The sequence below is a fragment of the Macaca thibetana genome, chromosome 10 (assembly GCF_024542745.1).
Source record: "Macaca thibetana thibetana isolate TM-01 chromosome 10, ASM2454274v1, whole genome shotgun sequence".
Lineage (NCBI taxonomy): Eukaryota > Metazoa > Chordata > Mammalia > Primates > Cercopithecidae > Macaca > Macaca thibetana.
In genome coordinates, this window is record NC_065587.1 from 26,781,425 (window position 1) to 26,924,305 (window position 142,881).

At 47.7% G+C, this 142,881-nt stretch overlaps 1 protein-coding gene, 2 long non-coding RNA genes and 1 pseudogene across 9 annotated transcripts; 1 reads left to right on the forward strand and 3 right to left on the reverse strand.

Annotated features, from left to right (window-relative positions):
* Positions 1–10,967: 10,967 nt before the first annotated feature.
* LOC126929572 (uncharacterized) lies at positions 10,968–30,449 on the reverse strand. Its single transcript, XR_007717230.1, has 3 exons — positions 30,328–30,449; positions 27,874–28,015; positions 10,968–11,069 (listed from the first exon to the last, which is right to left on the reverse strand). It is a non-coding gene; the product is annotated as an uncharacterized LOC126929572 (long non-coding RNA).
* Positions 30,450–49,130: 18,681 nt separating this feature from the next.
* LOC126929567 (uncharacterized) lies at positions 49,131–114,796 on the forward strand. Of its 7 annotated transcripts, none has more exons than XR_007717220.1 (5): positions 49,131–49,392; positions 58,296–58,416; positions 108,736–109,062; positions 110,883–110,994; positions 114,554–114,796. It is a non-coding gene; the product is annotated as an uncharacterized LOC126929567 (long non-coding RNA). The 7 variants fall into 7 exon arrangements; XR_007717218.1 differs by having other exon boundaries at positions 108,799–109,062; XR_007717219.1 differs by having other exon boundaries at positions 58,306–58,416; positions 108,799–109,062.
* Positions 71,990–79,179, reverse strand: LOC126929505 (ral-GDS-related protein-like). The gene is made up of 11 exons (XM_050745938.1): positions 78,996–79,179; positions 78,682–78,894; positions 78,228–78,541; positions 77,248–77,463; positions 76,780–76,883; positions 75,907–75,976; positions 74,292–74,366; positions 73,736–73,810; positions 73,134–73,157; positions 72,663–72,784; positions 71,990–72,115 (listed from the first exon to the last, which is right to left on the reverse strand). The coding sequence occupies exons 1-11, from the start codon at positions 79,177–79,179 to the stop codon at positions 72,076–72,078; spliced, it is 1,437 nt and encodes a 478-aa protein (XP_050601895.1). The 3' UTR covers positions 71,990–72,075.
* A 10,343-nt stretch (positions 114,797–125,139) lies between the features above and the next one.
* Positions 125,140–136,808, reverse strand: LOC126929552 (ral-GDS-related protein-like; annotated as a pseudogene).
* Between the last annotated feature and the right edge of the window lie 6,073 nt (positions 136,809–142,881).

A 142,881-nucleotide genomic window follows, 5' to 3' on the forward strand; every position in this document is an offset into this window, starting at 1 on the left:
AGACACCCTGGAGAGCACAGTGTGGATATTTCTCAAAGAACGTAAAAGAGAACTACCACCCAACACTGCAACCCCACTCCTGAGGATCTATTGAAAGGAAAATCCTTCCATCCAAAACATGCATGCGCTCGTATGTTCATGGCAGTACTACTCACAATGGTAAAGACATGGTATCAGCCGTGGTGCCTATCAGCAGTGGATCAGAGAAAGGAAATGGGTACATACACACCACAGAACACTACACAGCCATAAAAAACAAATCCATGCCCTTACCAGAAACCTGGACAGAGCCATAGGCCATTATGCCAAAAGGCAAGAACAGAAAACCACAATTTTCAAAACAGCTACAAAGGTCAGTTGTGAATATTCTCTCCACAGAGAAATCATAAGTCTGGAGCTCACAGAGATGCCAGACACCGCGACTTCATGATGATGCTATGTTTACACAGATCAAACTGTGCCTTGCACTCGCTGGTTATACACAGACTATACGACAATGAAACTGCTGTCCCATTTTGGTAACATTCATTCTCACCAGAGACAGATGCTATCTCAGTGTGGTTTTGATTGCCTTCTCGTGAGGATCAGTAATGTTGATTCAGAATCGTTTACCTTCAGGTCCTTTGCCTGCTCTTACACATCAAATTGAAACAAGTTCACAATAATTTGGCAAACATCACTAACCACAAGCAAAATGTAAATCAAAACCACGCTTAGACACCATCTCATTCTAGTTGGAATGAGTATTAACATAAAGAGGAAAAAAAAAAACCACTGAAAGAAAGGAAAACGCTGGTGTGTTTCGAGAGAGAGAGAGAGACACTCTTCTCCACAGTTCGTGAGAAGGTAAACTAGCACACACGATACAGAAACCTCTTGGAGGTTCCTCCAAACCTTAAAAGACTCCAACTACCATATCAACCGGCAACTCTACTACTAGGAATACACTCAAAGTCACTGAAATCAGGACACCAAAGACAGATCTACCCACCCATGTGGATTCCAGCACTGTTCCCAAGAGCCAGTGTAAGCATCAACCTACCTGCTTATCCACAGACGAAGGGAGAAAGAAGCTGCTCCACATGTATATCCTGGGATACTCTTCAGACACAAAACCACAATGACATCATAATGTGGGGAACCACAGGGTTGCACCTGGAGGACATGATGGTAAATTAAATGAGCAAGCGGGGAGAGAAACAAACCTTGAGTCATCTCACACATGTAGAATCTGAGAAACTCTATCTCAAAGACCTGGTGAGCACAATATTGGTTTGCAGAGATTGGGGGAAAAGAGGAGTAATGGGCAGGGATTGCAAATGGGAAAATGAGAGGAAGAAAATTCTGTTGTTTTATTCCAGTGCAGGGTGACCAGGGTAACGGTATCGGCACATCACTTTCAACGCAGCTTGACAGGAGAATACTGAAGGGTCTCACCATAAAGGAATAAACAATGAGAAAAGGTAACAGAAACACTAAGTACCCTGATGTCATCATTTCACAATGTATGCATCGACCATAATGCCCTATTCTACTGTCTCATTGTATTGTTCCTTTACTATGCAACACATTTGTTGCAAGAAATAGAAATAGGCGATGCTAATATTCATGTGGGACCATGAAGTGCCCTGAGTTTCATCCTCCACAATCCTGAGACATCCAGACTACGTCGGATACTTCACACTTCCTGATTTCAAATTTCATGGAAAAGCTAGGAACCGGCTTCCACATAGAGCAGTGGAACACAAGGGAGGACCAAGAAGTAAAACCACACACTGAAAACTATCTGATCTAACACAGAATCCACCAAACTACGCAAAGGCAAAAGGACACCCTATTCAATCAACGGTGCTGAAATAAGTGGCTAGCCATGTGCAGAAGAGTAACACTAGGGCCCTCCCTACCTCTCACCAGACACAAAGAGGAACTCAAGATGAATAAAACATATAAACATAAAAACTCAAACTATTAAAATCCTACTGGAAAACTTGTGAAATATCCTTCTCCACATCGGCTTTGCCAAAGAATTTAGATGGCTAAGTCCTGAAGAGTAACGGCAACAAAAACAGAAATTGACAAGTCAGACTGAATACCTGAAAGAGCTGCTGCAAAACAAAATAAACTACCAACAGAGTTAACAGCGCACACAATGGGAGAACACGGTCCCAAACTGTGCATTTGAACAACGTCTAATATGCAGAATCTACAAGGCCCTTCAACAAGTCAACAAGGGAATATCCCATTAATAAATGGGCAAGAGACATGAACACACACTTCTTAAAAGTCAATGTACAAGCAACCAACAAATAGAAAAACATGCTCAAACTCACTATCAGAGAGCTGCCAATCAAAAACATGACAAGATGCCATCCCACGGAGGTCACAATGCTGAGGACTACACAGACAAGGAACACATGCTGGCGAGACAGACAAGGAAAGGAAACGCTAGTATGCTTTCAGGGAAGGGGAGGGGATGAAAACTAGTACAGACACCGTTGAAAGCTGATCGGGGATTTCTCAAAGAGCTGAAAATAGAACTACCACCTCATCCAGAAAGCCCACTCCTGTGCATCTACCCAAAGGAAAATCAATCCTTCTATCCAAAAGACACAGGCACTTGTATGTTCATGGCAGTATTTTTCACAATGTCAAAGGCATGGAATCAATCTAGCCATCAACAGTGGATGAGAGACTGGCACAGTGGCTTACACTTGTAATTCTAGCACTTTGGGAAGCCGAGGCACATGGATCACTTCAGTTTAGTATTTGAGACCAGCCTGGGCAAAATGGTGAGATCCCATCTCTACAATAATAAAAAAATTAGCCGGATGTGGTGGTGGGCACCTGTAGACCTATCTAATCCGGAGGCTCAGGTGGGAGGATCACCTGACAACAGAAGGTGGAAACTGCAGGCCAATGTCATAAGTGAACTAAGGCCCAAGTAGTAAACCAAATGCCACATGTTCTCACTTATAAGTGGGAGCTAAACTTTGAATGGACTCAAACATAAAGAAGAGAACAACAGACACCTGGAATGACCACAGACCAATAAAAAAAACAGGGGAGAGGAAGCGTGTGCTGAAGACCCACCCTGTGGGCCCTCTGCTCACTGCCTGGGTTACGGGATTGTTGGGACCCCAAGTCTCAGGGTCATGCAATCAACAGATGTAACTAACTTGCATATATACCTTTTAACCTCTAATAATAAGAGTAGAAAGCATTAAAAGAAAAATCCAAGGTAAGAACCAAAGAAAATAATCAATCAAAAAACAATCTGTAGTTCTCCAAACAATTCATGACTGTCACAAACACAGAACGAGGACCTAGGTGACACAATGAGGCAGCCAAATACTCTATTCAACATGATATGTAGGGAACACATTTTTCAAAACCCCAAAAATATACAATGGGAAAGTGAGTCTGGTTCAATTATTGATTTTGAGAAAACTGAATATCCACAGGAAAAACACTGAAATAGGACCCTTACAATGCACGATACACAAAATCAACACAAAATGAAGACCTAAACTCAATCTTGAAACTGTAAAGGTCCTATAAGAAAACACAGAGTGGGTGTATATTTTAGGAAACCCTCGATCTATGCAAACAGGATGCAAAAGGTAAAAAAGCATCATAACACTAAAAACAAAGTAGGGAAACTACACCCATAGACAATGCAAGGCTTGTCTCCGTGTGTGTGTGCGTGCGCCCACACGTTTTTCTGTTTCATGGAAGTGGGGCGTTGAACACAAAAATCACTGCTAACATACGCAACTATAACCATATGTGACTAGGGACACTTTACAAATTCTACAGGGAAAAGGAAACAATGAAACAAAAAAAAGGAATCCTAAAGACTGGGAGAAACGATAAAAAATCCTAGCCCTGAAAGAGGTTGTTATCTAACACATACAATAAAGTGATATGACTAAGTGAAAAACAACAATAAAAACAACAAATATCCAAGGTAAAAGGATCTAAATAGACCTGAGTGAAAAGATGGCGGGAAACTGACCCACAGGTGACAGTTCCTCAATATCACTAATCCTCACAAAAACGTGAATCAAAACCATACTCGGTTACCATCTAATTCCACCTACAATGAGTATTACAACAGATAAAAATCAAAATTGTTGAAGACAATGGTCAGTGTAGACTTGCAGAAAAAAAAAAACTCTTCCACATACTTGGTGGAATTAAAATTACTGTACATGCTACAAAAACTTTTGGAAGTTCCTTAAAAAAGTAAAAGGTAGGCTGGGCACAGTGGCTCACACCTGTAATCTCAATACTTTGGAAGGCCGAGGCTGGTGGATCACATGAGGTCAGGAGTTCAAGACCAGGCTCATCAACATGGCAGGGATTGGTAACGGGTACTGAGTGACACTCAGATACAAGGAATCCATTCTGGTGTTCTATTGCACAGCAGGGTGACTAGGTGACTAGGCTCAACAGAATCTAGAAAAATTTTTCAAAATTAGTTGGAAAACATGGTTCTGAATATTCTCTCCACAGAGAAAAAATAATGATGGAAGATCACAGACATGCCAGATACGATGATTTCATCATGATGCTACATATAGATATCTCAAAATGTCCCTTGTACCTTGGGTTGTGTGTGTATGTGTGGGTATAATGTATACTGTATAGAAACAAACTGCCATCAAATGTTGGTAGTATTCATTCTAACCAGAGTGAGATGAAATCTGGTGTGATTTTCACTTATGCTTTTGTGTGCATCAGCAATGGTGGGAATCTTCTCTTTGACCTGTGCATAAATCTCATGTCTTCAGGTCCTCTGCCCAGTCCTACACAACAAATTATAAACAAATTCACAATAACTTAGCAAGTACCATTTATACACACACAAAAATCAAACACACACTCAGATTCCATCTCACTCTACATGCAATGGATGCTACAAGAAAAAAATTGAAAAATATTAAAAGACAAAAAGTCACAGATTTTCAGAGGAAGAACTTGTCTCCACAGCTGGTGGGATATGGTAAACTAGTATGCACACTAAAGAAACCACTTGGATGTTCCTTGAAATCGTAAAACCACACTACCATTTTATCTAGTAATTCTATTACTAGGTATATACACAGAGCACATGATCAGGACATGGAAGAGATGATCTGTCATCCCAGGTGGAATTCAGCCCTAGGCACAAAAGCCAAGATAAGAAATCAGCCTCCGTGTCCATCCACAGATGAACAGATGAAGAATCTCTAGTACACAGACACAATGGAATACTTTTGGGCCATCAAAATTCCTGGAATCCTATCATTTCCAGCAACATGGCTGCACCTGGAGATATTCTGTTCAATCAAATCAGAAACGCAGACAAAGACCAAACCTGCATGTTCTCACTTGTGTGGGAGCTGAAAAATTTAACTCACCGAAGGTGAAAATACAGCAGTGGTCACCACAGACTAGGTGGAGGAGAGGACATCAAGGATTGGCAATAGGTACACAAAGAGTTACAGGAGAGGAATACATTCTGGTATTCCAGTCCAAAGCAGGGCGACAATACTTAACAACATGGTCGTGCCGTTTTCAAAAGAGCTACCAAGGAGGATACTGAATGTTCACACATCGAAGATATTAAACCTATACGTGCTCAGAGGCATGGGAAACTCCCTGATTTTATCCATAGTCAAGCTATACAAACAAGTATCACAATGTCCCAATGCACCCCTAATTCTGGACATAAAGTATGAAACAAACGTTTTATGGAATGCTAATGATACATGGCTAGAAATTCACATGGAACCACCAAAGACCCAAAGAACCTGAATATGCAAAGCAATCCAAGGGAATGCAAACTCAATTGGAGGCTGCACATTCCCCAGTTTCAAAACACATGTAAAACCTCCACTCATTCAACGACTACAGCAGTGGCATAAAAATGAATCCATGAACCTAGGGACATAAGAGAACCTAAACACATACCTGTATGCAATCAACACATTTTTTTTCAAAGGAACGCCTAGAAGATGTAATGAGGCGGGTGCTGTGGCTCACACCTGTACTCCCAGCGCTTTCAGAGACTCAGTCGGGCAGATCACTTGAGGTCAGGAGTTTCAGACCAGCCTGGCCAAAATGGTGAAATTCCATCTCTAGTTAAAATACAAAAAAATACTAGTCATGTGTGCTGGTGCACACCAGCAATCCCATCCACTTGGGAAGACGAAGCACAAGAATCTCTTGAAGCAAGGATGCTGATGTTGTGGAGAGCTGAGATCTCGCCACTGCACTCTAGTCTGGGTGACAGCATGAGTGGGACCTGCATCTCGAAGGGAAAAAAGATGAGATGAGGAATCACCAGTCTTCAACTGAGCAGTCTGAAATGACTGGATAGCCACATACGAAAGAATGAAATAAGACCTTGATGTTATACAATACACAAACAGAAACTCAAAATACATTAAACCCTAAACACAAGACCTAACAGCGTAAAACTGTTACAGGAAAACACAGAGTGAGCTTAAGTTTAGGAAAACCTGAATGTAAGCTCACAGGATGTAAAAGCAAACAACAGAAAAAAAGACATACAGAAAAAAAACCACTTCCAACAACAGAAGTCAAAAATTCTAGTTTTTGTTATTGACCTTACCTTGCAAAAACAGACAGTGCTAGCCGGGCACGGTGGCTCACGCCTGTAAACCTAGGACTTTGGGAGGCCAAGGTGGGCGGATCACTTGAGGTCAGGAGTTTGAGACCAGCCTGGCCAACATGATGAAACCCTGTCTCTACTAAAAATAAAAAAATCAGCCAGGAGCAGTGGTGCACGCCTGTAGTCCCAGCTACTCAGGAGGCTGAGACAAGAGAATTGCTAGAACCTGGGAAGCAGAGGTTACAGTGAGCGAAAATCGTGACACCCCACTTCAGTCTGGGAAACAGAGTGAGACTTTGTCTCAAAAAATAAATAAATAAATAAAAAGGGAAAAACAAAAATAAAAAATCACAACTAAAATAATCAAGAAACAAAAACACAAAACCTGAAGAAGTTTTGCACAGTAAGGAAAACAATGCAGCAACCAACACTCAGAAGGCATTCCTCAGACAGAAAGGATATTACGAGGAATCATGTATCTAGAAGTGGTTGTTATCTGACATTCGGTAGGAACTAACATCCCCCTGAGGAGCAAAACACCCAAAACCAAGCAACCCAGCCATAACTAGGCAACAAACCTGAATAGGCATTACTGAAAAGGCAATACGCAATTCACTAACAGGAAAAAAAAGTCATTCTTACCATTGCTAGTTATCTCTAAATCTTAAATAACCACACTCAGATACAAACTCACTCTAATTCTAACAAAAAATAAAAACCAATTATTTCACATGAATGCCCCAGGGACACCTGCATGCATTGATACTCTTACACAGTGTTGAGAGAAATCACCATTACCACAGGTACTACGAAAACCTCTTAGAGCTTCCCAAACAATCACAAAGCTAGCTACCACTTCATCTAGCAATTCCAACAGTGGGTATATACTTACGGACAGAGAAATCACTATATGGAAGTCATAACTGCTTTCCCAGGTTGGGCACACACCTCTACTTCCAGCTATTCAGGAGGCTGAGGAGGGAGAATCACTTGAACACACGAGGTGGAGGTTGCAGTGAGCTGAGATGGCGCCATTGCACTCCAGCCTGGGCAACAAGAGAGAAATTCTGTCTCCATAAAACAAAAACAAAAAATCAGGTAAAAGAATGGGTTTCTCAACATCAGTGTTTGAGATCAACTCATCTCAAACATGTGAATGAAAACCACACTCAGGCACCATCTCAATCTAACTGATATGAATATTGCCAAAAAGCAAGACTGCGTTTGAAATAAGGCAAAGGCTGGTGAGAAGGCAAAGAAAGGGATAATCTTACACACTACTGGGTGGAACTTTAATTAGGATGCATTCTAGGGAAAACAGTTGAAGGTCCCTGAACAAATTAAACATGTTCCTAACATGTAATGTCATCATCCCACCCGTGGCTATCCATGGAAAGGAAATGAAATTCGTATGCTGGAGACAAAGCTTCCTTCTCCTCTTTCTTGACATGCTACTGACAATAGCCAAAGGATAGAATCAACCTTCCTGTCCATCCACATATGAAGGGATGAAGAATCTCCAGGACACAGGCACAATGGAATACTTTTCAGCCATCAAAATTCAGGGCATTTTTCATTTCCCACAACATGCCTACACCTGCAAGATACTATGTTCAATCAAATCAGAAAGGCAAAGAAAAGAGGAATATCAACCCTGCATGTTCTCACTCAAGTGGGAGCTGAAAAATTTAACTCACTGAAGATGGAAATACAGTAACGGTTACCACAGGCTGGGTGGAGAAGAGGACACGGGCAAGAATTGGCAATAGGTATGCAGAGAGTTAAAGGAGAGGAATACATTCTGGTATTCTACTCCACAGCAGGGAGACTGTGTATAACAATATGGTCGTGTCTTTCTCAGAATAGCTACCAAGGAGAATACCGATGTTCACACCTCCAAGATGTAAGACCTATACATGGTCACAGGCACAAGAAACTCCTTGATTCTATCCTTATGCAAGGTATACAATTATCACAATGTCCCACTTCACTGCTAATTCTGGACATGTGGTATGAACTAAACTTGTTACAAAATGTTAACTACACACAGCTAAAAATTCACATGAAACCACCAAAAACCCTGAATATGCAAAGCAATCCTAGGAAATACAAACTAGATTGGAGGCCTCACACTCTTCATCTTCAAATTATAGGTAAAAGCTCTACTTATCCAAAGACTATGGTAGTGACATAAAAAGAAACCATGCACCTATGGACATAACAGTACCTAAACGCACGCCTGTATGCAGTCAACACATTTTTCTCAAAAGAACACCCATAAGATGCAATGAGGTCGGGTGCTGTGGCTCACAAATTAAAACCTAAACACATAACCCCAAAGCATCAAATGCCTACAGGAAAACACAGAGTGAGCTTAGGTTTCAAAAAACCTGAATCGATATTAAAACAACAGAAGGAAAACACTTCCAATCACAGAAGTAAAAAAAATTTGTTTTTATTATTGACTGTATCTTACAAGAATAATCCCTGTTTGGCCTGGCACGGTGGCTCACACCCGTAAACCCAGCGCTTTGGGAGGCTGAGGAGGGCGGACCAGGAGGTTAGGAGATTGAGATCATCCTGGTTAACACGGTGAAACCCCGTCTCTACTAAAAAAAAAAAAAAAAAAATTAGCCGGGCATGGTGGCATGCACCTATAGTCCCAGCTACTCAGGACTGAGGCAGGAGAAGGGCGTGAACCTGGGAGGCAGAGCTTGCAGTGAGCAGAGATGGCACCACTGCACTCCAGTCTGGGAGACACAGCAAGACTCTGTCTCAAAAAAAAAAAAAAGAATAATCACTGTAAACTGAAATAATAATCAACCAGTAAAAAGAAAAAAAAAACCCCGAAGAAATACTGCACAGTAAAGAAATCAATGCACCAATCAACACTCAGAAGGCATTCTTCAGATAGAGAGAACATTATAAGGAATCATGTATCTGAAACTAACACAACACTGAGGAGCAAAACACACAAAACCAAGTAACCCAACCAAAACTGGGATACAAACGTGAACAGACATTACTAAAAAGACAAAGTGCAATTCACTAACATGTAAAAAGGGCGGTTCTCAACATTATTAGTCATCTCTAAACTGTAAATGAAAAGCATGCTCAGATACAGACTCACTCTTATTTGAACAATTAAAAGAAACCAATTATTTCAAACAAATTTCCCGGAAGAAGTTGCATACACAGATACCCTCATACACTGTTGGGAGAAATCACTGTTACTACAGGCACTATGAAAACCTCTTGGAGCTTCCCAAACAATCAAAAAGGAAACTACCATTTCATCTGGCAATTCCAGCAGTGGGTATATACTGACGGACAGTGAAATCACTGCATGAAAGCCATAGCTGCCTTCCCAGGTTGACCGAAGCACTATACACAATAGCCAAGGTATGCAATCAAGCTACCTGTCCATCAACTGATGAAGGGATGAAGGAACTTCAGCATACAGACACAACGAAATACGCCCCAACAACAAAGATTGATGACATTATCTCCTTTGTGGTAACACGGATAAACCTGGAAGACATTATATTCAGTGGAATCAGCCAGGCAGGGAAACACAAACACTGCATCATCTCACTCAGGAGGAGACTAAAAAAGAATTATCTAATGGAAAGTGAAAGTACAATAGTGGTTATCACATGCTGGGGAGAGGGGAGGGCATGGGCTGGCATTGGTAATAGGTACCAAGTTGCATTTCCAGGGGAGGAATTAATGCTGGTGATCTACTCCACAGGAGGGTGACTACAAGTAACAATATGGTAGGATCTCTTTCAATAGAGCTAGAAAGGAGAGGAACACTGAAGGTTCACACCGCAAACAAATAAAAACTGGACATGGGAATAGATATGCAAAACACCCTGACTTCATCATTCCTCAAAGTACGCAAGTAAACAAAATCCCACTGTACTCCCTAATTTTGGACATGTATGACAAACTCAATTTTAAAACTATAAATGAACAATGGCAAAATTCACAGAGAACCCGGAAAATCCAAAGCACTTCCCAGAAATAGAAACTCACTTGAATACCTCACGCTCCCCGATGTCAAATTATATCGAAAAGCTATACTTACTAAGGCAGCAAGGCACTGGCATAAAAATAGAAACATATGCCATTGGACAATATCACGCAGCCAACAGGCAAACCTGAACGTACTTACAGTCAACAGATTTCTCAAAAGGCCAGGCGCAGGGGCTCATGCCTGTAATCCCAACATTTTGGGAGGCAACAGCAGGCAAACCACTTGATGTCAGGAGTATGGGATCAGCCTGGCCAACATGGTGAAACTCTGTCTCTAATAAAAATAGAAAAATTAGCAAGTGTGGTGGCATGTGCCTGTAATCCCAGCTACTCGGGGGCTGAGGCGGGAGAGTCGCTTGGATCCAGGAGGCGGAGGTTGCAGTGAGCCGAGATCACACCACTTCACTCTAGCCTGGGCAAAAGAGCAAAACTCCGTATCAAAACAAACAAAAAACCCAAACAAAATGGGAAACGGCTAGTCCGCTCTGTGAATGACTTTGAGAGAACTGGAAACCCACACACGAAACATGGAAACCTCCTTCACTTTATCTTTTATCCTTATGCAAGGTACGCAAGTACTGCAATGTCCCCAATGCACTCCTAATTCTGGACATGCAGTATGAACCAAACTTGTCATGAAATGTAACTATACACAGCTAAAAATTCACATGGAACTACCACAGACTCTGAACATGCAAAGCACCCCTAGGAAATGCAACCTCGTTTGGAGGCCTCACACTGCTCAATTTCAAATTACATGGAAAAGATCTACTCACCCAAAGACTATGGTAGAGGCCTAACAATGAAACCATGCGGACAAAACAGAACCTAAATGTACGTCTGTATGGAGTCAACACATATTTGTCAAAAGAATGCCTGGAAGACGCAATGAGGAGTGGATTTCTGTTCAATTAATGAATCTGAAAATACCAGATATCCACATGAAAAAGAATGAAATAGGACCTTTATGTTACACAATACACAAATATCAACTCAAAATAAATGAAAACCTAAACACAAGACCCAAAAGCATAAAACTCCTACAGGAAAACACAGAGTGAGTGGAAGTTCAGGGCAACTTAATCTATGCTCACAGGCTACAAAAAGAAAAAATAGGAAATATATGGAAAATATACTCAGAACCAATGAAATGCATCCAAATTGTGATTTTTCTTTCTGGCCTGACCCCAAATCACTGCTAACAAAAGGAAAACTCAACACATGAAAAAGAAAACTCAAGAACTACGGCATGGTAAAGGGAGCAATGAACCAATCAACAATGAGAAGGCATTCTTCATATAGGGAGGGCATGATGAGGAATCATTTATCTGAAAGAGATTGTTACACAGTATGCACGAGAAACTAATGCTACTAAGAGGCGAAACATGCAAAACCAAGTAATCCAGCCAAAGTTGGGCAATGAACCTCAAGAGACGTTTCTCAAAAGTCCCAGCTACTCGCCAAGCTGAGGTGGGAGAATCACCTGAGCCCCAGGAGGTCAAGGACGCAGTGAGCCCAGATCACGCCACTGCATTCCAGCTTGAGCAAGCAGAGCCAGACACAACCTCAAAAAAAAAAAAAAAAAAAAAAAAAAAAAAGGAAAAAAGAAAAGACAGAAACAAACTACACAGAGAAAGACAAACATCGCATTGTCTCACTCAGGAGGAATCTAAAGAACTTATTTCATAGAACTAGTAAGCATAACTGTTCTTACCACTGGTTGGGGTTCAAAGGTGGGGCACGGTCAGAGATTGGAAACAGGTATAAACTTACATATTCCATGACAGGAATGAAACCTGTAGTTCTATTCCACAGCAGCAGGGTGACCAGGTCTAACATTACTAGAGTGTACTTTTCAAGAAAGCTAGAAAAGAGGATTCTGAATGTCTTCACCTCAAAGGAATAATAACTCTATGAGGCAAGAGATACGCTAAATACCCCGATTTCATCACTGAACAATGTACGCATGGACCAAAGTGCCTCATTCTACCCTCTGGTAGTATACCTTTATCATAGGGTAAATTTTTGTAAAGAAATGTCAGGGAACAGGCTGAGCATGGTGGTTCACATCTGCAATCCCAGCACTTTCAGAGGCTGAGGCAGGCACATCACTTGAGGCCAGGAGTTTGAGACCAGCCTGGCCAACATGGGAAACCCCGTCTCTACTCAAAATACAAAAATTAGCTGGGCATGGCGGTGCTTGCCTGTAATCCTAGATACTAGGGAGGCTGAGGCAGGAGTATCACTTGAACCCAGGAGGCAGAGGTTGCAGTGAGCTAAGATTGTGCCACCGCACTCCAGTCTGGGCAACAGAGTGAGACATTATCCCAAAAAATAAAAAAATAAAATAAAAAGATGACATTCAAGTGATCAACTGACATGAAAAAAATACACAATGTCACTAATCATCAGTGCAATGCAACTCACTAACACCGTAAGATAACATCTCAGGTTGGTTACAGTGGGCATTTTTCCAAAGTCAAAACAACATGCTGGCGAGGCGGCAAAGGAAAGGGAACGCTGCTACACTCTTCGTCAACGTGAAAACTAGTTCACACCGTGGAAAGCAGTGTAGAGATTCTCAAAGAACTTAAAACAGAACTACCATCAGACCCAGCAATTCCACTACTTGGTATCTATCCAAAAGACAGTAAATCATGTCCTAAGCAGCGTGGATAGACCTGGGGATTATCATGTTTAGCAAATCAAGGCAAGAACAGAAAACCAAACACTGCACATTCTCACTTATGAGTTGGAGTTAAACAGTGAATACATTCGAACATAAAGATGCAAACAATACACACTGGGGACTATCAGATGAAAAAAGGAGGCAGAAAGGGGGTGTGGGCAGAAGAACCGCCTGATTGGCACTTTGCTCACTACCTGGGTGTTGGGGTCAGTGGCCACAAGCCTCAGTGTCATCAAATGTTCACATGTAACTAAACTGCAATTTAATGAAAATAGAAGTGTGTATATATATATTTAAAACAAGGTTTCCCCGGGCGCAGTGGCTCCCACCAGTACTCATGGCACTTTGGGAGGCTGATGCAGGCAAATCACTTGAGCCCAGGAGTTCAAGAGAAGTCTGGGCAACATGGCAAAACCCTACCTCTACAAAAAGCATAAAAAAATTAGTGGGGTATGGTGGTGCACACCTGTAAGGTATGGGACCTCCAAGTAGTCCCAGCTACTTGGGAGGCTGAGGAGGGAGGATCACTTGAGCCCGGGAGGTCAAGGCTGCAATGAGCCACGATCACAGCACTGCATTCCAGTCTGGGTGACAGAATGATAACCAATCTCAAAAAAATATTAGGATATATTATAAATGGATGGATGGATGGATAGATGGATAGATAGATAGATACATTGATGATAGATAAAACAGATAGAGAGATAGATAGATAGATAGATAGATAGATAGATAGATAGATAGATAGATAGATAGATAGATACGTGGATAGATAAAACAAAAGCTATAGTCACCCAAGCAATCTCTGAATAGCACAAATACAGAAAGACAACCGAATGGACAAAATGAGGGAGCCAAGTAATCAACCCAAAATTATATTTAGGGCACACATTTTTCAAAAGCATACCAAAAGCACAACAGTTGAGAAAACTGGGTACTCATGTGCACAAGATTGAACTAGCACCCCTATGTTGCCCAATACACAAAAATCTATGAAAAATAAATCAAACAGTTAAATTCAATCTTGAAAGCAAAACACTCCAAGAAGAAAACATGGGATAAGCATATATTTAGAGGAAACTTGACCCTGTGCACACAGGTTGCAAAAAGAAAAAAGAAAAAGGAAAAATTTGGGGGAAAATATGCACAGACAATAAAACGGCTTAACAATCTTTTTGGATGGGATGCTGAAATCACTGCCAACAAAGGCAAATATAAACATGAGAGACTAAATACGTAACAATAGAGCCTCTGCAGAGGGGAGAACAAATGAACCCAAAGAGAAGGCATCCTAGACCAGGCATGGTCGCTCACAAGGTCAGGAGTTCGAGACCAGCCTGGCCAACATGGTGAAACCCTGTCTCTAGTGACAATTCAAAAATTAGCCAGGCATGGTTGTGCACACCTGCAATCCCAGCTATTCAGGAGGCTAAGAGGCTAAGGCTGGAGAATTGCTTAAACCCCGGAGGCGGAGGTTGCAGTGAGCCAAGATCGCACCACTGCACTCCAGCCTGGGTGACAGAGCAAGACTCCACTGGAGTCCGGTTTGGGGGAAGGGGGCAGAGGAAAAAAAAAAAGAAGAAAAAAAAGAACAGCATCCTAAAGGTGAGAAGAAAAGTTTGGGGAAACATACAGCTGATAAGGCATTGTTTTCCAAAAGGCACAAGGTACTAACATTAGTAACCAGCAAAAAAACTAACCAAAAGAGAAACAAGTAACCAATCCAAGACTGGGCAAAGAAGCTGAATAGACTTTTCCACAAAGAAGATGTAAGACTGATTCTATCTTTACAAAAACGTGGTTAACATTACTAATCCTGCACAAAACGGAAATCAAAACCATATGCAGAAAGCATCTCACTTATTCATATGAATATGACAAATAAAAATACAAACACAAATGCTGGTGTCAATTTCCAGGGAAAAAGAAGTGTTTATGGGAGGGTCAATTGCTATATACACTCCGGAAAGCAGTTGCAGATTCCTCAAAAAACTGAAAGTACATAACCATATGATCTATTCATCCCACTACTTAGCTATACAGTCAAAGCAAACCAGGATATTGAACAGACATCTGCCTTTCCATGTCTATTACATCACTATTCACAACAGCTAGGATTTGATGGAATCTGCCTACCTGTTCACCCACAAATGAAGGAATAAAGAAAATGTAGTACATATATACAATAATATACTCTCTGGCCATAAAAAATAATGCAATTTTCATTTAGGGCAACACCAATGAACCCAGAAAACATTCTGTTAAATAAGCCAAGCACAGAAAGACAAACACTGCATGACCTCACTTACGTTGAATCCAAAAACTTAATACAAGAAGCAGAAAGTACAGGAGTGGTCTCCTGAGGCTGGGGAAAGAGGGGAGGATAGGAGGGATTGGTGATGGAAACAAAGTTACAGTTAGTTGGGAGGAATACATGCTAGTGTCCTGTTCCACAGCTGCGTGACTCTGGTCACAGTATTGTTTTGTATTTTTCAAAAAAAGCTAAAAGGGAACAATTTTGAGTGTTCTCATCACAGAGAAATAATACCCGTATGAGGGAATAGTTATGCTAAGTACCCTGATTTGATCATCACCCAAAATACACATCAATATGTCCCAGATGAGGCTGGCAAGGTGGCTCATGTGTGTAATCCCAGCACCTTGGGAGGTTGAGGTGGGCGGATCATCTGAGGCCAGAAGTTGGAGACCAGCCAGGCCAATGTGGCAAAACCCCATCTCTAACGAAAAAATAGAAAAATTAGCTGGGCATGGTGGCACACACTTGTGTGTGCTACTTGGGTGGCCGAGGCACAAAAATCACTTGAACCTGGGAGACAAAGGTTGCAGGAAGCCAAGATCATGCCGCTGCACTGCAGCCTGGGCAACAGAGCTGAACTCTATCTCAAAACAAAAACAGAAACAAAAACAAAAAAGTCCCAGAGAAGAAAAAAAAGTCCCAGTACACCCTCTGCTTATGTGCCTTATTATAGACAAAACATTTAACAAGTATAGGCCAGGCGCAGTGGCTCACGCCTGTAATCGTACCACTTTGGGAGGCTGAGACAGGCAAATCACGAGGTCAGGAGATCGAGACCATCCTGGCAAACATGGTGAAACCCTGTTTCTACTAAAAATACAAACATTAGCTGGGCATGGTGGCATGCACATGTAGTCTGAGCTACTTGGGAGGCTGAGGCAGGAGAATCACTTGAACCCGGGAGGCGGAGGTTGCAGCGGCCAAGATCATGACGCTGCACTCTTGCCTAGGCAACAGAGCGAGACTCCATCTCAAGAAAAAAAAAAAAAAAAAAAAAAGTGGGCAGGCGTGGTGGCTCACACCTGTAATTCCAGCACTTTGAGAGACCGAGGTGAGCGGATCTCCAGCTCAGGAGATTGAGACCATCCTGGCCAACATGATGACACTCCGCCTCTACTAAAATACAAAAAAAAAAAAAAAAAAAAAAAAAAAAAATTAACCGGGGGTGGTGGCACATGCCTGTAGTCCCAGCTAGTCCCAGCTATTTGGGAGGCTGAGGCAGGGGAATTGCTTGAACCCGGGAGGTGGAGGTTGCACTCCAGTCTGGTGACAGAGCGAGACTCCATCCAGGCTGGAGTGCAATGGTGCGATCTTGGTTCACTGCAACCTCTGATTCCCAAGTTCAAGCGATTCTCCTGCCTCAGCCTCCCAAGTAGCTGGGATTACAGGCATGCACCATCACGCCCAGGTAATTTTTTGTATTTTTAGTAAAGATAGGGTTTCTCCATGTTGGCCAGGCTGGTCTCGAACTCCTCACCTCAACTGATCCACCTGTCTCGGCTTCCCAAAGTGCTGGGATAACAGGGTCCTGTTGTAAGGTGCTCGACTTCCCACCCAGTGGAAGGCTTTAAGAGAGTAAACTCTTACTTACATTCAATAATAATATATTGTATACTTAAAAATAAGAGGATAGAGTTCATGTTATGTGTTTTCACCACAATAAAATAAATACTGTAAACTTTTTTACAGGAAAAAAATAAAGTAAAATAAAGAGACTGCTAGGCAGCACAGTGGCTCACAACTGTAATCCCAGCTACTTGGGAGGCTGAGGCAGGAGATCTCTTGAGGCCAGGAATTTGAGACCAGCCTGGGCAACAGAGCAAGACTTCGTCTCTAAAACCAAAAAAATGTTTTGAGAGAGAGAGAGATAGAAAGAGAGAGAGAGAGAGAGACACCAAGCTCTTAATCACCACGCTACTGACAGACCAAAGCCAAGGACCCCTCAACCTACAGCCCTAACCCTGGTATCTGACAGATGGGAGGCCAACACCAGGCTCTGGGCAGCTCAGTCTCCCCTGAGAAATAACTCACAGAGCACGGAGTACAGGGCAGAAGCTTACTTTTGTTGACAAAAATGACTCTTTCATAACAAAGTGGACCCCGCCCCCAGCTGGCTCCCAGAGCAGACTGGGGAAGAAGGGGCCTCATGCGCTGAGCCTGCCTCTTTCTCCCCATCCTTCCACCTACGTGTGATGGGCCAAACGTGACGACCCATCATTGATTCATTTAGCAAATACAGACTGAAAACCTGCTTTGTGCCAGGCACTGGGTAAGGTCCTAAGGAGTCAGGGTGAAATGCGCAGAGCCCCTGCTCTCAGAGACTTCCATTCACACAGCCACGCATTCACTCACTCAACAGTGAGCCCCTACTATCAACAAGGTCCTGAGAAAAACACAAAAGGACCCAAGCTACGTACGCAAATTCCTAGAATGTCAAAGCTAGAAGAGAGCAGGCTGGACACTAATCCACCCCTCCGTTTCACAGAAACTGACCCAGAAAGGTTAACGATTTGCCCATGTGTTAGCCGGAGGCTGTATTCCACACGAAAGCCTCCTTCTCCTGTGTGGTACTGTTGCCACCTCCTCTCCAGCGTTCCAGCGTGGCTCCGTGGCCCCTCTACTCCCACACTGCGGTTAAGTAAATCCTTGCTTCTGAGTGTCCAACTCATCCAGGCACCAGAGACCCCCTTCAATGTGGGCCTCCTGCAAGAGGATGGGCCCCAGCAAACCAGGGGCCTTCTCACCCACGGTGCTGTGGAGGCAGAGGTACACTGTGTGGCCACAGGTTCTACATACACAGCCCCTGAGCACATCAGGGAAAGAAAATGGCAAAGTAGGGCAGGAGGCAGGTGCTGAGAACCAGTCAGCTCCACCCACAAAGCACAGACCCAGATTCAAATCCCAACTCCATGACTTCCTCACTGAAGACCTTGAACGAGTTTCCTAAACTCTCCAGGTCTCCATTTTCTCATCTGTAAAATGCGGAGTAATGGCACCTGCTTCATGAGGCGGTTACAAAGCCTCAGGAAAACAGTGCAATGAAACCTTAACACACTATCAATGCTTAATAATGGTGAGGTCACACCCCCATCGTCAGAGCTGTATGCCTCAGGGACGCCTGGGGAGGCGTCAAGGACATCAGGTCCCTGGGGAGGGAGCCAAGGCAACTAGAGAGCATGGGCTGCAGTCCAGGAGTATCTGCTACGCGGCGGTGAATGCAGTGAGCTGCTGTAGAAGGAGAGATGCCTCACCCAGTAGAGGAGAGGGAGGATGCATCTTGGTGACTCAGGAGCCCCAACGGTGGGGACTTGGCTGCCTCATTAATTCACCCGAAATGCAAGGGCTTATTTCTGAACACTGAATTCTACTGGATCAATCTGTCTGTCCATCTTCATGTCAGTACCACACTGTCTTAATTACCATAGCTTTGCAATACTTTTCTTTTTTTTTTTTTTTTTTTGAGCCTGAGTCTCACTCTGTCACCCAGGCTGCAGTATAATAGCAACATCTCAGCTCACTGCAACCTCTACCTCCTGGGTTCAAGCGATTCTCCTACCTCAGCCTCCCAAGTAGCTGGGACTACAGGCATGCACCACCATGCCTGACTAATTTTTATATTTTTAGTAGAGTCAGGTTTTCACCACGTTGGCCAGGCTGGTCACAAACTCCTGACCTCAAATGATCTGCCTGCCTCAGCCTCCCAAATTGCTGGGATTATATGCATTAGCCACCATGGGTGGCCACAGTACATCTTGAAATCAGAAAAATGAGTCCACCAACTTTGTTCTTCTTTTTCAGGATTATCTTTGAACTTCTATGTGAATCTCAGGATCAGCTTATCAATGTCTGAGAAGAAGCTCGCTGGGATTTTGATGGCAATGGGTTTCCAGTTCCTGGTTCAACTGCTCCTGAGCTCCAGCTCTGCTTCCTCCCCTTGGGCTCCCTGGGGCACCCCGCTTTCTTTCCCACAAATTCCATCTTTTGCTTAACCAGATGACACTGGGTTTTTGTTTCTTGCCATCAAAGGAATTTTAAACAATAAAACTAGAAACACAGTGCTACACACTATCCCAAGCCATCATCCCAATAACGCCTTCCCAGATATCACCCTCCCAGATATCACCCAGAGACCCCACTGGGGTCCCAATCTCAGCACTGGCCCATGTCCCCAGCTTTTCACTCTACCCTGTAACTGGTACACTTCCAAGTTACAAATATTATATTTACAAGCAGACCCTCCCTCAATAAATGCTTGTGAGATTGAACTAGATGTCTCCAAACAGCACCAAAAGAACACTCTTATCACTCTACACATCTTAGTAACTCTGCTTCATGCCTGGTATAGCATGGTATAGCTTCATGCCTGGTATGCTTCATGCCTGGTATAGCTTCATGCCTGGTGTAGCATGGGTTGCAAAAATTCCTGTTGTAACCCACTTACTTTTTAAAAGATCAATTAGAGGGAGTCAACGACAGGCCCATCTTTGGAGTACACTCTGATGCACTTTCATGCATGACAGAGAAGTGGGGTGACAGTCACATCACACTTGGCACATCCACCACCTACACTGACCACATGTGAAAGCTGGCCATCGCTTGTGTTCTACAGAAAGGCAAAGGTGACAGATGCTCTCATCTGGGGCCTCCCAGTCTATGGAGATACCCAGGTAAATGCCCAGACATGAACATCTGGACCAAGGGTTCCCAGAGCCTGGAGAGACTCGGGCCCGGGCCCGGACATCTGAATGGCAGACTAGAGACGAGGGAAGGGGTGCATTTCAAGGTCTCCGCTGCTGCCACTCTGAGGCTGGTTTCTCCCACCTGGGGGTTTTGCTCCTTGACAGCCACAACCAGCACTGATTCAGACACCTGGCCAAGGAGTAGGACTGACCTGGCTGCCTCAGCAGGCAGGGGTGCAGAACCCACAGCAGCCTGGTCTTCTTTGATGCCACTGGTTCCAGGAATATTGGAGAAACCAGAAGGGTCCACTGCCCCACGCACCCTCACAGTGAGGGCTGGAAAGAGGGAAGGGACTCTCCCAGATGGCTTTTCATGGCACTTCGTGAGTCCTGGGCGGAGGTGAGAGCCATCCTAGGGCCTTTCCCACCCTTCTTCCTCTCCTTCCTTGGGGCCCAGTGACCTCGGGCAAGTTACCTAACCTCTCCAGGCCTCGGCTTTCTCTTCTATGATTTGGGGAGGCTGCTACCCACTCAAGAGGTCATCAGCGAACGGAAACACTCAGCACAGAACTCGAACGCCGCCAAGGCGGCTGCGATCATTACCGCCGAGGGCGCTTTCTGCCCCTGCTTCAGTACCGCTCAGCTTCCTGACGCCCCTGCTCAGACCCCTTGGTTCCTCTTCCATGTGCAGTGCACAGCGAGGGGACTGCAGGCGCTCTGGAAAGGATTGTCACTCAAGAGACAAGGGAAGCCGCCAGGCATGGTGGCTCACGCCTGTAATCCCAGCACTTTGGGAGGCCGAGGCAGGCAGATCACCTGAGGTCAGGAGTTGGAGACCAGCCTGGCCAACATAGCGAAATCCCTTCTTTACCAAAAATACAAAAATTAGCTGGGTGGGGTGGTGGGTGCCTGTAATCCCAGCTCCTGGGGAAGTTGAGACAGGAGAATCATTTGAACCCGGGAGGCAAAGGCTGCAGTGAACCAAGACAGTGACATTGCACTCAAGCCTGGGCCACAAGAGCAAAAGTCTCAGAGAAAAGAAAAAGAAAAGGGAAGCACTCTGTGAGGCAGGCCCAGCCCTCCTGGCCCCACCAAGCACAGCCCAGGTTCCTCCCACAGCTCCACTGACTCAGCAGCCAGGCAGCCAGTGGTGACAGGAGGATAAGCTGTGGGCACAGGAGAGTTAGGGCAGCACCTGCATCTGCGAGTCTCCAGTGGGCCAGCACGGACAGAACCACTTAGCTTTTCAGCCTCACAACCCCCTCTGAGAAGGTGCCCTATTATCCCATTTTACAGATAGGAACACTGAGCCTCAGGGAAGTGAAGGAATCCAACCAAATTAACCCCGCTTGATCAAGATTATTGGCCCCACTAATTCTGGAACCTACAGAAATACACAGTTCATCAGTGTCCATGTTACAGAAGGGAAAACTGAGGTGCTAAAGCAAAGTTCAGCTCATCATAGGGGAGAGAATAATGAAGAGGGAAAGAGCAAGTACCCAGGTCCCCCCAACACCTGGCTGGAAGGGCTCCTTCTCTCTGAGACTCGAAATGCTTCCCAGAGCCTGCTGTGGGTCACAGGTCACAAGGGCTGTAGGTGTTCCTGGGGGGCCGGCCTAGGGGTAAGTCCCAGCCAGAGTCCCAACCCTAGGAAATCCACCCAGTTTGATGAACTTTTTTTTTTCTTTTTTAGAGACAGAGTCTTGATCTGTCATCCAGGCTTAAGTGGCACGATCCCTGCTCACTGCAACCTCCAATTCCCAGGTTCAAGTGATTCTCCTACCTCAGCCTCCAGAGTAGCTGGGATTACAGGCACTCACCACCAGACCTGGCTAATTTTTGTATTTTTAGTAGAGACGGGGTTTCAACAGGTTGGCTAGGCTGGTCTCGAACTCCTGACCTCAAGTGATCTGCCCGCCTCAGCCTTCCAAAGTGCTGGGATTACAGGAGTGAGTCACGGTGCCCGGCCTCTATGGGCTTTTGAGGCAGGCAGAGCCAAGAAAGCTGGCTGGGCTCGGAGGCGGCGGCAGTTCAGGCTCCTGTCAGCAGCAGCCCCTCCACTGTGTTCCCCTGGGCAGGACAGGAGGAAGGGACAATGTAGTTTCCTCTGCTTGGGCAGCTCAGGCCTCACAGCCACCAGAGAGGGCTGAAGAAGAGACAAGCTCCTTTCCCAGGCTGGGGGATAAGGGAGTTACAGGAAGCTCAGAAAACAGATGTCTTGAGAGCAGCAGGCGCTAGGTGGTCTGACCCAGATCCTTCCCGCTCCAGACAGTACCCATCCGGCCCCAGTACTAATCCCCTGGAGCTCAGCTCTCATCTCAGCTCCACCTCTAAGTCACTGGGGGCAGGCCACCTACTCTTTTGAGGCTTCAGTCTACTATTCTTCCAAGGGGAGACTTAGATTGGTTTCTGTTTCCTTCATAAATCACATGAAGATAAAGGATGACGGAGAGGCCGGGGGTGGTGGCTCACATCTGAAATCCCAACATTTTCGGATGCCAAGGCAGGAGGATCACCTGAGGTCAGGAGTTCGAGACCAGCCTGGAAGACATGGAAACCCTGTCTTCCACTAAAAACTACAAAAATTAGCCTGGTGTGGTGGCAGGTGCCTGCAAATGCCAGTTACTCAGGAGGCTGAGGATGGAGAACAGCTTGAACCTGGGAGGCAGAGGTTGCAGTGAGCAGAGATCGTGCCACTGCACTCCAGCCTAGGCGACAGAGTGAGACTCTGTCTCAAAAAATAAAAAAATAATAAAACTTAAAAAAAAAAAAGAGAAAGGCTTGGACGCTGGGGGCTGTCTGAAGGCGCTTCTCACTAAAGGAGCTCACAGAGCCAACTCTTCGCCCACACCTATGCAGCTGGGTCACTCCAGCCCTCCCCTACTAAGGTAGGGCACCTGGCACCTCACAGGACAGGCCACAAGGCGGGCATTCACGCTCTATGCGGGCAAGCTTGGGTGGTGCGAGGATGAAAGGGAGCATCTTTCTTGGGCTTATATCTAGGATGACACAGCCATGTTGCCCTCTGGCAAAAGGGGTCGAGGGAAGGGGGAAATCCTCCTTGTTGAACAGATAAGCAACCAGCACCTGGTGTCAGAACACACGGATTCCAGCCCCAGTTCTGACATTAAGTGTAGCTGCGGGGAAACTGCTTAAACTTCCTCCATCTCAGGTTTTTCATCTGTGAAGAGAAACTTCAGGCAGGGCGCGGTGGCTCATGCCTGTAATCCCAGGACTCTGGGAGGCTGAGGCAGGCGGATCACGAGGTTGGGAGTTCAAAACCTGCCTGACCAACATGGCAAAATCCCGTCTCTACTAAAAATACAAAACTTAACTGGACATGGTGGTGGGCACCTCTAATCCCAGCTACTTGGGAGGCTGAGGCTGAAGAATTGCTTGAACCCAGGAGGTGGAGGTTGCAGTGAGCCGAGATCACACCATTGCACTGTCTAGCCTGGGTGACAAGAGCAAAACTCTGTCTCAAAAAAATAAAAATAAAAAAACCAGACACGGTGGCTCACGCCTGTAATCCCAGCATTTTGGGAAGCTGAGGCGGGTAGACTGCCTGAGGTCAGGAGTTTGAGACCAGCCTGGCTAACATGGTACAACCCGGTCTCTACTAAAAATGCAAAAATTAGCCAGGCGTGGTGGTGGGCGCCTGTAATCCCAGCTACTCAGGAGGCTGAGGCAGACGCAGGAGAATCGCTTCAACCCAGAAGGCAGAGGTTGCAGTGAGCTGAGACTGCACCACTTCACTCCAGCTTGGGCAATAGAGCAAGACTCGGTCTCCAAAAAAAAAAGTCTTACTTTTTATTTCTTTTCATTCTTACCATACCATGGTCTCCCTCCTGGCGAGTAACTGAAGCCTCAGAGAGGTTAAGAGACTTGTCCAAGATCACAGAGTTGGAAAGTGACAGCGGAATTCAAAACCAGAGCTTCCCTTTGAGCCCTTCTGCCATTCCTTCAGGGAAGGCTCACAGCAGAGCAGGCAATAAATGAGGGCTGCGGTAGATGGAAAATACTGCCAGGCTGGGCTCAAGCAAACCCCCAGATTTTTCCCAGGCCCCCTCCCAACGCCCTGCTCAGGAGCAGCCCCAACCTGGGCCACAAGGAGCAAACCCTGAGACTCCTCCTCGAGGCTAGCAAGCGAGGCAGGGGGCTGATGCCTCAGGCAGATAAACAGTGACTCAGGTGGAAGCAGGAGGCAGGGATGGGGAGAGGCGGACAGTTCACTCGGCTCAAACACAGCATGTTCAGGGTTCACTATCCTGATTTTCCCCGGATAAAGATGGAGGTCCTGGTGGGGTTCACCCCAGCCCCAGGCCCAGAGAAATTCTGCCCGAGACCCAGCCTCGTGGTTATCTCCATCAGCAACACTTGTCCCGGACCCCCTGAAGGGAGCAGGGCTGACCTGGAATGAGATAATAAACTGGGACAGAAAAGGCCTTTTCCATTCAAGTTCCCCTTCCTCTCCTCATTACAGGCCCCACCCTCAGCAGGGCTCTGCACAGTAAGATGCCTCCTGGATTACATGACAACAGGTGGGGATCTGGGGATAGATCCTGTCATTTGGGGACACCCAAGCTTCACCTGTGGCCAGGGGATCAGTGGGCAAAAGCGTAGCTCTTGCTAAAAGAATAAACTGCTGGCCAGGCGTGGAAGCTCACGCCTGTAATGCCAGCACTTTGGGAGGCCAACGCAGGCAATTACTTGAAGTCAGGAGTTTAAGACCAGCTTGGCCAATATGGCAAAACCCCGTCTCTACTAAAATACACAGATTAGCCAGGGGTGGTGGTGGGTGCCTGTAATCCCAGCTACTTGGGAGGCCGAGGTGGGAGAATCGCTTGAACTCAGGAGGCAGAGGTTGCGGTGAGCCAAGATCGCGCCATTGCACTCCAGCCTGGGTGACACAGTGAGACTCCATGGCTAAATAAAATAAAATAAAATGAAATAGCTTCCACCTGGCTCTCTTTCTGGGCATGCTTGTCCCTTAGCTCAGCCACCATGCTGGAGGAAGCCCAATCTAGCAGGTGGAGACAGCATATAGAGACGCCCATGTGCAGAGGAACGGACCCAAAGCCAACAGCCAGCAACAAACACCAGATGTGTGACAACTTAGCCTTCAGATGACTTCAGCCCCCAGACTTTGAACCACTCCAGACAATGCTGAGTGGAGAAGCGTTATTCCCACTGAGCCCTGCCCACGTTGCAGATTCATGGGCAAAATCAATGTCACCATTGTTTTAAGCCGTAGGCTTTTGGTGGTTTATTAAGCAGCATTAGATAACCAGAACACTAGCAGGGCCAGAATTTGAACCAAGCAAGCTGGCTCCAGAGCCTCAGCTCCTGCCACTCTGCAATGGTCCCTGCTGTATGATAGACAGTACAGAGGAGGAATTTCAACCTTAGCTCTGGAGTCAGACCTCTCTTCATTCATCAATTCATTTATTCATCAAATGTTTATCGTATCCCTACTGTGTTCCAAGCTGTTTGCTAGTCCTAAGAATATTTTAGTAAGCAAGACAGACAGATCCCTGCTCTAGGTGGGGAAGAGGCGGTTAGGAAGTAGAGGATAACAGAGGACTACCTTTATGCGGGGTATTCACAATTGAGTGATCTGATCCAAATGGGACCAGATGACTAGGGAATGCTATGTAAAAGGGGTGATGTGGGATGGCCTTTCTGAGAGGGAGAATGCCAAGATGACATGGACACGGCTTTGTGAAGAGTGGCGGGAACAGCAGAGGAACAGGTCTGGGTTCAGAACCTGGCTCCTTCACTTATTAGCTGTGTGACCTTGTAGAAGTAACCCAGTTTCTCTGAGCCTATAGGTCCTCATAAAATGTGAAAACTTCCTCATAAAATGGTGATGCTTTAACTTTTTATTTTTTTTTGAGAGGGAGTCTCGCTTTGTCACCCAGGCTGGAGTGCAACGCGATTTTCTCGGCTCACCGCAACCTCTGCTTTCTGGGTTCAAGCGATTCTCCTGCCTCAGCCTCCCGAGTAGCTGGGATTACAAGTGCATGTGACCATGCCCGGCTAATTTTTAGTATTTTTAGTAGAGATGAGGTTTCACCATGTTGGCCAGGCTGGTCTCGAACTCCTGACCTCACGTGATCTGCCCACCTCAGTCTCCCAAAGTGCTGCGATTACAGGCATGAACCACTATGTTTGGCCAGGGATGCTTTTCGAACCCATGTGATCGGACTACTATCCCCTGAAATGGGACTGTTCTGAGGAGCCAATGAGCTGATTACATGTACAAGTGTGTAGTCCAGGGCCTGGTGCGGGAAGAGTTCCATAAATACCAATGATTTTGGTGAGATTAATTATCCTAAGGCCAGGGTCCCCCAGTGGATGCACAGAGCCCCAGAGATCACTCTGCTCCCCATCAGAAACTGCCATCCAAGGCTACTGGGAAGAGAATAAGAACAGCTAAGTAAGGGAGACTTCTCACAGCTGCACTGGTGCCCAAGCCACTGAGAGCGGGTCAGATGGAGGCAGGCAGGAAAACACACTTCTCTGCAGCATGGTGACACACACGCCACTTCTGCCCACCCCCTGCAGCCATCCCTGACTCATCTCCTCAACCCTGAGCTTGAGCCCATCACCCTCAGCTCAGACTCGGGGGGATGGGGCTGGAGGCTGGATATGCCGTCCCTCTTCAGGCCCTGCCCAGAAGGCAGTGGGCACCCACACAGCCAGATGGGGAGAAGCAACTTCCTCAGGCAGAGGAAGGAACAGGGTAAGGAAGCCTGGAGAGAGGGCAGAACAGGGCATGGCAGAAGACACAAAAGAACCTCAGTGGAGGCAGGAAAAAGTATCACCTGCCATCCAGATGGGCACACTCTCAAGAACCCTGAAGAGCACTCAGTAGGTGGCTGGCACACATATCCAGAGAAAAGTACCCATGAACAAGCTAGAGCACCCAACAGTGCACACACACAGACGTGCTCAGGAGAACCACACGTAGCCACCCAGAGACATCCAGACACAGCAATCCAACAAGAAGCTACCCGGGGCCATGCACGCATGCCACACACAGATGTGTACACATGCACAGGCACACCTCAACGTTCCCAGCTGCCTGTCACTCCCTGTCTCTCCTCTTGCTCTTGCTCACCGCCAGCCATCTGATCGGCAGGGCCCTGATTGTGCCAAGGTCCTCCCAGGTGCCCACTCCTGCTCCCATCTGCTGATCCAGGCCTGGGAGAGGCCAGCCAGCAGCCCCAGCATGGTCCAAGGAGGAGACCAGTAATCATGGATCTGAACCAGGGAAACGAGTGGAAACAAGCTGGCCTTGAGAGCAAGCCACAAGTCCAGAACCAGAGTGTGGGCAGGGCCAGGGGCTCAGCACAACCTTGTCTAGGGCCAATTTCCCCAAAGCAGAATCCTTGCTTTGGCATCACACCTGCCTTGGGTGACCTTGTGTCTGCTTCGGATTGTGAGCAGGTGGACAGGAATGCCCTTATAACCATCTGGAAGCCCTGAAGGGTTGCAACAAATAGAAAAGCAAAAACACAAAACATACCCAGAAAAGTGCAGCATGTCAGGGTGAGATCAGCCAAGAGGCAGAACTTCCTACTGGACAGGCACCAAAGCACTGAAAGAGACTGTAGTGAACCGAGATCACATCACTGCATTCCAGCACAGGCGACAGAGTGAGACCCCGTCTAAAAAAAAGAAAAAAAAATACCGTGTCAACAATTAAAACACCCAGCTAAGGAAACCAAGGCTCAGAGAAGTCAGGTAATTTGCCTGAGGTCATGCAGTGTTAGACACCTCAGTGTGCTGTTCAAGCCCTCCCGGCCCCACCTCTCACGCCAACCATTTCTGCAATGACCGGATCCCTGCAGGCTCCAACCAGCATCTTACTGGTACAACGGGAGAGTGCTTCATGTCAGGCCATCCTGGGCCTTCTTGGAAGCTGCAGTGTGGAGAGCACACAAGAAACCACTAGAGCCCCACCCATGTGCAATCTGGAAGTACACACGGGAGTCAAAGTCCACGGAGCCAGACTTGTTGGCGGGGACCAGGCTAACGGATAAACGCTTTTCTGTTTCTCTTCCCAACAGAGCAGTTATCAATCTCTAAGGCTCCTAGAGAGACCGCCCAGGAGAGTGGTGAGAATAATCACATAGTTGCTTTCCCTTCCTCTCCTTCAAATCCCCTGTCCTGGCCCTTGTTTCCTGAGATCACTTCCTAAATAAGCCACGGCCTGCAAGCCTTTCTCTCAGGCTCCCATGGAGGGGAATGCAGGTGGAGGCAGACCAGCAGGTGCTGGAGCTGGGACTCACACCCAGGTCTGAGTGACAGCAGAGCCTACATGCTTAACCACTATGCGACCCTGTCACCACCCCCAACCATGCCAAGGTCCCTTTCCCTCAAGGCTCATCATTCTGAGCCATGGTGGCTCAGCCAAAGTTGATCAGACAGGGTCATGGGAAAGAGGGTGAGAAGGGCTGCAAGCATGCCTCCAGCAGCAGGGTCCTCTTCTCTGGGACTGAGACCACCTCCCACCAATCGCCTTCTCTGGGACTGAGACCACCTCCCACCAATCGCCTCAACATGCTGAGCTGAGCAGTCCCACTTAGACCTGCCCGACACTACCCGAGCTTAGCATCTGTCTCTGCTCAGAAACATCAACCACAGGGGTCAAGAGTGGCTGCTGTAGCTCTTCAGCTCCAGTCCCCCACCCCACCCCACCCCACTGTGGCAACCCCCTGGTCCCATCCCTCTCCAACTCCTCAACATCTGGAAAGGGAAGAGGGACCTGAGGCACCTTCTGGAAGCCTGAACAGCCAGACCCAACAGACGCCCACTCCACCTCACCACTGGACTCAGAAAACCCAGCACCACAGCTTGGAGGTGAGCACAGAGCCTCCCCCAACTCCTGCCCAAGTCGAGAAGATGTGTCGGGACTTCCCTCTGAAAAATCACTGCCCAAGACCTCACAGGCCCTGAGTCACTCCTGGCCTCCCAGCCTCAGACAGCTCTGCCAGCTGTTTACTCCCCACCTCGCCGCAGGAAGAATGGGGAGGGCAGTGTACCATGGGAAACTGGGGCCTATGGGGCTTGAAGGACATCCCCGGGGTCTCAACGCATGCAAAGAACCCCAGAGCCCTGGCAACTGGTTCAGGACAACTCTTATTCCCTACGGAGGCTTCTCTGATGAGAGCCACTCAACAGGGGCACATCCCAGCAAACCCCGATGGCATATCAAGTGCCCTTCAGGTTTGTTAACAAGGATGTAGGGAGAATCACAGAAAGAAATGAGGGGAAAGAAGGGTGCCCCTCAGCCAGCTCCCAGGTCCAGATGCACAGTACCTGGAGCTGGCAAAGCCAGAGAACAGTCTGCAGGGACTCCTGAGGTCTCCTGAACACTCGCCTGTCCTGGACTGGCACCCCCATATCCATCCAACCCTTTGGAAAGGAGCATCAGGCTGGAAGCGGGTCCCACTCCCAAAGATCCCTCAAAGTCTCTCAGTCAGCACTCCACCACCCTACCTCCTCTCCCTGCAACAAGCACAAGCTGGAGTGAAGAGTGGATGGGGTTTCAGCCCTTTCGGGAAAAACTGCAAACCTGGCCTAGCTACGGGATCCACTGGGGCTCCTGGCTGTTTTCCTTCCACCGCCACCTGTAAACAGCCCATCATCTCTGACTTCCATCCCTGACAGCTTCCCTCACCAGAGTCTGACAGGGGCTGAACAACTCACACAGGCACATACACCCTATGGGTGGAAGTGGGTGCAGTGCCTACCCGCGGGGGTTTCTGAGGATGGTCACTCCACCTGCCTAGCACAACCCATGATGCCGTATGGCTCTGCGGGATCGCAGCACCGGCTCATACCATCCATACCTATTGGTGTCTGTCTGCAAATACACACGCATTCACACTCCACACACGGCCCGACTCTCCTTCAGTCACACCAGGAAGCACGTCTGGATCCCGGCTGGCTGCAGAATCCCAGCCCCGTGGCTGACCTTCTGTGGCATGGTGCGCAGCTGCCTCCCAGCGTAGGCACCGCAGTGCCCGCGGTCTGCCCTCCAGCGAGCGGCAGGTGACTCCTCTTCCAGGCTCGGAGCAACTGGTCGGGCAAAGCCAGAAAATCCTAGAAAAAGATCCAAAGAGTAGCAGCGTTAGAGCCTCTTCTTGTCATGCTGGTCAATGGCTGGCAGGGGCCGGTTTCAGCGAAAGCTCTCACACCTAGACTCTTCTTTTGGCCCAAGTTGGCCAGGAACTGGGGACAGGGGTGGAGCCTGAAGACACCACAGTTACTGAGCTTCCCACTCCACAGAAACCTCTTGGCCCACCCTGGCTGCGCTCCTCGGAAAGCAGGAGCAGCAGAAACTCAACCCCAGCCAGCCCGCCCCACCCATGTGTCGGTTCCTGTCCCTGATGCCTCCATCCATAGGGCTCTGTAGCCTCGCTGTGTTTGTTACTGCGTGCCCGGGGTACCCAGGCAGTCCCCACAACACAGAGCAAAAAGGACGCGGGTCCGGGAACCACGGTGGGTCTGGGGCCCCTGCGGTGCTCAGGATTCCCGCGGAAACGCTGTACGCCTGCCACACTTAAGCACAAACAGGAAGATGTGGTCGGCTAAAGTCCGGCATCTGGAGAGAGGAGGACCGCTCCTCTCTTGGAGACCACCGCTGTCACTGACGCCTCCACTGCCCGCCACCAGCAGTGCAGCCCCCGAGAACGTCCCTAACTCGACCCGCCTGGGACACTGCTGCACCCAATGGCGCCTGTAACCTGCCCCCTGCCACGGGCAGCGCAGCTCGGGATAACGCCCCCAAACTGCTCCCTGCCATGGGCAGTGCAGCGACGGACAGCGCCGCCAATCAGCCCCACATTCCCCCATTCCCCTGCCCCACGCCATGGAGAATGAGTCCTGGGATAGCACTCCCAACTAGACCACAGCCTTTAGCAGCGACGCCCCCTGCCACGGCGGTGTAGCACCAGATAGCTCCCCTTACAAGCCCCCAGCCACCAGCGGAATAGCCCAGGATGGCGCCGCCAACAGGTCTCTCAACGGGGCAGTGTAGCCCCTGATAGTGCACCCTATGTGTCACCCACCGCCAGCAGTGCAAACCCGATAGCGCACCCAGCCTACTCCCTGCCGGGCAGTGCAGCCCCCCCCCATAGCATACAACCCGCCCCCACACCCCCGCCACTGGCCGTCCGCCCTCGATAATGTCCCATACACGCTCCTGGCTGTAGGCAGAGCAGCCTATGCATAGCGCCCCCAACCAGTCCCCAGCCATGGGTAGTGACGCCTCAGATATCACACCCGACAAGTTCCCCGCCATGGGTAATGAGGGCCCACATAGCGCCCCCAACCCGTGACCCTCCGCAACCAGCACAGCCATGGATAGAGCCCCCAGCAAGTCCCGCCGCTACGGGAAATGATGCCTGGGATAACGCACCCAAAACTCCCCCCCCCCCAAGATCAGTGCAACACCCAATACTGCCCCTAACACAACCCCCACCACCGGCGGCGCAGCAAACGATGGCGCCCCCAATCCCACCCCCGCCTCGGGCAGTAGAGCCCCAATAGTGTATCCAACCCATTCCACACGCCCCTCGACCCCCGCCGGAGGCAATGCAGCACCGGATAGCGCCCCTAACACGCCCCCCCGCCACCGGCGGTGTAGCCCAGGATAGCGCCGCCAACTCCCCTCTCGCCAGCATCCCTCTCGCCGTGGCAGTGTAGCCCCTATAGTGCACCCAATATGCCACTCACCACCGGCAGAGCCCCTCCGAAGAGTGCACCCAACCACTCCCTTCCGGGCAATGCAGCCCCCCCACCACCCGCCACAGCACCAAACCCATCCCTCCACCCCCGCCACTGGCAATCCCCCCCACCCCGTAACGCCCACAACACGCTCCTGGCTGTGGGCAGTACAGGCCATGGATAGCGCCCCCAACCAACCCCCAGCCATGGGCAATGACGCCTTATATATCACACCCAACAAGTTCCCCGTCATGGGCACTGAGGGCCCAGATAGCGCCCCCAACCCCTGCCCCATGGTGACGAGTGCAGTCACAGATAGCGTCCCCAACAAGCTCCCCCCGCCCCCGCCACTGTGGGAAATGACGCCCGGGATAACGCACCCAAACCTCCCCCGCCGAGGCCAGTGCAACACCCAATACTGCCCCTAACATGCTCCCCACCACAGGTGGTCTAGCCCAAGATGGCGCCCCAATCCACCCTTCGCCTTGGGCAGTGTAGCTCTTGATACTGCATCCAACCAGTCCCCGCCCGCCCAGCCCCTCACTCCGCCGCTGCGGGCAGTGCAGCCTGGGATAGCTCACCTACTCTACCACTTTTCTACCACACTGGCTGCGCAGTACTCTCCCTCACCGCGACCAATGGCAGCGGGACGAGCGACGCTGCTGCAGACTCAAGCCTCCACCATACCACCGGTGACGCCTCCTTTTCTAGGCCGGGCGCGGAACACACGGGCTTGCAAACGCAGTAGGGCACAGACGGACACGATTGCCCCTTACTGAAGTTATATTAGAGAGGTTCTTGTACTACATGATCTCATTGGATGAGCGCAAAAGCGGTAGGTCTATTTTGATTGGGCTTTGTTTTCACGTTCTGATTGGATAAGAGGAAGTCTTATACTAACCAATCAGAACATGATAACAAAGTCCAATCAGAATAGGCCTAGAGGTTTCCCTCATCCAATCAGAACATGTAGTCCAGGAACTATATTTGCATTAAACCTTATATATAAGGGATGCCAAGTTGGGAGACTTGCGATTACAGGTTTTTCTGCATCGGCACCCGTAGCTGCTCCATTCCTCGTTTAGAGGAGAAGAAGGGGGAGGCAGTATCCGCGTATATTGGAAGCTGGAGTTTGAGTTGACTCGACTCGCTTCTGCGGTTCCTGGCGGTGAGGGAGGATACAGCACAGCCAGAATGGTGAAAGGCTGGCGGAGTAGGTTCATTATCCCAGGGTGTACTGTCAGTGCTTTCCCGGTAAACCCTGCGCCCGACCCGGGGTGTGTGTTGGGGGGTTGTGGAGTCCCTGGCTCTCACCCGGGGTGCGTGTCTCTTCCCACGGGGACACCCCAAAGCGGCAAGAAGTCTCCCGGGGGACAGGGACAGGCACCCAGGGTTCCAGGGGGAGAGGTTGAGGCAGGTCGCGGAAAAAAAGCGGCGAGGCCAAAAAAAAGACTGGGTTCCCACAGCAGACATCAGTGCCTTCTGGGGCGACCCCTCGCCTGAATCTGGGGGGTTGTGGAGTCCCTGGATTCCATCCAGGGTTCGTGTATCTCCCCACGGGGGCACCCCAAAGCATCAAGAAGTTCCCCGGGGGATGGGGACAGGTGCCCAGGGTTCCGGAGGGAGGTTGAGGTAGGCGGCAGAAAAAAGCGGCGAAACCGAAGCAGTGGCTGGGTTCCCACGGCGGAGGTCAGTGCCTTCTTGGTAGCCCCCGCTCCTGACCCGGGCGGGTCATGGAGTCCCTGGTTTCCACCTAGGGTGAGTGTCTCTCCCCATGGAGCACCTCAAAGTGGCAGGAAGATTCTCGGGGAACAGGGACAGGCGCCCAAGGTTCTAGGGAGAGGTTGAGGCAGGCCGCGGAAAAGTGGCGAGGCTGAAGAAAAGGCTGGGGTCCCCAGACGGAAGTCAGTGCTTTTCCCGCAGCCCCGGTGGCCGACGGCTCTTGGAGTCCCTGGTTCTCACTCAGGGTGCGTGTCTCTCCTCCAGGGGGCACCCCAAAGTGACAAGAAGTCCCTCAGGGGACAGAAACAGGCGTCCAGGGTTCCAGGGGGAGGTTGGGGCGGGTCGTGGAAGAAAAGCAGCGAGGTCGAAGAAGAGGTTGGGGTCCCCGGACGGAAATCGAATTTCTTCCCTGCAGCCCCCGCACCCGACCCGGAGGGGTCTTGAAGTCCCTGGCTCCCATCCAGGGTGTGTGTCTCTCCCTCCGGGGGCACCTCAAAGCGTCAGGAAGTTCCCGGGGAACGGGGTCAGGCGCCCAGGGTTCCAGGAAGAGGTTGAGGCAGGCTGCGGAGAAAAAGTGGCGAGGCCGAAGAAGAGGCTGGGTTCCCATGACGGAGGTCAGTGCCTGCCCCGCAGCTCCTGAACCCGAGCTGGGGGTGGGGGGTTCGTGGAGTCCCTGGCTTCCCTCCAGGGGGCGTGTCTCTGCAAACGGGGGTGCCCCAAAGTGGCAAGAATTTCCCCAGGAGTCGGGGACAGGGTCTAGGGTTCCAGGGACCCCGTGGGGTGGGGGTGGGGGTCCTATCCAGGGCGTTACTGCCCGTGTTGGGGGGCTGGTTGGGTGTGCTATCTGGGGCATCCACTGCCTACGGAGGGGAGTGGGTTGGGGGCGCTATCCGGGGTTGCGCTGCACGTGGCTGGGGGTGGGTTGTGGCAGTACTGCCGCAGTGGGTAGGTTTGGGGGAGCTATTTGGGGATATACTGCCCATGGCCGGGTGGGGGCGAGTTGGGGAACTATGGAGTGCTGCAATGCTCTGGTGGGGGATGAGTTGGGTGCGCCATGGGGTGCAACACTGCCAGAGGTGAGGTGCCCGGTTGGGGGCGCTATTGGGTGCTTCGCTGCCTGCAGTGGGCAGGGGGTATGATATCCAGGGCATCGTTGCCTGCGTCTGGGAGCTGGATGGGGGCGCTAACTATCGAGGGCTGCACTGCCCATTAGCTCGGAGTGTGTTGGGGACACTGGCTGGGGCTGCAATGCTGGTGGTGGGGGACGGGTTGGGGTCACTGTTGGTGGCAGGGAGAGGGATGTTGAGGGTGCTGTTTGGGGGCTAGAGTGAGGCAGAGGTAACGGGGTTTGTTGGGAATGCTGTTGGGGCGGACTGCCCGTGGAGAGTTGGGGGGAGGGTGCTGGTTGGGGGCAGTATTGAAGGCCAGATACACTGCCCGTGGCTGGGGGGATAGGTTGGGTGCTATGGCAGGGAGCAGGTGGGTATGCTGTCTGGGGCCGCATTGGCTGTGACGGGGGCGGGTTGGGTGCCCTATCGGGGGTACACTGCCTGAGCCAGGGGGGTGGGTTGGGTACATTATCTGTGGCTGCAGTGCCTGAGGTGTGGAGAGAGTTTGGGGTGCTATCGTACGTGCACTGCCTCAGAAAGGGAGTGGGTTGGGGGCACTGTCCCGGGCTGCTGCTCCTGGTGGGGAGCAGCTTCGGGCACTATCCGGGGTTGCACTGCCCGCAGTGGGAGGTGTTTTGGGTGCCATATCGGGGCGTCACTGTCCGCGCCAGGGATCTGGTTGGGGGCAATATCCCGGACTATACTGCGCTCAGCAGGGGGCGGGTTGCGGGTACCATCGGGTGCTGCATTGTCTGAGACGGGCGGGTTGCAATTGCCAATAGGTGCTACAGTGCTGGCATTGGGGAGCAGAATGTTGGGGGTGCTATCCAGGGCTATACTGCCAGCGGCGGGTTAGGGGCACCATTGGGGTCTCCACTGCCACTCTGGTGGCAGGTGGCGGAGGTGGCAGTGACAGCGATGGTCAGAAGAGTGGTCTTTCTCTCCCTAACTCCAGATTCTAGACGGCTGTATGTGGCTGGGGCACAGTGTATGTGTTCCGCAGACCACCTGGGACCCCCAGGCACACAGTAACAGACACCACAGGGTGACAGGGCCCTGTGAGTGGAGGGATGAGGAAGGGGAAGCAGCACTTGGGTGGGGAGGGCTGACTGGGGTTGAGTGTCTGCTGCTCCTGCTTTCCAAGAAGCGCAGCTAGGGTGGGCCCAGTGGTTCCTGTGGAGTGGGAAGCCCGGGCACTGTGGTGTCTCCAGTCCCCACGCCAGGCCCCAGTTCCTGGCCAATATGGGCCAAAAGGAGAGGCTGGACTTGAGAGGATTCGTGTGAGTTCTTGGCTGAAACTGGCTCCTGCAACCCAGTGGCCTGCATGAGAAGGTGAGGCTCTAATGCTACCACTCTGCATCCTGTTATAGGCTTTTCTGGCTTTGCCTGCCCATTTGCTCCACGCCAGGAGGAGTAGCCGCTTGTCACGCTGGAGGCTGGGCCTTGTAGCACCACAGCGCCTCGCTGTGTTTGGTAGCCGCGATGGAGACTGCAGATGGAGCTGAGGGAACAGTAGAAGGGTGGCTGGCTGCTGCCAGGGCAAGAGCAAGGCTGTGGCAGTGGCCAGGTAATAACCTTATAGGATGGGCCAGTGCGTTGAGGGCAACAGCAGCAGTGGCTCTGTTGATATCGGCGCTCGTGGTGGCAGCAGCAGCAGCAAGTCTGGGGGCTGGGAAGGCAGCTAGGAGGCCTGCAGGACTGGCCTGCCTGGCCTGGCCTGGGGAGGAAGCTGTGAGTGCTGTACAGTGGGCCTCTGTGGCAGCCGTGCAGGCGCAGCCAGGGGAAGGAGGAGTCCTCCCCGCTTCTCCTGCAGAATCTGGGGGGTGCCCTCCTCCTGGGACCTGAGCCAGGCGTGAGTGGCACCATTGTGTCTTTATTAAAGCTTGGGTGTGACTATTTGTGTATCTTTTTCTTGTTTTTTGTTGGGATAGTCGGACTTTTTAAAATTTCATGTATCGGGGAGGGGACAAAATGTGTAATAGGCTTCTTGATTCCCTTGCCTGTTCTCTTTTTTCCAGTTTGGTTTTTTTCTTATCATTTTCTTCTTCCTCTTCATTTTTTTATGCTGTTGCTTCTATTTCTTGTATCATGGGGAGAGGGGAGTGGAAGATAGAGATGAGGCCCTCCCTAGAGACAGTTGAGTCCCCAGGGAAAGCTGATGCATTTTCTGATGAGGATTTTCATTGGTGAGATGTGTGCAGAGTGACCCTGCCTTGGTGTCCAAAAGCCTCCTTGTCTATGTTGTCACTCCAGGCCCAGGAGGTAACCCCTTTTGTGTAGAAGAACCTGTCCTGGAAACATTTCTCCTGAGAGCACCCAATGGCACATTAGGGAGCTGAGAGCAACTTAGAAGGGACATATGGCCAGCCCCTCCCAGGAGTCCTGTCTCAGGCAGATGCTGGCCCATAGCCCAGGGGCTGACACGGACATCTTCTCCAAGCCACTGTGGGCAGGTGTTGCCAGGGCAGTGTGGTGTTGGATGACGCTGAAGCTGCTGCACAGCCTGAGGTATTCCTCTCTGACAGACTGAGGGCCAAGTACTGCACAGCCTGAGGTGTTTATCTCTACCAGACCAAAGGCCAGGCCCAGGGTGGCTCCCCATCCCCCGCCACGAGAAGGCCCCATTTGTTCCACAAACCGACTCCATGAACCCATCCCCCAGACCCCTGAGTATGCTGAGCAGCAGGCCTGGTGAGCACTGGTCTCTCCGTGCTGCAGACATACACCTGCCTAGGGACCTCCTCCTCACCTTCAGGCAGGGGGTGACCTTTTCCTGCCCTTCATGCCGGTCACACCCCATGTGCTGTGAGACTGAAGTCAAGCAGGGAAGCAGCAGAGAAGGCGTGGAGATCGACAGGCGCCGCCGCACTGTCTGAAAGAAGCTCTGGGGTCCACAGGGTTATTGGCCAGATGTCCAGAGAGTGACTCTGGGGTCCTGGTCTCCAAGGGAGAAGAGGGGTTGGGGAGAGGCCTTTGATCAGGCGTGTGGCCCCTGCTCTTCCTGAGCAGGTCGGGCAGCCGGTGAGTGCCTGGCTAATGCAGTTCCCACTGGGCCACACTGCCGGGAGGAGAGCGTGGCCTCTTTCCCAGCTGTTTTCCATCCAAGATGCACAGAGAGCAGGCCCGAGATGCAGGTCACAGCCAAAGCAAGTGGCAGGTGGTGCTGCTTCCCAGGGGACATTGCTGTGGCTGTTCTGTGGCTTTGAGATGCTTGGGGTGCCCACCTGGAGCTGTGAGCCGTCCTGGCAGGCCTGGGAGGGCAGCAAGGGCGCTTGTGAAAGTTCCCTTTTCTTGAATTAAACAGAATCTTCCCATGTCCACTCTCCAGTACTCTTTTCTGTTGTCCCCAGACAGTGCCAGCAGAGGCCACATGCCGTCTGAATCTGGCCACACACACTCACTGCAGGGTCCTGGCCTGAGGGCATGAGGCCAGCATCCCTCACTTTAGGACTGGGAAACCAGTTCCTATGTTTCCAAAACAGCTGAGACAGCTGCCACTTCCCGTCACCCAAGCCTGGCCTCTGCACCTTACTTTCCTTTTGGGCCCTCAGTACCTTCTTCCTACCTTAGCACCTCTGTCCTCCAAAATGAGGACGAGGAGGGATGGAGATGTCGAGAGGCCGCCCAGGTTCCAGGCTCCTGTCCTAGCCACTGCCCATCCTTGGCTGTCACTGTCCCAGCCTCCCAACCGGCCTCTCTGGCACCTACTGGCCTGTAACCACCTGAGCTGGGGTATGCCTGCACCTCTGCTTCTTGTGGGCTAAGCACAGATGGGACTTGGAGAGCTGCAAGCTGAGGAAGAAGGCAGGTGCATCTCTGGGTCCCTTCTCACCCAGTTGAGGCCTTCCACGATGTAGTCCCCAGGCAGGGACAGACCCACATCTCTCAAGATCCTGTGTGCACAAACCATTTCCTCTGAATTCCATTCCTTGGGCCCGGAGCCTGCATTCAACTGCGCAGTGGACCCTCTCAAGGGCCAGGATGGGGGCCACATCTGGCAACCATGAGAGAGGCTGCAGGAGATGGACCTGAGTGAGCTCTGCGCCAAGACAAGGCCCCACCAATGTTGGAGGAGTGACTGTGCTGAGAGAAGAGAGAGGATGCTGCCATGATATGGCAGAGTCAGTCTGCAGTCAGCGCTTAGAGGATGAGGCCCCAGGTCCCACCTCTAGCCTGCTCCAAAGGCCAAGCAGGCGGGATCTGAAGAATCTGGGGGTTTCCCTCTGCTCCTCCCTCACCTGGCTGAGGGATAGAGGCAGACTGGACAGTACTGCCCTCAGCCCTGGTGCCTGCCGCACAGGCTGGGAAGAGCACCCCTCATCCTCTTACGCATCTACCCAGCCAAGAACTCCAGGCTCCATGTCCCACCAGGGTGGGCAGAGCAGTTGGACAGAGCAGGCCCAGTGCCCACACTGGCAAGGGCATCCGCCTCTGGAGGAGCTGTGGGGACCAGATCATCCAGAGCACCCTCCCCTGGCTCTCCGTTGCTGGGAAGGCCCTGTCCCAGCTTCTGCTCTCCTGCTGTCTGAGCTCAGTGGTGAGTGGCATCCAACAGTCCCACAGAGACAGCCCCGGGGCCACTGTGGGCTGCTGTAATCCCCAGAGCTGAGCTCCATGAGCTTGGGAGGGGGGCTGGCGGAGGCTCCCTTAGGAAGAGACATTGGCAGGTGAGGGTCGATGTGGGCAGGGAAAACCCAGGCCAGGTGCTTGATGTGAGCCCAGCAAGTTTGAGGGTTCTGGGGGAGGGTGCTTGTGGCTTCTGGAGACTCAGGTCAGGGGAGAGGAATCCAGGGTCACAGGGAGTCATGTCTGGGGCAGCCAGCTTGACATGTCCAGCCTCGTGCCCCTTGGCTACTTCCCTGCCACTGTCCCTCAGCAGGAAGAGCTCTTTGATTATTTTCCATTTTCGTTTGTGTTCCCTTCCATTTACATTATTTGGGTTTGTTCTGTGGTGGTGTTTTTTCCACCTATCTTTTTTTTGTTTTTTTGAGACAGGGTCTCATTTTTAAAATTGGATTTTTGTGTATGTGTCTAGACTGACTTAAGGTCCTTGTTGTAGATTATGGCTGTTAGCAGTTGTTCAGATGCATAGCGTGGGAGCACTTTCTCCCGTCATGTGGCTGTGTGTTTATTCTGCTGGCAGTTTCTTTTCTGTGCCCCAGTTCTGTGGATCTTCTGATCCAACTTGTGCATTTCGCTGCTTCTTGAATTGCTTTTGGAGGCTGAGCCGTGTAAATGCTTTGGGAAAGCCCATGTGGAGAAGATTATTTTCCAGGTTTTCTTGTAGGATTTTTGTAGTTTGAGGTCTTGCATTGAACTCTTTCGTTCATCTTGAGTTAATTTTTGTGTGGTGACAGGTAGGGCTCCAGTGTTATCTGAGGTATTTTAGGGGACAGTGATGTGGAGAACCCACTCTTTTACCTGTTAGTTTCATGTGTCCTTACCGAAAGTGACCATTAAGTTTCTTTGCCCAATTTTGGCTGCTCTGTGTGTGTGTGTGTGTGTGTGTGTGTGTGTGTGTGTGTGTGTTCGTTAGTAGTCTTTGTTTCTGGTGAATATTCAATATGAACCTCCCTCAGATATGTGATTACTTATCGTTTTCTCCCAGTTTGTAGGAGGCCTGCTGTTTTGCTTCATTTAAAAAAATTCCCATGAAGAAGCGCTTCAGTTTTTTTGTGTTCTGACGCGTTTACTTTTCCTTTTGTTGGAAATGATTTTTTGTCCAATCAAGAGAAAAATTAATTTGGGATTCATTCCTGTGGCAGTGAGTGTTTTCCTTCTGTGTTTCTTTCATCTTCTTTCCTATTTGCATCTTTTCTGTTTGCACATGCACGTAGGTTCAGGTTTCCAAAAAGTAATGCTCACCCTAAGTTTTCTCGTGGAAGGTTTATACTTGTATATGTCTTGTTTGGATTTTGAAAAAATTTTGAATGGGATTTTTGTGTGGCGTGGAACACAAAGAATTTATTTCATTCTTTTGTATGTGGATTTCTAGTTTTCTCAAAATCATTTACTGAATTGACTAGCCATTTTCCATTTTGTGTTTTGGGGGCTCTTTTGAGAAATGTGTTGACTTATACATTCAGGTTCGTTTCTTGGCTGCCTAATTGTGTCCATCGGCAGATGGTTCTATTTTTCTGACTCTCCCGTATTGTTTAGATAAGTATAGCTTTTCAATGTAATTTGACATTGGTAAGAGCGAGGCCTCCAGCCGTATTTATATTTCTGGGAACTGCTTTGGATCTTCAGGGACTTTGATGGTTCTGTGTGTATGTTAGTATTGCTTATTTCCAGTTTTAAAATTTGTTTTGTAATACATGTCCAAGATTAGGGGGCACGGTGGAATCTTTTCTTGTATACACTGAGGAATGATGGAATCAGGGTGTTTGTCGTGTCTGTTCCCGTGTCTAGTTTTGATTTCTATGTGTCGTGAACCTTCAGTGTCCTTCTTTCTGGCTATATTAAAACAGAGGCTGCCATATTGGTACCACCAGTCACCCTGCTGTGGAGCGCATCAGCAGAATTCACTCCTGCCCTGAACCGCAGCTCTGCACCTGTTACCAGTGACTGCCCATTCCCTCTCCTCCCCACTGCCTCTGATAACCACCATTGTACCTTCACCTTCGATTAGATTCTTTTAGTTTCTGCATGGTTGAAATGAGATAACAGTGTTTGTCTTTCTCTGCCTAGCTGATTTCATTTAACTTAATGTCTTCCAGGATCATCTGGGTTGCTGCAAATGACATCGGGCCATGAATTTTTAGGGATGGGGCATATTTCATTGTGTCTGTGTGCTGAAGTTCCTTCATTGCTCTATTAATTGATGAACAGGTTAGGTTGATTTGGTTGATTTTCATACCTTGGCTACTGTGAGTAGTGCTTCCCTAAACCTGGGAAGGCAGCTATTGCTTTGATATACTGATTTCATTTTTGTTATGCATATACTCGCTATTGGAATTTGTAGATGAAATGGTGGTCACTTTTTTGGTTATATTTATTCTAATTAGAGTAAGTTGGTATCTGAGTGTGATTTTTATTTACAGTTTTGAGATGACTAGTGATGTTGAGAACCAAATTTTTTACCTGTTAGTGGATTTCATATCTTCTTTTCAGAAATATCCCTTCAGGGTCTAAGCCCAGTTTTGACTGGGGTACTTGAGTTTTTGTGTTTAGCTCCTTAGTAGTGTTGGTTTCTGCTGCATGTCAGTTAACAACCCCTTTCAGATACGGGATTTCTCATCATGTCCTTTCTGTTAGAAGAATGTCTTCTCATTGTTGGTTAGTGCATTGTTTTCGTTACTGTGCGGTATTTAGGGGTATCCGTGTGTGTTTATGTGTTTTTTTTTTCTTTTCCAAGTTTGCAGTGATTATATTTGTTAGCTAAGGTCCAGAAAAAAAATATAGTAACTTTCAACTCATGTTATTGGAAGTGAGAAGTTTTCTTTTATTTATTTATTTATTTTTCCTAATTCTTATTTGCTTTTACATCCTGTGAACATAGATTCATTTGGGTTTGCCTAAACTTAAGCGCAGGCTGTGTCATCCTTTGGGAGTTTCATGCTTTCAGGACTTGGGTTGAGGTCTTTTATTTCCTTTGAGGTAATTTTTGTGTATTTTACAAAGTAATGTCCTACTTCATCCATTTTTATGTGGATTGCTAGTTTATTCAGAATTACTAATTGAATAGACTGGCCATTTCCAAGCGTTTTGTCTTTTAGGTGTTCTTTTGAAAAATGTGTTGACTGCATACTTATTTATGTTTAGTTTTTGGCTGCCTGATTATGTCCAAAGCTGGGTGCATGTTTCCGTTTTCATGCCCCTACCACATTGTTTAAATAAGGATAGCTCTTTTTTTTTTAATTTTATTTTATTTTATTTTTTTTTTAAAGACAGAGTCTCGCTCTGTTGCCCACTGCAAGCTCCGCCTCCCGGGTTCACGCCATTCTCCTGCCTCAGCCTCCCGACTAGCTGGGACTACAGGCGCCCGCTGCCACGCCCGGCTAATTTTTTTTGTATTTTCAGTAGAGACGGGGTTTCACGTTGTTAGCCAGGACCGTCTCGATCTCTTGACCTCGTGATCCGCCCGTCTCGGCCTCCCAAAGTGCTGGGTTTACAGGCGTGAGCCACCGCGCCCGGCCAAGGATAGCTCTTAAAAGTAATTTGATATCAGGGAATGTGAGGCCTGCAATGGAGTTTGTATTTTCTAGGATTGCTTTGCATATTCAAGGTCTTTGGTGGTTTCCGATGTATTTTAGCATGAGAGTAGTTAGCCTGAAAGTGATAGATAAAATGATGGTTGTGTTTTTAATTTTTCGGGGAATATCCAACTGGTTTTTATGACATGTATACTAACTTACATTCCTATCAAGTGTGGATGAAACTTCCCCACTCTGGAAATCCACACCAGTGTTTGTCTTTCACGTATTAAATTTCTTGTAAAATTCGTTGTACTTAGAGTGGCATGGTATTTGAGTTGTTCCAGTTTACAACATTTTGTGATTAGTTATTTTAACCAAGTATTTGTAAACTTATTATTTTATGTGTTCTTTGCTGGAAAGTTTATTTAGGTTCCTCTCCTAATGTTGGTTAGGTCAGTAGTTTTTCTTTCATTTTGTTTTGTTTCCTTTTTTTGCCTGTTTGTGTAATGTTAGTTGCTTACGCTTTTTGGTTTTTTTTGTCTGTTTGTTTTTGAGACGGAGTCTTGCTCCGTTGCCCAGGATGGAGTACAGTCGTGTAGTCTTGGCTCACTGCCACCTCCACCTCCTGGGTTCAGGTGATTGTCCTGCCTCAGCCTCCCAAGTAGCTAGGATTATAGGCGTGCACCACCACACTCAGCTTATTTTTGTATTTTTAGTAGAGACAGGGTTTCAGCATGTTGGCTAGGCTGGTTTTGAACTCCTGATCTCAGGTGATCTGCCTGCCTCGGCCTCCCAATGTGCTGGGATGGCAAAAGCCATCACGCCCAGCCAGTTGCTTATACTTTTTTGAAAAGAACCCCTCATCAGCTGCATGTTTTCCCATACTTTCTTATCATTTTTTTGTATTTTAAAAATTTTATTTATTGTTTTCTTCCTTGCCCATAAGACATAGAATTTGATATAGTCTCAAATGTGTATAATTTTTTTTTGTCTGTGATGTTGGTGACTGATGAAGAAAAGCATGAGCATACCACTCTGTGTTAATAAGGATTTTCCCCCGTTTTTATCTTTGTTGTTTTGTAAACTGTGAGTGTAGATCCAGTCTGTCGTACTTATACCCACACCCTGTGTCTTATAGAAGATGGTTTCAAGTTTTGTATTACATGTCTTTAATTAATATTGAGTGCATTATTGTATATTTTGTATAATAGGAGTTCTGTTTCATTATTTTGCATAGGAATATTTAGTTTTTAGAGCAATTTATTAAACAGACTCTCTCTTCCCCATTATGTTCTTTTAACAAATATGCTCAGTCAGGCCGGGCACAGTGGTTCACGCCCGTAATCCCAGCACTTTGGGAGGCCGAGGCAGGTGGATCACAAGGTCAGGAGATGGAGACTATCCTGGCTAACGCGGTGAAACCCCATCTCTACTAAAAATACAAATAAAATTAGTCAGACGTGGTGATGGGTGACTGTAGTCCCAGCTACTCGGGAGACTGAGGCAGGAGACTGGAATGAACCCAGGAGGTGAAGCTTGCAGTGAGCTGATATTGCGCCACTGCACTCCAACCTGGGCAACAGAATGAGGCTCCATCTCAAAAAAAAAAAAGAAAATGAAAAATGTGTTCGCTACATATCATGTTGGGTTGAGTATTTGGCTACCTCATTCTGTCCGTTAGGTCCTCGTCCCATATTTGTGACAGTCATGGATTGTTTGGATAACTACGGGTTGTTTTTTCACTTATTGTTTCCTTTGCTTCTAACCTTGGATTTTTCTTTTATCTTTTTTTTTTTTTTTTTTTTGGGGGGGGGGGCGAAGTCTTGCTCTGTTGCCAAGGCTGGAATGCAGTGGCGTGATCGCGGCTCACTGCGACCTCTGCCTCCCGGGTTCAAGTGATTCTCCTGCCTCAGCCTCCCAAGTAGCTTGAACCACAAGCACATGCCACCACACCAGGCTAGTTTTTGTATTTTTAATAGAGACAGGGTTTCACCATATTGGCCAGGGTGCTCTTGAACTCCTGACCTTGTGATCTGCCCGCCTTGGCCTCCCAAAGTTCTGGGATTACAGGCATGAGCCACAGTGCCCAGTGTTACCTTGGATTTTTTTTTTTTTTAATGCTTTCTGTTCTTATTATTACAGTTTGAAGCGTGCATAATCAAGTTAGTTATATCTGTTGATTGCATGATGCTGTCTTGGGTCCCAAAAACCCCGTAACTCAGTGAGCAGAGGGCCAACCGTTGGGTCCTCAGCACACGCTTGCTCTCCTTTTTTTTTTTTTCAATTGGTCTGGTGGTCATTCCAGGTGTCTGTTGTTCTCTTCTGTATGTTTGAGTGCATGCAAAGTTTAGCTTCCGCTTATGAATGAGAACGTGTGGTGTTTGGTTTTCTATTTGGGCCTTAGTTCACTTATGACAGTGGCCTGCAGTTTCTATCTTCTGGTCTCAGGTGATCCTCCCACCTCAGCCTCTGGATTAGATAGGACCACAGGTGCCCGCCACCACATCCAGCTAATTTTTGTACTATTGTAGAGATGGGATTTCACCATTTTGCCCAGGCTGGTCTCAAATTCTGAACTGAAGCCATGCACCTGCCTCGGCTTCCCAAAGTGCTAGAATTACAGGTCTGAGCCACTGTGCCGGCCTCTCATCCACTGTTGATGGCTAGGTTGATTCTGTGTCTTTGACATTGTGAATAACATGGCCATGAACATACGAGTGCCTGTGTCTTTTGGATAGAAGGATTGATTTTCCTTTGGGTAGATGCACAGGAGAGGGCTTACTGGGTGAGATGGTAGTTCTGTTTGCAGCTCTTTGAGAAATCCCCAATCTGCTTTCAATGGTGTCTGTACTAGTTTTCATCCCCCCACCCCGAAAACGTACCAGCGTTTCTTTTCCTCGGCTGCCTCGCCAGCATGTGTTCTTTGCCTGCGTGGTCCTCACCACTGTGACCTGCGTGGGATGGCATCTCATCATGCTTTTGATTGGCAGCTCTCTGACAATGAATGAGTTTGAGCATGTTTTCCTATTTGTTGGTTGCTTGCACATCGACTTTTGAGAAGTGTGTGTTCACGTCCCTTGCCCATTTATTAATGGGATATTCTTTTTCTGTTTATTCCCGTGGTTGACTTGTTGAAGGGCCTTGTAGATTCTGCATGTTGGACATTGGTCAGATGCACAGTTTGGGAACGTGTTCTCCCATTCTGTGCGCTGTCTGTTTACTCTGCGTAGTCTCTCTTGCTGTGCAGCACCTCTTTGAGATACTAGGTGTGCCTTGTCAGTTTTTGTTTTTGTTGCCGTTGCTCTTCAGGACTTCACCATCTAAATGCTTTGCCAAAGCCTACGTGGAGGATATTTCACAAATATTCTTGTAAGATTTTAACAGCTTGAGCTTTTATATTGAAATCTTTCATTCATCTTGAGTTCCTCTTTGTGTCTGGTGAGAGGTAGGAGCCCAGTGTTACTCTTCTGCACGTGGCTAGCCGCTTACTTCAGCACTGTTGATTGAATAGGGTGTCCTTTTCCCTTTGCTTACTTTTGTGGATTCTATGTTAGATCAGATAGTTTTCAGCGTGTGGTTTTACTTCCTGGTCTTCTCTTGCATTCCTCTACTCTGTGTGGAAGTAGGTCCCTTGCTTTTCCATGAAATTTGAAATTGGGGAGTGTAATATATCCGACGTAGTCTGGATGTTTCAGGATTGCTGAGGACGAAACTCAGGGCCCTTTATGGTCCCATGTGAATATTAGCATCATGTATTTATAGTTCTTTCAATAAATATGTTGCATAGTAAAGGAACAATACAATGAGAGGGTAGAGTGGGGCATTATAGTCCATGCATACATTGTGGAATGATGAAATCAGGGTATTTAGTGTTTCTGTTACCTTTTCCCATTGTTTATTCCTTTGTGGTGAGAACCTTCAGCATCCTTCTTTCATTCTACTTTGAATGTGGTATGGATTTTGAATGGGGCATGGATGGACTCAACTTGATAATTCCTCCGATGAATCCTATGAGATTTTTAAAAGTTTTCACTTTAGATTCACGGGGTACATGTGCAGGTTTGTTACGTGGGGATATTGTACGACGCTAAGGTTCGGGGTATGAATGATCCGTAGGATGCAGGTACGACATAATAGGTGGATTTTCAGCGCTTGTCCCTTCACGTGATGAACATACAGCTGCAAGTGTCTTTTCTTTTGGAATGATGTAACTTCCTTTGCAGATATACCTAGTCATGGGATGGCTGGGTCGAATGGTAGTTCTTTTCTAAGTTCTTTGAAAAATCTTCAAACTGCTTTCCATCATGGCTGAACAAATTTACAATCACACCAATAGGGTACAAGTGTTCTCCTGTCTCTACAGCCTTGCCAGCATCTGTTATTTGTTTACTTTAGTGATAGCCATTCTGACTGGTGTGAGATAGTATCTCATGGTGGTTTCAATGTTCATTACTCTGATGATTAGTGATGTTAAGCATTTTTTCCTATGTTTGCTGGGTGACTGTATGTGTTCTTTTGAGAAATGCCCGTTCACATCTTTTGCCCATTTTTTCACAGGGTTGTTTGCTTTTTGCTTCCGGATTTGTTGAAAGTTCCTTGTAGATTCTGGATATTAGACCTTTGTCAGATGCAGTTTGTGAATATTTTTTCCCATTCTGTAGGTCGGCTGTTGACTCTGTTGAGTTTCTTTTCCTGCGTGGAACCTCTTTAGTTTAATTAGGTCACAGTTGGTTTCATTGCAATTGCTTTTGAGGACCTAGTCATGAATTCTTCCCCAAGGCTGATGTTCTGAACGGTATTTCCTAGGTTTTTTTCTTCGTAGAGCTCTTATGGTTTGAGGTCATACAGTTAAATCTTTGATTAGGGATATGCTGGATATAAAGACAAGACTCAACCATATTCAAGTGTCATCTTACATGTGACAACATCCACAGGCTCCAAGTAAAGGGTTGGAGAAGTGTCTGCCATGCAAACCAAAAAGAAAAAAAAGATAAGACTTGCTATTCTCTCTTTTCTTTTTTTTTTCTTTCCCTTTTATTGAGACAGTGTCTCACTCTGTTGCCCAGGTTGGAGTACAGTGTTGTAATTATGACTCACTACAGCCTCAACCACTTAGGTTCAAGTAATCCTCCCACCTCAGCCACTCCAGTAGCTGGGACTACAGGTGCACACCTCCACACCAGGCTAAGTTTCCTACTCTTTGGTAGAGATGCATTTTTACCAGTTTGCTCATACTGGTCTCAAACTCGTGAGCTCAAATGATCCACCTGCTGTGGCCACCCAGAGTGTTGGGATTATATGCATAAGCCATTATATCTGGCTCAGGAGTTGGTATTCTTTTTTTTTTTCTCCTTTTTTGAAATGGAGTCTTGTTTTGTCGCCAAGGCTGCAGCACAGTGGCGTGATCTCGGCTCACTGTGACATCCACCTCCCGGGTTCAAGCCGTTCTCCTGGCACAGCCTCCTGAGTAGCTGAGGTTACAGGTGTGTCCTACCATGCCCAGCTAATTTTTGTATTTTTGGTAGTGACGGGGCTTCACCATGTTGGCCAGACTGCTCTTGAACTCATCTCAGGTGATCCACCTGCCTTGGCTTCCCAAAGTGCTGAAATTACAGGCGTGAGCCGCCGTGCCTGGCTAGGAGTTGCTATTCTAAAATTAAATAGAACAGACTTTAAAACAATCAAAATTAAGTAGGATAATGAAGGCCATTACACAGTTATAAAGGGTACATTCCAACAAGAAGACTTACTTATTCCGAATACATATGCACGCAACATGGAGCAACCAGATTCAGAGGTACTTGGAAGGCTGAGATGGAAGAATCACTTGGGAGGTTGAGGCTGCAATAAACCGTGATTGCACCACTGCACTTCATCCTGGGCGACAGAGTGAGACTGTGTCCAAAAAAAAAAAAGGGGGGGGGGGGGGGAACTTCACAGCGGGAGGTCCACATGCATGGGTTGGGGAGTTCCTGCTTCCTGGTGTCCCACAACCCACCCTTCTACCCTACCTAGACTGGCCTGGGGTGATGCAGACCATGAGGCTGATCATCCTGCACTGTGTACTGTGACTGGCAGGGGGCGCTGAAGCAGCCTTTTCTGCCCCACGTGGTGCGCATGCGTGTTCTCACCACAGACGCTGCGTGTTGTGCGTGGCCTGGCGTCCATATTGAGTAGGAGGAGAGCCTCTCTGGTTCCTTCAGGACCTGCTTGAGGAGGCACCACAGCGGCGTGGGGATGACTTGGAGACTCGTCCTGGGGAAACAGCTCCTGTCTGTGGCCCTGACTGCTTAGGCGGGGGCTGCGTGCTACTCAGCTTCTCCCGGGCATTTTTTCTACATGGTGAGTACAAAAGCTTGTTTTCTGAAACGTTCCCTCTATTCTCATCTTCTCAATAGTTCTTGTCTTTCTCTTCTGGTATTCTGGTATTTGTCTTACCATGGGTTTTGTTCCCTGAGGGCTTTTGAGGGTGGCAAGTGTAGCAGACTGTGGTATTTTTAGGGTTTGAGGACTTTTTCTGAGGGAACCTGTCCCGTATAGATGGGGAGAGAGGAAAGCCCCAGGAGGAAGGGGAAGCCCGGCCCAGGTGGGAGTTGGGAACAGGCCTGGTGTTTGGTGCCTCCTGTCCAGGCTTCAGACAGAGGAGAAAAGATCCCAGCGGCCTCCAGGATTTGATGAATTTTTAAATTTGCCTTCCCGCCATCGTGTCTGGGACTCTTTCATCCCCCACCCCTGGCCTTCAGGGAAGCCTGTGTCCCCTTCTGTCCCTCTGGGCACGACCACCTGAGCGGGAGGGAGGGACACCCAGGTGCGAGCCTGACAGGGAGTTGTCCCTGGTGATGGCGATGCTGAGGACCTGGTTCTGTCCATGCTGCTCAGTGTTATTATGTCCCCTGTGCAGAAATGTCTGTGCTGGGCCCTGCCCTGTTTGGGGTTGATGATCTTGTTGTTGTTATTGCTGTTGAGCATTGTGAAGGTATTGCATATTTTTTATAACATCCCCTTAGGAGATACATGCTTCCCCCAAACTTTTTCCCCATTCGTAGGATTAGTTTTCATTTGGTTCACTGTTATCTTTCTGTACAGAAGTTTTCCAGTTGGGTGTAGCCCCACATGGTGGTTTTTGCTTTTGTTACCTATGATTCGCATTCCCAATTTAAACGATAAATATATTCACAAGCCATTCCATTCTCGATGAGGTTTTACCCTCTGCTGTCTTTTTTTTTTCCGTTTTTTCTTTTCCCTTTTCCAACCTGTGAGCCTAGATGCAAGTTGCCCCAAAACTAAGTGCTCCACCAGCTCCCCCACCCCATTTTTTCTTACCGATGATGATGATGATGTATAATTTCAGGTCTTGTGTTTAGGTCTTCAATCCATTTTGAGTTGAATTTTGTGTATTCTATACCAGAAGGGTCCTATTTCATTCTTTTTCATATAAACATTGGTTTTCTCAAAACCATTTAATGAAAAAAATCTCCTATCTCCATTGAAGTTTTGTGATCTCTGATACGGTTTTCATTTACTTTGGAAGTGTACCCAGTAGTGGGATTGCTGGATCATACGGTAGTTGCATTTTCAGTTTTTTTGAGGAATCTACCACTTTTTTTTTTTTTTTTTTTTTTTTGGGTGGTGATGGACTCTCACTCTGTCGCCCAGGCTAGAGTGTAGTGGCACGATCTTGGCTCACTGCAATGTCCGCCTCCCGGGTTTAAGTGATTTTCCTGCCTCAGCCTCCTGAGTAGCTAGGACTACAGGCGCGTGCCACCACGCTCAGCTGATTTTTTGTATTTTTAGCAGAGACAGGGTTTCACCGTGTTAACCAGGATGGTCTTGATTTCCTGACCTGGTGACCCGCCTGCCATGGCCTCCCAAAGTGCTGGGATTACAAGCGTCAGCTGCCGCATGCGGCCTACAACTTTTTTCCATACTGTGTATCCTAAATTATCTTTACAGCAATAGTGTATAAGATTTCGCCTTTATCCAAATTCACACCAGCATTCTTTTTAATTTTTAAGATATTTTCAGTAATGTGTATTCCAGTAGGTGTGGGATGGTATCTGAATGTGGTTTTGGAGTATATTCTTTTCTGATGAATAATAACGTTGAGGACCTTTTTTCTTACGTGTTTGTGCATTTTATGTCGTTTATACAGCGATGTCTGTTGAGATTTTTGTCGAATTTTAGTTTGGATACGCATTTTTCATGCTACGTAGTATTTTTTTTTTCTGTGTACGTGTTCTATAACAACCAGTTATCACTTCTGTGATTCCCTCCTATTTTGTCCCAATCGTTTTCTTTTTTTTTTTTTTTTGAGACAGTCTCACTCTGTTCCCCAGACTGGCATGCGGTGGCGTGATCTCGGCTCACTGTAAACTCAACCTCATGGGTTCACGCCATTCTTCTGCCTCAGCCTCCCGAGTAACTGGGACTACAGGCACCCGCCAGCACACACCCGGCTAATTTTTTGTGTTTTTAGTAGGGACGGGGTTTCACCGTGTTAGCCAGGATAGTCTCAATCTCCTGACCTCGTGATCTGCCAGCGTCGACCTCCCAAAGTGCTGGGATTACAGGCGTGAGCCACTGCGCCCGGCTCATCTTTTTCTTTTTTGAGACAAGTCACCCTCACCCAAGCCGGAGCACAGTAGCAAATTACTTGAAATATTGGCCACCTTCAGCTTTGAAAGATAATTTGATATCAGGAATTGTGAGTCTTCCAACTTAGTTTGCATTTTTCAGGATACCTTAGATGTTCAGGGCTGTTTGTGGTTCCATGTTAATATTAACATTGTGTATTTACACTTTTTTTTTTTTTTTAGTTGGAGTCTTGCTCTGTCACTAGGCTGAAGTGTAACCTCCACCTCCCGGGTTCAAGCAATTCCTCTGCCTCAGCCTCCTGAGTAGCTGCGACTAGCTGGGACTGAGGTACGTGCCCCCACGCCTGGCTAATTTTTTTTTTTTGTATTTTAGTAGAGACAGGGTGTCATGTTGGCTAGGATGGTCTGAATCTCCTGACCTAGAGATCTGCCCACTTGGGCCTCCCAAAGTGCTGGGATTACAGGCGTGAGCCACCGCCCCCGCCCCCCGCCCTTTTTTTTTTTTTTTTTTTTGAGACGGAGTCTCGCTCTGTCGCCCAGGCTAGAGTGCAGTGGTGTGATCTTGGCCACTGCAACCTCCGCCTCCCAGGTTCAAGTGATTCTTCTGTCTCAGCCTCCGAAGTAGCTCGGACTACAGGCATGGGCCATCATGCCCAACTAATTTTTGTATTTTTAGTAGAGACAGGGTTTTACCATGTTTGCCAGGATGGTCTCGATCTCCTGACCTCGTGATTTGCCCGTCTCAGCCTCCCAAAGTTGTACGATTACAGGCGTGAGCCACTGCGCCTGGCCTATACTTGTTAAATGTTTTGTCTATAATAAGGCACATAAGCAGAGGGTATAGTGGGACTTTTTTTCTTCTCTGGGACTTTTTCATTTTTGTTTCTGTTTGTTTTGAGACAGAGTTCAGCTCTGTTGCCCAGGCTGGAATGCAGTGGCATGATCTTGGCTTTCTGCAACCTTTGTCTCCCAAGTTCAAGTGATTTTTGTGCCTTGGCCAACCAAGTACCTAGAATTACAAGTGTGTACTGCCATGCCCAACTAATTTTTGTGTTTTTTAGTAGAGATCGGGTTTTGCTACGTTGGCCAGGCTGGTCTCGAACTTCTGGCCCCAGATGATCTGCCCACCTCAGCCTTCCAAGGTGCTGGGATTACACACATGAACCACCTTGCCCAGCCTCATCTGGGCCATTTTGATACATGTATATTTTGGGTGATAAATCAGGGTACTTAGCATAACTATTTCCTCATACAGGTATTTCTTTGTGGTGAGAACACTCAAAATTGTTCCCTTCTAGCTTTTTTTGAAAAATATAAACAATATTGTAACTAGAGTCGCGCAGCTGTGGAACAGGACTCTAGAATGTGTTCCTCCCAACTAAATGTAACTTTGTTTCCATAACCAGTCCCTCCTATTTCCCCTCCTTCCCCAGCCTCAGGAGACCACTCCTGTTCTTTCTGCTTCCTGAAGGTTAAGTTTTTGGATTCAGTGTGAGTGAGGTCATGTAGTGTTTGTCTTTCTGTGCTTGGCTTATTTAACAGAATGTTTTCTAGGTTCATTAGTGTTGCCCTAAATGAAAATTGCATTATTTTTTATGGCTGGAGAATATGTCATTGTATGTATGTACTATATTTTCTTTATCCCTTCATCTGTAGGTGAACAGGTAGGCAGATTCCATCATCCTAGCTATTGTCAATAGTGATATAATAGACATGGAAAGGCAGATGTCTGTTCAAAATCCTGGTTTGCTTTGACTGTATACCTAGTAGTGGGATGAATAGATCATATGGTATTGTACTTTCAGTTTTTTGAAGAATCTGCAACTGCTTTCCAGAGTGTATATAGTAATTGACCCTCCCGTAAACACTTCTTTTTTCCTGGAAATTGACACCAGCATTTGTGTTTGTATTTTTGTCATATTCATGTGAATAAGTGAGATGCTTTCTGCATATGGTTTTGATTTCCGTTTCATGCAAGATTAGGAGTGTTAACCACGTTTTCAGAAAGATAGAGTCAGTCTTATGTCTTCTTTGGCAAAAAGTTTATTCAGGCTCTTTGCCCAGTTTTGGATCGGTTCCTTGTTTCACTTTTGGTTAATTTTTTTTTTTTTTTTTTTTTTTTTTTTTTTTTTTTGCTAGTTACTAAGGTTAGTAGCTTGTGCCTTTTGGAAAACAATGCCTTATCAGCTGTATGTTTCCTCAAACTTTCTTCTCACGTTTAGGATGCTGTTCTTTCTTGTTTTTTTTCTCCTCCCCCTTCCCCTGCACCAGACTCCGATGGAGTCTTGCTCTGTTTCCCAGGCTGGAGTTGCAGTGGGGCAATCTTGGCTCACTGCAACCTCTGCCTCCTGAGTTCAAGCAATTCTCCGGTCTCAGCCTCCTGAGTAGCTGGGATTATAGGTGTGCACAACCATACCTGGATAATTTTTGTATTTTTACTAGAGCCAGGATTTCACCATGTTGGCCTGGCTGGTCTCAAACTCCTGACCTCGTGAGCCCCCATGCCTGGTCTAGGATGCCTTTTCTTTGGATTCATTTGTTCTGTCGTGCACAGAGGCACTAATGTTGTCCTTAGTCTCTCATGTTTATATTTGTATTTGTTGGCAGTAATTTCAGTGTCCCATCCAAAAGAAAGAGATTGTTAAGCCATTTTATTGTCTGTGCGTATTTTTCCCCTAATTTTTCCTTTTTCTTTCTTTTTTTTTTTTTTTTGGCAACCTGTGTGCACAGGGTGAAGCTTCCCCTAAATATACGCTTATCCCATGATTTCCCCTTGGAGTGTTTTGCTTTCCAGATGGAATTTAACTGTTTGATTTATTTTTCATAGGTTTTTGTGTATTGGACAACATAGGGCTGCTATTTCAATCTTGTGCATGTGACTACCCAGTTTTCTCAACTGTTGTGCCTTTGGTGTGCTTTTGAAAAATGTGTGACCTAAATATAATTTTGGATTGATTACTTGGCTCCCTTATTTTGTCCATTCGATTGTCTTTTTTTTTTTTTTTTTTGAGATGGAATCTCGCTCTGTCGCCCAAGCTGGAGTGCAGTGGCGCAATCTCGGCTGACTGCCAGCTCCACCTCCTGGGTTCACATCATTCTCCTGCCTCAGCCTCCCAAGTAGCTAGGACTACAGATGCCCGCCACGATGGCCGACTAATTTTTTGTATTTTTAGTAGAGACGGGGTCTTACCGTGTTAGCCAGGATGGTCTGGATCTCCTGACCTTGTGATCCGCCTGCCTCGGCCTCCCGAAGTGCTGGTATTACAGGCGTGAGCCACCACGTCCACCCCATTTGGTTGTGTTTCTGTGTCCCCAGTGTCTGTTGTTTCCATCTTTATGTTCGAATGTATTCACTGTTTAGCTCCCACAACATGCAGTGTTTGGTTTTCTGTTCTTGCCTTGATTTGCTAAACATAATAATCCCCAGGTCTATCCATGCTGCTTAGGACATGATTGTGTGTTCTTCTTATGGCTGCGTAGTATTTTGTGGTGTCTATGCACCACATTTAAAAAAAAAAAAAAAAGTTGAATCCTCTGTTGCTGGTCACTTAGGATGCTTCCACATCTTTGTTCTTGTGAATGGCACGGCCATGAATGCACGAGAGCGTGTGTCTTTTTGATAGAAGGATTTACTGTCTTTTGGGTAGATACCAAGTAGTGGAATTGCTGGGTCTGATGATAGTTCTGTTTTAAGTTCCTTGAGAATCTCCAAACTGGTTTCCACAGTGGAAACCTGTTTTCACATTCCCCAAGAGTGTAGCAGCGTTCCCTTTTCTTGGCCGCCTCGCCAGCATGTTGTTTTGACTTTGGAAAAATGGCCATTCTGACCAACGTGGGATGTTACCTCATTGTGTTTGTGAGTTGCATGTCACTGATGATTAGTGAGGTCATGCATTTTTTCATGTCGGTTGATCCCTTGAATGTGGTCTTTTTCTTTTTTCTTTTTTTTTTCTGAGACAACGTCTCACTCTATTGCCTGGACTGGAGTTGGAGTGCAGTGGCGCAGTCTTGGTTCACTGCAACCTCCGCCTCCTGGGTTCAAGTGATAATCCTGCCTCAGCTTCCTGAATACCTGGGATTACAGGTGAGCACCACTGTGCCCAGCGAATTTTTGTATTTTGAGTAGAGACGGGGTTTCACCATATTGGCCAGGCTGGTCTCGAACTCCTGGCCTCAAGTGATGCACCTGCCTCAGCCTCTGAAAGTGCTGGGATTGCAGGCGTGAGCCACCGTGCTTAGTCTGTTTCCTTAAATTTCTTTACAAAAATTTACCCTATGGTAAAGGTGTACTACCAGAGGGTAGAATGAGACACTTTGGTCCATGGGTGCATTGTTTAGTGATGAAATCAGGGTATTTAGCATATCTGTTGCCTCATAGAGTTACTATTCCTTTGAGATGAAGACATTGAGAATTCTCTTTTCTGGTTTTCTTGAAAAGTACACTCTGATAATGTTAGACCTACTCACCCGCTGCTGTGGAATAGAACTACAGGTTTCATTTCTCTCATGGAATATGTAACTTTATTCCTGTTTCCAATCCCTGACCGTGCCCCACCTTTGAACCCCAACCCATGTTAAGAACAGGTATGCTTAACTAGTTCTATGCAATATGTTTTTTAGATTCCTCCAGAGTGAGACAATGCGATGTTTGTCTTTCTCTGTGTAGTTTATTTCTTCTCTTTTCTTTTTTCCTCTTTTTTTTATTTTTATTTTTATTTTTTGAGATCGTGTCTGGGTCTGGTTGTTAAAGCTGGAGTGCAGTGGTGTGATCTCGGCTCATTGTGTCCTTGACCTCCTGGGGCTGAGGTGATTCTCCCACCTCAGCTTCCTGATTAGCTGGGACTTTTGAGAAATGTCTCTTCAGGTTCATTGCCCAACTTTGGCTGGGTGACTTGGTTTTGCATGTTTCGCTTCTTAGTAGCATTAGTTTCTCGTGCATACCATGTAACAACCTGTTTCAGATAAATGATTCCTCATCATGCCCTCCCTATATGAAGAATGCTTAAGCTCCAAGAGGTTTTCATAGTGCCTGTATATTTCTCCCAACCGTGTATGAGAGTGTGTTTGCAGCTTCCTCCGGGGAATTTGTTTGAAATAATTGGTTTCTTTTAATTGTTCAAATTAGGATGAGTCTCTATCTGAGCGTGCTTTTCATTTACGGTTTAGAGATGACTGGTAATGTCGAGAACCACCCTTTTTACATGTTAGTGCATTGCACATTGTCTTTTTAGTAATGTCTGTTCAGGTTTGTGTCCCAGTTTTGGCTGGGTTACTTGGTTTTGTGTGTTTTCTCCTCAGTGATGTCTTAGTTTCAGATACATGATTCCTTATAATACCCTTTCTATCTGAAGAATGCCTTCTGAGTGTTGGTTGGTGCATTGATTTCTTTACTGTGTAGTATTTTTTCAGTTTTTTTTCTTTGTTTTTACTGGTTGATTATTATTTTAGTTTTCAGTGATGATCCTTTTTTTTTCTTTTTTTTTGAGATGGAGTCTCTCTCTCTGTTGTCCAGGCTGGAGTGTTGCTGCCATCTCGGCCCACTGCAAGCTCTGCCCCCCGGGTTCATGCCCTTCTCCTGCCTCACCCACTCATGTAGCAGGGACTACAGGCGCTTGCCACCACACTTGGCTAATTTGTTTTGTATTTTTAGTAGAGACAGGGTTTCACTGTGTTAACCAGAGTGTTCTTGATCTCCTGACCTCGTGATCCACCCACCTCTTGGCCTCCCAAAGTGCTGGGATTACAGGTGTGAGCCACACAGTGATTATTCTTGTAAGATACAGTCAATAATAAAAACCAGAATTTTTGACTTCTATTATTGGAAGTGTTTTCCTTTTGTTGTTTCTCGAACTATTTAACATAGATTCAGGTTTTTCGAAACTTAAGCTCACTCTGTTTTCCTGTAGGCGTTTTATGCTTTTGAGTCATGTGTTTAGGTTTTAATTTGTGAGCCACAGCACCCAGTCTCATTACATCTTGTAGGCGTTCTTTTCAGAAAAAATGTGTTGACTGCATACAGGTGTGCATTTAGGTACTGTTAATGTCCACAGGTGCATGGTTTCTTTTTATGCCTCTGCCATAGTCTTTGGGTAAGTAGAGCTTTTACCTGTAATTTGAAGATGAGTGTGAGGCCTCCAATCTGGTTTGTATTTCCTGGGTAGGATTGCTTTGCATATTCAGGGTCTTTGGTGGTTCCATGTGAATTTTTAGCTGTGTGTAGTTAACATTTTGTAATAAGTTTGGTTCATACCATATGTCCAGAATTAGTGGTGCAGTGGGACATTGTGATAATTGTATACCTTACATAAGGGTAGAATCAAAGAGTTTCTTGTGCCTGTGATCAGGTATAGGTCTTATATGTTTGAGGTGGGGACACCAGTATCCTACTTGGTAGCTATTTTGAGAAAGATACGACCATATTTTTAGGCGCAGTCGCCCTGCTGTGGAGTAGAATACCAGAATGTATTCCTCTCCTTTAACTCTCTGCATCCCTATTGCCAATCCTTGCCCATGTCCTCCCTTCCAGCCAGCCTGTGGTGACCACTACTGTATTTTCACCTTCAGTGAGTTAAATTTTTCAACTCCCACATGATTGAGAACATGCAGGTTGATCTTTCTCTTTTCTCTGCTTTTCGATTTGATTGAACATAGTATCTTGCAGGTGCAGCCGTGTTGTGGGAAATGAAAAATGCCCTGAATTTTGATGGCTGAAAAGTATTCCATTGTGCCTGTGTCCTGGAAATTCTTCATCCCTTCATCTGTGGATGGACAGGTAGGTTGATTCCATCCTTTGGCTATTGTCAGTAGCGTGTCAAGAAAGAGGGGAAGGAAGCTTTGTCTCCAGCATACAAATTTCATTTGCTTTCCATGGAGAGCCATGGGTGGGATGATGACATTACAAGTTAGGCACAGGTTTAATTTGTTCAGGGACCTTCTACTGTTTTTCCTAGAGTGCATCCTAATTAAAGTTCCACCCAGTAGTGTATAAGATTATCCCTTTCTTTGTCTTATCACAAGCCTTTGCCTTATTTCAAACGCAGTCTTGCTTTTTGGCAATATTCATATCAGTTAGATTGAGATGGTGCCTGAGTGTGGTTTTCAGTTACATGTTTGAGATGAGTTGATCTCAAACAGTGATGTTGAGAAACCCATTATTTTACCTGTGTTTGTGTTTTTGTTTTTTGGAGACGGAGTTTCTCTCTTGTTGCCCAGGCTGGACAGTGCAGTGGCGCCATCTCAGCTCACTGCAACCTTCGTCTCCTGTGTTTAAGGGATTCTCCCTCCTCAGCCTCCCGAGTAGCTGGGAGTATAGGTGTGTTCCCCCATACCTGGATAATTTTTGTGTTTTTAGTAGAGACAGGGTTTCACCATTTTGGCCACGCTGGTCTCAAATCCCTGACCTCAGGTGATCTGCCCTTGGCTATTGTGAGTAGTGCTTCACTCCACCTGGGAAGGCAGCTATGATTTCCATGTAGTTATTTCTCTGTCCATAAGTAGATACCCACTGTTGGAATTGCTAGATGAAGTGGTAGCTAGCTTTGTGATTGTTTGGGAAGCTCCAAGTGGTTTTCGTAGTACCTATGGTAATGGTGATTTCTCTCAACAGTGTGGAAGAGTATCTGTGTATGCAGGTTTCCCTGGGGCATTCGTTTGAAATAACTGGTTTTTATTTTTTGTTAGAATTAGAGTGAGTTTGTATCTGAGTGTGATTATCATTTACAGTTTAGAGATGACTAGCAGTGGTGAGAACCACCTTTTTTTCCTGTTAGTGAATTGCATATTGCCTTTTCAGTAATGTCTGTTCAGGTTTGTTGCCCAGTTATGGCTGGGTTACTTGGTTTTGGGTGTTTTGCTCCTCAGTGGGGTGTTCGTTCCTCCAAGATGTCAGATAACAACCGCTTTTAGATACATGATTCCTCGTAATATCCTTTCTGTCTGAAGAATGCCTTCTGAGTGTTGGTTGGTGCATTGTTTTCTTTACTGTGCAGAACTTCTTCAGGTTGTTTTGTGTTTTTATTTCTTGATTATTTTAGTTGTGATTTTTATTTTTGTTTTTCCTTTTTATTTTTTGAGACAGAGTCTCGCTCTGTTGCCCAGGCTGGAGTAGGGTGTCACGATCTTGGCTCACTGCAACCTCCACGTCCCATGTTCGAGCGATTCTGTTGTCTCAGCCTCCGGAGTAGCTGGGACTGCGGGTGTGTGCCACTACTCCCAGCTAATTTTTGTATTTTTAGTAGGCACAGGGTTTACCATGTTGGCTAGGCTGGTCTCCAAATCCTGACCTCAAGTGATCTGCCCGCCTTGGCCTCCCAAAGTCCTGGGTTTACAGGCGTGAGCCACCGTGCCTGGCTAGCAGTGACTGTTTTTGCAAGATAAGGTCAATGACGAAAACTAGAATTTTTGACTTCTATTGTTGGAAGTGGTTTTTTTTCTGTTTTTCTTTTTTTCTATTTGCTTTTACATCCTATGAGCTTAGATTCAGGTTTTCCTAAACTTAAGCTCACTCTGTGTTTTCCTGTAGCAGTTTTACGGTTAGGTCTTGTGTTTAGGGTTTAATGTATTTTGAGTTTGTTTGTGTATTGTATAACAACAAGGTCTTATTTCATTGTTTTGTATGTGGCTATCCAGTCGTTTCAGACTGCTCAATTGAACAGACTCCTGACTCCTCATCTCATCTTTTTTCCCTCTGAGATGCAGTCCTACTCATGCTGTCACCCAGACTAGAGTGCAGTGGCGAGATCTCAGCTCTTCACAACATGTGCATCCTTGCTTCAAGAGATTCTCGTGCTTCATCTTCCCAAGTGGTTGGGATTGCTGGTGTGCACCACCACACCTGACTACTATTTTTTGTATTTTAACTAGAGATGGAATTTCACCATTTTGGCCAGGCTGACCTCAAGTGATCTGCCTGACTTGGTCTCCAAAAGCTCTGGGAGTACAGGTGTGAGCCATAGCACTCAGCCTCATTATATCTTCTAGGCGTTCCTTTGAAAAAAATGTGTTGACTGCATACAGGTGTGCGTTTAGGTTCTCTTATGTCCCTAGGTTCATGGATTCATTTTTATGCCGCTACTGTAGTCGTTGAATGAGTGGAGTATTTACATGTAGTTTGAAATTGGGGAATGTGCAGCTTCCAATTGAGTTTGTATTCCCTTGGATTGCTTTACATATTCAGGTTCTTTGGGTCTTTGGTGGTTCCATGGGAATTTCTAGCCATGTATCATTAGCATTCCATAAAACGTTTGTTTCATACTTTATGTCCAGAATTAGGGGTGCATTGGGACATTGTGATACTTGTTTGTATACCTTGACTGTGGATAAAATCAGGGAGTTTCCCATGCCTCTGAGCACGTATAGGTTTAGTATCTTCGATGTGTGAACATTCAGTATCCTCCTTGGTAGCTCTTTTGAAAACGGCACGACCATGTTGTTAAGTATTGTCGCCCTGCTTTGGACTGGAATACCAGAATGTATTCCTCTCCTGTAACTCTCTGTGTACCTACTGCCAATCCTTGATGTCCTCTCCTCCACCTAGTCTGTGGTGACCATTGCTGTATTTTCACCTTCAGTGAGTTAAATTTTTCAGCTCCCACATAAGTGAGAACATGCAGGTTTGGTCTTTGTCTGCGTTTCTGATTTGATTGAACAGAATATCTCCAGGTGCAGCCATGTTGCTGGAAATGATAGGATTCCAGGAATTTTGATGGCCCAAAAGTATTCCACTGTGTCTGTGTACTAGAGATTCTTCATCCGTTCATCTGTGGATGGACACGGAGGCTGATTTCTTATCTTGGCTTTTGTGCATAGGGCTGAGTTCCACCTGAGATGACAGATCATCTCTTCCATGTCCTGATCCTGTGCTCTGTGTATATACCTAGTAATAGAATTACTAGATAAAACGGTAGTTGTGGTTTTATGATTTCAAGGAACATCCAATTGGTTTCTTTAACGTGCATACTAGTTTACCATATCCCACCAGCTGTGGAGACAAGTTCCTCCTCTGAGAAGATTCTCACCATTGCTGACGCACACCAAAGCGTAAGTGAAAATCATACCAGATTTCATCTCACTCTGGTTAGAATGAATACTACCAACATTTGATGGCAGTTTGTTTCTATAGAGTATACATTATACCCCCCGACACACAACCCAAGGTGCAAGGGACATTTTGAGATATCTATATGTAGCATTTTGATGAAATCATTGTATCTGGCATGTCTGTGATCTTCCATCATTATTTTATCTCTGTGGAGAGAATATTCAGAACCGTATTTTCCAGCTAATTTTGAAAAATTTTTCTAGATTCTGTTGACCCTAGTCACCTAGTCAGCCTGCTGTGCAATAGAACACCAGAATGGATTCCTTGTATCTGAGCGTCACTCTGTACCCGTTACCAGTCCCTACCCAGGCTCTCTGCTCTCCCCAGCCTCCAGTAACCCCTACCAGAAGTTCTGCTTTTAAGAGACAATGTTTTCTGGATTCTATGTACCTGATGTCATGCAGCGTGGGTCTCTCCCTGGCAGACTCGTTTCACCTAATTGTCTTCCCGGTTTCTCCAAGTGGTTGCAGACGACATGATTTCCTGAAGTGTTACAGCTGAAGTGTGTTTCCTTGTGTACATATACTGTGGTTCTTTTATCCCTTCGTCTGTGCATAGACAGGTAGGTTGATTCCACATCTTGGCTATTGTGACTAGTGCTTCAGGACACATGAAAAGGCAGATAACACAGGGATTTCATTTTCTCTAAACGTGTACCCAGTGGTGGGATTGTTATTGGAGTGGCAGTTGTACTTTTACCTTTTGTTGTTCGTTTTTTCTTTTAAAAAAAAAAAGAACGGAGTCTTGCTCTTGTCGCCCAGGCTGGAGTGCAGTGGCGCGATTTCGGCTCAATGCAAGCTCCGCTTCCTGCGTTCAAGCGATTCTGCCGCTTCAGCCTCCCGAGTGGCTGGGAATCCAGGCACCTGCCACCACGCCTAATTTTTGTATTTGTAGTAGAGACAGGATTTCAGCATGTTGGTGAGGCTGGTCTTGAACTCCTGACCTCATGTGATCCCACCTGTCTCGGCCTCCCAAAGTGCTGAGATTACAGGTGTGAGCCACTGTGCCCGGCCTACCTTTTACTTTTTTAAGGAATTTCCAAAAGTTTTTGTAGTGTGTACATAATTTTCATTCCACAAAGTGTGTGGAAGATTTTTTTTTTTTTCTGCAAGTCTACGCTGACCATTGCCTTCAACAATTTTGATTTTTGTCTTTTGTAATACTCATTCTAGGTAGAATTAGATGGTAACCGAGTATGGTTTTGATTCATGTTTTTGTGAGGATTAGTGATATTGAGGAACTGTCACCTGTGAGTCCATTTCTTGCCATCTTTTCACTCAGGTCTATTTAGATCCTTTTACTTGGATATTTGTTGTTTTTATTGTTGTTGTTTTTCACTTAGTAATATCACTTTATTGTATGTGTTAGATAACAACCTCTTTCAGGGTTAGGATTTTTTATTGTTTCTCTCAGTCTTTAGGATTCCTTTTTTTTGTTTCATTGTTTCCTTTTCCCTGTAGAATTTGTAAAGTGTCCCTAGTCGCATATGGTTATAGTTGCATATGTTAGCAGTGACTTTTGTATTCAACACTGCGCTTCCATGATAACAGAAAAACATGCGTGCGCGCACACACGCACAGAGCCAAGCCTTGCACTGTCTGTGGGTATAGTTTCCCTACCTTTTTTTTAGTGTTATGATGCTTTTTTACCTTTTGCAGCCTGTTTGCATAGATCAAGGGTTTCCTAAAATATACACCCACTCTCTTTTCTTATAGGACCTTTACAGTTTCAAGATTGAGTTTAGGTCTTCATTTTGTGTTGATTTTGTGTATCGTGCATTGTAAGGGTCCTATTTCAGTGTTTTTCCTGTAGATACTCAGTTTTTTCAAAATCGATAATTGAACCAGACTCTCCCTTTCCCATTGTATCTTTTTGGGGTTTTGAAAAATGTATTCCCTACACATCATGTTGGAAAAAGTATTTGGCTGCCTCATTGTGCCACTTAGGTCCTCGTTCTGTGTTTGTGACAGTCACGAATTGTTTGGAGAACTACAGATTGTTTTTTGATTGATTATTTTCTTTGGTTCTTACCTTGGATTTTTCTTTTAATGCTTTCTACTCTTATTATTACAGTTTAAAAGGTATATATGTAAGTTAGTTACATCTGTTGATTGCATGACCCTGAGACTTGGGGTCCCAACAATCCCGTAACCCAGGCAGTGAGCAGAGGGCCCACAGGGTGGGTCTTCAGCACACGCTCCCTCTCCCCTGTTTTTTTATTGGTCTGTGGTCATTCCCGGTGTCTGTTGTTCTCTTCTTTATGTTTGAGTCCATTCAAAGTTTAGCTCCTGCTTATAAGTGAGAACATGTGGCATTTGGTTTTCTATTTGGGCCTTGGTTCACTTCTGACACTGGCCTGCAGTTTCCACCTTCTGTTGTCAGGTGATCCTCCCTGATAGTTCTACAGGTGCCCACCACCACATCCGGCTAATTTTTTTATTATTGTAGAGATGGGATCTCACCATTTTGCTCAGGCTGGTCTCAAATTCTGGACTGAAGCGATCCACCTGCCTTGGCTTCCCAAAGTGTTAGAATTACAGGTGTGAGCCACTGTGCTGGCCTCTCATGCACTGTTGATGGCTAGGTTGATTCCATGTCTTTGACATTGTGAATAATACTGCTATGAACATAACGAGTGCCTGTGTCTTTTGGATAGGAAGATTGATTTTTCTTTGGGTAGATGCACAGGAGAGGGCTTTCTGGGTGAGATGGCAGTTCTGTTTTCAGCTCTTTGAGAAATCCCCAATCTGCTTTCAATGGTGTCTGTACTAGTTTTAATCCCCTCCCCTCCCCGAAAGCGTACCAGCGTTTCGTTTCCTCGGCTGCCTCGCCAGCATGTGTTCCTCGTCTGCGTGGTCCTCACCATTGTGACCTCCATGGGATTACAACGTCTTGTAATGTTTTTGATTGGCAGCTCTCTGATAGTGAGTTTGAGCATGTTTTCCTACATGTTGGTTGCTTGTACATTGACTTTTAAGAAGTGTGTGTTCGCATCTCTTGTCTGTTTATTAATGGGATATTCCCTAGTTGACTTGTTGATGGGCCTTGTAGATTCTGCATATTAGATGTTGTGCAGATGCACAGTTTGGGACCGTGTTCTCCCTTTGTGTACACTGTTAACTCTGTTGGTAGTTTCTTTTGCTGTGCAGCAGCTCTTTCAGGTATTCGGTCTGATGTGTCAATTTCTGTTTTTGTTGCCGTTACTCTTCAGGACTTAGCCATCTAAATGTTTTGCCAAAGCCTATGTGGAGAAGGATATTTCACAAGTTTTCTCATAAGATTTTAATAGTTTGAGGTTTTCCGTTGAAATTTTTCATTCATCTTGAGTTCCTCTTTGTGTCTGGTGAGAGGTAGGGGCCTAGTGTTACTCTTCTGCACATGACTAGCCACTTATTTCAACACCGTTGATTGAATAGGGTGTCCTTTTTCCTTTTCTTACTTTGGTGGATTCTGTGTTAGATCAGATAGTTTTCAGCGTGTGGGTTTACTTCTTGGTCCTGCCTTGTGTTCCACTGCTCTGTGTGGAGACCGGTCCCTAGCTTTTCCATGAAATTTGAAATCAGGAAGTGTGATGTGTCCAATGTAGTCTGGATGTCTCAGGATTGCAGAGGATGAAACTCAGGGTGCTTCATGGTCCCACATGAATATTAGCATCACCTGTTTCTATTTCTTGTAACAAATGTGTTGCATAGTAAAGGAACAATACAATGAGAGGGTAGAGTGGGGCGTTATGGTCCATGCATACATTGTGAAATGATGAAATCAGGGTTCTTAGTGTTTCTGATACCTTTTCCCATTATTTATTCCTTTATGGTGGGACCCTTTCAATATTCTCCTGTCAAGCTGCTTTGAAAGTGATGTGCTGATACTGTTAACCCTGGTCACCCTGCACTGGAAGAAAACAACAGAATTTTCTTCGTCTAATTTATGTGTAACTTTGTACCCTTTTATAATCCCTGCCCATTACCCATCTTTTCCCCCAATCCCTGGAAACCAATATTGTGCTCTCCAGGTCTTTGATATAGTTTCTCAGCTTCTGCATGTGTGAGATGACTCAAGGTTTGTTTCTCTCCCCCTCACTCATTTAATTTACCATCATCTCCTCCAGGTGCAACCGTGTGGTTCCCCATGATATGATTTCATTGTGGTTTTCTGTCTGAAGAGTATCCCGGTGCGAACATGTGGAACAGCTTCTTTCTCCCTTCGTCTGTGGATAAGCAGGTAGGTTGATGCTTACACTGGCTCTTGGGAACAGTGCTGGAATCCACATGGGTGGGTAGATCTATGTTTGGTGTCCTGATTTCAATGACTTTGAGTGTATTCCTAGTAGTAGAATTGCTGGTTGAAGTGGTAGTTGGAGTCTTTTAAGGTTTAGAGGAACCTCCAGGTGGTTTCTGTATCGTGTGTGCTAGTTTAACCTTCTCACGAACTGTGGAGAAGAGTCTCTCTCTCTCTCTGGAAACACACCAGCATTTCCCTTTCTTTCAATGTTTTTTGTCTTCTTTTGTAACACTCATTCCAATTAGAATGAGATGGTGTCTAAGTGTGGTTTTGATTTACATTTTGCTTGTGGTTAGTGATGTTTGCCAGGTTATTGTGAACTTGTTTCAATTTGTTGTGTAAGACTGGGCAAAGGACCTGAAGACCTGAGATGGATGCACAGGTTAAAGATTCTGTATCAACATTACTGATCCTCACGAGAAGTCAATCAAAACCACACTGAGATAGCATCTGTCTCTGGTGAGAATGAATGTTACCAAGATGGGACAGCAGTTTCATTGTCGTATAGTCTATGTGTATAACCAGCGAGTGCAAGGCGCGGATTGATCTGTGTAAACGTAGCATCATCATGAAGTCGCAGTGTCTGGCATCTCTGTGAGCTCCAGACGTATGATTTCTCTGTGGAGAGAATATTCACAACTGACCTTTGTAGCTGTTTTGAAAATTGTGGTTTTCTGTTCTTGCCTTTTGGCATAATGGCCTATGGCTCTGTCCAGGTTTCTGGTAAGGGAATGGATTTGCGTTTTATGGCTGTGTAGTGTTCCGTAGTGTGTATGTACCACATTTCCTTTCTCTGATCCACTGGTGATGGGCACCAAGGCTGATTCCATGTCTTGACCATTGCGAGTAGTACTTCCGTGAACATACGAGTGCATGCGTGTTTTCGATGGAAGGGTTTTCCTTTGGGTAGATACTTAGGAGTGGGGTTGAAGCGTTGGGTGGTAATTCTCTTTTAAGTTCTTTCAGAAATGTCCACACTGCTCTCCAGGGTGTCTGAACTAGTTTGCAGTTCCCCCAACAGTGGACCTGCATTTCTTTGCTAGTCTGCTCCACCAGCCTCTGTTGTTGTGGACCGTGTGTCATAATTGCCATTCTGACTAGTGTGACGTGGTATCGCAGTATGTTTTTGATGTGCGTTTCTCTGATGATCAGTGAGATTGAACATCTTTTCATTCTCATTGGTTACTGGTACACCTCCTTTTAAGTGTGTGTTCATGTCCCTTGTCCATTTATAATTTGGGTTTTTTTTTTCTGATTTTATTTGTTGAAGATCTTTACGATAAATCCTGGATATTAGATGTTTTTCACATGCGTAGTTGTGGAATATTTTCCCTCATTCTATAGGCTGTGTGTTGACTCTGTTGGTTGTTTCTTGTTCTGTGCAGCTGCTTTTTTGTGTATTAGGTCCCGTTTATCAGTAATTGCTTTTGGGGAGTTGACATTTAAATGCTTTGCCAAAGCCTCTGTTGAGAATGGTATTTGCTAGATTCTCATGCAGGATTTTCTCATAGTTTCAGGGCTTGAATTTTTATGTATTTATCTATTTAGAGACTGAGTCTCGCTCTGTTGTACAGGCTGGAATGCAATGAAGCCATCTCGGCTCACTGTACCCTCCACCTTCCGGGTTGAAGTGATTCTCCTGCCTCAGTCTCCCGAGTAGCTGGGAGTACAGGCATGTGCCACCATTTACGGCTAAGTTTTGTTTTTTTAGTAGAGACAGGGTTTCACCATGTCAGCCAGGATGGTCTCGAACTCTCTGACCTCTAGTCATCTGCCCACCTGGGCCTCCCAGAGTGCTTGGATTCCAGGCATGAGCCACCGCTCCCGGCCTGGGGTTTGGCATTTCAATCTTTGATTCATTTTGAGTTGCTTTCTGTACATGGTGAGACACAGGGGCCCAGTGTTATTTCTTCTGCATCTAGCTAGCCACTTATCCCAGCACCACTTACTGATAGGCAGTCCTTTCTCCATTGCTTTTTTTTGTTGTTTTTTTTCAATATCAGATGGTTTCAGGTGTGCAGGTTTATATCTGGGTCTTCTAATCTGTTCCACTGTTCTGTGGAACCGGGTCCCCAGCTTTTCCGTGAAAATGGCAAGGCATTACATTGTCTATGGGTGTTTTCTTAGAGTGTTTGCTTTGTTTTACTGTGTTTTAAATACCTTTAGCAGCCGACTTGCATGGATTTGTTTTCTAAAATACGTGCTCACCGTATGTTTTCTTGTAGGGGTTTTCTTGTAGTGGTTTCAGAATTCAGTTTTAGGTCTTTAATGTATTTTGCATTGATTTTTGTTTTGCATGACATAAGGGTCCCATTTCAGTGTTTTGTATGTGAATATTCAGTTTGCTGAAAATCATCTACTGAACAGGCGTTCTTTTGCCCATTCTGCCTTTTTGGTGTTCTTTTGAAAAATGTGTTCACTATATGTACATTGGGGTTGAGTATTTGGTTTACTCATTCTGAGCACTTAGTTTATGCCAATAAAAGCTTGTTTGGATAATTATAAGTTTGTGTTTTTCATTCATTGTTTTAGCTGCTAAGTTTGTATTTTTTAACATAATTTCTACGTTTATTATAGACTAAAAGGTACAAAGGCAGATTAGTTGCTGCCTTTGGTATATTGCCTGATACTAAGACTTCGGGTCCCAGAGAGCTTATCACGCAGGGAGTGGTGGACCCACCAGGTAGGTCTATAGCCCATACTCCATCCCTTCTTCCTTTGTTGTCTTATAGTCAGCAGTGTCTGTTGTTTTCACTTTTATGGTAGGGTGTTTTCAATGTTAGCTCCACCTTAGAAGTGAGAACATGTAGCATTTGGTGTTCTGTTTTTTCCTTATTTCTCTTTAGATAATGGCCTCCAGCTCCTTTCATGTTGCTGCCAAGGACATGATTTGCGTCTTTTTTTTTTTAAAGCTGCCTAGTTTTTTGTGGTGTATATATGTACCCCATTTTCCTATTCTGATCCACTGTTGATGGATACCTAGGTTGATTTCACGTGTTTGCCCTTGTAAAGAGTGCCGCCAAGACCGTTTGTGTGCATGTGTGTTTTGGACAGAAGGATTTATTTTCCTTTGTGTATACCCCAGTGGTGGGCTTGCTGTGTTAGATGGTAGTTCTGGTTTAAGTTCTTTGAGCAATCTCTGAAGTGCTTTCTATGGTGTCTGAACTACTTTGCATTTTCACCAAAAGTGGACCAGTGTCCCCTTTCTCTGCTGCCTCGTTCGTGTCCTTTTTTTTTTTTTTTTAACTGTGTAATTGCCATTCTGACCAGTGTGAGATGATAGCTCATTGTGCTTTTGATTTGTATTTCTCTGATAATTAGGTTTAGCATGTTTTCACATTCGTTGCTTGCTTTTACATTATCTTTTGAGAAGTGTGTGTTTATATCCGGTGCCTATTGATGAGTTATTTGGGGGGTTTTGCTAATTGATTTCTGTAAGGTCTTTCAGGTAGATTCTGGATATTAGGCCTTGGTCAGGTGCATAGTTTGGGAACATTTTCTCTCATCCTGTGTGTTGTCTGTCTACTCTGTTGGTAATTTCTTGTGTTGTGTGGTGGCTCTTTAGTGTATTAGATGTGGGAATTTCCTGGTCTCACATATACTTCAGCATTGTTTCTTTCTATGTGCTTAAAACCAATTTGCTCTATAGTAAAGGTTTACAACTAAAGAGTAGAGTGGGACATTTTGATCCATGCATATGTACCTTGTGTAATGATGAAAGCAAGGCATTGACTGTCTCTGTTACCTTGTGTAGTTGTTATTTGTTAGTTCTCTATGGTTGCAATATTCAGAATGCTTCTTTTCAGTCTTTTTTGGAAAATATGGTAGGATACTGTTAACTCTGGACACCTGCTGTGGAGTAAAATAGCTGAATTTATTCCTGTCATCTGAGAGTAACATTGTGTCCCTTTCCCAATCCCTGCCAGGACTTCCCAACCCACAGCCTCTCTTCACCACCGTGGAACTTTCTACTTCTAGGGGATAAAGTCATTTAGAGAGGAAGTTGATCTCATTCTCACATGCATGAAATCATGCCGTGTTTGTCTTTCTCTGCCTGACTCATTTCGTTGAAGGTCATGTCCTCCAGAGTTCTGCACGTTGCTGCAGATGACATGGTTTCATGAATTTCTGTGGCCGAAGAGGATTCCATTGTGTACTGCAGTTTCTTTATCCCTTTATCTGTGCACGAACAGGTAGGTGGATTGAATAGCTTCGCTATTGTGAATAGTGCTTCAGTCGCCATAGGAAGGCCGATATCTCCTCAACATAGCAGATTCTGTGTGGTTTCTGTGTATCTCCAGTGGTGGGATTGCTAGGTGAACGGATAGTTATAAAATGTGTAAGACACCTTCAACTGTTTCGCTTCATGTGTATAGTAATGTACATTGCCACCCATAGTGTATAAAAGTGTCTTTTTCTGCTGTTCTGCATTGGCCACTGCCTGTGAACGTATGGGTTTTCTGTTGTTTTTGGTAAGTTTCGTTCTAATTAGAGTGAGACACATCTGAGCATGGTTCGTACTTAGACATTTGTGTGAGGATTAGTGAAGTTGAGCAGCTTCTCTTTGACCTGTCAGTGAATTTCGTGTTTTCTTTTCAGATGTGCCTGTTCAGGATCCTTGCCCAGTTTTAGCTTGGGTATTAGGTTTTGTTCATTTTCCCAGTTAGAGTAGTGTTAGTTTCTCATGCATGTTAGATAACAACCCCTTTCACAGGTAAGATTCTGCTGAACTTTCTCTCAATCTGTAGGATGATTTCTTTAATGGTTCATTGTTCCTCTTCCCCATGTGTAAGCTCTGAAATGATGTATAGTCCCATGTGTTTGTATTCACGTTTGTTAGCAGTGATTTTAGTGTCCCATCCAAAAAGATCAAAAAATAAGAAAAAGTATTGCGAAATCAATTGCAGGGTCTAAGGGTTTCTTGCCATAGATAATTTTTGCTTTTGTTTTCTTTCTTTTTTGCAAACTGCGTGTAGAGATACAAGTTTTGCTGAGATACAGACTCCCACTTTTCTTATAGGAGCTTTGCGGCTCCAGGATTGGGTTTAGGTGTTTATTTTGTGTTGATTTGGGGGTATTACATGGTTCAGACCCTGAAATGTTGACTTCTTTGGCTTGTTTTTTCTCTGATATAACACACTGGGCATTGTGTTCAAATTAAGTCGTGGGACATCCTTTTAGATTCTGGGTTCAAATGATTCTCTCCTTCCTTAATATTCACTTAGAGGAGAGGTGCCAGAAAGTCTGGGAAGATCCATAGTGGAAAAAGTTTATCTGTATTTCATGGAGACTGATGGCCAGCTCTCTTCTGCCCAGGACTTCTGGAGAAGGCCAGCCCTACCGATTGCTGAAATACCTCCCATCTCCAGCCCTTCAGTAAACATATAAGTCATTCATTAAATATTTAAACTTCAAGAAGATAGAGTATCCCAGTGAAACTCGAATTTAACTAGAATTTAAATTTGAGAGTTGCTGGTCAGTAGAACAAGTGTGGTAGATTGGGTAACATGCTCTGATTTTTAAGGGTTTTGCTTTGTTGTTTTTTTGTTTTGTTTTGCTTTCCTTAAACAGAGTTAACACTAATTAATTAGAACAAAGAAGGAAAACATTAAATGGTTGGCATGTGTAGCATAAATGCTGTTGCATGACTTGTTCAGCCGTAGCCTCAATTTGACATACTGGACTATGAATCCTGAAGACTGGCATACAGTTACTGCACCGCGGTTATTTTTCTCATTGCAACAACTATACAACATTTTGAATAGTGTTTTAAAATTTTATTTTAATGAAAGTTAAGAAAAAAACCCTTACTTATACACTAAAGAAACTAAACATAAAATGGTCTCCCGCCTGCCTGGCAAAAGTCCCACGGCCTGATCCTGGCCAGCAGGAGCAGCTGGTGTTACGTGAAGAGCAGGGGCCAGATGCAGCTGAGCTGCCAGCCACCTAGATGTGGTTCCCTGGTGTCACGGTCTAGGTGAAGGATGGTGCAGAGCCGGTGTTCTGACCAGCATCCCGGTGGGGTCCCAGCCACTGGAAGATGTTACTGGCCTACTGTGATTCGGGCTCCAGCTGGCAGGACAGCTTGTACCTGCAGGACAGTGAGGCAGCTGTGAGGCCACCATGAGCCACACATCAGGTCCCCTCTCAGTGCCTGCGCAGCTGGAATCCTGGGTCCCCAGCGGTACCCATGCAACAGGGCTTGATGCTGGCCGTGGAGTCATGGCCATAGGCTCTCTGCAGCTTGCCACAGGGAGAGCCTCCTCTAGGCCAGGTGGGGTGGCTGACACCTGTACTGTCAGTACTTTGGGAGACTGAGGTGCATGGATTGCTTGAGGCCATGAGTTTGAGACCAGCCTGGACAACATCGTGAAACCCCATCTATACCAGAACAACAACAGCAGAACAACAGGACATGGTGTCTGTACATGCTGTACCACGTCCTGGGACATGGTGTACTGCAGTAGTCCCAGCTGCTTGAGAGGCTGAGGAAGGGCTTGAGCCCAGAAGGCAGACGTTGCAGTGAGCAGAGATGGTCACACTGCAGTGCAGCCTGGGTGACAGAGCCAGACCATGCTGGGAAAAAAAAAAAAGTGGAGAGCCTTCCCCCACCCTCTGCCCGTCCCCTAGGCCCTCACCTCTCCTTGTCACTGAGCTGCTCCATTCTTGGGAAATAGGTGACAAATTTCTCAAGAGGCCGAAGCCTGTAATTCATGGCAGCCACTTGGAGCAGCTGCATTTCCTGCAGAACTCGGACCTCCTAGAGACAGAGGAGAGGTTGCTGACAGGGCCTGGGTGGAAGATACTGAGAGCACCTTTGGTAGGCAGGGAAAAGGGGCTGATCCCTCGGGCAGTTTTCTGAGGGGGCCCCATGCAGCCCCCAGCCTGTTCTCAGAGTTGAATGTAAAAAGCCCCTCCTGTAGGAACTGGTCTTTGATTCCATTCCATTTCCCGCTTTCTCCACTGGGATAGGTCTCCTCCTCCTGTGTGTGTCAAACCCCCCAGTAAACCTAAGATGTAGAGGATGGAGCCAGGGAGTGTCCTGCCCAGGGTGGACTATGACGTCCACATCCCCACCCTCATCCAACGTGAGTGCCCCAGCTGCTCACCTTCCTCCTCTTGTTGCTGTTGCCCTGGAAGGCAGACAGAGTCCATCAGAAAGGTCCCTGGCCCACAACAGCCCCACTCCACCCCTTCCCATGCTGCATTACTGCCAGGGCCACCAGAGTCAGGGGATGTGCACATGACAGTACTTGGATCTGCCCCAGGCTCCGGGCTCTAGAGCAGGGGCATAGGAGCTGAGGCTCAGGGACTTTCTGTCCCAACCCTCTGTGATAACAGACAGGGAAACTGAGATCTCTCATAGAAAGAAAGCGCTCAGTGACCCTGGAACTGCCTGCCCTTGGAGAGGCTCAATTTCACCGGCCTGTGACGAGACTACTCTAGGGAAAGGCTAAGTCCAGCTCAGCCCACACCTCAGCAGCTTTGCAGTCAGGCAGCTCTGCAGTATCACCATTGGGAATAGGGACTGGTGGCTACTATGGAGCCTCTGTCAGTCAGAGGTAATGAGATGAGCCTGACACCCCCACCCACAGGAGCAGCTGTGAGGCTCTCAGGAGAGGAGGTTTGCCAAGGGCTGAGATCTAAGGGCTCCGTCCAGGACCCTCTCCTCCCTCAGGATCCTGGTTCCCAACTCCTCAGGCTCACTCACATCCAGATCGTCTGGGATGGCCGTATCCAATCTGTGTAACTCAGTCAGAAAATCCCCCAAGAAGGGGACCACTCCCTGTGCCAAGGAATGGTGGGAGGAGGGAGTTGTAGTGATGATGAGTATTGGCCGTCAGGTACCTGCCCAGGGTCCTGCCTCATAAAGTCCCACCAGCCCCTGTCTCCCGGAACTCCCCTCTTCAGGTCTCCCTGTTGGAGCAGCCAAAGACCCTCCACTGCCTTTCCCAATTCTCTACCTCCTCTATCCCACCTGACCCCCACGTCTAGCAAGCACTCCTAGTTACCTCTATGGTGGGATTTTAACAATTCACAAGGGCATGTGGTCCCAGTCTTACCCTTCCCCACATCCACTCTGAGTCCAGCTTTCCCTGACCCTTGCTCTGGTCTCTCAAATGGAGGTTTTCCAGGCCCAGTGTCCACAGGAGGACAGGACTGGAGAGTAAGTCCTTGCGGTCTTCACATGGAGGCCTCCAGCTGGCAGGGAAGGGAGCCCTGTCCTCTGATCCCCTGCGGCCTCTCCACGCCAAAGGCTCACTCACCTTATTCTGCCTCCGCAGCTTCATCTGGGCTCTCTGGGGGTTCCTCTCCTGGGTGGCCACCTTAAAGCTCCCCGCCTGCCAGGTGCCAGTGACGGAGACAGTGAGGCTCTCCTCTCTTCCCCCAGTTACACCCCAGCCACCCCACACTTGGATCCCTAGGAACTGGCATGAGTCACCTGGCACAGTGCTCATACCACTGGCCAGCTCCACACTCCCTGTGTGTGTCACCCACTCATGCAGCCGGGCCTCCCTGAGACTGTTTCCTCTTCTGTAAAGAGCAATGAAAACCACAGCTACCTCACAGGGCCTCCTGAGTACTGTTTCCTGTTGCCATTGTTCTCCCCCTCATCCCTCTGAGGAAGAACCAGGCATGAGCACCAGCAAATTATTTTCTTTTCTTGAACCTCATTTCCATCCTGTTAGGGCTGCACTACAGGCTTAGCATCCCTTCATTTTCCAGATGAGGAAACAGAGACCCAGAGTGGACAGTGACTCCCCAGGGACCCGAAAGAGAAGGCGCCTCCTCCCCATCCTGGAAGCTCTGTCCCACTGCCTTCTTGCAATATCCCAGCACCACTACCCATCAGGGTCATGTTGTCTGGAGTCTCTGAGTGTCTCGGTCTCCAGCCAGGCACAGTCGTGATGGGAAAGGGACAGGGTATTTTAGGAGACCTGGTTAAGTGGCATCTGCCTATCCGAGCCCCACTGGAGTCTGTGCCACACAAACAGGGTTTGAGCTATGCCAAAGGTTTTGCCTCGCCAATGATCCCCCAGGGGAGTTCCATGCACAGAACCCTCTTCCTCCACTCAGGAAGTGGCCTCCTGCGGTGCCATTTCTGACTGACATGGCGGGGTTTTCCAGAATCCTGGGTGAGGTGTCAAGTTGTCTTCCCGTTTGCATGGAATATTCTGAGATCTGGTCAGGGAGGATCCCCTAGGAATGCTTGAATCCCTGAGATACTTGTCATGAGCATGTGTCACTGCTAACTGGTGAGAATCCTGTGACATGACCATTTTCGGGTGTCTGCAAAGGGCAGAGCGGGGAGTCCCAGGAAACACACATCTATCCCGAGTATGCCCATTGGTACCCAAAGCTGGGCGGTCCACTGGACTCCCTGGCACATGAGCTTCCCCTGTTGTTGTTCCCCCTCTCCGCTAGTGTGGGCAGAGGCCACTGCCTTTGGAGATGCGCTGCAGACAGAAGCAGCAGCAGAGGCCTGGCTTCCTGAGGAATTGCCGGCCAGTTTGAGGAAGAAAGAAAGTCCCACCTACCATGACCACCCCCCAGCCTGGAGGAAGCTCCATGCCAGCAGCACTGACAAGCGCGGGAACCAGAGCCCTGCTAATGCTGCAGCTCATCACCCCCGCTCCGCAGCCCAGCAGCCATTGCCACATCCCATTTCCAGGGCCTCCTGCCCCTGTGCCCCCACGTGCCTGTGGACCACACAGCTCTCTTCCTATTGGCCCAAGGTAGGCATGGAGAGAATTTTTCAAGTCCCCTTTTAGTAGATAAGTCAAAAGAAAATAACCACTCCACACCAGGTCCAATGCCCTTCCAAACTCAGTCTTTCCTCTGACCCTTAAACACTTCTGCATCTCCCAGACTCCAGTGTACCTTGATCAGCAGGTCCCTCTTCACTGCAGTGTCTTTTTTGCAGAGTTGTTTTAGATGTTTTGTGCTTTTGCTATGGGCAGAGGAAAGAAAGAAAAGGAAATTTGTGAATAAGCGGAGAGATTTGTGAGTTCCAATCCAATCCCTTTTGTTTGAAAACCCAGAGAATCCCAACTTCATGGGTGAGAGTTTCCAGTAGGGTCCTCTGATAACAAGGGCTCCAGAGGACCAGGGTGGGACCCGTCATGCTCCTTCCCCGGCCCATCTCCACTTCACATGAGCCCCTGCGTGTTCACAGTTAGCTTCCAGCTGGACACAGTTCCACTGCTGGGTACAAACACCTGAAAGCCTCCAGTTGGCTCCAGTCTGTTCCTGATGGTTAAAAATCCTTAGTCCTGGCTGGGCGCGGTGGCTCAAGCCTGTAATCCCAGCACTTTAGGAGGCCGAGGCGGGCGGATCACAAGGTCAGGAGATCGAGACCACAGTGAAACCCCGTCTCTACTAAAAATACAAGAAATTAGCCGGGCGCGGTGGCGGGCGCCTGTAGTCCCAGCTACTCAGGAGGCTGAGGCAGGAGAATGGCGAGAACCCGGGAGGCGGAGCTTGCAGTGAGCCGAGATCGCGCCACTGCACTCCAGCCTGGGCAACAGCGTGAGACTCCGTCTCAAAAAAAAAAAAAAAAAAAAAAATCCTTAGTCCTGAGTTGGAAATCCTTGCTTAGTAGTCCAAGGCAGCGTAGTGACCACACCCACCAGGCCATCCCTGCCTCCAGTGTCCCTGGTCTCCAAGAACCTTTCAGAGTGGTTGAGGGCACATGGGGAGATCTATGGGTCCCTAGGTCAACCCTGGGGCTCCCGTGGAGGGAAGCCTCCTCACCTGGACACTGCTGCCCACGTCTTGTGTAGCCGATGTATTGGTTTGCTGCACAGAGCAGAGACAATGGCGTGCACCGAGGAGAAGTTGTTGAGGCTTAGGCACTCCTGGAGAGGGAAGAGTGAGCTGTGAGTTCCACAGTTGGAGCCTGGCCCACTTAAGCCACAGCCCGCTGTGCTGAGATCTCCCTTCCTGGACAAAGCAGAGGCCCAGGGAGCCTCAGGAGGGCACTACTGGGGCCGAGTGAATGTCACTCATCTAGGAGGATTTTAGTTCAACCCAAGGAAGATCCCAGGTCAGAAGTGAGCAGCCACCACTGGGCCATGGGAGTCAAGGTCTATGGCAAGAAGGGGCTAGGTGATATCCAGGGCTGAAGCCAGAGATACAGATGCCACTCCTGAAAGGCGATGGAGGAGAAGAGGCAGTTCCCCGTTTTTAAAGACGAAATTCTCAGGCCCAACCATGGCTTACCCTGGCCACCTTGATCCAGTGCTCCACCACCCTGGCCCTGTCCCGGCCTGTCATGCCATGGTTCCCGAGGCAGGAGGTGGTGACGCAGTTGGTGAGCCTGTTGAAGTGTGCGATGGTCGCATGAACTGTGGGTGCCACGTGCTCATTCCCCTCCTTAGCTCGTTGACCCCAGATGGAGCCCAAGCATTCGTAGAGCTCCACCTTCTTGAACAGCTCCTTTGGGGGAGGAGGAGAGTGTCATGGACAGAGCACACCCCAGCTCAGAGTCACCCACAGTCCCAGGCAGGGACTGAGCTCACAGTCATCCATGGTCTCTGACAGGAACCGATCTGGAGTTCAGAAAGCTTTAAAATGGGCTCCAGACAAGTGGGAGTCCCTGGGTTTGATTTTCTGCCCACTGAGGGCCCTTAGTGCATCATGGCCCAGAATCCAACAAGGGTGGGAAGAGAGAGTGACATTTTCTCCCAGGCCATCTGCATTCCAAGGAGTAGAAGGTGGCTCAGGCCTTCCCGTCCTGAGGCCTCGTCTTCCTCCCATCCCAGTCAGCCCTGTACTCCTTCTCTCCATACCGGTGCACTTTCCTTGTGGCAGCTGCAACTATGGGCTCTGTTTGGGTGTCTCCCATAGAATCGAGTATGCATCAGGCACCTAATAAGCGCTGAGGGTAGTGAGGCTCCTGAGCAGCTGGGTGAGTGACCCATGGCCCTGCCTGCCCCTCAGTGAGCACCTGCCCTGTCCTGCTTTCTGTCCATCCCCTGTCATTTAGTCTGCACACTCTGTGGAGCTAGCACAGGCGACGTGCCATCTCTGCTGTCCATATGCAGTCAGGGAAGGCTTGTGCGTGAGGAAACTCATCCAGATCCCATGTTTGGTAAGAAGTGGGGATGACATTCGACCCAGGGCATTGGCCACTCCTCGGGTAGAGGCTGGTCTGAGACAGCTAGTGCCAGAGGCACAGCCTGCAAAGCCCAGCTGCTCACCGCATCCATGCGGGTCAGCTGCTCTGCCAGCAGCCTGGGAGGGAAGGTCGTGATGTCAGGCATCTCCTCAAGTTGGTTCTTCACAGTCCTGAAAGAGGGACTGGGGGACTCTGAGGCGGACTGTGGCTCCAGCAGTGTCGCTGGAGGAGACCCTTCCCCTGGTGCTGGTCCTGGTGCTGAATATAGATTTCCTGGTGCACCCAGGGCTGCACCTGACTCTGGCTCCAGAGCAGGCCCCAGGTCAACCAGCAGTGGTGGTGCTGGCTCCAGGGCCGGCATTGTTAATGCGTGTTGCCCAGGAGGTGGAGCAGTATCTGGAAAAGGAGAAAAGGTCATGACACGAGTCACTATTCGCTGGGCTTTCCAAGCACAAAAATGACCGGATGAAATGTAAGGGAATTGTAACCCCACAACACCACCCCCGGAAAGTCTTCCAGACTGCAAGCCACCTCACCATCTGGCTTGGCCTCGTTGGGCTCCGGAAGCACCAACTGGCCTAGGACAAGTTCCTGATGGTCCTCCACACCCAGTCCAGGCCAGGCGAAGTTCCTGAAGGCCAGCTTTATCCGGAAAGATGACCGTTGCGGGGGCTGATAGCAAACTGAAGTGTTTTCAAGGGGCCAGGTGAACAGAATGGAGGTGATGGTGCTGGTGATGGAGTAGACAGCTGAGTCAGAGGCCTGGCCTTCTCCCACACAACCCTCCACGGCACACTTGCATGGTTCTGGGTCCCTGGCATGTTGCTGCCTGTGTAGAGGACAGCCCCACCCTTCCCCAAGCCGTCAGTGCTGTCCTGGAAGGGGCAGACCTGGCCACGCAGCAGGGCTGTACAGACCCTTGTGCGCCCCAGTGTCCCACTGACATTCTCTTCCCAAAGGCCCTGGAGCACAGCCCTGTGCACCTGGACACTCAAGACTGCAGCTCCAGGCTGATTTGTGAGCAGGTTTCTCATCAAGCTCCAGCTCTGGGTCCCCTGGTCCTGGGGTTAGGAGTGTAGGGGCAGATGTAGAGTGGAGGAGGACAGGTAGAGTTGGGAAGCCACGGCACGGGGCATGGGTCTCCCAGTGGCAAGCTGAGACCCCAGCCTCCCCTCTCCTTTGCAGGGCACCTAAGTCTCCATATACAGAACTCACTATTTGCCTCTTGTGGGGGAAGTCTCCACATGTCAGCCTTCTCGTGGGAATTACAAGAAGTATGAGCCCCAGGACTCCTTTAGTGTGTCCTCAGGCAGAGGCCACATCTTTTACCCCATGTTTTCTGGATGAAAAGGCTCTTTAGAACCCTAAATCCACCCAGTTTATACTTGTTGCTGGACTCCATCATTCTAGTCAGAATCTGGGAGGATGCCTCCATACGTAGAAGAGGTCATGAGGGTTTCACCTCTAACATTGTGTAGATAGGACCTATTTATTCTGTCTCCTGTGAGCACCTGACTCTCAGTAAGTCGAGGCCCAGGGATTGTCTTCTGCTTTATGAAATTATGCCAAGTCACAAGAAGAACAATGCACAAATAAGGTGTTTTGTATGTATGTGTTGAATGAGTGAGCCCCAACCATTGGAGAACCCCAGTAAGCCTCTCCAGATATCTGAGTGGACCTATGGTTCCTCTTTCAGCACCAAGGGACCCCTCTTCTGTCTGTGTGAAGGAGAAAGACCAGCCAGAAGGAATCTCAGACATGTTTTACCAATACCATCACGGACTTGCTTTCTATGTGCTTTTCCAAACAGCGAGGGATATGGGCCATTGAGGCAGAATGCTGAGAGCTACTTCAGTGAGTGGGAAGAGAAAAGCAATAAACATGAATCACAGCACCCCCGGCAGATATCCAGAGTTTTAGACTCTAGGGACCCCTTTTTTTGCCGTGTCTTAGATCATTCAGTCCCTACAAGAACCCTGTGAGGTTCATCTTCTCACTGCTCCCTTTTCCAGAGGAGGCAACCGAGTCTCGGAGAGCTGCATCTTCAAGGCACAGCCAGTAGGGCACAGAGGCACTTCCGTGTCTTGGAGGGGATGGACACTCACCTTCTAACGAGTAGTTCCAAAAAGTGTGGCACGGTGATAAAGTCCCAGGAGGGGCCAAGGCAGGTGGCATAGGAGGAGATGGGTTTAGTTAGCAAGGCTGGAACCAGGGAGTCCAACAGCTTCTCCCCTGTGCCGGGCTGGAAAGTTGACATCCTGCAGATCTCATTTTCATACTAGGGGGACAAGGAGGGACATGGGAGTCAGTGGTAACACCATGAGCCACCAGAGGATCGGGATCTGGAAGTCACACCAAGAAGCACCAACCCTTCAGGGACTTGTGCATGTGGTGCCCATGGTGAAAAGGGTTCTAGGCTTTCAAAGTAAAATTGCATGTGAGGATGGAGAATTGATAAAATGATTCACTCCTTCAAGGCATTGTCATGGTGTTTGTCATCTGTGGGGCAATGGCACCTTGTGTATCAGCAGCCTGCATGAAGAGCATCATCCCTGCAGTCCTCACAAATCATCCTCATGATAGAGAAGAGACATGGGCTTTTGGATGTCACATGGCTGCTGAGCAGCACCTGGGTCAGAAGTGAGCACCTTCCACAGGGAGGACTGGATGAAATTCCCTGTAGGCCACCTGAGGCTCCACTTCTGATATGGAGGGGAAGGGCCTGGGGAGGTCTCGTCCCCTCCTCATTTTAGCAACAGCACACAGGACAAGATGCTCTAGAAGAACCCTTTGTCTTAAAGGGATTTGATTGTTTTTGTTCCTTTAACATGAACATGAATCTGGAGAAACAGCTACGGCCATCCCAGCCCTGGGCAAGGGGAAAATGCCAGAAGACTCCAGGGTGGGAGGAAGCCCATCCCAAGGCCCAGGATCTGCCAGGCGACTCGGGGAAGAGAAAACGCGGGCAGATATGGAACCCGTGAAAGGTTACACAAGTGTACGTTTGAAAGTGGAAATGAAACAAGGTGATTTTCTCTGCCACACAGACAGCAGATTGGCAAAAAGTTAAAAGCATGTTAGTATTCAGGGGAGGCTGTGTTCAGAGAAGCAGCTACCTTCAGAGGCTGAGGCTGCTGGTGACCGTGTGAGCAGCTGGAGCCCTTTTGGAAAGTCAGCTGGCTAGAGCTGTTGAAACTTGCTATCTGCACATCCTTTCACCCAGATTTCCCTTTCCCGGGTGTCTGTCTTCCTCAGGGTATTTGTATATTTTATGGGTTGAATTGTTTCCCCTCCCCAAAATGTAACCGTTTCTATTCTCAACCCCAGAGACTCAGAATGTAACTGTGTCTGGACCCAGAGTTCTCCAAGAGGTAATTCAAGTGAAGTGAGTTCATTAGGGTGGCCCCTAAGTTAATATGCCTGGGGTTCTTACAAGGAGAGGTGGTGAGTGCACAGAGAAGTTGAAGAGAAGACCCTGTGCTGACCGAGATAGAAGTCAGCCATCTCCAAGGCAAGGAGAGAGGCCCAGAGAAACCACCCCAGTCTGACAGCTTGACGTTGGGCTTCCAGTCTCCAGAATTGTGAGGAACCAGATTTCTGGAGTTAAGCCCTTCAGTCAGCGTGCCATGTTATAGCAGCCCCGGGAAACTGCTGCAGCCTATTAGGACACACATAGGATTATGCTCCCTGTAGAAAAGTCTTTCTAAAATTCCCTAGAAAGGGAATTTTATCACTACAGGCTCCGCCGGCACTGAGAGGCTGACCCACTGTGGAGCATGGCCTCCCTTAAGCAATATTATAGTGAGATGCGAGGGTACAGCTCCTGCCTGATGGGGAGGCAAGGATGAGTTCTGTGAGATGACGCTTTAAAGCCAAATGCATAGAGTAGCTTCACCTTCTTTTGTTGTAATCAGTGTCCACTCCCACCTTGTTTGTGTAAAAGTTTTGGATTTTAAGTCCTGGAGGAGGTCTGGCAGGGCAGTGGAGATACCTGTTGCCGGAGATACACTTACGGTGGGGAGTTAAAATGATAACTGTGTGAGTATGTTGCTATAATTTTACCATTATACTCAATTCTGTGGCAACATGCTGAGATACTCCTGGCTTAGCGTAAAGTGAAAACAGATTTTCTCTGATCTTCCTCTGATAGATGAAAGAGATTTTGCCTATAACCCAGTTGTCACTGGGGACTAATGGCAGCCAGATTCCTTTGGAAGAGAACACTGGGCCACTCAAGTGGGAAATCCCTAGGACAGAGCTTAGGGAGTCCCCATATTCATGTCTGAGTCCTGGGCCCACCCTGGTTTTCTGGAGTCCCTGTCTGTGGAGACCCTTCTGTACCCAATCTCACCCCAGACCAGCCCTGGCCGTGGTTGGTGGCGGTGGGCCCCTGCCCTTCTTTGAAGAAGTTGGAGAAATGGAATCCATCCAACAGCTCCTGCTTGATCTGCTGTGTGGAGCTCTGCAAAGAGAGTGCCCGAGAGCCGGGCCAAGAGGTGTCAGTGGCCTGCCTGGCTGACCGCACACATTGGCACACCCCCATTAGAACTCCTTCCTGGTGTCCCCATCCCCAACAGGATTTGGCACATAGGAGCATCTGCATAGACCTCCAGCCAGAGAAGGTTGAGGTCTCCGGCAGATGAATTGGGATTCACATCTGAGTGGCAAACTGTGTCCTCGACACTGAACTTCCCATCCTGCCAGGCATGGTCTGGGCGGTGAACCTGACATACCTACCAGGCTCCAAACACCTGACAACCTACCTGCTCCTGTCCAGGGAGGGCCCCTCATCTCCTGTTTCCCCCAAACATATGGGGAGGGACTCGGTGCTGCCCTGATGGGCACAGCTGAGGCCTGGCCTGGACGGGCCTGCCCTGGGCCCTGTGTTACCTGTGGGTGCCTTCTGGCAAAGGGCCAGAGGCCTCGAGGGTGAGGGTTGAACCAATGTCTATATTCTCGAGAAAGACTCTCATTTTGGCCTCTTCTGCGACGAGGAGGTCGGCAGCACGTCGGGACACAGCAGGAGAACATGTTGTTCTCTGCAGTGTCGCCTACCAAATGAACTGGAAATGGGGCTGTGTGTATAATATGGGTGCCTAGTTACCAGAATTCTAAGTTCTACTGGGGGTCTGTTAGCAAGGAAGTGAGGTCACATCTTGTAGGTTCCATCCTGTAAGCGCCTTCTTTCCATAAGACCTACTCAAAGGCCCCTCTGGGCTTCTGGCCGCTCGCCCTCCCCTGTCAACTCCTTAACTGTTCACCATTATGCAAAAGTGTGCCCCTTCAGCACCTTGGGAAGACCTGGATGTAACCGGGGTCCCAGGTTTGAGGAGCCAGTGCTGGGTCAAACAGCCTTTATCTTAGCAGTTGTGAGACCCTAGAGAACTCCTTTGGTGTTTTGGGCTCTCCCTACCTTGCACAATGGGAGTTATGCTAGCATCATAACCCTTCCTGGGGAACTCCTGAGGTGTTTTTGAGATAAATCTTAAAAAACTGATGGTGTTGTGGTCCCTGTAGATATTGCATATACTTCGAGATGGAAGAACTACAAGAAGGGGTGAGAGGTAGCATGGAATACAACTCCAGTGGGCCTGGGGTCTATAGTGTGATCTCAGGAAAAGGTACTTTTGCTCTGGGCCTCGTCTTTCATACTGCACTAGTAGAGGTTGAGATTAAATAAAATTCAGACATCCACCTGCTCTGACATTGCACCTTCCAGTGCCTTCCCATTTTATTTAGACCCAGACCCTGTGCCTCATCTCAGCCTTGGGTGGGCAGCATCCACAAAGACAGCACTGAGGGGTTAGTGATTCCCTCCTGAATGATGGAATATGACACAGATGGTGGAATAGCACTTCTGGGTCAGTTCAGTGTATTAGAGCAAAGAGCCATAGCCTGGGGAGGTCATCAAAAACAGAATTGTATTTCTCCCAGTTCTGGAGGTTGGAATTGGAGATGAGGGTACCAGCTTGGTAGGGCCTTAGTGAGGACATTTCTGCCCCATTCACTGAGCTTTTACAGGTGCTGTCTTTTCCTTGGAGGATGGCTCAATGTTAGGAGCATGGGTGGACCTCCCTTCAAGGCCCCGCTCCCACTTGTTGCTTGGTGGTCGTGAGGAAGTCGTAGAACATCCCTGTTCCCGTTTTCTCCTCTGAGAAATGGCATTTGTGAGAATTGCTTCCATCTTAAACAGAGAATAAAGAATGGAAAGAAGTTAACTTAGTGCCATTGGGCAGAGAGTGAGAGCCCAGCAAACCAGAGAGATCAGCTTGCCGACATCAGTGGTGAGGAGTGCGGAGAGTGGGTGAGGCTGGGGCAGGAAGCAGGCCAGCCTGCCAGAGCCCAGGAACAGGTGAAGGGCAAGAGTGAGCTCCTCACCCTGAATTCTCAGGGGACACAGGCATGCAGGGGCTGTGGGGAGCACAATCATCAGGGCTGCCCTCATTCCCCTGGTTCCCTCCATATCCGACGTGGTCCCAGGTCCCCTTCTCCCTGTATTTCCTCTCTGCCCTGCTTTCCTCCTGGCTGCCCTCCTAGGACTCATTTTTGGCCCTGGTTAGGTGGAGTCTTGAGTTAACTGTACACCTATTAATAACTCCTCTGACGTTCAACGCGCCGTTTATTGAGACCTCTGAGCTTATTCAGAGACCTCCTGCTGCTGGGACCTGAGAGAGGGCCAGAGGGAGCTGACAGTGCAGTGGCAGTTTTCCCTGGGGTGCCGCTACAGGGCCCACTGGCAGGTATCTGCTGAACTCGAGCGTTGTTTTGGGTCTCTGGGGTTCTGAGGTGTGATTTCCCCTCTGAAGATCGGCTGAGCCCCCAGTGGGTGCCTTAGTCTCAAAAATGGGTCCCCCCGAGCTGGGAGCTGTGCTCTACCCTCAGTTTCCTAGGACGTTTCACACCTCACCCCATTTTGGCTCCCGAAACCCAAAGAGAGGGTCTGTAGAAATTGCTAGGTACGAAAAGGCTACCGAGAAGTCATGGGAAGTGTATTTACATAACGCAGTGGTTTTCAGCCATTACTATACGTTTGCCTCAGCAAAGGCGAAATTTAAAAATGTTAATACTCTTAGTCACCCCACAGAGATTTGCATTTATTTGATGGGGCTGGAGACAGGTATCTTTGGTTTTGTTTTGTTTTTTCCCTTTTGAAACGGGAACTTGCAATGTTTCTCAGACTGTAGCACAGTGGCCCGATCTTGGGCATTGTAGCCTTGATCTGCCAGGCTGAAGGAATCCTCCCTTCTCAGCCTCTCACGTAGCTGGGACTATGGGCATACACCACCATTCCATGCTACTTTTTGTGTATTTTGTAGAGGTTTGGTCTCACCGTTCCACCCAGGCTGGTCTTAAAAGTCCTACCCTCAAGCTGTCATCCTGCCTCAGCCTCCCACAATGCTGAATGTATAGTTCTGAGCCACAGTGTCTGGCCCTGTTTCTTTTAAGAAGTTCCCTTAGTGTTTCTAATGAACATTGAAACAAAAAAGATTTTGTTTGCAGAAGGCTCGTGGAACACTACTGAGGCTGCATCTTCTTCACAGCCAACAGATTGTTTCCTGAAGTGTCTGCTTAGCAGTGCACAGGCTATTTATATCCTGGGTTTTGGGGAGTTGTTGGGTTTGGGGGCTGACTGGGGCATGAGTGTTGGCTGTGGGATCTGTCATAACCTAGTCCTGTTGGACACCCAGTCTAGGATCCTCCTTCCCAGACCACCATCCTGTCTCTCACTACTCCTGTGGCAGGAGAACAAAGGTCATGACCCCATGGTCAGAGACATCCAGAACAGGAATGAACTTGAATGAGTCATGTGAGGAGGGGCGGGGCACAGCTGCTTCCTGGAAGGGTGTTGGGAAGTATTGGTCCATCAGCTATCACTTCCGCCTGTACCTGTTGAATCCCAGTGATCCTCACTTGGAGTCTGGGTCTCAGAAGGGTGTGGCACCTGGGTTCTTGGCTGGCTGAGCTGGTGCTTTTGCAGCCATTTTGGGGCTCTGGTATGTGAGACCTGAGTTGCTTCAGGAAACCTTTGCCCCTCAGACTTCCTCCTGCTTAAGAGCAGAGCCTTTGTGTGGAGATCTGGCTGGCCTCTTTAGCGTCCAGCCTGTCCTGTCCTGTTATGTCTGGGTTTGAGGTTGTGTGGTGGGACCTCTTCCCATAGAGGAGGCAAGGCCAGTCGTGTGGGTCAGAGCGAAGCATAGCAATTCCAGCTGACTGTGCCCGACCTTTGACTGGAGGAGTCGGAGAATGACCAGGCCTGGGGAGCTGCCCTTCCTGGGAAACAGCATGTCTCCTCCCCTATTGTGGAGTTTCTGGATGTGACCCAGAGTGTGCTAGGCCTCCATCCATTCAGTGAAGATTGCTGGGCACTGTGGATACTGTGGAGAGGAGGCAGCAGTAGCAGCCAGCCTGCAGAGTGGGATGCAGTGCTGGAGGGCTTGAGGAGGTGGTGGCATTGTGATTGGTGTCTGAAAAATGCCTCCATGACAATGCAGTCAGTGCAATGTCCCAAATTCCAGGAGGGAGCAAGAGGAAAGGATGGCTCATATCCAGCTGCTGCACTCAAAAAAAAAAAAAAAAAAGAGGAAAGAACTGGCACCATCAACGTAGGACAAGGGTGGCCTCTGAAGTGTTTTTTTTTTTTTTTTTTTTTTTTTTTTTGCAGTTGGGGAGTGGTGTGCTCAGATTTGCATGTGGATTGCCAGGGCTGTAGTAGGGAAACAGCAGGGGGGCTGGGACCTATGATTGGGAGTCTCCAGGTGAGAGGGTGGCCCGTGGGGACTGAGGGTCAGATAAGGCTGTGAGAGCGGTATAGAGGCAGGAGCAGTTGGACAGGACCAGTCAGGATGCAGGGCGCAGACTCATCAGCGAGAGCATTCCTGAGCCCAGCATCCAAGAAGTGAGGGAGGTCGGGAAGGTGCTGCTACGAGGTGGAAAGAGGTCCCCAAAATCCAGATGAGAGTGATGAGAGCATGGTATGCATGGAAAGTGCTGGGCAGTTTTGGCATCCGTGAAGTCACAGGGGGCCGTGTGTGAACAGGTGTGCTTGGGCATCCAGGGAGGCCTTGAGACAACAGCGGGTTGGCTTTCCTGGAGACCAGGCTGTGGGATAGTGTCGGAGCTGAGGCATGGACAGTCTCCTTCCACCCTCAACCTCTCCTTGGAGCTTTGAGACACTGCAGATAATTAGCAGGTGATGTGATAAATCCTACCTGTGGAGGGTGCCTTGGGCAGGGAGGACAGGGCAAATAGGAGGGTCGCCCTTTGGGCCCCTGCTCTGAGCTGCTCATCAGGAAAGGAGAGAAGCTCCTACAGCCTGGTGTCAGAGCCTGGTGAGACCCTGTGAGGCCTCGAAAGTAGCAGGTGCCTCCTACAGTCTGCGCGTGGCCATCTCAGGGAATCCACCCAGCAACTGTTCTAGTCATCCCTGCTCTTCAGGTAGGAGACTGAGGCCAGGAAGGGAAAGGCTGCTGCGATACCCACACTGTCAGTGGCTGGGGTTGTTTGAACCCAGAGACTCTAGGGCCCATGCCTCTGCCATCCTGCCTCTGGGTTTGATAGTTAGACTTAATCCACCAAGTGCCAGGCCAGCCCTGTGGCTGGGTGCTCCCAGGCATTCACAAGCTGACAGTTCTGAAGGACCCATGCACTTGGCCGTGCTCCAGCCTGTGTCGTCACATGAAAGGTGGGTGCTGGAATAATAAATGCTGCAAATGGCACTGGGGGTGTTGGCCAGGCTCTGGGGGCACAGGAGCTCTGTCCATGCCCACAGTTGGCCTGTGCTGACCTCCCTCCATCACAACTGAGTGGCACCAGCCCTTTCATTGAGCTGAAGTCTTCCTTCCATCCCTTCAGTGTGGTCTTTGTGGCTCAGAGAGGCTGTGGCCAGGTAGAGGATCTGGGGTGGCTCCTGCTTCTCTGCTCTATGGCCTTAGACAGTGGGCAGGATCTGAGGCCAGGCCCACCTGCAGCAGGTGTTACAAAGGGGCAAATTGGCGCTTAATGTTTGGAAGAACTTGCCAACCAACTACAGTCCCGCTGTCTTTCGAGGTAGTGAGCTCCCCATTGGGGATGCTATGTAAGCAGACCTTTCTGGGATGCTGGAAGATCAGAGACCAAACACTTGGGATTCTGTGATCTTCATATTGACTCAAATGCTATGATGGTTGGATTTGAAGTCAGTTCTATTTAGCCAGTTTACCAAGTATCTCCTTGGTGCAGGACAGCAGGGGAAACAAAATGTCCTGGATAATATTGGGTTTCGGGCTCCCAGGGGTCCCTGAGATGTTGTTCCAGTAGTTCTGGAGTATGGGCCAGGCGTGGCTTGCATCTGGACCTATCCGCATTGCTCACTCATTGTGTGCCTCATAACTGCAGTTCGGGATGTCACGCCCCCATACGCCCCCCCCACCCTTCCCTACCATGGCCATCACCATGGCCCACTGAGGTCCCAAGGCTTTCTGGTTGATTCCTAATAGTCAGTGTGGTGATTTTTCTGATACTGACAGTGGGGTGTGTCTGCAATGAGATGCCAGTTTCAGGAAGTGGTTTGCACAGCCTTCCTGGTATCATGGGTCACTGTCTTGTTGAGTGGCTTTGGGCAGGTCCCTTCCCATCTCAGGCTGCAGGTTCCTATGCCTGGAGCTCCCTTCTTGCCGCACCACTGCCTTGTTTTCCCAGATACAGAGCTGGGGCAGATCCCAGCCCATTGAAACAGACAGGGCTTTGGAGGCCACAGTGGGCTCATTTCTCAGAGGGGCCGTGTGGCTGGACGCTGAGCCGGGCACTGGACTGGCCCCTTGAGCCTCCTGTCTGGGCAAGGCCCCCGAGGCACCGTGGGCTGCTGGTGCCAGTACACAGGGGTGATAAGGAGGTGAAAGTCACTGGGATGGTGGGGCGGCACACCCCAGACTGTATTGGCAGCTGCCCCTGGCTGGAGGCCAACTTGGCCCTGGAGCACTCCTCAAGGAACAAGGACACAAGAGAGCCAGCTCAGCTAGCCTCCACCTAGTGCCCCAATCAGCGCTCCCTTCTTCCCATAATGCCTACCTTCTGCCCGGCTCCTGGAACTGGCCAAGGCGCTAATGGACACCCACCAAAGTCTTAATGAGTGAGCCAGGGTTAGTGGGTTATTGGGCCCGGTGACACATTCACCAGCCTCCCAGGGCTCTCAAAGTCCAGACTGGCTTGGCCTTGAAGGTCTTAGCTCAGCCACCTGCTTTTCCAGCCTTGACACCTTGGGGCTCAGGAAGGGCCTAGGGTGGTCAAGAAGTCCCCTGTAACCCTCACTCCTGGAAAAGGCTCCATTTCCTGGCCTTTAGGCTCAGGTCATTCCTTCCACCTGGCAGGTGCTCTCCAAATCCAATCCCAGCTGGGGCTGGATTCCCAAGGCCCCTATTCTGGTGTCTGCCCCTTCCCTAGGGCCCTTCCCTTGGGGTGACTATACTGTCTCATGCCCAGCTCTCTTGCCCAGGGCTCCTTGAGAGAAGAATCTGGAGGGGCCGGGATTTGATGGGAGAATGAATGATGGAATGAAAGAAGGAATTTAAGCATGTGCCTTGCTAAGAGTGACAGTTCTGGCAGGTTGCTGACCATGTGTGGACCTCGATCTGAGGGCTGAGAGGCTTGGGCCTGCCAGCCCTGTGAGGGCACCTACCCCATCTCATTGAATGGGGCAGAGCAGGTAAGGGCGTGATGGATGGATGGGCCTCATCCCCCTGCTTCTACTGTCTGGGATCCTCCGTCAGCCTGTCTGCTCAGAACCCTGAAATTGGGGGTTGAGGAAGGACCCTTCTGGATCATGTGACTCCCTTCAGTCCAGGTGAGGGGGGTCCTTGGAGTAACAGCTCCTAGAGCCCTGCCTGTAGCCCTGCAAGTTGGGGAGAGGGCCTATTAGGAAAGGTATCTCTTGCCCTGGGGTCGTAGAGGTGATCTAGGCTCCTCAGACCTTGTGGGGTCTCAGATGTTTACATCTCCAACCCCTCCTGGCGTGGACATCTCTGGCTGCACCCCAGCTCTGTGGCCCCATCTCCCAGGGAACCTTCAGTCTAATCTGACTTCCGCTGAAACCCGGCCTCATTCAGCTCCACCAAGGCCTTCAGAGCTCAGGTCTCTCATTCAGGGTTTGAGACCCCACTGGACTCAGACCTGCAGCTGTCCCAGATCACACAGCCCCAGGGATGGGACCAGGAGCCAGCCCTTGTCCCACCTACAGCAGTTCTTGTGCCTTTAAAGCCTCCCCTGCACTGCCAGGTTACTGAGGGAGGCGGGGAGGAGAGGAACTGGGTCACAGCAGGGAATCTTTGCTTGGTTTTGATGTGCTGCTGGACGACCAGATCCAGAGTCCGGTGAGCCAGCGAGTGAGAACAGCTGGCTATGCCCAAGCGCTGTGTGACCCAGAGGAGCCACTCACCCTCTCTGAGCTGCTGGACATTATAGGTGGGGAAGCTCAGGCCAGGGGACTCCCGGGAGTGTCTGGAGGTCTGAGTTCCATTCTCAGCTGTGCCATATGCTTGCTGCGCTCTAGAGCAGCTCCTGTTCCTCTCCGAGCCTCGGTTTATGCACCTGTGAAGTAGGAGTGAGTTGCACTTTAGGGTGAAGGGGGCAAGACTCCTGTGGGCTCATCCTTCAGAGGGATCCCACAGGTGGACAGAGCCCTGGGTTCTTTATCCGACTTCGTCTGGGCTGGGCGGGGGGGCCTCTTGTTTCTTGGCTGATAAGTGGGTTTGAGTGAGGTATGCCTGTGGGTGAAGGAGGGCTGGGGGGAGTCACCTGACTTATTCGAATAAGCCCTTGAGAGAGCCGTGGCTTCTTGGAATTAAGAGGGAAGAGTGAGCCGGGTGCATTGGTCATGCGTGTAATCCCAGCACTTCAGGAGGCCAAGGCGGGGCGGATCAAGAGGTCAAGTGGTCGAGACCATCCTGGTCAACATGGTGAAACCTCTTTTCTACTAAGAATACAAAAATCAGCTGAGTGTGGTGGTGCACGCCTGTAGTCCCAGCTAATCGGGAGCTGAGGCAGGAGAATCGCCTGAACCCGGGAGGTAGAGGTTGCAGTGAGCCAGATTGCACAAGTACACTCCAACCTGAGCAACAGAGCGAGACTCTGCCTAAAGAGAGAAAAAAAGAAGGGAAGAGTGCAGCATGAAGAAACAGGCCTGGGAGGATCTGGCAACCTTGAGTGTGGATGGGGGTAGTCAGCACTGGAGTAGAGCCAGAGCTGTGATGGGGTTGGGGTACTCTGTGTCCTTGAGCCATGCTTCTCCGGCTCCTGGGCTCTTTGTGTGGCTGTGGATTGGGGTGGGACAGGGCTGGTTGTGCGAGGGGTCATTGCCCAACACCAGGGAGCGCCTGCCACCTCTCAGCTCTCTGTAGGGATACATATAGTTCTTTCAACAGGTTTCCAGCAGGTAGGGGTTATTAAATCTTACTGAAGGGGTGTTTTTTCCAATTCTTAACTCTGCGCTGCAAGCGTAGACAGTGTGGGAGACAGATTCCAACTCCAGGTCTGGGTGGTAAGCATCCGGTCCAGGGGTGTAGACAGGCCTGGGGAAGCCCCAGAGATCTGTGCGTTCTCATACCCAGGGGTAGTGACTCCATGCTGGGGGCTGGGCTCACCCTCAGGTCTGAGACCTCCTGGGGCCAGCTGATCTCGGTAAATGCCTTTTGTCTAAGCTTCAGTTTCCTGCCTGTGAATGGGGTTGGGGCTATGCTCTGGTTTCAGCCTTGTGGCTCTGGGGTTGTGGTGACAAAGCCATCAAGCTGGGTTGAAGGATTAACCAGGAAACTTCAGACTGGCTGCCATGTCTACGTCTTCCTCCCTCTGCTGCATCATGGGAAGCTGCTCTGCTCAGCCTAGATTAGGCTCAGTTGTGTGTGTGCGCGCATGTGCTTGCACGTGTGTTGGAAGTGTGTGGTACTGACACCAGAGTCAGTGTCTCTGGGTGAGTGAGGCTTGCATATTTCTGGCGACTGGGAACTCACTACCTTATGTGCCCAGGGCAAGAGCTGTGGGGTCTGGAGAAGAATTCTAGGCCAGCCCCTGCAGTCTTTCGTTGGGTGACATGGCTTCCCCAGATCCACTTCCCCCTGGTGCCCTCTCTGCATTCAGCCGGTAGAAGGCTGACTGGGACAGAATGCGACACACTCAGCGTGCGAGGAAAAGCCTCCTTCATTCTGTAGGCCCTACCTCTGTTGACATGACCTTTGATAAAGTGCCTCCCCTCCTCTCTCCCCTCTCTGGAACCCGCAGCTGCTGCCACACTTCTTCTGTGCCCCATCTCAGGCAGCTCTCTGTCTCCCTACTTTCCCCAGCCCAGGGTTTTCCTTTTGGGGTCAGCTACAGGGGTCTGGACCATCCTTTGCCCACTCAGACATTCTTCCTGCCCACCTGCTGCTGAGAATCCTGCATGTCTCATATGCTCTCAGGCAGAGAGGAAACTGCTGAGCAGGCCAGGGCAGGGGACGGAGCCCTGTGACTCTCCACTTTAGACCCCTCCCAGCTGACTGCCATGGAGTGCAGCCACTTAGCAGGGCCAAATCCCCTGAGGTTCCTGTCTGCTGTCTAGCCTTCAGGGACAGGTCATGGGGCCTTGGTTCCTGCCCCGTCATTTTCCCAGTCACCCTGATGTTCAGGGGGAGGAACAGCCAGGGAAAGGGCTTGGTCATAGCACCTCCACCCTAGGGCTATTGAGGATCTCACAGTTGTGTGTGTGGTGGGTTCTGTCCAGAGCCCATTTGAGAACAGTGGGTGATAGGACAGGCCTGTGTGACCCAGGCAGGCAGCAATATTGGGTCAGCCTTCGTGTCCCCTTCTGTCAGCTGGGGCAGCCTGGAAGGATGATTGTGGGGTAGGTGTTAATGGGCATGGAATAGACCTCAGGTGGAGGCTGCAGGGGCTCTCCGGCACTGTAGGCACAGCAGGCCCAGGAGCAGGGGAGGCAGCCATGACTCGTGGAGCCTCTGGCCCATATCCTTGGCAGATGAAGGCCACAGGGGAATAGAACTGTCCAAGGTCCCCTGGGCTGGGCCCACGGCTGTTCCTGGCTCAGAGTTCTTGGTGGGCTGGTCAGAAGCATGCAGTAGCTTGGGGCAGTTACCAAGTGGCCAAGCCTGCACTGCTGGGCTGTGTGAGTTTGGGCCAGCTCAGGCCCGCTCTGGGCCCTGCCTTTCTGGGCTGTTCAGGTTCTTCCTTGGGCCTGGGGTGCTAATGTTTTTGGATGGGCAGCAGAACCAGTCTGTACTCAGGGCCTGAGGCCATGTTCCCAGAACACACCTTTGGCATTCACAGCAGGGTGTGGTGAGGCCCCTTAGGCTGCGTTCCGGTCTGGTGCCAGGGACACCACTGCTCCACCATCTCCAGAGGCATCTCCCGGACACTGGCTGTGAGTTCAGATGTTCTGAACAGGGACAGGGAGAGGCAGAAGGGGACCCAGCCTGGGGCTCACTGGAGGGATCGTGGGCAGACAGTGCCATTTGGAGGAAACTGAGGCTGGGAGTTGGGAACCCCATTCCCCAGCTCACAATACCTCCCTCCAGGGGCCCTCCCAGGGCTGCGTGAACTTTAGTCACCTGGTGACAGGCTGAGTTACCGTGCAGAGTCACCGTGCGCTTCCTTGCTCCTGTGATGTCAGCCTCCCCATCCTCCTGGCCAGGCTGGACCTCTGTGAGAGGCCTGCCTGTCCTGCACCCTATGTAGACACCTTCCACTGCCCCCAGGATTGCTGGGCACCCCCTGGCTGGCCTCTTGTCCCCTCTGGGACTAGGTAAGCTTATGGGTTCTCTGGCAGCTTCTGTTCCTTCCCTTCCTCTGCTCCTCCTCGGAGGTGCACATCCCCGGCGCTGGACAGCATGCACACATTCTGGGAGGCGGGAAGGAGACACTGGGCCTGTGTTTCTGAGGCCTGACTTCAGACTGTTCCCTGTTGGAGAGAGGCCAGGGAGTGTCTGAGGCTGGTCCTGACCCTGCTCCTTGCCCTGTGGATGCAGCAGAGCCATGAAGAAGTTAGTGGTGCTGGGTCTGCTGGTCGTGGTCCTGGTGCTGGTCATTGTTGGCCTCTGTGTCTGGCTGCCCTCGGCCTCCAAGGAACCTTACTACCATGTGTACGCCAGGGCTGCCGTGGCTGCAGATGCCAAGTGGTGCTCGGAGATTGGGAGGTGAGCAGGGCAGGGCATGGGGGCATGGGCCCTGGAAACAGGGCAAGCAGACCTGGACAATACCTTTGCCCCTCTGAGACTCAGTTTCCCCACATGTAAGCAGGTTGCCTGGGCACGGGGTGCCCCATGTGCATAGAGCTACCTGTTCTTTGCTTGGACTCTCTCAGTAGCCTCTGGGTAGGGGACGGTGACCCCGAGAGCAGGGTGTGGGTCTCCTAGAGCCCAATAGGGTCCTTTTTCCCAGTTCTAAAAGTCTCTGTGTCTTTGGATAAACTCCACTGTTTTGTTGTTTGGTTGTTATTTTTACATATTTGTCTTTTAATTTTTAGTTGTTGATTTATTTTGAGATGGAGTCTGGTTCTTTCTCCCAGGCTGGAGTGCAGTGGCATGATCTCAGCTCACTGCAACCTCTACCTCCCAGGTTCAAGCGATTCCCCTGCCTCAGTCTCCCGAGTAGTTGGGGCTAAGGTGTGTGCCACCACGTCTGGTTAACTTTTTTTTTTGTATTTTAGTAGAGACGGGGTGTCCTCATGTTGGCCAGGATGGTCTCAGTCTCCTGGGATCCACCCACCTGGGCCTCCCAAAGTGCTGGGATTACAGGCGTGAGCCACCGTGCCCGCCCACTGTTTGGTTTTTTGTTTGTTTTCTTTTTTTTTCTTTTTTTTTTTTTTTGAGACAGAGTCTTGCTCTGTCGCCCAGGCTAGAGTGCAGTGGCATGATCTCAGTCACTGCAGCCTCCGCCTCCTGAGTTCAAGTGATTCTCCTGTCTCAGCCTCCGAAGTAGCTCAGACTACAGGCACGTGCCACCATGGCCAGCTAATTTTTGTATTTTTAGTAGAGACAGGGTTTCACCCTGTTTGCCAGGATGGTCTCGTCTCGATCTCCTGACCTTGTGATTTGCCCGCCTCAGCCTCCCAAAGTGCTACGATTATAGGCGTGAGCCACTGCGCCTGGCCTATACTTCTTAAATGTTTTGTCTGTAATAAGGCACATAAGCAGAGGGTATCCTGGGACTTTTTTTTTTTGTTTCTGTTTGTTTTGAGACAGAGTTCTGTTCCGTTGCCCAGGCTGGAGTGCAATGGCATGATCTTGGCTTCCTGCAACCTTTGTCTCCCAGGCTCAAGTGATTTTTGTGCCTCAGCCACCCAAGTAGCTAGAATTACAAGTGTGTGCCGCCATGCCCAGCTAATTTTTGTGTTTTTTAGTAGAGACAGGGTTTTGCTACGTTGGCCAGGCTGGTCTTGAACTTCTGGCCTCAGATGATCCGCCTACCTCAGCCTCCCAAGGTGCTGGGATTACACACATGAACCACCTTGCCCAGCCTCATCTGGGACATTTTGGTATATGTATATTTTGGGTGATAATCAAATCAGGGTACTTAGCATAACTGTTCCCTCATACAGGTATTATTTCTTTGTGGTAAGACCTCTCAAAATTGTTCCCTTCTAGCTTTTTCTGGAAAATACAAAACAACATTCTAACCAGAGTCACGCAGCTGTGGAAGGGGACTCTAGAATGTATTCCTCCCAACTAACTGTAACTTTGTTTCCATCCCCAATCCCTCCTATTTCCCCTCCTTCCCCCAGCCTCGGGAGACCACTCCTGTTCTTTCTGCTTCTTGAAGGTTAAGTTTTTGGATTCAATGTAAGTGAGGTCATGCAGTGTTTGTCTTTCTGTGCTTGGCTTATTTAACAGAATGTTTTCTAGGTTCATTAGTGTTGCCCTAAATGAAAATTGCATTATTTTTTATGGCCGGAGAATATATCATTGTATATATGTACTACATTTTCTTTATTCCTTCATCTGTGGATAATGAGGTAGGTGGATTCCATCATCCTAGCTATTGTGAATAGTGATGTAATAGACATGGAAAGACAGATGTCTGTTCAAAATCCTGGTTTGCTTTGACTCTATACCTAGTAGTGGGATGAATAGATCATATGGTATTGTACTTTCAGTTTTTTGAGAAATCTGCAACTGCTTTCCAGAGTGTATATAGTAATTGACCCTCCCATAAACACTTCTTTTTTTCTGGAAATTGGCATCAGCATTTGTGTTTGTATTTTTATTTGTCATATTCATGTGAATAAGTGAGATGCTTTCTGCGTATGGTTTTGATTTCGATTTTTTGCAGGATTAGTAATGTTAACCACGTTTTCGTAAGGATAGAGTCAGTCTTATGTCTTCTTTGGCTAAAAGTCTATTCAGCCTCTTTGCCCAATTTTGGATCGGTTACTCGTTTCTCTTTTGGTTAGTCTTTTTTTGCTAGTTACTAACGTTAGTAGCTTGTGCCTTTTGGAAAACAATGCCTTATCGGCTGTATGTTTCCCCAAACTTTTCTTCTCACCTTTAGGATGCTGTTCTTTTTTTCTGTTTTTTCTCTTTCCCCTTCCCCTGCACCAGACTCCGATGGAGTCTTGCTCTGTTACCCAGGCTAGAGTTGCAGTGGTGCGATCTTGGCTCACTGCAACCTCCACCTCCTGAGTTCAAGCAATTCTCCGGCCTCAGCCTCCTGAGTAGCTGGGATTACAGGTGTGTACAACCATGCCAGGCTAATTTTTGTATTTTTACTAGAGGCAGGGTTTCACCATGTTGGCCAGGCTGGTCTCAAACTCCTGACCTCGTGAGCCCCCATGCCCGGTCTAGGATGCCTTCTCTTTGGATTCATTTGTTCTCTCCTGCACAGAGGCTCTAATGTTGTACTTAGTCTGTCATGTTTATATTTGCATTTGTTGGCAGTGATTTCAGTGTCCCATCCAAAAAAAGTGATCGTTAAGCCATTTTATTGTCTGTGTGTATTTTCCCCATATTTTTTCCTTTTCTTTTTCTTTTTCTTTTTTGCAACCTGTGTGGATAGGGTCAAGTTACCCCAAAATGTATGCTTATGCCATGTTTTCTCCTTGGAGTGTTTTGCTTTCCAGATTGAATTTAACTGTTTGATTTATTTTTCATAGATTTTTGTGTATGGGCGACTTAGAGGTGCTATTTCAATCTTGTGCACGTGCACAGTTTTCTCAACTGTTGTGCCTTTGGTGTGCTTTTGAAAAATGTGTGCTCTAAATATAATTTTGGATTGATTACTTGGCTCCCTTATTTTGTCCATTCGGTTGTCTGTCTGTTTTTTTTGTTTTTTTTTGTTTTTGTTTTTTTTTTGAAATGGAGTCTCTCTCTGTCACCCAGGCTGGAGTGCAGTGGCGTGATCTTGGCTGACTGCCAGCTCCGCCTCCTAGGTTCACACCATTCTCCTGCCTCAGCCTCCTGAGTAACTAGGACTGCAGGTGCCTGCTATGACTCCCGACTAATTTTTTGTATTTTTAGTAGAGATGGGGTTTTACTGTGTTAGCCAGGATGGTCTCAATCTCCTGATCTCGTGATTCGCCCTCCTCTGCCTCCCAAAGTGTGGGGATTACAGGCGTGAGCCTCCACTTCTGGCCCATTTGGTTGTCTTTCTGTGTTTATGCCAGTCACCGATTGCTTGGATGACTGTAGGTTTTGGGTTTTGTTTTATCTATCATCCATGTATCTATCTATCTATCTATAATATATCCTAATCCTTTTTTTTTTTTTTTTTTTTTTTTTTTTTTTTTTTTTTTTTTTTTTTTTTTGAGACAGGTTATTGCTCTGTCACCCAGGCTGGTATGCAGCACTGTGATCTTGGCTTATTGCGGCCTTGACCTCCTGGGCTCAAGTGACCCTCCCACCTCAGCCTCCCAAGTAGCTGGGACTACAGGTGTGCACCACTATGCCCCACTAATTTTTTTTTTTTGAGACGGAGTCTCGCTCTGTCGCCCAGGCTGGAGTACAGTGGCCGGATCTTGGCTCACTGCAAGCGCCGCCCCCCGGGTTTACGCCATTCTCCTTCCTCAGCCTCCCGAGTAGCTGGGACTACAGGCGCCCGCCACCTCCCCCAGCTAGATTTTTGTTTTTTTTAGTAGAGACGGGGTTTCACCGTGTTAGCCAGGATGGTCTTGATCTCCTGACCTCGTGATCCGCCCGTCTTGGCCTCCCAAAGTGCTGGGATTACAGGCTTGAGCCACCGCGCCCAGCCACCCCACTAATTTTTTTACACTTTTTGTAGAGGTAGGGTTTTGCCATGTTGCCCAAACATCTCTCAAATTCCTGAGTTCAAGTGATCTGCCTGCCTCAGCCTCTCAAAGTGCCATGAGTACTGGTGGGAGCCACTGTGCCTGGGGAAACCCTGTTTAAAAAAATAATAATAATAGACTTATTTTGATTAAATTGCAGGTTATTTACATGTGAACATTTGATGACACTGAGGCTTGTGGCCACTGACCCCATTTTCCAGGCAAATGAACAAAGTGCCAGTCAGTTGCTTCTTCTACCCACACCCCCTTTCTTCCTCCTTTTTTCATCTGATAGTCCCCAGTGTCTATTGTTTGCATCTTTATGTTCGAATGTATTCACTGTTTAGCTCCCACTCATAAGTGAGAACATGCAGTGTTTGGTTTTCTGTTCTTGCCTTGATTTGCTAAACATGATAATCCCCAGGTCTATCCACGCTGCTTAGGACATGATTGTGTGTTCTTATGGCTGCGTAGTATTTTGTGGTGTCTATGCACCACATTTAAAAAAAAAAAAAGGTCGAATCCACTGTTGCTGGTCACCTAGGGTGCTCCACATCTTTTTTCTTGTGAATGGCACGGCCATGAATGCACGAGATCTTGTGTCTTTTTGATAGAAGGATTTACTGTCTTTTGGGTAGATACCAAGTAGTGGAATTGCTGGGTCTGATGGTAGTTCTGTTTTAAGTTCCTTGAGAATCTCCAAACTGGTTTCCACAGTGCAAACCTGTTTTCACGTTCCCCAAGAATGTAGCAGCGTTCCCTTTTCTTTGCCGCCTCGCCAGCATGTTGTTTTGACTTTGGAAAAATGGCGATTCTGACCAACGTGAGATGTTATCTCACTGTGTTTGTGAGTTGCATTTCAGTTGCATTTCACTGATGATTAGTGAGGTTGTGCATTTCTTCATGTTGGTTGATCCCTTGAATGTCTTCTTTTTATTTTTTTTTTTATTTTTCAAGACAGTGTCTCACTCTGTTGCCTGGACTGAAGCTGGAGTGCAGTGGCGCAGTCTTGGTTCACTGCAACCTCCGCCTCCTGGGTTCAAGTGATACTCCTGCCTCAGCTTCCCGAGTACCTGGGATTATAGATGAGCACCACTGTGCCCAGCTGATTTTTGTATTTTGAGTAGAGATGGGGTTTCACCATGTTGGCCAGGCTGGTCTCGAACTCGTGGCCTCAAGTGCTGTGCCTGTGTCAGCCTCTGAAAATGCCGGGGTTGCAGGCGTGAGCCATAATGCTCAGCCTGTTTCATTAAATTTCTTTACAAAAATTTACCCTACGGTAAATGTGTACCACCAGAGGGTAGAATGAGACACTTTGGTCCATGGGTGCATTGTTTGGTGATGAAATCAGGGTATTTAGCATATCTCTTGCCTCATAGAATTATTATTCCTTTGAGGTGAAGACATTCAGAATCCTCTTTTCTAGTTTTCTTGAAAAGTACACTCTGATAATGTTAGACCTACTCACCCTGCTGCTGTGAAATAGAACTACAGGTTTCATTCTTCTCATGGAATATGTAACTTTATACCTGTTTCCAATCCCTGACCGTGCCCCACCTTTGAACCCCAACCCATGTTAAGAACAGTTATGCTTACTAGTCCTATGAAATAAGATTTTTAGATTCCTCCTGAGTGAGAGAATGCGATGTTTGTCTTTCTCTGTGTAGTTTATTTCTTGTCTTTTCTTTTTTCCTCTTTTGAGATCATGTCTGGCTCTGTTTGCTCAAGCTGGAGTGCAGTGGTGTGATCTCGGCTCACTGCATCCTTGACCACCTCCCCAAGGCTCAGGTGATTCTCTCACCTCGACTTCGCAAGTAGCTGGGACTTTTGACAAATGTCTCTTCAGGTTCATTGGCCAACTTTGGCTGGGTTACTTGGTTTTGCATGTTTCACTTCTTAGTAGCATTAGTTTCCTGTGCATACCATGTAACAACCTCTTTCAGATAAATGATTCCTCATCATGCCCTCCCTATATGAAGGATGCCTTCTCATTGTTGATTGGTTCATTGCTCCCTTTACCATGCTGTAGTTCTTGAGTTTTCTTTTTCATGTGTTGTTTTCCTTTTGTTAGCAGTGATTTTGGGTCAGGCAAGAAAGAAAAATCACAATTTTTATGCATTGCATTGACTTTTAGTGTATTTTCCATATATTTCCCAACTGTTTTTTCCTTTTGCAACCTATGAGCATAGATGAAGTTGCTCTGAACTTCCACTCACTCTGTGTTTTCCTGTAGAAGTTTTATGCTTTCGGGTCTTGTGTTTAGGTTTTCGTTTATTTTGAGTTGGTATTTGTGTATTGTGTAACATAAGGGTCCTAGTTCATTCTTTTTCATGTGGATATCCTGTATTTTCAGATTCATTAATTGAACAGACCTTCCCCTCCTCACTGCATCTTCCAGGTGTTTGAAAAAAATGTGTTGACTCCATACAGATATATGTTTAGGTTCTGTTATGTCCACATGGTTTCATTGTTAGGCCACTACCATAGTCTTTGGATGAGTAGATCTTTTCCATGTAATTTGAAATTGAGCAGTGTGAGGCCTCCAAACAAGGTTGTATTTCCCTAGGATTGCTTTGCATGTTCAGAGTCTATGGTAGTTCCATGTGAATTTTTAGCTTTGTACAGTTAAATTTCTTGAAAAGTTGGGTTCATACTGCATGTCCAGAATTAGGGGTGCATTGGGGACATTGCAGTACTTGTGTACCTTGCATAAGGATAAAAGATAAAGTGAAGGAGGTTTCCATGTTTTGTGTGTGGGTTTCCAGTTCTCTTAAAGTCATTTACAGAGTGGACTAGCCGTTTCCCATTTTGTTTGGGTTTTTTGTTTGTTTGTTTTGATACGGAGTTTTGCTCTTTTGCCCAGGCTAGAGTGAAGTGGTGTGATCTCGACTCACTGCAATCTCTGCCTCCCGGATCCAAGCGATTCTCCCTCCTCAGCCCCCAAGTAGCTGGGATTACAGGCACATGTAACCACACTTGCTAATTTTTCTATTTTTATTAGAGACAGGGTTTCACCATGTTGGCCAGGCTGATCCCAAACTCCTGACATCAAGTGGTCCGCCCGCTGTGGCCTCCCAAAACGCTAGGATTACAGGCGTGAGCTACCACGCCTGGCCTTTTGAGACATCTGTTGACTGTAAGTACTTTCAGGTTTGTCTGTTGGCTGCCTGATACTGTCCAATGGCATATGTTTCTATTTTTATGCCAGTTCCTTGCTGCCTCAGTAAGTATAGCTTTTCGATGAAATTTGACGTCGGGGAGCGTGAGGCATTCAAGTGAGTTTCTATTTCTGGAAAGTGCTTTGGATTTTCAGGGTCTTCATGGTTCTGTGTGAAGTTTGCCATTGTTCATTTATAGTTTTAAAATTGGGTTTGTCATACATGTCCAAAATTAGGGGGTACAGTGGGATTTTTTTTTTACTTGTGTACTTTGAGGAATGATGAAGTCAGGGTGTTTTGCATATCTATTCCCATGTCTAGTTTTTATTTGTCTGTGATGTGAACCTTCATTGTTCCTCTCCTTTCTAGCTCTGTTGAAAGAGATCCTACCATATTGTTACTTGTAGTCTCCCTCCTGTGGAGTAGATCACCAGCATTAATTCCTCCCCTGGAAGTGCAACTTGGTACCCATTACCAATGCCAGCCCATGCCCTCTCCTCCCCCCAGCATCTGATAACCACTATTATACTTTCACTTTCCATTAGATAATTCTTTTTTAGTCTCATCATGGGTGAGATGATGCAGTGTTTGTCTTTCCCTGCCTGGCTGATTCCATTGAATATAATGTCTTCCAGGTTTATCCGTGTTGCCGCAATGGACGTTCTGTCATCGATGTTTGTTGATGGGGCGTATTTCGTTGTGTCTGTATGCTGAAGTTCCTTCATCTCTTCATCAGTTGATGGACAGATAGGTTGATTGCATACCTTGGCTATTGTGTATAGTGCTTCACTCAACCTAGAAAGGCAGCTGCGGCTTCCATGCAGTGATTTCACTGTCCCTAAGTGTATACCCACTGCTGGAATTGCCAGATGAAATGGTAGTTTCCTTTTTGATAGTTTGGGAATCTCCAAGAGGTTTTCATAGTGCCTGTATATTTCTCCCCAACAGTGTATGAGAGTGTGTATACAACTTCCTCCGGGGAATTTGTTTGAAATAATTGATTTCTTTTAATTGTTCAAATTAGGATGAGTCTCTATCTGAGCGTGCTTTTCATTTATGGTTTAGAGATGACTGATAATGTCGAGAACCACCTTTTTACATGTTAGTGCATTGCACACTGTCTTTTTAGTAATGTCTCTTCAGGTTTGTGTCCCAGTTTAGGCTGGGTTACTTGGTTTTTAGTGTTTTCTCCTCAATGGTGTCTTAGTTTCAGATACATGATTCCTTATAATGTCCTTTCTATCTGAAGAATGCCTTCTGAGTGTTGGTAGGTGCATTGATTTCTTTACTGTGCAGTAGTTTTTCGGTTTTTGTTTGTTTGTTTGTTTTAACTGATTGTTATTTTAGTTTGCAGTGATGATTCTTTTTTCTTTTTTTTTTTTTTTTTTTTTTGAGATGGAGTCTCTCTCTCTGTCACCCAGGCTGGAGTGCGGCTGCCCTCTTGGCCCATTGCAAGCTCTGCCTCCCGGTTTCACGCCCTTCTCCTGCGTCACACGCCTATGTAGCTGGGACTACAGGTGCCTGCCACCACACCTGGCTAATTTTTTTGTATTTTTAGTAGAGACGGGATTTCTTTTTTTTTTTTCTAATATTCTTTTTTTTTTAAATTATACTTTAAGTTCTAGAGTACATGTGCACAACGTGTAGCTTTGTTACATATGTATACATGTGCCATGTAGGTGTGCTGCACCCATCTACTCGTCATTTACATCAGGTATACCTCCCAGTGCCATCCCTCCCCCCTCCCCCCTCCCCATAATAGACCCCGGTGTTTGATGTTCCCCTTCCTGTGTCCAGGTGATCTCATTGTTCAGTTCCCACCTATGAGTGAGAACATGCAATGTTTGGTTTTCTGTTCTTGCAATAGTTTCCAGCTGCATCCATGTCCCTACAAAGGGCACGAACTCATCTTTTTTTATGGCTGCATAATATTCCATGGTGTATATGTGCCACATTTTCTTAATCCAATCTGTCACTACTGGACATTTGGGTTGATTCCAAGTCTTTGCCATTGTGAATAGTGCCACAATAAACATACGTGTGCATGTGTCTTTATAGCAGCATGATTTATAATCCTTTAGTTATATACCCAGTAATGGGATGGCTGGGTCATATGGTATTTCTAGGTCTAGATCCTTGAGGAATTGCCATTCTGTTTTCCACAATGGTTGAACTAGTTTACAATCCCACTAACAGTGTAAAAGTGTTCCTATTTCTCCACATCCTGTCTAGCACCTGTTGTTTCCTGACTTTTTAATGATTGCCATTCTAACTGGTGTGAGATGGTATCTCATTGTGGTTTTGATTTGCATTTCTCTGATGGCCAGTGATGATGAGCATGTTTTCATGTGTCTGTTGGCTGTATGAATGTCTTCTTTTGAGAAATGTCTGTTCATATCCTTTGCCCACTTTTTGATGGGGTTGTTTGTTTTTTTCTTGTAAATTTGTTTGAGTTCTTTGTAGGTTCTGGATATTAGCCCTTTGTCAGATGAGTAGATTACAAAAATTTTCTCCCATTTTTGGTTGCCTGTTCACTTTGATGGTAGTTTTTTTATGCTGTGCAGAAGCTCTTTAGTTTAATTAGATCTGATTTGTCAATTTTGGCTTTTGTTGTCATTGCTTTTGGTGTTTTAGACATGAAGTCCTTGCCCATGCCTATGTCCTGAATGGTATTATCTAGGTTTTCTTCTAGAGTTTTTATGGTATTAGGTCTAACATTTAAGTCTCTAATCCATCTTGAATTAATTTTCATATAAGGAGTAAGGAAAGAATCCAGTTTCAGCTTTCTACTTATGGCTAGCCAATTTTCCCAGCACCATTTATTAAATAGGGAATCCTTTCCCCATTTCTTGTTTTTCTCAGGTTTGTCAAAGATCACGTGGCTGCAGATGTGTGGTATTTTTTCTGAGGACTCTGTTCTGTTCCATTGGTCTATATCTCTGTTTTGGTACCAGTACCATGCTGTTTTGGTTACTGTAGCCTTGTAGTGTAGTTTGAAGTCAGGTAGCGTGATGCCTCCAGCTTTGTTCTTTTGGCTTAGGATTGTCTTGGCAATGCAGGGTCTTTTTTGGTTCCATATGAACTTTAAAGCAGTTTTTTCCAATTCTGTGAAGAAAGTCATTGGTAGCTTAATGGGGATGGCATTGAATCTATAAATTACCTTGTGCAGTATGGCCATTTTCACAATATTGATTCTTCCTATCCATGAGCATGGTATGTTCTTCCATTTGTTTGTGTCCTCTTTTATTTTACTGAGGAGTGGTTTGTAGTTCTCCTTGAAGAGGTCCTTTACATCCCTTGTAAGTTGGATTCCTAGGTATTTTATTCTCTTTGAAGCAATTGTGAATGGAAGTTCATTCATGATCTGGCTCTCTGTCTGTTACTGGTGTATAAGAATGCTTTTGATTTTTGTACATTGATTTTGTATCCTGAGACTTTGCTGAAGTTGCTTATCAGCTTAAGGAAATTTTGGGCTGAGATGATGGGGTTTTTTAAATATACATTCATGTCATCTGCAAACAGGGACAATTTGACTTCTTCTTTTCCTAACTGAATACCCTTGATTTCTTTCTCTTGCCTGATTGCCCTAGCCAGAACTTCCAACACTATGTTGAATAGGAGTGGTAACAGAGGGCATCCCTGTCTTGTGCCAGTTTTGAAAGGGAATGCTTCCAGTTTTTGCCCATTCAGTATGATATTGGCTGTGAGTTTGTCATAAATAGCTTTTATTATTTTGAGATACGTTCCATCAATACCGAATTTATTGAGAGTTTTTAGCATGAAAGGCTGTTGAATTTTGTCAAAAGCCTTTTCTGCATCTATTGAGATAATCATGTGGTTTTTAACTTTGGTTCTGTTTATATGCTGGATTACATTTATTGATTTGCATATGTTGAACCAGCCTTGCATCCCAGGGATGAAGCCCACTTGATCATGGTGGATAAGCTTTTTGATGTGCTACTGGATTCGGTTTGCCAGTATTTTATTGAGGATTTTTGCATCGATGTTCATCAGGGATATTGGTCTCAAATTGTCTTTTTTTGTTGTGTCTCTGCCAGGTTTTGGTATCAGGATGATGTTGGTCTCATAAAATGAGTTAGGGAGGATTCCCTCTTTTTCTGTTGATTGGAATAGTTTCAGAAGGAATGGTGCCAGCTCCTCTTTGTACCTCTGGTAGAATTCGGCTGTGAATCCGTAGAGACGGGGTTTCACCGTGTTAGCCAGGATGTTGTTGATCTCCTGGCCTTGTGATCCACCCGCCTCTTGGCCTCCCAAAGTGCTGGGATTACAGGTGTGAGCCACTGTGCCCAGTCACACAGTGATTATTCTTGTAGGATACAGTCAATAATAAAAACCAAAATTTTTGAGTTCTATTATTGGAAGTGTTTTCCTTTTGTTGTTTTTCGAACTATTTTAATTCGATTCAGGTTTTTCAAAACTTAAGCTCACTCTGTTTTCCTGTAGGCGTTTTATGTTTTTGAGTCATGTGTTTAGGTTTTAATTTGTGAGCCACAGCACCCAGCCTCGTTGCATCTTGTAGGCGTTCTTTTGAGGAAAAATGTGTTGACTGCATACAGGTGTGTGTTTAGGTACTGTTATGTCCAGAGGTGCATGGTTTCTTTTTATGCCACTGCCGTAGTCTTTGGGTAAGTAGAGCTTTTACTTGTAATTTGAAGATGAGTGTGAAGCCTCCAATCTAGTTTGTATTTCCTAGGATTGCTTTGCATATTCAGGGTCTTTGGTGGGTCCATGTGAATTTTTAGCTGTGTATAGTTAACATTTTATAAAAAGTTTGGTTCATACCACATGTCCAGAATTAGAAGTGAAGTGAGACATTGTGATAATTGTATACCTTGCATAAGGATAGAATCAAGGAGTTACTTGTGCCTGTGATCAGGTATAGGTCTTATATCTTTGAGGTGTGGACATCAGTATCCTCCTTGGTAGCTATTTTGACAAAGACACGACCATATTGTTACACACAGTCACCCTGCTGTGGAGTAGAATACTAGAATGTATTCCTCTCCTTTAACTCTCTGCATACCTATTGCCAGTCCTTGCCCATGTCCTCTCCTCTACCCAGCCTGTGGTGACCACTACTGTATTTTCACCTTCAGTGAGTTAAATTTTTCAGCTCCCACATAATTGAGAACATGCAGGGTTGATCTTTCTCTTATTTCTGCTTTTCTGATTTGATTGAACATAGTATCTTGCAGGTGCAGCCGTGTTGTGGGAAATGAAAAATGCCCTGAATTTTGATGGCTGAAAAGTATTCCATTGTGCCTGTGTCCTGGAAATTCTTCATCCCTTCATCTGTGGATGGACAGGTAGGTTGATTCCATCCTTTGGCTATTGTCAGTAGCATGTCAAGAAAGAGGAGAAGGAAGCTTTGTCTCCAGCATACAAATTTCATTTGCTTTCCATGGATGGCTGTAGATGGGATGATGACATTATATGTTAGGCGTATGGTTAATTTGTTCAGGGACCTTCTACTATTTTTCCTAGAGCACATCCTGATTAAAGTTCCACCCAGCAGTGTGTAAGATTATCACTTTCTTTGTCTTTTCACCAGCTTTTGCCTTATTTCAAACACAATCTTTCTTTTTGGCAATATTCATATCAGTTAGATTGAGATGGTGCCAGGGTGTAGTTTTCATTTACATGTTTGAGATGAGTTGATCTCAAACAGTGATACTGAGAAACCCATTATTTTACCTGTGTTTGTGTTTGTGTTTTTGTTTTTTGGAGACGGAGTTTCTCTCTTGTTGCCCAGGCTGGACAGTGCAGTGGCGCCATCTCAGCTCACTGCAACCTTCATCTCCTGTGTTTAAGGGATTCTCCCTCCTTAGCTCCCCGAGTAGCTGGGAGTATAGGTGTGTTCCCCCATACCTGGGTAATTTTTGTATTTTTAGTAGAGACAGGGTTTCATCATGTTGGCCACGCTGATCTCAAATCCCTGACCTCAGGTGATCTGCCCTTGGCTATTGTGAGTAGTGCTTCACTCCACCTGGGAAGGCAGCTATGATTTCCATGTAGTTATTTCTCTGTCCATAAGTAGATACGCATTGTTGGAATTGCTAGATGAAGTGGTAGCTAGCTTTGTGATTGTTTGGGAAGCTCCAAGTGGTTTTCGTAGTACCTATGGTAATGGTGATTTCTCTCAACAGTGTGGAAGAGTATCTGTGTATGCAGGTTTCCCTGGGGCATTCGTTTGAAATAACTGGTTTTTATTTTTTGTTAGAATTAGAGTGAGTTTGTATCTGAGTGTGATTATCATTTACAGTTTAGAGATGACTAGCAGTGGTGAGAACCACCTTTTTTTCCTGTTAGTGAATTGCATATTGCCTTTTCAGTAATGTCTGTTCAGGTTTGTTGCCCAGTTATGGCTGGGTTACTTGGTTTTGGGTGTTTTGCTCCTCAGTGGGGTGTTCGTTCCTCCAAGATGTCAGATAACAACCGCTTTTAGATACATGATTCCTCGTAATATCCTTTCTGTCTGAAGAATGCCTTCTGAGTGTTGGTTAGTGCATTGTTTTCTTTACTATGCAGAACTTCTTCAGGCTGTTTTGTGTTTTTATTTCTTGATTGTTTTAGTTGTGATTTTTTTGTTTTACCTTTTCTTTTTTTTTTTTTTTGAGACGGAGTCTCACTCTGTTGCCCAGGCTGGAGTAGGGTGTCACAATCTTGGCTCACTGCAACCTCCACGGGGCTTCGAGCGATTCTGTTGTCTCAGCCTCCTGAGTAGCTGGGACTGCGGGTGTGTGCCACTACTCCCAGCTAATTTTTGTATTTTGATAGGGACAGGATTTACCATGTTGGCTAGGCAGGTCTCATACTCCTGATCTCAAGCAATCTGTGCACCTCGGCCTCCCAAAGTCCTGGGTTTACAGGCGTGAGCCACTGTGCCTGGCTAGCAGTGACTGTTTTTGTAAGATAAGGTCAATAACAAAAACTAGAGTTTTTGACCTCTGTTGTTCAAAGTGGGTTTTTTTCTGTTTTTCTTTTTTTCTATTGTTTGCTTTTACATCCTGTGAGCTTAGATTCAGGTTTTCCTAAACTTAAGCTCACTCTGTGTTTTCCTGTAGCAGTTTTACGCTGTTAGGTCTTGTGTTTAGGGTTTAATGTATGTTGAGTTTATGTTTGTGTATTGTATAACATCAAAGTCTTATTTCATTGTTTTGTACGTGGCTATCCAGTCGTTTCAGACTGCTCAACTGAACAGACTGCTGACTCCTCATCTCATCTTTTTTATCTTTGAGACGCAGTCCTACTCATGCTGTCACCCAGACGAGAGTGCAGTGGCGAGATCTCAGCTCTCTGCAACATCTGCCTCCTTGCTTCAAGAGATTCTCGTGCTTCATCTTCCCAGGTGGCTGGGATTGCTGGTGTGCACCACCACACATGACTAGTATTTTTTGTATTTTTACTGGAGATGGAATTTCACCATTTTTGCCAAGCTGGTCTGAAACTCCTGACCTCAAGTCATCTGCCTGACTCAGTCTCCGAAAACGCTGGGAGTACAGGTGTGAGCCTCAGCACCCAGCCTCATTGCATCTTCTAGGCGTTCCTTTGAAAAAAAATGTGTTGACTGCATACAGGTGTGCGTTTAGGTTCTCTTATGTCCCTAGTTTCATGGATTCATTTTTATACCACTACTATAGTCTTTGGATGAGTGGAGGTTTTACATGTATTTTGAAATTGGGGAGTGTGCAGCCTCCAATTCAGTTTGTATTCCCTAGGATTTGCATATTCAGGTTCTTTGGGTCTTTGGTGGTTCCATGGGAATTTCTAGCCGTATATCATTAATATTTCATAAAACATTTGTTTCATACTTTATGTCCAGAATTAGGGGTGCATTGGGACATTGTGATACTTGTTTGTATACCTTGAGTATGGAGAAAATCAGGGAGTTTCCCATGCTTGTGACCATGTATAGGTTTGATATCTTCGATGTGTGAACATTCAGTATCCTCCTTGGTAGCTCTTTTGAAAACGGCACGACCATGTTGTTAAGTATCGTCGCCCTGCTTTGGACTGGAATACCAGAATGTATTCCTCTCCTGTAACTCTCTGTGTACCTATTGCCAATCCTTGATGTCCTCTCCTCCACCTAGCCTGCGGTGACCATTACTGTATTTTCACCTCAGTGAGTTACATTTTTCAGCTCCCACATAAGTGAGAACATGCAGGCATGGTCTTTGTCTGCGTTTCTGATTTGATTGAACAGAATATCTCCAGGTGCAGCCATGTTGCTGGAAATGATAGGATTCCGTGAAGTTTGATGGCCCAGAAGTATTCCATTGTGTCTGTGCACTAGAGATTCTTCATCCCTTCATCTGTGAATGGACAGGGAGGCTGATTTCTTACCTTGGCTTTTGTGCCTACGGCTGAATTCCACCTGGGATGACAGATCATCTCTTCCATGTCCTGATCATGTGCTGTGCTTGTATACCTAGTAATAGAATTACTAGATAAGATGGTAGTTGTAGTTTTAGGATTTCAAGGAACATACAAGTGGTTTCTTTAGTGTGCATGCTAGTTCACCATTTTCCATTTTCCACCAGGTGTGGAGACAAGTGCCTCCTCTGAAGATCTGTGATTTTTTTTATCTTTTGATATTTTTCAATTTTTTTCTTGTAGCATCCATTGCATGTAGAGTGAGATGGAATCTGAGTGTGTGTTTGATTTTTGTGTGTGTATAAATGGTACTTGCTAAGTTATTGTGAATTTGTTTTTAATTTGTTGTGTAGGACTGGGCAGAGGACCTGAAGACATGCGATTTATGCACAGGTCAAAGAGAAGATTCCCACCATTGCTGATGCACACAAAAGCATAAGTGAAAATCACACTCAGATTTCATCTCACTCTGGTTAGAATGAATACTACCAACATTTGATGGCAGTTTGTTTCTATAGAGTATAGATTATACCCACACACACACACAACCCAAGGTGCAAGGGACATTTTGAGATATCTATGTATAGAATCATGATGAAATCATCGTATCTGGCATGTCTGTGATCTTCCATCATCATTTTTTCTCTGTGGAGAGAATATTCAGAACCGTATTTTCCTGCTGATTTTGAAAAATTTTTCTAGATTCTGTTGACCCTAGTCACCCTGCTGTGCAATAGAACACCAGAATGGATTCCTCGTCTCTGAGCGTCACTCTGTACCCGTTACCAATCCCTGCCCAGGCTCCCTGCTCTCCCCAGCCTCTAGTAGCCCCTGTTGAAAGTTCTCTTTCTAGGAGACAGTGTTTTTTGGATTCCATATGCCTGATGTCATGCAGCATGGGTCTCTCCCTAACAGACTCGTTTCATTTCACCTAATTGTCTTCCAGGTTTCTCCAAGTGGTTGCAGATGACATGATTTCCTGAAGTGTTACAGCTGATGTGTGTTTCCTTGTGTATATATACTGTGGTTCCTTTATCCCTTCATCTGTGGATAGACAGGTAGGTTGATTCCACATCTTGGCTGTTGTGACTAGTGCTTCAGGACACATGAAAAGGCAGATAACACAGGGATTTCATTTTCTCTAAACATGTACCCAGTGGTGGGATTGTAAGCTGGAGTGGCAGTTGTACTTTTACCTTTAGTTTTTTTGTTTTTGTTTTTTAAAGGTAGAGTCTTGCTCTTGTCGCCCAGGCTGGAGTGCAGTGGCGTGATTTCGGCTCAATGCAACCTCCGCTTCCTGCGTTCAAGCAATTCTCCCGCCTCAGCCTCCCAACTGGCTGGAAATTCAGGCATCTGCCACCATGCCTAGCTAATTTTTGTATTTTTAGTAGAGATGGGATTTCACCATGTTGGTGAGGCTGGTCTGGAAGTCCTGACCTCAGGTGATCCACCTGTCTCAGCCTCCGAAAGTGCCGAGATTACAGGTGTGAGCCATCGTGCCTGGCCTACCTTTTACTTTTTTAAGGAACTTCCAAAAGTTTTTGTAGTGTGTACAGTAATTTTCATTCACAAAGAGTGTAGAAGATTATTTTTTTCTGTAAGTCTACACTGACCATTGCCTTCAACAATTTTGATTTTTGTCTTTTGTGATACTCATTCTAGGTGAAATTAGATGGTTTTGATTTCAGTTATGGTTTTGATTCATGTTTTTGTGAGGATTAGTGATATTGAGGAACTGTCACCTATGAGTCAGTTTTCTGACTTCTTTTCACTCAGGTCTACTTAGATCCTTTTACCTTGGATATTTGTTGTTTTTATTGTTGTTGTTGTTTTTCACTGAGTCATATCAGTTTATTGTATGTGTTAGATAACAACCTCTTTCAGGGTTAGGATTTTTTATCGTTTCTCCCAGTCTTTAGGATTCCTCTTTTTTGTTTGTTTCCTTTTCCCTGTAGACTTTTTAAAGTGTCCCTAGTCTCATATGGTTATAGTTGCATATGTTAACAGTGATTTTTGTGTTCAACACCCCACTTCCACGAAACAGAAAAACGTGTGTGCACACGCACACACACACACACACACACACACACGGAGCCAAGCCTTGCATTGTCTATGGGTGTAGTTTCCCTACTTTGTTTTTAGTGTTGTGATGCTTTTTTACCTTTTGCAGCCTGTTTGCTTAGATACAGTGTTTCCTAAAATATACACCCACTCTATGTTTTCTTAGAGGACCTTTACAGTTTCAAGATTGAGTTTAGGTCTTTAATTTATTTTGTGTTGATTTTGTGTATCGTGCATTATAAGGGTCCTATTTCAGTATTTTGCCTGTGGATATTCAGTTTTCTCAAAATCAATAATTGAACCATACCCTCCCTTTCCCATTGTATCTTTTTGGGGTTTTGAAAAATGTGTTCCCTACATAACATGTTGGATAGAGTATTTGGCTGCCACATTGTGTCACTTAGGTCCTCATTCTGTGTTTATGACAGTCATGGATTGTTTGGATATCTACAGATTGTTTTTTCATTTATTATTTTCTTCGGTTCTCACCTTGGATTTTTCTTTCAGTGCATTCTTTATTATTATAGCTTAAAAGGTACATATGCAAGTTAGTTACATCTGTTGATTGCATGACACTGAGACTTGGGGTCCCAATAACCCCGTAACCCAGGCAGTGAGCAGAGGGCCCACAGGGTGGGTCTTCAGCACACGTTCCCCCTCCCCTGTTTTTCTTATTGGTCTGGTGGTCATTCCAGGTGTCTGGTGTTCTCTTCTTTATGTTTGAGTCCATTCAAAGTTTAACTCCTGCTTATAAGTGAGAACATGTAGCGTTTGGTTTTCTATTTGGGACTTAGTTCACTTACGACAGTGGCCTGCAGTTTCCGTCTTCTGTTCTCAGGTGATCCTCCCACCTCAGCCTCTGGATTAGATAGGACTACAGGTGCCTGCCCCCACATCAGCTAATTTTTTTATTATTGTAGAGATGGGATTTCACCATTTTGCCCAGGCTGGTCTCAAATTCTGAACTGAAGCGATCCACCTGCCTCAGCCTCCCAAAGTGCTAGAATTACAGGTGTGAGCCACTGTGCCGGCCTCTCATCCACTGTTGATGGCTAGGTTGATTCCATGTCTTTGACATTGTGAATAATACTGTCATGAACATTCAAGTGCCTGTATCTTTTGGATTGAAGGATTGATATTCCTTTGGGTAGATGCACAGGAGTGGGCTTACTGGGTGAGATGGTAGTTCTGTTTGCAGCTCTTTGAGAAATCCCCGATCAGCTTTCAACGGTGTCTGTACTAGTTTTCATCCCCCTCGAAAGCATACCAGTGTTTCCTTTCCTCAACTGCCTCGCCAGCATGTGTTCCTTGTCTGTGTGGTCCTCACCATTGTGACCTGCGTGGGATGGCACCTCGTCATGTTTTTGATTGGCAGCTCTCCGATAATGAGTGAGTTTGAGCATGTTTTCCTATTTGTTGGTTGCTTCTACATTGACTTTTGAGAAGTGCGTGTTCATGCCTCTTGCCCATTTATTAATGGGATATTCCCTTGTTGACTTGTTGAAGGGCCTTGTAGATTCTGCATATTAGAATTGGTCAGATGCACAGTTTGGGACCATGTTCTCCCATTTTGTAGGCTGTCTGTTTACTCTGTTGGTGGTTTCTTTTGCTGTGCAGCAGCTCCTTCAGGTATTTGGTCTGACTTGTCAATTTCTGTTTTTATTGCCATTACTCTTCAGGACTTAGCCATCTAAATGATTTGCCAAAGCCTATGTGGGTAAGGATATTTCACAAGTTTTCTCATAAGATTTTAATACTTTGAGTTTTTCCGTTGGAATCTTTCATTCATGTAGAGTTCTTTTTTGTGTCTGGTGAGAGGTAGGGACCTAGTGTTATTCTTTTGCACATGGCTAGCCACTTATTTCAGCAACCTTGATTGAATAGGGTGTCCTTTTCCCTTTGCTTACTTTTATGGGTTCTATGTTAGATAGTTTTCAGTGTGTGATTTTACTTCTTGGTCCTCTCTTGTGTTACTCTGCTCTATGTGGAAGCAGGTCCCTAGCTTTTCCATGAAATTTGAAATTAGGAAGTGTGATGTGTCCAGTGTAGTCTAGATGTCTCAGGATTGCTGAGGATGAAACTCAGGGCACTTCATGGTCCCACATGAATATTAGCATCGCCTATTTCTATTTCTTGCAACAAATGTGTTGCATAGTAAAGGAACAATACAATGAGAGGGTAGAGTGGGGCAGTATGGTCCATGCATACATTGTGGAATGATGAAATCAGGGTACTTAGTGTTTCTGTTACATTTTCCCATTGTTTATTCCTTTATGGTGAGAACCTTCAGTATTCTCCTGTCAAGCTGCGTTGAAAGTGATGTGCCGATACCGTTAACCCTGGTCACCCTGCACTGGAATAAAACAACAGAATTTTCTTCCTCTCATTTTCCCATTTGCAATCCCTGCCCATTACTCCTCTTTTCCCCCAATCTCTGCAAACCAATATTGTGCTCGCCAGGTCTTTGAGATAGTTTCTCAGATTCTGCATGTGTGAGATGACTCAAGGTTTGTTTCTCTCCCCCTTGCTCATTTAATTTACCATCATGTTCTCCAGGTGCAACCGTGTGGTTCCCCACGATATGATGTCATTGTGGTTTTGTGTCTGAAGAGTATCCCAGTGTGTACATGTGGAGCAGCTTCTTTCTCCCTTTGTCTGTGGATAAGCAGGTAAGTTGATGCTTACACTGGCTCTTGGGAACAGTGCTGGAATCCATATGGGTGGGTAGATCGATCTTTGGTGTCCTGATTTCAATGGCTTTGAGTGTATTTCCAGTAGTAGAATTGCTGGTTGAAACGGTAGTTGGAGTCTTTTAAGGTTTCGAGGAACCTCCAAGTAGGTTTCTGTAGTGTGTGTGCTAGTTTACCTTCTCACGAACTGTGGAGAAGAGTGTCTCTCTCTCTGAAAACACACCAGTGTTTCCCTTTCTTTCGATGTTTTGTTGTTTTTTTTTTTTTTCATTTTAATACTCATTCCAATTAGATTGAAATGGTATCTAAGTGTGGTTTTGACTTACATTTTGCTTGTGGTTAGAGATGTTTGCCAAGTTATTGTGAACTTGTTTCAATTTGACGTGTAAGACTGGGCGAAGGACCTGAAGACCTGAGATGGATGCACAGGTTAAAGATTCTGAATCAACATTACTGATCCTCACGAGAAGTCAATCAAAACCACACTGAGATATCATCTCACTCTGGTGAGAATGAATGTTACCAACATGGGACAGCAATTTCATTGCCGTAGGGTATGTGCGTATAACCTGCAGGTCCAAGGGACAATTTGATCTGTGTAAACGTAGCATCATAATGAAGTTGCAGTGTCTGGCATCTCTGTGAGCTCCAGACTTATGATTTCTCTGTGGAGACAATATTCACAACTGACCTTTGTAGCTGTTTTGAAAATTTTGGTTTTCTGTTCTTGCCTTTTGACATAATGGCCTTCGGCTCTGTCCAGGTTTCTGGTAAGGGCATGGATTTGTTTTCTATGACTGTGTAGTGTTCCGTGGTGTGTATGTACCACATTTCCTTTCTCTGATCCACTGCTGATGGGCACCAAGGCTGATTCCATGTCTTTACCATTGTGAGTAGTACTGCCATGAACATACCATACGAGTGCATGTGTGTTTTGTATGGAAGGATTTTCCTTTGGGTAGATCCTTAGGAGTCGGATTCCAGTGCTGGTTCTCTTTTTAAGTTCTTTGAGAAATGTCATTTCCACACTGCTCTCCAGGGAGTCTGAAGTAGTTTGCATTTCCCCCTACAGTGAACCTGCATTTCTTTGCTCATCTGCCCCACCAGCCTCTGTTGTTGTGGACTGTGTGTCATAATTGCCGTTCTGACCAGTGTGAGATGGTATCTCAGTATGTTTCTGATTTGCATTTCTCTGATAATCAGTGAGATTGAGCATGTTTTCGTTCTCATTGGTTACTGGTACACCTTCCTTTAAGTGTGTGCTCATGTCACTTGCCCATTTATAAGTTGGGGTTTTTTTTCCTGATTTTATGTGTTTAAGGTCTTTATGATAAACCCTGGATATTAGACGTTTTTCAAGTGCATAGTTGGGGAATATTTTCCCTCATTCTATAGACTGTGTGTTGACTCTGTTGGTTGTTTCTTCTGCAGCAGCTCTTTTGTGTATTAGGTCCCACTTACCAGGAATTGTTTTTGTTGCCATTGCTTTTGGGGACTTGACATATAAATGCTTTGCCAAAGCCTCTGTTGAGAAGTGTGTTTGCTAGATTCTCATGCAGGTTTTTTTTATAGTTTCAGGTCTTGGATTTTTATGTATTTATTTACAGACCAACTCTCACTCTGTCATACGGCTGGAATGTATTGAGCGATCTTGGCTCACTGCACCCTCCACCTTCTGCGTTCAAGTGATTCTCCTGCCTCAGTCTCCTGTGTAGCTGGGAGTACAGGCAGGCGCCACCATGCCTGGCTAAGTTTTGCTTTTTTAGTAGACACAGGGTTTCACCATGTCAGCCAGGGTGGTCTTGAACTCCCGGACTTCAAGTCATCTGTCCACTTTGGCCTCCCATAGTGCTTGGATTCCAGGCATGAGCCACCACGCCCAGCCCAGGATTTTGCTTTTCAATCTTTGATTCAATTTGAGCTGCTTTCTGTGCATGGTGAGACACGGGCCCAGGGTTATTTCTTCTGCATCTAGCGAGCCACTTGTGCCAACACCACTTACTGGTAGGGAATCCTTTCTCCATTGCTTATTTTTGTTGACTTTTTTTCAAGTATCAGATGGTTTCAGGTGTGCAGGTTTATATCTGGGTCTTCTAATCTGTTCCACTGTTCTGTGCCAGCGGGTGCCCATCTTTTTAGTGAAAATGGCAAGCTCTTACATTGTCTATGGGTGTTTTCTTAGAGTTTTTCCTTTGTTTTAATGTTTTTTAAATACCTTTAGCAGCCAACGTGCATGGATTTCTTTTCAAAAATACGTGTGCACCTTATGTTTTCTTGCAGGAGTTTTGTGGTTTCAGAATTGAGTTTTAGGCTTTTAATGTATTTTGTATTAATTTTTGTGTTGCATGACATAAGGGTCCTATTTCAGTGTTTGTGAATATTCAGTTTGCTCAGAATCATCTATTAAACAGACTATCTTTTGCCCATTGTGTCTTTTTGGTGTTCTTTTGAAAAATGTGTTCACTATATGTAAATTGGGGTTGAGTATTTGGTTTACTGATTCTGTCCACTTTCTTAGTTTATGCCAATAAAAGATTATTTGGATAATTATAAAAGTTTGTGTTTTTCGTTCATTGTTTTAGCTTCTAAGTTTGTATTTTTTAACATAGTTTCTACATTTATTTATTTTTATTTATTTTTTTTTTTGAGAAGGAGTCTTACTCTGTCGCCCAGGCTGGAGTGCAGTGGCGCGATCTCGGCTTACTGCAAGCTCCACCTCCCGGGTTCCCGCCATTCTCCTGCCTCAGCCTCCCGAGTAGCTGGGACTACAGGCGCCCGCAACCGCGCCTGGCTAATTTTTTGTATTTTTAGTAGAGACGGGGTTTCACCGTGGTCTCGATCTCCTGACCTTGTGATCCGCCCGCCTCGGCCTCCCAAAGTGCTGGGATTGTAGGCATGAGCCACTGCACCCGGCCCAGTTTCTACATTTATTATAGACTAAAGGGTACAAAGGCAGATTAGTTACTGCCTTTGGTATGTTGCATGACACTGAGACTTGGGGTCCCAGAGACCTTATCACGCAGGGAGTAGTTGTACCCACCGGGTAGGTCTTTAGCCCATACCTTGTCCCTTCTTCCTTTTCCATCTGAGAGTCATCAGTGTCTGTTGTTTTCACTTTTACGGTAGGGTGTATTCAATGTTAGCTCCACCTTAGAAGTGAGAACATGTGGCATTTGGTGTTCTCTGTTTTCCTTATTTGTCTTTAGATAATGGCCTCCAGCTCCTTTCATGTTGCTGCCAAGGACATGATTTCCTTGTTTTTTTTGTTGTTGTTGTTGTTTGTTTGTTTTTTTAATGGCTGCCTAGTTTTTTATAGTATATATGTACTACATTTTCCTCCTTTGATCCCCTGTTGATGGGTACCTAGGTTGATTTCACATGTTTGCCATTGTAAGTAGTGCTGCCAAGACGGTTTGTGTGCATGTGTGTTTTGCACAGAAGGATTTATTTTCCTTTGTGTATATATATCCCAGTGGTGGGCTTGCTGTGTCAGATGGTAGTTCTGGTGTAAGTTCCTTGAGCAATCTCCAAAGTGCTTTCCATGGTGTCTGAATTACTTTGCATTTTCACCATAAGTGGACTAGTGTCCCCCTTCTCTGCTGCCTTGCTAGTGTCCTTTCTTTTTTTTTTCTTGACTGTGTAATTGCCATTCTGACCAGCGTGAGATGATATCTGATTGTGCTTTTAATTTGTATTTCTCTGACAATTAGGTTGAGTATGTTTTCTTATTTCTTGGTTGCTTATACATCATCTTTAGAGAAGTGTGTGTTTATATCCATTGCCTATTTATTAGCTATTTGGGGGGACAGGTGTCAGAAAGTCTGGGAAGATCCACAGTGGAAAAACTTTATCTGTATTTCATGGAGACTGATGGCCAGCTCCCTTCTGCCCAGGACTTCTGGAGGAGGCCAGCCCTACCACTTGCTTAAATACCTCCTATCTCCAGGCCTTCAGTAAATATTTCAGTGATTCATTAAATATTTAAACCTTAAGAAATTAGAGTACCCCGGTGGAACTTGAATTTAACTAGAATCTAAGTTTGAGAGTAGATGGTCAGTAGAACAAGTGAGGTAGATGGGTGACATACTATGGTTTTTAAGGGTTTTTGGGGTTTTTTTGTTGTTGTTTTCCTTAAACAGAGTTAACAATAATTAATTTGAATAAAAAAGGAAAACATTAAACAGTTGGTATGTGTAACGTGAACGCAGTTCTATGACTTCTTCAGCCATGGTCTCAATTTGACATGCTAGACTATGAATCCTAAAGACTGGTATGCGGTTACTGCATTGGAGTTACTATTCTCATTCCAACAACTGTAGAACATTTTGAATGGTGTTTTAAAATTTTATTTTAATGAAAGCTAAGAAAAAAACCCTTACTTACACACTAAAGAAAATAAACATAAAATGGTCTCTCACCTGCCTGGCAAAAGTCCCATGGCCTGATCCTGGCCAGCAGGAGCAGCTTGTGTTGAGGAGCAGGGGCCAGATGCAGCTGAGCTGCCAGCCTCCTAGATGTGGTTCCCTGGTGTCCCCGGTCTGGGTGAAGGATGGTGCAGAGCCGGTGTTCTGGCCAACATCCCGGTGGGGTCCCAGCCACTGCAGGATGTTGCCGGCCTACTGGGATTTAGGCTCCAGCTGGCAGGACAGCTTGTAGCTACAGGACAGTGAGGCAGCTATGAGGCCACCATGAGCCACACATCAGGTCCCCTCTCAGTGCATGCCCAGCTGAAATCCTGGGTCCCCAGTGGTCCCCATGCAAGAGGGTTGATGCTGGCCGTGGAGTCATGGCCATAGGCTCTCTGTAGCTGGCCACAGGAGAGCCTCCTCTAGGCCAGGTGGGGTGGCTGACACCTGTAATGTCAGTATTTTGGGAGACTGAGGTGGGTGGATTGCTTGAGGCCAGGAGTTTGAGACCAGCCTGGACAACATCATGAAACCCCATCTGTACCAGAACAACAGCTGAGCAACAGGACATGGTGTCTGTACAGGCTGTACCATGTCCTGGGACATGGTGTACCGCAGTAGTCCCAGCTGCTTACGAGGCTGAGGAAGGGCTTGAGCCCGGGAGGCAGACGTTGCAGTGAGCAGAGATGGTCACACTGCAGTGCAGCCTGGGTGACAGAGCCAGACCATGTTGGGAAAAAAAAAAAAAAAAATGGAGAGCCTTCTCCCACCCTCTGTCCATCCCCTAGGCCCTCACCTCTCCTTGTCACTGAGCTGCTCCATTCTTGGAAAGTAGGTGACAAATTTCTCAAGAGGCCGAAGCCTGTAATTCTTGGTAGCCACTTGGAGCAGCTGCATTTCCTGCAGAACTCGGACCTCCTAGAGACAGAAGGCAGGATGTTGACAGGGCCTGGGTGGAAGATGCTGAGGGGGCCTTTGGCAGGCAGGGAGAAGGAGCTGATCCCTGGGGCAGTTTTCTGAAGGGGCCCCATGCAGCCCCCAGCCTATTCTCAGAGTTGGATGTAAACATCCCCTCCTGTAGGAATTGGTCTTTGATCCAGTGCCTTTCCCACTTTCTCCATGGGGATTGGTCTCCTCCTCCTGTGTTTGTCAGCCCCTCCCAGTAAACCTAAGATGTACGAGATGGAGCCAGGGAGTGTCCTGTCCAGGGTGGACTGTGAGGTCCACCTCCCCACCCTCATCCAGTGTGAGTCCCCCCTTTCTCCTCTTGTTGCTGTTGCCCTGGAAGGCAGGCAGAGTCCATCAGAAAGGTCCCTGGCCCACAATCAGCCCCACCCCGCCCCCTCCCATGCTGCACTACTGCCACCAGGGTCAAGGGATATGCACATGACAGGACTTGGATCTGCCACAGACTCCATGCTCTAGAGCAGGGGGCATGGGAGCTGAGACTCAGGGACACTCTGCCCCAACCCTGTCTGATGACAGGGAAACTGAGGTCTCTTATAGAAAGAAAGCCCACAGTGACCCTGGAACTGTCTGCCCTTGGAGAGGCTCAATTTCACTCTCCTATTACGGGACTACCCTGGGGAGTCGCTGAGTCCAGCTCAGCCCACACCTGAGCAGCTTTGCAGTCAGGCAGCTCTGCAGCTTCACCACTCAGGAATAGGGACTGGTGGCTGCCATGGAGCCTCCATCACTAAGAAGTGATGAGATGGGCCTGACACCCCCACCCACAGGAGCGGCTGTGAGACTCTCAGGAGAGGAGGTTTGCCAAGGGCTGGGGTCTAAGGGCTCGGTCCAGGCCCCTCTCCTCCCAAGCCTCAGGATCCTGGTTCCCAGCCAACCTGCCCCAGGCTCACTCACATTCAGATCATCTGGGATGGCCATATCCAACCTGTGTAATACAGTCAGAAAATCCCCGAGGAAGGCAACCACACCCTGTGCCAAGGAGGGTTGGGGAAGTGGTGATGAGTATTGGCCCTCAGGTGCCTGCCCAAGGTCCTATCCCATGAAATCCCATCAGCCCCTGTCTTCCAGAACCCCCCTCCCTAGGTCTCCTAGATGGAACAGCCAAAGACCCTCAGCTGCCTTTCCCATTTCTCTGCCTCCTCCATCCCAGCTGACCTGCAAGTCTAGCAAGCACCGCTAGTTACCTCTATAGTGAGATTTTAACAAGTCACAAGGGCCTATGGTCCCAGCCTTACCCTTCCCCACATCCACTCTTGAGTCCAGCTTTCCCAGACCCTTGCTTTGGTCTCTCAAATGGAGGGTTTCCAGGCCCAGTGACCACAAGAGGACAGAGCTGAGTAGGAAGCCCCCACTGTTATGATATGGAGGCCTCCAGCTGGTAGGGAAAGGAACTCTGTCCTCTGATCTCTTACAATCCCTGTATGCCACAGGCTCACTCACCTTCTTCTGCCTCCGCAGCCTCTTCTGAGCTCTCTGGTGGTTCCTCTCCTGGGTGGCCACCTTAAAGATCCCTGCCTGCCAGGTTTCAGGGACAGGGACAGTGAGGCTCTCCTCCCTTCCGCCACTTACTCCCCAGCCACCCTACACTGGGATGCCCAGGAACTGGCGTGAGTCACCCGGCACAGTGCTCATACCACTGGCCCAGCTCCACACTCCCTGTGTATGTCACCCAATCATGCAGCCGGGCCTCCCTGAGACTTTTTCATCTTCTGTAAAGAGTAATGAAACCCACAGCTACCTCACAGGGCCTCCTGTGTACTGTTTCCTGTAGCTGTTGTCATTGTTCTCCCCCTCATCCCTCTGAGGAAGAACCAGGCACGAGTGCCCTCAAATTGCTTTCTTTTCTGGAACCTCATTTCCATACAGTGAGGGCTGCACTACAGGCTCAGCATCCCTTCATTTTCCAGAAGAGCAAACAGGCCCAGAGTGGGTAGTGACTCCCCAGGGCCCCAAAACAGAGGGCGCCTTGTCCCGTCCTGGAGGCTGTGTCTCGGCTGCCTTCACCCCATATGCCAGCACTGCCACCCATCAGAGTCATGTTCTCTGGAGTCTCTGAGTGTCTAGGTCTCCAACCAGGCACAGTTGTGATGGGAAAGGGACAGGGCGTTTTAGGAGACCTGGTTAAGTGGCACCTGCCTATCTGAGCCCCACTGGAATCTGTGACACACAAACTGCGTTTGAGCCATGCTAAAGGTTTTGCCTTGCCAGTGATCCCCCAGGGGAGTTCCGTGCACAGAACTCTCTCTTCCTCCACTCAGAAAGTGGCCCTCTGAGGCACCATCTCTGACATGGCAGGGTTTTCCAGAATCCTGGGTGGGGTGACACATTGCCTTCTCATTTGCATGGAAGATTCTGAGATCTGGTCAGGGGGGGTCCCCTAGGAACATATGAATCCCCCAGATACTTGTCATGAGCATGTGTCACTGCTAACTGGTGAGAATCCTGTGACATGACCATTTAACTAATGGTAACGTGCGTAGTTTGGGAACAATTTTCTCTCATCCTGTATGTCATCTGTCCACTCTGTTGGTAATTTCTTGTGTTGTGTGGTGGCTCTTTAGTGTATTAGGTCCCACATGTCGATTATTGCTTTTGTTGCAGTGTCATGTGGGGTCTTGGGCATATAAATCCTTTGTCAAAGCTGATGTCAACAAGGGTATTTCCTAGGGTCTCTTGTAGGACTTTTGTACTTTGAGGTCTTGCATTTACGTCTTTCATTCATCTGAGTGAACTTTGGTACATGGTGAGAAGTAGAGGCCTAGTGTTACTTACTCTTCCGCATATGGCTCGCCATTTATTCCAAGAATGTTGAAAGGGGAGTTCTTTCCCCGTTACTTATTGTGTATTTCATCCAAAATCAAGTGGTATGAGGTGTATGGGTTTACTGCAGGTCCTCTGTTCTCTTCCACTCATCCATGCGGAAGCAGGTTCCTAGAGCTTGAGTGAAATTTCAAATCGGGGTGTGATGCATCCAGTGTTGTTTCGATTTCTCAGAATTGCTTTGGAAATACAGGGCATTTCCTGGTCTCACATGAACTTCAGCATTGTTTCTTTCCATGTCCTTAACAACAATTTGCTCTATAGTAAAGGTATACAATTAAAGAGTAGAGTGGGACATTTTGATCCATGCATCTATACCTTGTGTAATGATGAAAGCAAGGCATTGACTGTCTCTGTTACCTTGTGTAGTTATTATTTATTAGTTCTCTGTGCTTGCAATATTCAGAATCCTTCTCTTCAGCCCTTTTTGGAAAATATGGTAGGATACTATTAAGTCTAGACACCCTGCTGTGGAGTAGAATAGCTGAATTTATTCATCTGAGTGTAACATTGTATCCATTTCCCAGTTTCTGCCCTGAGCCGCCAACCCACAGCCTCTCTTCACCACTGTGGAACTTTCTTGTCTAGGAGATAAAGTCGTTTAGAGAGAAAGTTGATCTCATTCTCATATTCATGAAATCATGCCGTGTTTGTCTTTCTCTGCCTGACTCATTTCGCTGGTCATGTCCTCCAGGTCTCTGCACGTTGCTGCAGATGACATGGTTTCATGAATTTCTGTGGCCGAAGATGATTCCATTGTGTACTGCAGTTTCTTTATCCCTTTATCTGTGCATGAACAGGTAGGTGGATTGGATACCTTCGCTATTGTGCATAGTGCTTCAGTCGCCATAGGAAGGCCAATATCTCTTCAACATAACAGATTCCATGTGCTTTCTGTGTATAACCGGCGGTGGGATTGCTAGGTGAATGGGTAGTTGTAATGTAAAATGTTTAAGGCACCTTCAGCTGCTTTGCTTCGTGTGTATAATAATGTACATTTCCAGCAAAAGTGTATAAAAGTGTCTTTTTCTGCTTTTTTTTTTTTTTTTTTTGAGACGGAGTTTCGCTCTATCGCCCAGGCTGGAGTGCAGTGGCTGGATCTCAGCTCACTGCAAGCTCCGCCTCCCAGGTTTACGCCATTCTCCTGCCTCAGCCTCCCGAGTAGCTGGGACTACAGATGCCCGCCACCTCGTCTGGCTAGTTTTTTGTATTTTTTAGTAGAGACGGGGTTTCACCATGTTACCCAGGATGGTCTCGATCTCCTGACCTCGTGATCCGCCCATCTCAGCCTTTTTCTGCATTTATACATTGGCCACTGCCTGTGAACGTATGGGTGGGTTGTTTGTTTGTTTGTTTGTTTTTGGTAAGTTTCGTTCTAATTAAAGTGATAGGTTATCTGAGTGTGGTTTTCACTTAGACATTTGTGTGAGGATTAGTGAAGTTGAGCAGCTTCTCTTTGACCTGTCAATTTCGTGTTTTCTTTTTAGATGTGCCTGTTCAGGTTCTTTGCCCAGTTTTAGCTAGGGTGTTTGGTTTTGTTCATTTTCCCAGTTAGAGTAGTGTTAGTTTCTCATGCATGTTAGATAACAACCCCTTTCACAGATAGGATTCTACTGAACTTTCTTTCAGTCGGTAGGATGCCTTCTTTAATGGTTCATTCTTTCTCTTCCCCATGCGGAAGGTCTAAAATGATGTATAGTCCCATGTGTTTGTATTCACATTTGTTAGCAGTGATTTTTGTGTCCCATCCAAAAAGAACAAAAAATAAGAAAAAGTATCACCAAATCAGTTGCGTGGTCTAAGGGTTTCTTGCCATAGATAATTTTTGCTTTTGTTTTCTTTTTTGCAAACTGCATGCAGAGATACAAGTTTTGCTGAGATACAGACTCCTACTTTTCTTGTAGGAGCTTTGTGGCTCCAGGATTGGGTTTAGGTGTTTATTTGGTGTTGATTTAGAGGTATGATATTGCAGACCCTGAAATGTTGATTTCTTTGGCTTGTTTTTGTCTGATGTAGCACAGTGGGGTTTGTGTTCAAATTAAGCTGTGGGAAATCCTTTAGACACTGGGTTCAAACAATCCTCTCCTTTCTTGATGTTCACTTAGGGGAGAGGTGTCTGAAAGTCTGGGATGATCGATAGTGGAAAAAGTTTCCCTCCTGGAGACTGATGGCCAGTTCCCTTCTGTCCAGGACTTCTGGAGAAGGCCAGCCCTACCACTTGCTTAAATACCTCCTATCTCCAGCCCTTCAGTAAATATTTCAGTGATTCATTAAATATTTAAACCTTAAGAAAGTAGAGTACCCCATTGGAACTTGAATTTCACTAGAATTTAAGTTTGAGAGTAGCTGGTCAGTAGAACAAGTGTGGTAGATTGGGTAACATGCTATGATTTTTAAGGGCTTTTTTGTTTTGTTTTGTTTGTTTTCCTTAAATAGAGTTAACAATCATTAATTTGAACAAAGAAGGAAAAGGTTCAGTGATTACCATGCGTAACGTGAACACTGTTCTATGACTTGTTCAGCCATAGCCTCAATTCGACATACTGGACTATGAATTCTAAAGACTGGTATACGGTTACTGCAGTGCAGTTACTTTTCTCAGTCCAACAACTATAGAACATTTTGAATAGTGTTTTAAAATTTTACTTTGATTAAAGTTAAACAAAAAACTCTTACTTATACACTAAAGAAAATAAACATAAAATGGTCTCCCGCCTGACTCGCAAAAGTCCCATGGCCTGATCCCGGCCAGCAGGAGCAGCTGGTGTTGAGTAGCAGGGGCCAGATGCAGCTGAGCTGCCAGCCTCCTAGATGTGGTTCCCTGATGTTCCCCGGTCTGGGTGAAGGATGGTGCAGAGCCGGTGTTCTGGCCAGCACCCTGGTGGGGTCCCAGCCACTGCAGGATGTTGCCGGCCTACTGGGATTTGGGCTCCAGCTGGCAGGACAGCTTGTAGCTGCAGGAGAGAGAGGCAGCTGTGAGGCCACCGTGAGCCACACATCAGGTCCCCTGTCAGTGCCTGCCCAGCTGAAATCCTGGGAGTCTTGGCCATAGGCTTTCTGCAGATGGCCATAGGAGAGCCTCCTCTAGGCCAGGTGGGGTGGCTGACACCTATAATGTCAGTACTTTGGGTGCCTGAGGTGGGTGGATTGCTTGAGGCCAGGAGTTTGAGACCAGCCTGGAGAACATTGTGAAACCCCATCTGTACCAGAACAACAGCAGAACAACAGGACATGGTGTCTATACAGGCTGTACCATGTCCTGGGACATGGTGTACAGCAGTAATCCCAGCTGCTTGAGAGGCTGAGGAAGGGCTTGAGCCCAGGAGGCAGATGGTGCAATGAGCAGAGATGGTCACCCTGCAGTGCAGCCTGGGCAACAGAGCCAGACCATATTGGGGGAAAAAAAAAATGGAGAGCCTTCTCCCACCCTCTGCCCATCCCCTAGACCCTCACCTCTCCTTGTCACTGAGCTGCTCCATTTTTGAGAAATAGGTGACAAATTTCTCAAGAGGCCGAAGCCTGTAATTCATGGCAGCCACTTGGAGCAGCTGCATTTCCTGCAGAACTCGGACCTCCTAGAGACAGAGGACAGGTTGCTGACAGGGCCTCTGTGGAAGATGGCTGAGAGCACTTTTGGTAGGCAGGGAGAAGGGGCAGATCCCTGGGGCAGTTTTCTGAAGGGGCCCCATGCAGCCCCCAGTCTGTTCTCAGAGTTGGATGTAAAAAGCCCCTCCTGCAGGAACTGGTCTTTGATTCCATTCCATTTCCCACTTTCTCCACTGGGCTAGGTCTCCTCCTCCTGTGTGTGTCAAACCCTCCCAGTAAACCTAAGATGTAGAGGATGGAGCCAGGGAGTGTCCTGCCCAGGGTGGACTGTGACGTCCACATCCCCACCCTCATGCAACGTGAGTGCCCCAGCTGCTCACCTTCCTCCTCTTGTTGCTGTTGCCCTGGAAGGCAGACAGAGTCCATCAGAAAGGTCCCTGGCCCTCAACCAGCCCCACCCCACCCCTTCCCATTCTGCACTACTGCCAGGGCCACCAGGGTCAGGGAATGTGCACATGACAGGACTTGGACCTGCCTCAGGCTCCAGGTTCTAGAGCAGGGGGCATGGGAGCTGAGGCTCAGGGACCTTCTGCCCCAACCCTCCCTGATGACAGACAGGGAAACTGAGGCCTCTCATAGAAAAAAAGCACTCAGTGACCCTGCAACTACCTGCCTTTGGAGAGGCTCAGTTTCACTCTCCTATTACGGGACTACCCTAGAGAAAGGTTGAGTGCAGTTCAGCCCACACCTCAGCAGCATTGCAGTCAGGCAGCTCTGCAGCTTCACCACTCAGGAATAGGGACTGGTGACTGCCATGGAGCCTCCATCACGCAGAGATGATGAGATGGGCTTGATACCCCCACCCACAGGAGCATCTGTGAGGCTTTCAGGAGAGGAGGTTTGCCAAGGGCTGAGATCTAAGGGCTCGGTCCAGGACCCTCTCCTCCCAAGCCTCAGGATCCTGGTTCCCAACCAACCTGCCCCAGGCTCACTCACATCCAGATCGTCAGGGATGGCCGAATCCAACCTGTGTAACTCAGTCAGAAAATCCCCCAGGAAGGGGACCGCTCCCTGTGCCAAGAAGGGTGGGAAGTGGGAGGGGTAGTTGTGATGAGTATTGGCCGTCAGGTGCCTGTCCAAGGTCCTGTCCTATGAAATCTCATCAGCCCCTGTCTCCCAGAACCCCGCTCCCCAGGTCTCCCAGTCGGAGCAGCCAAAGACCCTCAGCTGCCTTTCCCAATTCTCTGCCTCCTCTATCCCAGCTGACCTCCAAGTCTAGCAAGCATTCCCAGTTATTAGAATTGTTAAAATCCCACTCTATGGTGGGATTTTAACAATTCACAGGGGCATGTGGTTCTAGCCTTACCCTTCCCCACATCCACTCTGAGTCCAGCTTTCCCAGTCCCTTGCTCTGGTCTCTCAAATGGAGGTTTTCCCAGCCCAGTGTCCACAGGAGGACAGGGCTGGGAGGAAGCCCCCACTGTCTTGATATGGAGGCCTCCAGCTGGCGGGGAAGGGAGCCCTGTCCTCTGATCGCCTGCGGCCCCTCCATGAAAAAGGCTCGCTCACCTTCTTCTGCTTCCGCAGCCTCATCTGCGCTCTCTGTGGGTTCCTCTCCTGGGTGGCCACCTTAAAGCTCCCTGCCTGCGAGGTGTCAGTGATGGAGACAGTGAGGCTCTCCTCCCTTCCCCCAGTTACACCCCAGCCACCCCACACTTGGATCCCCAGGGACTGGTGTGTGTCATCTGGCACAGTGCTCATTCCACTGGCCCAGCTCCACACTCCTGTGTGTGTCACCCAGTCATGCAGCCGGGCCTCCCTGAGACTGTTCCTCTTCTGTAAAGAGCGATGAAAACCACAGCTACCTCACAGGGCTTCCTGAGTACTGTTTCCTGTAGCTGTTGCCATTGTTTTCATCCTCATCCCTCTGAGGAAGAACCAGACATGCGCGCCTTCAAATTGCTTTCTTTTCTTTAACCTCATTTTCATCATGTGAGGGCTGCACTACAGGCTCAGCATCCCTTCATTTTCCAGAAGAGCAAACAGAGACCCAGAGTGGAGAGTGACTCCCCAGGACCCCAAAAGACAGGGCGCCTCCTGCCTGTCCTGGAGGCTGTGTCTCGGCTGCCTTCACCCCATATCCTAGCACCACCACCCATCAGGGTCGTGTTCGCTGGAGTCTCTGAGTGTCTAGGTCTCCAACGAGGCACATTCATGATGGGAAAGGGACAGGGCATTTTAGGAGACCTGGTTAAGTGGCACCTGCCTATCCGAGCCCCACTGGAGTCTGTGACACACAAACTTGGTTTGAGCCATGCCAAAGATTTTGCGTTGCCATTGATTCCTCAGGGGAGTTCCGTGCACAGAACTCTCTCTTCCTCTACTCAAGATGTGGCCTCCTGTGGCTCCATCTCTGACTGACATGGCAGAGTTTTGCAGAATCCAGGGTGGGGTAACATGTTGCCTTCTCATTTGCATGGAAGATTCTGAGATCTGGTCAGGGAGGATCCCCTAGGAATGCCTGAATCCCTGAGATACTTGTCATGAGCATGTGTCACTGCTAACTGGTGAGAATCCTGTGACATGACAGTTTTCGGGTGTCTGCAAAGGGCAGAGCGGGCAGTCACCGCAAACATGTATGTCTGTCCCGAGCATGCCCATTGGTGCCCATAGCTGGGCGGTCCACTGGACTCCCGGGCACGTGATTTTCCTCTGTTTTCGTTCCCCCTCTCCCACAGTGTGGGCAGAGGTCCCCTGCCCATGGAGGTGCACTGCAGACAGAAGCAGCAGCAGAGGCCTGGCTTCCTGAGGAATTGCTGGCCAGTTTGAGGAGGGAAGAAAATCCCACCTACCATAACCATCCCTCAGCCTGGAGGAAGCTCCATGCCAGCAGCATGGACCAGCGTGGGAGCCAGAGCCCTGCTAATGCTGCAGCTCATCACCCCCGCTCAGCAGCCCAGCAGCCATTGCCACATCCCATTTCCAGAGCCTCCTGCCCCTGTTCCCCCACGTGCCCATGGACCCTCATACCCCTCTCCCTGTTGGCCCAAGGTAGGCATGGAGGGAAATTTTCAGGTCCACTTTTAGTAGGTAAGTCAAAACAAAGGAAAATAACCACTTCACACCAGGTCCAATGCCCTTCCAAACTCGCTCTTTTCTCTGACCCTTAAACACTTGTGCTGCATCTCCCAGACTCCACTGTACCTTGATCAGCAGGTCCCTCTTCAATGTAGTGTCTTTTTTGTAGAGTTCTTTTAGATATTTTGTGCTTTTGCTGTGGACAGAGGAAAGAAAAAGAGTAAATTTGGGAATAAGCTGGGAGATTTGTGAGTTCCAATCTAATCCCTTTTATTTGAAAGCCCAGAGAATCCCAACTTCCTGGGTGAGAGTTTCCAATGGGGTCCTCTGATGAAAAGGACTCCAGAGGACCAGGGTGGGACCTGTCATGCTCCTCCACTGGCCCGTCTCCACTTCCCATGAGCCCCTCTGTGTTCACAGTTAGCTTCCAGCTGGACACAGTTCCACTGCTGGGTGCAAACACCTGAAAGCCTCCAGTTGGCTCCAGTCTGTTCCTGATGATTAAAAAACCTTAGTCCTGAGTTGGAAATCCTTGCCTAGGAGTCCAAGACAGCTTAGTGACCACACCCATGGGCCCATCCCTGCCTCCAGTGTCCCTGGTCTCCAAGAACCCTTCAGAGTCGTTGAGGGCACATGGGGAGACCTTCGAATCCCTAGGTCAACCCTGGCATTCCCATGGAGAGAGTCCTCCTCACCTGGACACTGCTGCCCACGTCTTGTGTAGCCGATGTATTGGGTTGCTGCGCAGAGCAGAGACAATGGCGTGCACCGAGGAGAAGTTGTTGAGGCTTAGGCACTCCTGGAGAGGGAAGAGTGAGCTGTGAGGTCCAGAGTTGGAGCCCGGCCTACTTCAGCCTCAGCCCCCTCTGCTGAGATCTCCCCTCCTGGACAAAGCAGAGGCCTAGGGAGCCTCAGGAGGGCACACCTGGAGTCGAGTGCATATCACTCATCTAGGATTTTAGTTCAACCCAAGGAAGAGCCCAGGTTGGAAGTGAGCAGCCCCCACTGGGCCATGGGAGTCAAGGTCAGTGAAGCTCTGGCAAGAAGGGCCTAGGGAGTGTGAAGGGCTTAGGCCAGAGATACAGATGCCAATCCTGAAAGCGGATGGAGGAGAAGAGGCAGTTCCCCATTTTTAGAGAGGGAATCCTCAGGCCCAACCATGGCTTACCCTGGCCACCTTGATCCAGTGCTCCACCACCCTGGCCCTGTCCTGGGCCCTCATGCTGTGGTCCCCGAGGCAGGAGGTGGTGACGCAGTTGGCGAGCCTGTTGAAATGTGCGATGGTGGCACGAACTGTGGGTGCCACGTGCTCATTCCCCTCCTTAGCTCGTCGGCCCCAGATAGAGCCCAAACATTCGTAGAGCTCTACCTTCTTGAACAGCTCCTTTAGGGGAGGAGGAGAGTGTCATGGACAGAGCACACCCCAGCTCAGAGTCACCCACAGTCCCAGGCAGGGACTGAGCTCACAGTCATCCATGGTCTCTGGCAGGAACTGAGCTGGAGCTCAGAAAGCTTTAAAATGGGCTCCAGATGTGTGGGAGTCCCTGGGTTTGATATTTTGCCCACCGAGGCCCCTGAATGCATCATGGCCCAAAACTCCATGAGAGTGGGAAGAGAAAGTGACATTTTCTCCTAGGCCATCCGCCCTCCAAGGAGTAGAAGGTGGCTCAGGCCTGCCCGTCCTGAGACCTTGTCTTCCTCCCATCCCAATCAGCCCTCTACTTCTCCACACCGGTGCACTTTCCTTGTGGCAGATGCAACTATGGGCTCTGTTTGGGTGTCTGTCATAGAATCTAGTATGCATCAGGCACCTAATAAGCGCTGAGGGTCGTGAGGCTCCTGAGCAGCTGGGTGAGTGACCCATGGCCCTGCCTGCCCCTCAGTGATCACCTGCCCTGCCCTGCTTTCTGTCTATCCCCTGTCTCAGTCTGCACAGTCCCTCTGTGGAGCTGGCACGGGCGATGTCCCAACTCTGTTGTCCACATGCAGACAGGGAAGGCTTGTGGATGAGGAAACTCATCCAAATCCCATGATTGGTAAGAAGTAGAGGTGCAATTGGACCCGGGGTATTGGCCACTCCTCAGAGAGAGGCTCGTCTGAGACAGCTGATGCCAGAGGCACAGCCTGCAAAGCCCAGCTGCTCACCGCATCCATCAGGGTCAGCTGCTCTGCCAGCAGCCTGGGAGGGAAGGTCGTTACATCAGACAGCTCGTCAGGGGGTTGGTTCTTTATACTCCCGGGACAGGGACAGGGGGCCTCTGGGGCTGACTGCGGCTCCAGCAGTGTTCCTGAAAGGGGCCCTTGCCCTGGTGCTGGTGCTGGTGCTGGTGCTGAATGTAGATATCCTGGTGCACCCAGGGCTGCGCCTGACCCTGGCTCCAGAGCAGCCCCTAGGTCCGCCAGCAGTGGCGGTGCTGGCTCCAGGGTCAGCATGGTTAACGCATGTTGCCCAGGAGATGGCGCAGGATCTGGAAGAGGAGAAAAGGTCACCATAGCAGTCACTTTTTACTGGGTTTTCCAAGTACAGAAATGACCGGATGGAATTTTAAGGGAATTGTAGCCCCTAAACACCACCCTTGGAAAGTCTTCCAGACTGCAAGCCACCTCACCATCTGACTTGGCCTCATTAGGCTCCGGAAGCACCAACTGGCCTAGGACAAGTTCCTGATGGTCCTCCATGCCCAGTCCAGGCCAGGCGAAGTTCCTGAAGGCCAGCTTTATCCGGAAAGATGACCGTTGTGGGGGCTGATAGCAAACTGAAGTGTTTTCAAGGGGCCAGGTGAACAAAATGGAGGTTGTGGTGCTGGTGATGGAGTGGACAGCTGAGTCAGAGACCTGGCCTTCTCCCACAGAACCCTCCAGGGCACACTTGCGTGGTTCTGGGTCCCTGGCCTCTTCCTGCCTGTGTAGAGGACAGCCTCACCCTACCCCAGGTCATCAGTGCTGTCCTTTAAGGGGCAGACCTGGCCATGCAGCAGGACTGTACAGACCATTGCGCGCCCCGGCATTCCACTGACATTCTCTTCCCAAAGGCCCTGGATCACAGCACTGTGCACCTGGACACTTAAGACTGCAGCTCCAGCCTGATTTATGAGCAGGTTGCTCATCAGAGCTCCAGCTCTGGGTCCCCTGGTCCTGGGGTTAGGAGGGTAGATGCAGATGTTGGGTGGAGGAGGACAGGGAGAGCTGCATAGCCATGGTGCTGGGGAATGGGTCTCTTTGTGGCCAGCTGTGACCCCAACCTCCCCTCTCCTTTGTAGGGGAACTAAGTCTGTATTTACAGAACTCACTGTTTGCCTCTTGCAGGGGAAATCCCTAGACGTCAGCTGCCTTGTGTGAATTACAAGTATGAGCCCCAGTGCTCCTTTAGTCTCTCCCCTGCCAGGTTACACATCTTTTCCCCCATGTTTTGTGGGTGAAAAGACCCTTCAGAACCCTAAATCCACCCAGTTTATACTTGTTGCTGGGCTCCGTCATTCTCGTCAGTATCTGGGAGGATGCCACCATACGTAGAGGAGGCCATGAGGGTTTCCCCTCTAACATTCTGTAGATATGACCTGTTTATTCTGTCTCCTATGAGCGCCTGACTGTGGGTAGAGTTGAGACCCAGGGATTATTTTGTTTATGAAGTTATGCCAAGCCACAAGAACGATGCACAAATGAGGTGTTCTGTATGTATGTGTTGAATGAGTGAACTTCAACCGTTGGAGAACCCCAGTGAGCCTCTCCTGATGTCTGTGGGCCTGTGGCTCCCTTTTCAGCACCAAGGGACCCCTCTTCTGTCTGTGTCAAGAAGAAAGACCAGCCAGAAGGAATCTCAGACATCCTTTACCAATGCCATTGCAGACTTGCTTTCTGTGTGTTTTTCCAAACTGCAAAGGATATGGGCCATTGAGACAGAATGCTGAGAGGTGCTTCAGTGAGAGGGAAGACAAAAATAATAAACATGAATCACAGCACCCACAGCAGATTTTCCAGAGTTTTAGGTTCTAGGGACCCCTTTGTTTGCCAAGTCGTAAATCGTTCAGTCCCCACAAGAACCCTGTGAGGTTCATCTTCTCACTACTCCCTGTTCCAGAGGAGCCATCCGAGGCTCCAAGAGCTGCATCTTCAAGACCCAGCCAGTAGGGGACAGAGGCACCTCTCTGCCTTGGAGGGGACGGACACTCACCTTCTAACCAGTAGTTCCAAAAAGTGTGGCACGGTGATAAAGTCCCAGGAGGGGCCCAGGCAGGTGGCATAGGAAGAGATGGGTTTAGTTAGCAAGGCTGGAACCAGGGAGTCCAACAGCTTCTCCCTTGTGCCGGGCTGGAAAGTTGGCATCCTGCAGATCTCATTTCCATACTAGGGGGACAAGGAGGGACATGGGAGTCAGTGGTAACACCATGAGCCACCAGAGGATTGGGATCTGGAACTCACACCAAGAAGCACCAACCCTTCAGGGACTTGTGCATATGGAGAACCTGGGTGCCCATGGTGAAAGGGTTCTAGGCTTTCAAAGTAAAATTGCATGTGAGGATGGAAAGTGATAAAATGATTCACGCCTTCAAGGCATCATCACGGTGTTTGTCAGCTGTGGGGCAACGGCACCCTGTGTATCAACCGGCTGCATGAGGAGCATCATCCCTGCAAGTCCTCAAGGCCGGGGGAGGCCTCGTCCCCTCCTCATTTTAGCTACAGGGCACAGGACAAGAACCCTTTGACTCATAGGGATATGATTGTTTTTGTTCTTTAAGATGTACGTGAGTCTGGAGAAACAGCTACGTCCATCCCAGCCTTGGGCAAGGGGAAAATGCTGGAAGACTCCAGGGTGGGAAGAAATGCATACCAAGGCCCGGAATCTGCCAGGCAACTTGAGGAATAGAAAATGCAGGCAGATGCCGGGCGCGGTGGCTCAAGCCTGTAATCCCAGCACTTTGGGAGGCCGAGACGGGCAGATCACGAGGTCAGGAGATCGAGACCATCCTGGCTAACACGGTGAAACCCCGTCTCTACTAAAAAATACAAAAAAAAACAAAAACTAGCCGGGCGAGGTGGCGGGCGCCTGTAGTCCCGGCTACTCGGGAGGCTGAGGCAGGAGAATGGTGGGAACCCGGGAGGCGGAGCTTGCAGTGAGCTGAGATCCGGCCACAGCACTCCAGCCTGGGTGACAGAGCGAGACTCCGTCTCAAAAAAAAAAAAAAAAAAAAAAAAAGAAAATGCAGGCAGGTATGGAACCCGTGAAAGGTTACGCAAATGTATGTTTGAAACTGGAAATGAAGCAAGGTGATTTTCTCTGCCACGCAGACAGTAGATTGGCAAAAAGTTAAAAGCATGTTAGTATTCAGGGGAGGCTGTGTTCAGAGAAGCAGCTACCTTCAGAGGCTGAGGCTGCTGGAGGCCTTTTGGAAAGTCAACTGGCTAGAGCTGTTGAAAGTTGCTATCTGCACATCCTTTCACCCAGATTTCCCTTTCCCGGGTGTCTGTCTTCCACAGGGGATTTGTATATTTTATGGGTTAAATTATATCCCCTCCCCCAAATGTAAACGTTTCTATTCTCAGCCCCAGAGACTCAGAATGTGACTGTGTCTGGACACAGAGTTCTCCAAGAGGTAATTCAGGTGAAGTGAGTTCATTAGGGTGGCCCCGAATTTAATATGCCTGGGGTTCTTACAAGGAGAGGTGGTGAGCGCACAGAGAAGTTGAAGAGAAGACCCTGTGCTGACCGAGGTAGAAGTCAGCCATCTCCACAGCAAGGAGAGAGGCCCAGACAAACCACCCCAGGGTGACAGCTTGACATTGGACTTCCAGTCTCCAGAATTGTGAGGAACCAGATATTTGTGGTTTAGCCCTTCAGTCAGCGTGCATGTTATGGCAGCCCTGGCAAACTGCTCCAGCCTATTAGGACACACATAGGATTATGCTCCCTGCAGAAAGGCTGCCTAGAAAGGAAATTTTATCACGACAGGCTCCACCAGCACTGAGAGGCTGACCCGCTGTGGAACATGGCCTCCCTTAAGGAATATTACAGTGAGATGCGAGGGTGCAGCTCCTGCCTGGTGGGGCTACAGGGATGAGTTCTGTTTGATGACACTTTAAACACACATGCATAGAGTAGCTTCACCTTTTGTTGTAATCGGTGCCCCGCCCCACCCCCCCCCCCCCCCACCCCCCACTTGCTTGTGTAAAAATGTTGGATTTTAAGTCCTGGAGGAGGTCTGACAGGACAGTGGAACTGCCCGTTGCCGGAGATCCACTTAGGGTGGGGAGCTACAATGATAACAGTATGAGTATGTTGCTACAGTGTTACCATTATACTCAATTGTTGTGGCAACGTGTTGAGATACTCCTGGCATAGCATCAAGTGAAAACAGAAGGATTTTCTCTGATCTTCCTCTGATAGATGAAAGGGATTTTGCCTGTAACCAAGTTGCCACTGGGGACTAATGGCAGCCAGATTCCTTTGGGAGAGGACAGTGGGTCATTCAAGTGGGAAATTCCTAGGACAGAGCTTAGGGAGTCCCCATATTCATGTCTGAGTCCTGGGCCCACCCTGGTTTTCTGGAGTCCCTGTCTGTGGAGACCCTTCTGTGCCCTGTCTCACCCCAGACCAGCACTGGCCGTGGTTGTTGGCATGGGGCACCTGCCCGTCTTTGAGGAAGATGGAGAAATGGAATCCATCCAACAGCTCCTGTTTGATCTGCTGTGTGGAGCTCTGCAAAGAGAGTGCCCGAGAGCCGGGCCAAGAGGTGTTGGTGGCCTGCCTGGCTGACCCCACAGTGGGACACCCACAATACAACTCCTTCCTGGCCCCCCCCACCCCAACAAGTTTTGGCACATAGGAGCATCTGCATAGACCTCCAGCCAGAGAAGGTTGAGGTCTCCGGCAGATGAAACTCAAGGTCTTGGGATTCAGATCTGAGCAGACAAAGTGTGTCCTCGACACTCACCTTCCCATCCTGCTAGGCATGGTCTGGACTGTGAGCCTGACATACCTATCAGACTCCAGACACCTGACAACCTACCTGCTCCTGTCCAGGGAGGGCCCCTCATCTCCTGTTTCCCCCAAACATATGGGGAGGGAATCGGTGCTCCCCTATGGGCACAGCTGAGGCCTGGCCTGGACGTGCCTGCCCTGGGCCCTGTGTTACCTGTGGGTGCCTTCTGGCAAAGGGCCAGAGGCGTCGAGAATGAGGGTTGAACCAATGTCTATATTCTTGAGAAAGACTCTCATTTTGGCCTCTTCTGCGATGAGGAGGTCGGCAGCACGTCGGGACACAGCAGGAGAACATGTTGTTCTCCGGAGTGTCGCCCACCAAATGAACTGGATATGGGGCTGTGTGTATAATATGGGTGCCTAGTTACCAGAATTCTGAGTTCTACTGGGGGTCTGTTAGCAAGGAAGTGAGGTCACATCTTGTAGGTTCCATCCTGTAAGCTCCTCCTTTCCATCAGACCTACTAAAAGGCCCCTCTGGGCTTCTGGCCGCTCACCCTCCCCCGTCACCTCCTTACCTGTTCTTCATTATGCCAAAGTGTGCCCCTTCAGCACCTTGGGAAGACCTGGATGTAACCAGGGTCCCAGGTTTGAGGAGCCAGTGCTGGGTCAAACAGCCTTTATCTTAGCAGTTGTGAGACCCTAGAGAAATCCTATGGTGTTTTGTGGCCTCCCCAGCATGCACAATGGGGGTTACGCTACCATCTCCTTCCTAGGGAACTCCTGAGGTGTGTTTGAGATAAATCTTAAAAAACTCATGGTATGGTGTTCCCTGTAGATACTGCACATCCTTCGAGATGGAAGGAATGCAAGAAAGAGTGAGAGGTAGCATGGAATAAAACTCCAGTGGGCCTGGGGTCCACAGTGTGATCTCAGGAAAAGCCACTTTTGTTCTGGGCCTCGTCTTTCATGCTGCACCAGTAGACGTTGAAGTTAAATGATATTCAGACATCCTCCTTCTCTGACGTTGCACCTTCCAATGCCTTCCTATTTTATTTAGACCCAGACCCTGTGCGTCATCTCAGCCTTGGGTGGGCAGCATCCACAAAGACAGCACTGAGGGCTTAGTGACTCCCTTCTGAATGATGGAATAGGACACAGATGGTGGAATAGCACTTCAGGACCACTTCAGGATGTTACAGCAAAGAGCCATAGCCTGGGGAGCTCATCAAAAACAGAATTGTATTTCTCCCAGTTCTGGAGGCTGGAGGTTGGATATCAGGGTACCAGCCTGGTTGGGCTCTAGTGAGGATACTCCCGCCCCATTCACTGAGCTTTTACAGGTGCTGTCCTTTCCTTGGAGGATGGCTCAACTTTAGGATCATGGGTAGACCTCCATGCAAAGCCCAGCTCCCACTTGTAGCTTGGTGACCGTGAGGAAGTCATAGAGCATTCCTGTGCCTGTTTTCTTCTCTGAGAAATGGTATTAGTGAGAATTGCTTCCCTTTTTAATCACACAGAAAATAAAGCATGGAAAGAAGTTAACTTGGTGCCATTGGGCAGAGAGTGAGAGCCCAGCAAACCGGAGAGATCAGCTTGCCCACATCAGTGGTGAGGAGTGCGGAGAGTGGGTGAGGCTGGGGCAGGAAGCAGGGCAGCCTGCCAGAGCCCAGGAACAGGTGAAGGGCAAGAGTGAGCTCCTCACCCTGAATTCTCAGGGGACACAGGCATGCAGGGGCCGTGGGGAGCACAATCATCAGGGCTGCCCTCGTTCCCCTAGTTCCCTCCATATCCGACGTGGTCCCAGGGCCCCCTCTCCCTATGTTTCCTCTCTACCCTGCTTTCTTCCTGGCTGCCCTCCTTGGACTCATTTTTGGCCCTAGTCAGGTGGAGTCTTCAGGTGACTATAGACCTATTAATAACTCCTCTGAGGTTCAACCCACCATTTTTTGAGACATCTTAACTCAATCGGAGACCTCCTCCTGCTGGGACCTGAAAGGGGGCTAGAGGGAGCTGACAGTGCAATGGCAGTTTTCCCTGTGGCTGCCACTCTAGGGCCCACTGTCAGGTATTTGCTGAACTCGAGCTTTCTTTTGGGTCTCTGGGGTGCTGAGGTGTAATTTTCCCTCTTAAGATAGGCTGAGCCCCCAGTGGGTGCCTTAGTCTCAGACATGGGTCCTCCCGAGCTGGGAGTTGTGCTCTAGCCTCAGTGTCCTAGGACACCTCACACCTGGCCCTGCCCATTCTGGCTTCCAAAGCCGACAGAGAGGGTCTGTAGAAATTCCTAGGTATGAAAGGGCTACAAATAAGTTATAGGAAGTGGATTTACATAATACAGTGGTTTTCAGCCATTACTACATGTTTACTTCAGCAAAGGCAAAATTTAAAAATGTTAATACCCTGTGTCACCCTGCAGAGATTTGGATTTATTTGATGGGGCAGGAGACAGGCATCTTTGATTTTTCGTTTGTTTGATTGATTGTGACAGGATCTTGCGCTGTTGCCTGGGTTGTAGCACAGTGGCACAATCATGGGCACTGCAGCCTTGACCTCCCAGGATCAAGGAATCCTCTCTTCTCAGCCTCCCAAGTGACTGGGACTATGGGCCTGCACCACCATGCCATGCTAATTTTTGTGTTTTGCGAGATGAGGTCTCACTATTCCACCCCAGTTGGTCTTAAAGTCCTAACCTCAAGCTGTTCTCCTGCGTCTGCCTCCCACAATGCTGAGTTTACAAACATGAGCTACTGTGCCTAGTCCTGTATCTTTTAAGAGCTTCCCTAGTGCTTTTAAGGGGCATCTAAGCAAAGAAGGCTTTGCTTGCAGATGGCTTATGAAACCCTGTTGAGGCTGCATCTTCTTCACAGCCAGCAGATTGTTCCCTGAAGTGTCTGCTTAGCAGTGCATAGGCTATTTATATCGAGGGCTTTGGGGACCTGTTGGGTTTGGGGGTTGCCTGGGGCATGAGTGTTGGCTGTGGGATCTCTCACAACCTGGTCCTATGGGACACACAGTCTAAGATCCTTCTTTCCAGGCCACCATCCTGCCTCTCACTGCTCCTGTGGCAGGAGGCCAAAGATCATGACCCCATGCACAGAGGCATCCAGGTGCAGGACTGAAGTGGAGTGACTCGTTGGGAGAGGCGACTTATAGCTGCTTGCTGGAAGGGTGTTGGGAAGTATTGGTCCATCAGCTGTCACGTCCACCTGTTCCTGCTGAATCCCAGCGATCCTCACTTGGTGTCTGGGTCTCAGAAGGGTGTGGCCCTGGGTTCTTGCCTGGCTGAGCTGGTATTTTTGCAGCCTCTTTGGGGCTCTTGTATATGAGGCCTGACCTGAGTTGCTTCAGGAAACTTTTGCCCCTAAGACTGCCTCCTCCTTAAGAGCGGAGCCTTTGTGTGGAGATCTGGCTGGCCTCCCTAGCGCCCAGCCTGTCTTGTCCTGTTATGTCTGGGTTTGAGGCTGTGTGGAGGGGTCTCTTCCCCTAGAGGAGGCAAGGCCAGTCGTGTGGGTCAGAGTGAAGCATGGCGATCTCAGCTGGCTGTGCCCGGCCTTTGACTGGAGGAGTCGGAGAATGACCAGGCCTGGGGAGCTGCCCTTCCTGGGAAACAGCATGTCTCCTCTCCTATTGTGGAGTCTCTGGATGTGACCCAGAGTGTGCTGGGCCTCTGTAGCATGTGCTGGTGTAGCCGTGTGATTCAGGGTGGGAGGTGCAGGGGATCATCTGCTCTGAGCCAGGTAAGGCCTGGACAGGACTGGGGCAGCTGTCGAAGAAGCCGGTTCTGATGGGAGAGTAGGCATGGATAGGGAGGGGACAGGGTCACCAGGGCTGTGTGTCACTTGTTCTTGCTGCTTGGTCTGCCCTGGGAGTGAGAACACAGGTGGGGGCTGCTGTGGACCCACTTTGGCTTCCCGCAAGCAGGTGTTCACGTGGGAAGCAAGGCGGGTGGGAGACAAAGCTGGTCTCTGAGGTGTTGAGTGGTTCTTTGTATGTCATTGTCCTTTTTCTCTGTGCTGTCCCCAACAGCTCTGCTGTACCAGCCCACTGAACAAGTAAGTCACTCAGAGTATGCTGGTCTTACACATGAGTGTTAAGACCCTGGAAGGACCAGAGAGGGCTTAAGAGTTTCTCGGAAGACTGAGCCTCAGGTGGGTGGGTGCCAGAGTCACTGAGAACAGCCCATTTGAAAAGTCAGAGGGATCCTGGGCCCTGAGTATGCCTGCCTGGTCCGTGGTGATCATGCCAGCAGGGACAGAGCCTCAATAGAGCTTAGCTTCTGAGCTTGACATTTGGCCAATTGCTCTCTTGGTGGAGGCAGGAACATCCTGCTTCCCCAACCCCTGTCTTTTGGTCTCCAGGATCCTTGGAGCAGCTGCAGGGTGGGTAGAGGGGTGTCTCTCCAAATGCTTGGTGAGATGAGCGTCCACCTGGTTGCCTCTGCCAGGAGAAAAGAGTAATGACTGCAGCAGGGAGAAAAGCAAGCCCAGGTCCTTTTAGAGTCAACCTTGCTGCTGCGATTCTAATTTTCAGTTCAGATTTTGCAGGCATGAATGTGAGTCCGTGAGTACCTGCCCTTTGAATTCTTTCGGTGAGGACTGAGCACTCCCCAGGGACTTCTCATTGAGCACCAGAAACACGGCTTCCCAAATCACCACCTCATCCCATCCCAGGACCTGCTGAAGCACACACCTGTGGACCACCCAGACTGCCTGCCAGTACAGGATGCCCTCCGCATCTCCCGGGACTTCTTTCCGGCATCAGCAAGGACATTGACCCCTCTGGACTGCAGTCATAATGGACTCCCAATGGGGAGGTGAGCTCAGGGCCCAGCAAGGCCTCACACTGAGGTTGAGGAGCCTGTGGTGGACCAGATCCCCAGTTTCTTCTCTTATGACACAAGCATCGTTTTGTGCCCCTGTGTCTGCAACCCTGATCCCCCATTCCCAGCCAAGGAGAAGTCTTCAGTCCTTGGTCACCCTGATTTGATTTCCTGTGGCATTCTGGGCCCTAGGCTGAGAGCTTTAAGCCCAGTGTCTCAGTAATTTTCCTAACAATCCAGTGAGCCAGAAGAGGAGACAGGCCCAGAGAGTCTCTCCTTTTCTGCCACACAGTCTTTCAGCTGTAAGTGGCAGAGCTGGATTCTTTACCTCGGGTAGGCTGTCTGGAGACCCCAGGCATTGTTCCCCACACCAGGGAACTCAGCCTGTGGGTACCTCGTTCTTGATTGGAGGCACCTGCCCATGGCCAGCATGATGCCATCAGGGTGACCCGGGAGGCTGAGGGAGCAGGAGATGTCAGCCGCTTTAGATTGGTCTGCACAAGCAAGAGTCAGGGAGTGAGCCCCACAGAGGGAAAGGCTGGTACTAGAGACAGCCAAGGCCATCCAAGTTGCTGAAACATTCCACGTGGGCTCCTGGATGTCAGACAGCAGTTTCCTTGGGGGCCCTTGTTGGTGCAAGGGTAGGGGTTAACCCAGTGAGGGGAAGCAACACTCAGCATTAGAGGCACAATTAACCCCTGTGCGTCAGCATCCTGGCCCAGATCAAAGGCTTCCTGACCGATAAGAGGTTGTTATGTAGCCCTTAGGAGTGAAGACTGCCTGGGTTCATGCTCGTTTGTTACATTTGTGAGCGAGGGGCGGGTCTGGAGAGTGTCTGATGGTGCATAGGGAGCTGTTTCTGTGCAGTTGCTGGTGCCAGTTTGCAACACCATGGAATGTCACTAGTTTGTTTTGGTCTGAAGATATCTGAAAAATCTCTGGAAGACTTCGAGTAGCATCGGTTGTAGGTCATCTTAACTGTACGCTTTCAGTACGCGCAGCTACATATTGCAGTATACGTAGGTCACACGGTGTGTCATGGAGACAGGAAAGGCTGGGACAGATGGTCGCAGCCCCATAGAAGCCCTACTCTGACGGTGGCTGAGGGGAAACTCTGGAAATCCTCATGGAGTAGAAACCATCCAGAGCGCAGGTGAGAGGCAGCTTCAGGTCCCCCCAGGACACTTCTGCAGCCCGACCGAAGGCAGCCCAGAGTCTCCCATCCCCTGGGTATATTTTTTTCAAATGCGTCCATCATATATGAATTTGGGTTTGGTATTTGGTTCCCTCATTGTGTCTGTTCTGTATTTTTATGTTAATGCCAAAACCATATTGTTTGGATCTCTGTAGCTCTTCTATGTCATTTGTAATCAGGGAGCATAATACATCCATGTACTTTGTATTTCCCAGTGCTGAGATTGCTGGATGATATAGTGGTTATATTTTTAGCTGGAGGAGGAACTGCCGACTATTGCTCGTAGTGTGTACACCAATTTCCATTCCCAACCGTAGTGTCTAAGAGGTTCCCTGTCTGCAGGTGCATGCTGGTGATTGCCTGTTAAGAATTCTGTTTTTGCTTTTGGCAACATTCATTTTATGTGGATGGGAACACTATCTTAGTGTGACTTTGATTTACATTTT

Excerpts from the sequence above, each read along its gene's own strand:
- LOC126929505 (XM_050745938.1), bottom strand. The coding sequence starts at position 79,179 with ATGAGAAACCTGCTCACAAATCAGCCTGGAGCTGCAGTCTTGAGTGTC. Across the intron at positions 78,542-78,681 it reads CAACGAGGCCAAGCCAGATG|ATACTGCTCCACCTCCTGGG; the intron begins GTGAGGTGGCTT and ends CTCCTTTTCCAG. Across the intron at positions 73,158-73,735 it reads CCATCCCAGACGATCTGGAT|GGCAACAGCAACAAGAGGAG; the intron begins GTGAGTGAGCCT and ends TCTGCCTTCCAG.